Source organism: Hyla sarda, chromosome 2 (assembly GCF_029499605.1).
Source record: "Hyla sarda isolate aHylSar1 chromosome 2, aHylSar1.hap1, whole genome shotgun sequence".
Classification (NCBI taxonomy): Eukaryota; Metazoa; Chordata; class Amphibia; order Anura; family Hylidae; genus Hyla; species Hyla sarda.
In genome coordinates this window covers 295,625,687-295,769,865 of record NC_079190.1, presented here as the reverse complement: position 1 = coordinate 295,769,865, position 144,179 = coordinate 295,625,687, and the positions used below count along the sequence as shown (strand labels likewise).

Below are 144,179 nucleotides of genomic sequence, written 5' to 3'. Positions count from 1 at the left end.
GGCTCGGGCAGGTTCCTCAAAGACACTTCGAATCTCCGTGAAGAAGGAGTCTACAGAGGCAGTGACGGGGTCATTGCGGTCCCAGAGTGGTGTGGCCCATGACAGAGCTTTCCCAGACAGAAGGCTGACTACGAAAGCCACCTTAGACCTTTCAGTAGGAAACTGGTCCGACATCATCTCCAAGTGCAGGGAACATTGCGAAAGAAAGCCACGGCAAAACTTAGAGTCCCCATCAAATTTATCTGGCAAGGATAATCGTAGGCCGGAAGCGGCCACTCGCTGCGGAGGAGGTGGAGGAGCTGGCGGAGGAGATGATTGCTGAAGCTGTGGTAGTAGCTGCTGTAGCATCACGGTCAGTTGAGACAGCTGGTGGCCTTGTTGCGCTATCTGTTGCGACTGCTGGGCGACCACCGTAGTGAGGTCGGCGACAACTGGCAGTGGGACTTCATGGCCATGGCCCATGGCCGGATCTACTGTCACGATTCGGCTGGCTGGAGGTGGATCCTCTGTGCCAGAGAGGGATTGGCGTGGACCGTGCTGGTGGACCGGTTCTAAGTTGCTACTGGTATTCACCAGAGCCCGCCGCAAAGCGGGATGGTCTTGCAGCGGCGGTAGCAACCAGGTCGTATCCACCAGCAACGGCTCAACCTCTCTGACTGCTGAAGATAGGCGCGGTACAAGGGAGTAGACAAGAGCAAGGTCGGACGTAGCAGAAGGTCAGGGCAGGCAGCAAGGATCGTAGTCAGGGGCAACGGCAGGAGGTCTGGAACACAGGCTAGGAACACACAAGGAAACGCTTTCACTGGCACAATGGCAACAAGATCCGGCGAGGGAGTGCAGGGGAAGTGAGGTATAAATAGGGAGTGCACAGGTGAACACACTAATTAAGCCAGCTGCGCCAATCAGTGGCGCAGTGGCCCTTTAAATTGCAGAGACCCGGCGCGCGCGCGCCCTAAGGAGCGGGGCCGCGCGCGCCGGGACAAGACCGACGGAGAGCGAATCAGGTACGGGAGCCGGGACGCGCATCGCGAGCGGGCGCCTCCCGCATCGCGAAGCGCATCCCGGCTGAGGGAGGTATTGCAGCGCACCCGGTCAGCAGGTCTGACCGGGGCGCTGCAAATGCGAGGATGTTGCGAGGGCTCCGGGGAGGAGCGGGGACCCGGAGCGCTCGGCGTAACAATATGAGTGGAAAGTGGCCCAAACATAGTTATAAGCTGGCTATGTTCGGGCCTATGAGGTGAAAGGGGCCTTCTGCAGTGCATCACAGAATACGTAAGCATTCCTTTTTGACAGGCACTGCATAAAGATAGTGTCAACTAAACCTTAAAGGGGTACTCCAGTGGAAAAAAATTTTGTAAAAATCATCTGGTGACAGAAAGTTAAACAGATTTATCAATTACTTCTGCTTAAAAATCTTACTCCTTCCAGTACTTATAAGCTACTATATGCTCCACAGGAAGTTCTTTTCTTTTTGAATTTCTGACACCCCTGTTTAACTTTACCTTTGTATAGGTTTCTCTGTATAGGATGTCGGGAGTAAAGGAATGTCGAAATCACTACTTTATTCTTTGTGCAGTAGTTATTTCATTCTTAATGTATAACCCTACTATATTGCAGAGTAGTATGCTTTTTTTGACACTTATATTATTTTTCATGAACTGAAAACTCCTTTTTTATGCTTAAGTAGCTATGTGTAAAATGCTTTCCTATCTGAAAAAAAATATGACAAGAAGTGTGTCAAACTATGAGAAGTTTAAAACATTTACTGTAGTGTTTTTAATTGTATTATTTTGGACCCGTGTAAACCTAAAAAAAAAATGCTGCATCTTCATAAACATGTCACTGACCACCACATTCCTAAATCCTGTGTAAGTAGGCCTTTTAATATTTTGTTATAGACTTTAAACTTCCAGGTACAGCATTTTAGGGAAGAAAAGAAAAAACTCATAAAAACACTGCTTAAAGGGGTACTCCAGTACCACAGTTTTATGGTTATCTAGCGTGTTTGTAGCGAGTTTAGCACTTTTGTAATTCACATGTTATACATCTGTCCACAGCATATCTGTTTTTTACTGAACTCTTTTCTGTGATGGAAGTTCAGTGGCTTTTCTGGTTTCTTTTGACTGTCGTCCACACCTGCGGCCATGTTTGTTCACTGTTGTGGACAAGACGTCAGTGCTGCAGGCGTTGCTGTTTTTTTTTTCTCCTGCAATGGTTTTGCCCCTTTTCCACACCCCTGTAATGAATATTCATTGAATTGTTGTGGGAGGATGGATGTCTCCTCCCGCTGTCAGCCTGCCCTGCGCCTGGCTCACAATGTACTGAATACCCTGTATCAGCGCTGCGGCTGACATGTAACCCCTTCCCCACCACGGGCGCACAGTCCCCATGGTGGGGGAATTAGTAACATGTCAGTCGCAACATTACCATGATTCCCCCCACGGGCGCACTGTCAGCTTCTCACCCTGCAGTTCCCACATCAGGGAATGAATGGTCAGCCACAGTGCACTGTCCCTACATCGAGGAACTAATCATATGTGACTCGTGGGCGCTGCTCTGCTTCCTGCCCTCCCACTCCAAAGCGATGTCCCCGCAAAGGTTAACTGTGAGCCGCAGCAGCGCTGTTCATTCTCCCACGTCGGTGAAATGAATGCTTTGTGAGCGCAGGGCTTCTGATCAGCTTCTGGTCTCTGATCAGAAGCGCTGCGCCCGCACTCACAAATCATTCATTCCCCGGCGTTGGAGAATGTACAGCGCTGCTGCGGCTCACAGTTAAACTTTGACTCACCTTCCTACGTTCCCCCGTTGCTACGGAAATGGCCTCACGGCCAGCTCCTTACATGACAAGTGCGCTCAGGCTATCACCGGCTGAGGTGGGACATCGCTGCGGCCAGTGATATGCTGACGGCTCTGTGATGTTCCCTTCCCCAGGAAGCAGCATGAGGGTCGCAGCAGAGGACCGTGAGGCAGTTACCGTAGCAATGGGGAACATAGGAAGGTGAGTCAAAGTTTATTTTGTTTACTTTTGCAGCCCAGGCACAGGAATATGTAAAATTTATCAGTACAGATGTCCTTTAACCCTTGCGGGGATATCACTTTGGGGGGGAGGGGGGAAGGGCAGATAGCAGAGCAGCGCCCGCGGGTCATAAATGATTAGTTCCATGATGTGGGGACAGCGCGCTGCGGATGCCAATTCATTCATTCCCAGACATGGGAAGAATGTGCAGCGCTGCGGGTCACAGTTTCCCTGATGTGGGGATATTGCTTTTGAAGGGGGGGTAGAAGCAGAGCAGTGCCTGCGGGTCACATATGATCAGTTCCCCTCACTGACAATCCATTCCCTGATGTGGGGACTGTGGGGCGAGAAGCTGAAAGTATGAGTATACTAATGAGCAAGTCGGGGAAAGGGAGTGCTAAAGGGGGGGGGGGAAGCTGGCCACAAACAGGGCTGTAAAGACAAAAAGGATGTGCTCCGTAGTGTAATGTCACCAGCTGAGGGACACAACCGCACAATGTCAATTGTGCTTATCAGAGGTGGTTGTACTCGATCCAAGTACATCAATGGATAATTGTGAAGAAAGGTAATGAAACCAGAGGTCTCTGCAGCCGCTACAAGCTTATATAAATAGCACCAGATCAAAACTCCTGAAGAAGCGGAACTTCCACGAAACACGTTGCATTGTGGGTAATTAAACACCCTTTTTGGAGGAGTTTTTATCTGGTACAAACAGGGCTGGGCGGCAATGCAAAACAAGTTGGGCAGGGCACTGAAAGAGGATACAGGCTACAAGGCATGCTGGGAGCTGTAGTTTCTGAAACAAAGGCAAAATGGAAATAGATGCTACACTACATGGACACACTTGTGCAAAGAAAGGAAAAGAAAGACAAACAAATAGCCAGCACGGGACCAGAGATAACAAGAAAACTCACCTGCAAGGGTAAGTAGAAACTGAAAATACACATTGGCCACCGGAGTACCCCTTTAACTCTGCGTGTGAAACTGGTAGAGTAGTGTTTCATGAAGTGAAAACATTATGGAATAGCTATTTGGGTAATTCTCTAATATACGCCAGGTGGAGATTCATTTTAATTGCGCTCATTATTATTTTTGTCTAGTCTTTTCAAAACTAGACATTGAATATTTACAGGATAACTCATTCCATTTAATGGAAAAGTGAACAGATTATATGAGTGAATAAATTGTCTCGTTGACTTCTCCTGACTAGTATGAAATATGGTGATAACGACAAAAATAGCTTAGAAAATAGCTTCTTATTAATGTCCAAAATAAAAATGCCAGCATGCAATCCTATTAATTAAACTGGCTTGAATTCATAATTAAAACGCAAATTTTAAATTTTAGGATTATTTTATATTTCGGAGCGTGAACATACAGTGGGCAGTAGGACAATGGTTAATAGAAATTGGGAAAATAAAGTTACACAGGGCTACATATATGTTGATGGGTTAATTAGATGTAAAGATTAAAAAGTAGATGATTGGTTAGAAGTTTCTATTCTCCCTATGAGTATGTGGATAAAGGTGTTTTGTTACTCTCCTAGGCAGTGGTTCTGTGAAAGAGGGGATGATGAAAGAGCTACGACAAGTGGGTGAGAAGTGAGGCCAACAACCAATGATTGTTTAGTGGGTCAACATGACCCAACAGTTGACGACCAGGAGTTTACTTATTTGACAACTGTTGCTGAGCCATTATTAAAAGTTAATGCAGTGGGATAGAACAGGGTGGAGAATCCAGTAATGCAGCAAGTATTTTAAGGGGTTAAAATATAGTATTTAATGAGAGTCTCTTTTGAAGAACTATTCTAGCATGTACTGCATCATTGTTGTAGTAAGGTTCAGAGCCAAAGAGGGGTCACTTACTAAGATCTGTCCTGTGGTTTTTGTGATATGGGCTCCTACCAGCTGGCTGCTCCAGCATCTGTCTGTCTCCTTTCACTTCTGGCCCCTCGATTTGCATAATCATCTTCTGCGACTCCACATCCCAGAGCTACAGAGCGAAGCTCTTTGGACTCCCACACCATAACCCAGTGTATTGGGTTTCGATTTAATGTGGGTGATCTTTGATCATGACAACACAGATCCCAAAATCCACAGCAAACTAGAAAAAAACTGCTTTAAGATGGCATTGTCACAGGGTATTGTTTTAATCCTATTAACCCATGTCCTTCAGGTCAAAATGAGTTGTGTCCTTAAGTGGTCAATACATAGTATGCTAAAGAGGAATGGAAATGAAAAATTGCAGATAAGGAACTTACCAGTTCATTAACATTTTGTAAAGCCTTCTATTTTTGGGGAGCTGGTAAAACGTTAATATTTTAGAATACTATTATAGCTGTCCGACTGGGGGGACAGGGAGAGTGAGCCCTAAGCTGTCCCCAGTAACACTCTCCCTGCCTACTTGCCCATCCACCCTAAAGAACGGATCATCAACTTGGAGTCGGTCCCTCCCTGCGCTAAAGTGCAATGGGCGTAAAACTAAAGATAATATAAACAGTCGGTCATGGGACAGAAACAGAACGGGAATACAAAAACCAAAACAGATAAACCAGACAGGATACAATTACTTACAGGGTAGAATATAGTGTATTAACAAACAGCTCAAAAACCGGAATGCAGATAAATGGCAGATATGAATAAATGAACTAGACAAGGTATAAAATGAGTAAACAGCAGAAGCCAGGAAATGCAGGGGATGAACAGAAGAACTGAATGTAAAGCACAAAACTGATCAGGAACATAGACCACTGTTCGCACTGGACTAAGATAACCAACATGAACTTAATAAAAAGGATACAAGAAAACCAAACTCTACAACGTAGAGAAACACTGGTCAGGATTCTAGACAGGATATTATTCAAGATACAAAACAGGATATATTTCTCACAGTGTGAACACAAACTAAGCAAAGCAGAATGGACATACAAATCCTAAAAAACAGACAGAAGTCCTAAAAACCGAGCCGACTAAAATCTATATCAAACAGGTATAACCATGGTTAAAACTCAGATAAATACCAAGACATACAAAAGCAAGGTGCATCATTAAACAGACATCATAGTAGCATTATTGCACAAATAACCAGCACAGACTTCCAACAGAGCTCGGGTTATAAAACCACACCCAAGCAGTCATTGGCTCAGAGCAGTAACTATTCCCCGTCCAGGGGGAATAGCACAGAAACTGATAGTACACACAAACAAAGTCTGAACAGTGCCTAATGTCTGAATAGACACCTAAAACAGAAGAATACAAAAACAGACATTACACTAGCAAATTAAACTCTTCATGGTTCATCTTGCATTAAGGAGCTGGAAAGTTGCAATATCCAGTAATGAACATAGAAAGGTGATTTATTCCATCTATCCATAATTGTTAAGCGCATCAATTTTAATGCTTACAGTAGGTTAACCTCTTCCTACAATTCCAAGTAAATAGTGGACCTTTTCAACAATTAGTTTTTCTCTCAAGAACCTCTAAGGTCTTGTTCATGAAGAGGTGTCCAATTTAAGGCAATTTATACACCAATGCCCTATAATCGACAATACCCCTTGCGCTCCCCCCCCCATCCCCCAAAAAGTCACTTTCATCTGTACTATTAATACCATCCATCAAAGTACTACTAAAACCATAAAAAATTGTTAGAGCTGTATATATATATATATATATATATATATATATATTATAGTGATCTTACATAAACAATTAGATTTAAAAGGTACAGCCAGCAATTGCTGGGGACCATCTTATGAAGGCATCTGTAGTCTACCTAGAATTAGGACAGAGGTGCCTAATGTAAAAATGTAGTAATAGCACCCCAGACATATTTCATAATCAGTTGGCATCATCAGGGGACTGGAGCTAATAAGGACTTTGCATCTAACATTTAGGAAACTACATTATGTCCACAGGCTAAAAGACTATAGAATGAAAGTTTGGGAAAAAAAACTATATTAATGAAATAATTTTCCGTTCACATTGATGTCAGAGGTTCTGCTTTAAGTCTGTCTGCAGTCTCAGAAGATTTCATGGAAATTGCATGCACTGCTATTCTTTCAAAATGACAGAATTACAGAAACCATGACAGACACAGGTGGTATTTATTGATTTAACAGAAGCCTTAATGATTGTGTAAATCGAGCCTAAGCATCCTTTCATATTCACTGATAGGTAAAGGACAATGAATCCCAAAATCACTGCAAGAGAACCCTTGAAAAATGTTATCACTTCTGGGAACTCTTCATACTATTCCTGAAGAAAGCTTGACAAAGGAGTCAGTAAAGAATTCTATAATTCTTGCTCCATTTGGCATTGATAAGTTTACAGCTTTAGGGTGGGTGTGAACTAATGGCAGGGCCACTATCACATGAAAACAAGCAGTCAATGTCCACTGCATAACAAACTATATACCCTATCTCAAGCATGAAACACACAAATGTTTGAAAATAGACAAAACTTTATTGATGATAATACATACACATTTTAAATACTTAAAAAGAACCAGCAGCAGTTAGAAAAATATGGTCACAGTTCCAAACTATTCTGTAATTTTGGAACTGTGACCATATTTTTCTAACTGCTGCTAAATCTTTTTAAATATTTTAAATGTGTTTGTATTATCATCATTAAGTTTTATCTATTTTCATACATTTGTGTGTTCAGCTTTAGGGTAGGGTGACACATGCCGTATTTTTCCGTGTATTTATGAAGTCAATGGGTAGCAACATATGCAGTAGAATATGCTGATGATTTTGCTACCCATTGTCTTCAATGGGTAGGAAAATACGCAGCAACACACAGCATGTGTGTTCCTACCTTTACAAAACATCTTTGAGTGTATGCCTTTCCAACCGCTTAAAGGGGTACTCCGCTGTAAACATCTTATCCTTTGGATAGGGGAAAAGATGTTAGATAGTGGGGTCCCGCCACTGGGGACCCCGCAAACTCTGAGCCAGCAGCAACGGCATCCGGAGCACAAAAGCTTGCAGCTTCTGCATTTGTGAGGTCACGCCACACCTCCTCCATTCATGTCTATGGGAGGGGGCCTGAGGGCTAGTACATAGCTGTCACAGGAGGAGGGCGTGGCTAACAGCATCCCCAGTCATCGGGCACAAAGTGGTGTTCGCTCCATGCACGGAATGACAGGGGTGCAACAGCGGAGACCCCCGCGATCTAACATCTTATCCCTATCCCTTGGTTGAAAAAATACTGGTGTAGGGTTTTGTATGTGATGAATAGCAAATAAAACTGTTGAGTTTGGTGATTCCTTAAATTAATCTTTTAGCCATATATGAAGTGAGATATTTCCCCGTAAGGTTAAGGAAGATATTCAGCAATAGGTAGAAAAAATAAAACCGAAATAAGTTATATTTATATCCTTACCATGACTCCTCAAGGCATCTCTGATGATTTGTTTCAAAATCAAGCTACCACAGCTACCATAAACAGTGTTTGAAAATACAGTTCAGAGCTGCAAAAAAATACACAAACCATAAGCCCCCGTGAGAGAGTGCCTTTAGAAAGCTGAACAGATCACTTGATTAGTGAAGCAGTGACTACAGATGAGGGAGATGTGTGCATTTTAGCCAATGAGAAATAATCACATATTTCACACTCTCTGAGCTGAAGAAAAGGGAGTGTGGCATTAAAAAGTGACTAATTGAGCCAAGCAGACTGGTACAGTCATCACATGTGATAAGAACTACTGGACTTCCTGCCTGGAGAAAATGCTGAGAGAATAAGGGTATGTGCTCAGCAAAGGTTGCAATTGTTCATTGCAACATTATATAACTTTAACATGTTCAGCTATATAAAGGTAATTCACTTTGGCTGGAGTACTCCTTTATTTGAATGATGCTTTACTTAGATTTGTTTTCCTTTGTCAAATCCAACACTGGGTTCACTGGGCTTTCAAAAACTTTTGAACTTTTTCCAAGGGACATGTCACTAGAATGACACAAAAGAGGGCTGTGCTAAATGTGCTAGCTCCCTGCTCTATGCCACATGTCCGAATTGTTACTCCCCTCTAACTCTAGTGATGAGTTGGGGTCTGGGTATTTAGAGTTCCTAGGGTTTGTCAAAAGTTTTATGAAATCTCAGATACCTTGTTAGTGAATTTTTGAAATGTATTTCCATTTCAACAATGAAGAAAATGTTAAGAGAACAGAAGAAAATAAAATTGATATAAAGTCAGATTTCATACTTTCTTTTAAGGCTTCAGAACTAGATTTATTCTGTTTTAGCTATGATGTTTTTCATTTCTTGTTGCTGATATAATTTTAATACTAATTAGTTTAGTATACTGTAAAATTATCCAAACAAGGATGATGAAGACAGACTTCAAATGTGATGTCGTACAGGGTTATGGGAAAGAAAATTAGTTTTTCAATGGTCTAATAAATTGTAAAATAGTACAGAGCACCTTTATACCTGCCTGATGTAGCCTAGCTAGACTTATCAGTATCTATTTTTTTTAGCAGCAGAGATCTGAAAAAAGTAACATGTTTTTGTATTGATGGCATCTTATACACCTTGGAAGGTCAGTCATATTTTTAGTGATGAGCGGCATTGGCCATATTCGAATTCGCAATATTTTGCAAATATATAGACGAATATTCGTCCTATATTTGCAAATTTCCCGTATTCATTATATTCGCATATTGGAGGAAGAAAACAGTGAGGGGGTGGGCAACTTTATTATTGGTTGCTAGGGATGTTGTTGATAATCTCTGACAAGTGTATTTGCATCATTCTAATTGGCCCACAAATGAAAAGAAGGAATATGCGAATATGCGGGGAAAAAAAAGTTAATATTTGTAATTTCGAATATATAGCGAAGATATTTGCAATATTCATGAATTTGCGATATTCGCGATAAAAATTCGAAATGCGAATAGTCGCGCCCAACACTAATATTTATGTCTCATGATCATGTATTTAGAGTAACAAAGTAAATGTTGAAATGAAGACAGTATTTGAACATTTATTTGAAGATAGGGCCAAATTATGACATTTAAAACAAAACCAATTGTATAACAGTGGCATTAAATGACAGGATACAATGTCACACTGATTAATGCACATACAGTGGTGATGGTGGTGTTGCTATTAGTCATATTACTGCTGCTGTCCCTTTATTATGCTGTTGTTACAATGCAATTCATCTCATCAAAGTTGGCGACAAAGGTAGGAAATGTGGTGCTGAAGTTCAGTCTCTCGCTGATAGCAGAGCAAGGATCATATCTGGCTGTGGTGCCATTTCTATTTATTAGGTTTGTAAGGAAAGGAGAATAATTGAAAACTGCTTGGAATCAGTATGAGTTGTCAGAAAGTTCATACTGCCACCTATTGGTCTTCACAAGCTATTTTTTTATTTCTCTACAAACTGAAGTATACAAAGATTTCCAGCTTATATATCACAGAAAGTAACAAATATTTTTCGTACCACAATAAATTTATCATTCATAAATAGTGTTGCTCGCGAATATTCGCAATGCAAATTTTATTTGCGAATATCGCATATTTGCTAATTCACGAATATTCGCGAATATAGCACTATATATTTGTAATTACGAATATTCGTTGTTGTTTTTTTTTTCACAGTGCACATCACAGTGATCATCCCTCATTGGATACAATGCTTCCAGCTTGTGTGGTGTAAAGAAGGCTCTGATACTACTGTGTGAGACTGGCGTGCAAATTTTCGCTTATGCTAATTTTTGTATATGCTAATTTTCGCATATGCTAATTTTCGCATACACGATTTTTCGCATATGCGAAAATAAAACATGAATATTATGAATATGCGAATATAGCGAATATATGACGAGTATTCATCCATATATTTTCGCAAAATATCGCAAATTCGAATATGGCCTATGCCGCTCAACACTATTCATCAATCAGCAGATATTAGGAAATTTACATTTTGAAATTGCATGTCCAAGATTCTATAAAAATGTCCTGTTTCCACAAGTGTCTTACATCTGTATTAACCTGTTTAGCGGCAAGAAATGATATAATGTTGCCATATTTCCATTCAATGCAATAATTGTTTCATGATATTTTAATGCCAATCAAGATCCTGTAACATCACCTAAGCAGTGTCTGTGTTTGTTTGATTATATTTCTCATATTTGGCAAATTTCTCAACAAATTTGACTTTGAAACTCAACCAAAAAAGAAATTAAGTGGACAAGTACTGCAGCAATGCATTTGGGTATGTTCACACGTACATATTTTGCAGCAAATTTTCTGCAGCTAATTGTGTGAACGTTTCCTGGCAGGGAGCGCATAGCGCTTATGAGGATTTACCTTCTGCATAATGGAAATTGAATACCACTATTAAGGAGCACATAGCGCTCAGGAGAACGTATTGGGCCTAATTTACTAAGAGTGCCGGGTTTTTACTAGTGGGATTCCTCTCTATTTACTATGGAGAAAAGTCAGGAAAATTTTCTTACCAGCTTTTTCTAAGTGGAAACTTGAAGCCATTTATCCACATGATTTTCTGTGAATTCAATAGTAAATAGGTCGGGTTGAGAAACCACGCCCCTTTTTGTGTCGGCAATGCCCCCTTTGCGACAGACCACGCCTCTTTTTGGCTTTTCACAGTGCAACGTCGGATTTGTCGGATTTTTCTGGCGCACATCATCGCACACTGGCGCAGACTGGCACAGACATGTCGCAAATAACCCGACAAAAACTGGTCGGTTTCAGCTTAGTAAATGGGGCCCATTATCTGCATAGCAGGAACTACATTTTATTTACAGGGAGTGCACAGCACTCAGGAGAACTTACCTCTATACAGGAGCGATATTGCCTTTTTGTTTTCAGGGAGCACAGCGCTCAGGAGGTATCAGTGCCTGCTTTACTTTGACTGTATTGTTTATTGGTTACAACCTGACAACCACACTTTTGGTAGCATAGGGGGAGACTCTTGCATGTCAATTATTTGTTCCTTTTATGGAGCAATTTTGTTTTCATTTGCAACAAGGGACTAGGTGGGTGGTCGCTAGGGCCCAGCCAACCTCCCCACATTTTTTCAGCACAAACGTTAATTTAAATAAATTCTTTCATTTTTACTGATCGATTTTCTTCCTTTCCATTCCCCACACACTATCCCCTTCTCCTCCGCCCTTCTCCTATCCACCTCCTTTTTCCTTCTCATTTAATGATTCGATTTAACTGGCACTTAATAAGTGCCCGGCAGTTAACATCGCCCGGTAGTTAGCATAGGTCCGTTTCACCCAAAAGAGTTAGTCATTGAACTGCACCCACCCCTTTTTACTTTGATGATTTACATTTATAGGAAGACTCAGGGTATGTTCACACAGAATTTGTTACATGGAATTCCACACTTAATTCCACAGAAATAAATTGCCCATTCACTCTAATATGATTCCGCTGTCCCATTCACACAGTGGAATTTCCGCTGTGATACTTCTGCATTCTGCAAAAATATAAGTCTTGTCTAATAATTTAGCCAAATTCCACAGAGGAATCCCATTGAAGTCAACAGGGCTTGAATTTCGGTGGGAAAGTATGGAATTCATGCAAAATGTGCGCAGAATTCTCACAGGATTGGCATGAAATTAGCATTTTGGATTCCGGGCAAATTCCGTAAATGCAGAAAAAACACAGAATTCTGCAAAATTTATTTGGACAGAGAATTTCTGCAGAATTTCCGAAAAACTACAGTATGAACATACCCTTAGGAGACTGCAAGTAGCAGACAAACAGATAAGATTTAAAATAAGGTCACAAGGTAAAATCAACTAAGGATTTGCGGTGAAAAATCCCATGGGGTAAAATTCATAAATTCACCAGGACCCATGAGATCTACGATGCCACATTGTCTTATACAGTCTGTTTCTAGACAATAACCCAAAGACACCTGAGCATAGAAGTGATCAGATCAAATGTAAAAATAAGGCACATTCTCATATTAAAAATATATCCAGACTCATCTGACTGATTCCCTGAACTGCCAGACAATCCAGAAACTGTAAACGGTGTGTGAACTGGGCGCCTAAGCTATATAAATTGCGTTCTTATTTTGGGCGGTGGGGTTGCCACAGGTCCTATTTAAATAGCTTTCTAAACATGTCCTTATGCATATAAAAAGTAGGTGATTTAGATAAAAGAAGGATGGCCTGTATGCTAACCTTTTTACCATCATGGGGGTAGAGCCCCTCATGTTCATGGTTATGGTGGAAGGAAATCATTTCAGCACAAGATCAGGCTGTCAGTGTGACAATCTGGGCCAAAGATGGCACTGCATAGAGTAGCCTGCAATTCCGCCAATTTAAGCATCTAAAGTATAAGGCTTTGATAGAAATGCTTTGTCATTGGGCAGTAATTTTACATGAATGGATGGGAAAAGGTTAAAGAGAAATGTAGATTCCATAGGCAAGCAATAAAAAAAAAAGGCTTTATGTGTGCAGAGTAAAATTTCTTCTATTTCTTATAGCTACAACTTAACCCCTTAAAGGGGTACTCCACTCAAAACATCTTACCCCCTATCCAAAGGATAAAGAATAAGATGTTAGATCGCGGGGGTCCTGCCGCTTGGGACTCCCGTGATCACTGCTGCGGCACCCTTTCATTTGATGCACAAAGTGAACTCCACTCGGTGCCCGATGACAGGCCATGCCAGCTGTCACGCCCCCTCCATTCACATCTATGGGAGGAGGCGGGACGGCTATGATGGCGTGACATCACGAGCACAGAAGCTGCAAGCTTCCATGTTTCAGACCACCCCTGTCCGGAGATTGGGGGTCCCCAGCAGTGGGACCCCCGAGATCTAACATCTTATCCCCTATCCTTTGGATAGGAGATAAGATGTTTTTAGCGAGTACCTCTTTAATGAAGCAGTAATTTTTCATTTTTGTTTTTCTTTTTTTTTCTCCTTGCATTTTAATAACCTTGCATTTTAATAAATCTGTAAATTTTCCACCTACAGGGCTATATGAGGACTTGTTTTATGCAGGACAGGGTTCTTTGTAATTACATTTTACCATAAAAATCTACCGCAAAGCCAAAAATATATTTTTGGGGCAAAATTTAAGATTTTGTTTCTACGTAATACACTTTATGGTTAAAATGACATGTTATCTTTATTCTGTTGGTCAATACAATTAAAACAATATCCAATTTATGTAGGGATTTTTAAAATACTTTTTGCACTGTGATCTGTAGTTTTTATTTATCAGTACCATTTTTGTTTGGATATGACTATATGACTTTTTGATCACTTTTTATAAAAAAAATTCTGGTCTATGAAGTGATAAAAAATCAGCAATTCTAAACTTTTTTCATTTTTTTCACAGTTTTTTAGTCCACATAGGGAACTATTACATGCAATCTTTTGATTGTAAATACTGTTCAGTGCTGTGCTATAAACATAGCAGTGATCAGTGTTATTGGCGCTCTTCTTTTACAGCCTGGCTGAACCAACCTGAAAGTGCAGAGGATCACAGAACAGAGGTAAGCTGCAGACATCTGGGCACCAACTTGACTGATTGGGACCTTGCTATTGTAATGCAGAGGTCCTGACCAACCCCCCTAAACTAACCGGCACATATATTTGACACTTTTACATCCCGCAATCTACAGGGTTAATATCAGGCATCTACATAATCGCTGATATCCAGCATTAGCAGTGAGTCCTTACTCACTAGCTTTGAACTGAGCTCAGCTTGTAATCATTCTCCTGGAAGTAATACAGTGGTTTGGCTAATTTTTGATGAGGAAAATAATTATTTTTATTTATATTAGTAGTTACCTTGAGTTAAAAATGTTGCACTGATGTCTGATTACAGCTTCCAAGTTTTTTTTTTTTTTTTAGAACTTTCTCATCTGGATATGTGTTCTTTGTAATACAGATTATCTGTGGGTTCTGCTTTCTCTCCACATATTATGAAGTGTACATTATTCTCCCTTTGCAAATTGTCTTGTATGTGCTTTTCTCCCTACTTACAACCGGTGTGAGCTACCACCCATGTACCACTCATGTATGCTCTCCCCCACTGATCTGTTATACATATCTTCCTCTTCCTTCCTGCTGATGTCTCTATTACTGAAAGAAGGTAGGTGGAGAGCAGAGGTAAGAAAAAGACTGTTATGGAAAGGATTTTTCTCATTCTCACACAGACTCAGTCTTCGTCAACAAATTCCTACCATTGTGTTTCTATTTAGAAAGTTACTTAAAGGGAGTCTTTAATAAATTGTTCCATATATAACACATAGCAATGCTTTATATATGGTAAAATCTTCTTCCTCACCATCCCAGGAGATGTTTCTGACTGCAGAAATGGTGAGGCTATATAGTTTAAAAGTGTCCCCCACCAACCCTGTAAGTAGTTCCCTGGGCAGTGAGCTATACTCACCTAGTCCTGTCTGCTGCGCTGTAATCACGCCCCCTCAGCAGCTCCTGTCAAAGTTCTGCTATTAAGCAGACAGAGCAGAGAGATGATGCGGGCCATGCCTGAGAGATAGAGAGAGAGAGAGAGAGAGAGAGAGAGAGAGAGAGAGAGATTCATTCTGTTGATTTTATGTTAAAAGAACTTTTTAATGTGTCTGTGTGCTAAATTATATAGCAGCTCCTTAAAATATAAAAACATAGATATGTGCTGCTGCGATTATCAGTCACCTACTTTGTGCGGAATTTTTCATGGGATTTTCATAATTATATGACAAAATGTACTTACAAATCTCGCTCATTGCGGAATAGAAACACACAGGTCACATCCTGAACATTTTCAGCTGGGTAATTTGTAAAGGTCAACCAGGCTAGGCCCAGTGGAGGTGTGGATTTCAGCAATGGAAGCAGAACAATACCATGGCAACCACAAAAGCTTTTCAAAATGGATTATACAACACAATGAGCATTTCACTTCTATCATTCGAATGTTTGAATTAATTTCCTTTTATTGGCAAACAGTATTTGATGTGTTTTTTACATATGCATTGTGCACTTCATCAAAGCCAGATACTTACATGTTATTCTGAACATGAGTTTTTAACATAATAATTTCAGTATCAACATTGCTATACCTAACCCATGAAAAGGCTGCTCATGAATGTCCAGAAATATAGGAATTACGTATTTTATGTTTCTTTATTGAAATTGGTTGGGATATATGTAATATGCTGAATAGTTACTTCTGCTGGTGTTATGGTTTTGCACTGATTGACATGAATAATTTGTGATTTGTCTCCAGTAGTTATTGTAACCAGCAAAGGCGCTAGTCGCTGTACCATGGCCTTATTTCTCATAATTCCTTCTTCCAACTGTGCCGTGACTTAGAAGCAGAAATTCAATTATTTAGATAAATAGGTGAATATGCTGTTTTAATGCGTTTTTCTGTTAATAACAAAGCAACATTATTTAAAGGGAAAGTATCACCAGAATGTATGCTAGTTTTTTTTTTTTTTATAACTGTTTATTTATGGGTTTTTTAATTTTTAACAGTGTTCCAAAGAGGAAACAAAAATGCAGTTCAAACATTACTACATTTCAAATAAAAGAAAATATACGCTAGTTTTAACTAAACTTTTTATATGTTTTTTTAACTTTATAAAAAATCATTTCAATATCTGTATTAAAAACAACCGGAAAAGATTACATTTTCAGACTCACCGTTGAGTCTCAAACTATTCTAAAACTCCTTGAGCCATTTTATTGTCATTACAATAAAGATTACAATAGAAGGTAGTAGCTCTATTTCTACAGCTGGAGAAGAAAACGTGGAGTCAACCCAAGGGGTGTTGGGAACAACACAACTCCTTCTTCTTCCTTTCTTATTATAGGTCCAGGTTTACACAAGGTGTTGAATTCAGAAAGGAAGAGGGGATCCTAAAGGAAGGAAACATAAAAAAAATTTTTTTTGAAGCAATCCCCTGTTTTAGCTAAAGAATTGCATGAAAACATGTACCAAAGGCATTGTGTGACCCTTACCTAGTGGTAATAGTAGTTGTCAAGGTTGGAGAATATATGAGCAAGTTAACTGACATACCTGAGCATTTATGCTATTTGGTTAAATGTATCTCATTGTGGTATTGGCAGAAAGTTGTATAAAATAACCTTTTTACTTTATCATTCTCTTGTCTGAAACAGAGTGGTAAAATTCCTCCAAGTGTTCTATTAAAGTATCGATTGAGACATACATAAATGAAAGAAGATGGATCCACTTCCAATAATAAAAGAATGTTCTTTTTTTAGGACCTATAAAAACATGCCATAAAACATAAAATTTAAAAGTGCAAAAATCGCATGGAAAACACCTACATCTTTAATGCTCTTCTGTCCCTGCTAATGGCTAGAGCAAGAACAGGAGAGTTTGACATATATAATTGTTTCCCATGTAATTTTTGCCCATTTATTAATTTTAATACTGGAAGTGGATGCATGTCCATGAACCTGTGAAGCCAAGGTACCCAATGGCCCAGACTTTTCAAATTGTTTTGTTTCTTTCACTGGACAATCCCTTTAACACCAGCAGGTCTTAGTAATAGAGTTAAATGATAAAGCTCCGTCTACCTGCAATCACCACTAGAGGGAGCATACTGCAGATTGAAATCAATCAAATGAAAATCTTCCTGCAAGAGGCTACTAAAGGTCCCCCAGAAACTGATACAGGCAGGCAATATTTTTAGCTAAATGGCTGTGTTAGGGGGTGTAAATATTATAGTGACATTTATATGTACACTAGTTATTACTGTTGACGTGCTGCACGGCAGACAATGATAAAGTCTGCCGTGCAGTAAAGACCATCCTGATGGCAATATCCGTAATTGGTAACAAAAGTCTTTGTATCAGACCCAGATTCATGTAGCATTCTACATGAAACCAAAAACAGTCTGGTTTTGCCCATAACAACCAAACACGGCCCAGCTTTCACTTTACCAGAGCTTGTTAAGATTTGAAAGCTGAGATGTGATTGGTTGTTATGGGCAAAACCAGACAGTTTGGGTTTCAACCAGTTTGGCAGATTGATAAATCTGGGAGCCAAAATATTGACAGTGTCATTTTTATGCATCACTGATATGGGCTAGTTGCTGGAGCTTTGAGGGCTACTAACTGGTTACATATAGCCCAATGGAAACAGAAGTATTGCATTTGTATTTTCTTAGATATTTTGTGTAACTCTAGTGCCCACATTTAACAGCACTCAAACACATTCATTTAAAGAATTGTAGAAGTGTTTGTAAACAATTTCTTGTTTTTTTTCCTGTACGTGAAAAATAAACCCACATGGTCCTAAGTTCAATTGGCAAATATTGCCTGGAGGTGTCTGTCACCTCATTATAGAAAACAAAAGATGCCTCCCCCTCTTGCATTTTTGATGAATATTGTCTTCCCTCAATAGCTCATTATATAATTAAGTCTGATTGTTGTTAGCATGTTCAATAACTGCTTGTTAGAAGGGGGTAGGTGTCCAATGAACCGCTCCTGCCTGCAGCTAGAAGTAAAAAGGGTGTTCATAATTAAGCTTGCAATTAGTTTTAGCAAGTCATGTGTACAGATGTCTATATTATAAATTCACTTTCAAGGTCAAAGGGCAGAGTTGTCCCAAAATACAGTAGGCAAAAAAAGCCATGTGACCTTGAAGCCAAAAAAAAGTCATTGGTTGAACTAGTGAGAGTTCCCTAGTTTGTTCTGATTCAAGTTTAAATGTAATTTATTGAAGGTAATAGATAAAATATGTGTAATGTTATATTAATGTGACATTTCATAGACACTTCGTTTTGATGTACAGCAAGACGCTGACAAATTATTTAGAACAATTTATATATGTAATTTATACATTTTTAGATGGAATAAAACAATGACAGATTACGGTAAATAAGAAAAACAAATATTGTAATGTATTTTGTTATTTAAAAATTTTCACCATCAGTGACACTATATATCCAGTCCATTAAAATATGCCCTAAAGTTACAGCAATTACTTTTATATAATTCTTGGAATGCATAGATGTGATGAAAATGACATTAGTTTCTCCCATGCATTTTAAAAACCTTTTGTAAATAACACATTAAAGCGCAACATAATACTCGGCTCGCATTCGTTTTCCCTGGATATGCAGCAGTGTAGAGATTGTTATGTAAAATGGTGACATTAGGAACACAGTATTCTGTAAGTATAAGGCAAAATCATTTCACACTACTCACTGTGATTGTTGGTTTGCAGCCACAATGTTTTGCTGTCTAGACTATTTTTCATTGAGGAGGAACAGCAGTAAAACCTTCTGCTCTGCTTGCATTTTTTTTTTACTCTGCATCCTGACAGCAGTGATGGAACTGTCATGGTTTACTGGCCACAGTCTCTTAATCAGACGCATGTTCTCTACAGTCTAATCTCCGTCTTTTCATATTGAGATTCTATATAGAGATTCCCCAAGAATAAAAAAAAAATAATGAAATCAAATGTAATTGATTTTTACCAAACTTGACATTGTATTTTATCCATTTTTTGGGCATACACACTGTTTTATGCAAATGCTGTACATTTAGCAAGCCCTAAAAATCCATTTAAAATAGTCATTGCACTTTTGTATCCTATCTCTAAAGCATTTCAGTCTTGATATTAAACCATGTTTTAACATCAGGTCCATCAATTGTGCCTAGCAATTTATATTGGTATTTATGAAAAATAAATACAAGTGCCTGAAAGAAAGGAATACTGGCAAAGAATTTGTTCAACCCCCTGTACTTAACAGGTGTGTTTACAATTCTTTTCCTTTAGCACATTTGCATACATGTGGGTCGGTAGGTGGATGTGTTGTGTTATGGTAAATAATATGCATATATTTACAACCCCTATAATGGTAACAGCCCATAAAATACAATTAACATACTATTTATTGCAATAAAATAAAGATAGATACTATATGAAGTCGTACGTCTTTAAAAATGTTCTGGCTGTCTTATGGCATATTTCTGTAGGTGAACCAAGGATCCAAGAGGTGTCCATACTCACCATTTCTGCACTGTTCTCTACTAGATATGAGCGAAGTTACAGTAATTCGATTCATCACGAACTTCTCGGCTCCTTAGTTGTTGACTTAACCTACATAAATTAGTTCAGCTTTCAGGTGCTTCAGTGGGCTGGAAAAGGTGGATACAGTCCTAGGAGACTCTCTCCTAGGACTGTATCCACCTTTTCCAGCCCATCGGAGCACCTGAAAGCTGAATAATTTATGCAGGCTAAAGTCAGCAACCGCCGAGCCGTGAGGTTCGTGACGAATCGAATTACTGTAACTTCGCTCATCTCTATTCTCTCCCTCTACTAGGTGAAAGTTAAAGGTATTGTCTGGAGAATAATTTTATATTTACAATCCATTTTAATATAAAAAAACTGTACTCCCTGCCCCTTATCCCTTGCCACTGCCTATTTCCCATTTTCAGTACCTATTCTCCACAATGACACAAAGTAAATGCCCTCCCAGCCAATCACTTACTTAGACAGTTCATTACTACAGCCAAGAAGAGGAATAGGGGATCAGTGGCAGGTGAGTACATTTTGTTATGCTATACTAACATCCTGGGCATGTATAATAGCAGCTGCTGCGAAAAATGTGCCCTCCTCAATATACATTTTAAAGGGTTCCACATAATTGCTATATACACATACTCATTATATACCGTATTTATCGGGGTATACCACGCACCGGCCTATAACACGCACCCTCATTTTACCAAAGATATTTGGGTAAAAAAAGTTTTTTACCCAAATATCCATGGTAAAATGAGGGTGCGTGTGTGCGCGTGTATACCCCGATATACCCCCAGGAAAGGCAGGAGGAGAGAGGCCGCCGCTGCCCGCTTCTCTCCCCCTGCCTTTCCTGGGGTCTAGAGCCCTGCTGCCGGCCCTTCTCACCCCCTGGCTATCGGCGACAGCCAGGGGGAGAGAAGGGGCAGCGGCACCCATTGCCGGTGCCGCTGCCCCGTTGCCTCCCCCATCCCCGGTGGCATAATTACCTGGGTGGGGTCCGCGCTGCTGCAGGCCTCCGGCGTGCGTCCCCTGCGTCGTTGCTATGCACGACGCGGCGCACTGACGTCATGCGCTGCGCCGTGCAGTGCATAGCAACGACGCCTGGGACGCACGCCGGAGGCCTACAGCAGCGCGGACCCGACCCAGGTAATTATGCCACCGGGGATGGGGGGAGGCAACGGGGCAGCGGCGCCGGCAATGGGTGCCGCTGCCCTTTTTCTCCCCCTGGCTGTCGGCGCCGCTTTTCTCCCCCTGGATATCGGCGCCGGCAATGGGGCGCCGGCACCGATAGTCAGGGGGACAGAACGGGCAGCGGCGCCGATAGCAAGGGGAAGAGAAGGGCCGGCAGCAGCGCTCTAGACCCCAGGAAAGGCAGGGGGAGAGAAGCGGGCAGCAACGGCCTCTCTCCCCCTGCCTTTCCTGGGGCTGTATCGGCGTATAACAAGCACATGGACTTTAGGCTAAAAATTTTAGCCTAAAAAGTGCGTGTTATACGCCGATAAATACGGTACATACAACACAGACACATATACAGTCATGGCTGTAAATGTTGGCAACCCTGAATTTTTTCTAGAAAATTAAGTATTTCTCACAGAAAAGGATTGCAGTAACACATGTTTTGCTATAAAACATGTAAATTCCCTTTGTGTGTGTTGGAACTAAACCAAAAAAGGGAGAGGGAAAAAAAGCAAATTGGACATAATGTCACGCCAAACTCCAAAAATGGTCTGGACAAAATTATTGGCATCCTTAACTCAATATTTGGTTGCACACCCTATGGAAAAAATTACTGAAATCAGTCGCTTCCTATAACCATCAATAAGCTTCTTACACCTCTCAGTCGGAATGTTGGACCACTCTTCCTTTGCGAACTGCTCCAGGTCTCTCTTATTGGAAGGGGGCCTTTTCCCAACAGCAATTTTAAGATCTCTCCACAGGTGTTCAATGGGATTTAGATCTGGACTCATTACTGGTCACTTCAGGACTCTTCAGCGCTTTGTTGCCATCCATTTCTGGGTGTTTTTTGACATATGTTTGGGGTCATTGTCCTGCTGGAAGACTCAAGATCTCGGACGCAAGCTTTCTGACACTGGGCTGTACAGTGCGACCCAAAATTTGTTGGTAATCCTCAGATTTCATGATGCCTTGCGCACATTCAAATCACCCAGTGCCAGAGGTGGCAAAACAACCCCAAAACATCATTGAACCTCCACCATTTTTCACTGTAGGTACTGTGTTCTTTTCTTTGTAGGCCTCATTCTATTTTCTGTAAACAGTAGAATGATGTGCTTTACCAAAAAGCTCTATCTTGGTCTCTTGTCCACAAGATGTTTTTCCAGAAGGATTTTGGCTTACTCAAGTTCATTTTGGCAAAATATAGTCTTGCTTTTCTATGTCTCTGTATCCGCAGTGGGGTCCTCCTGGGTCCCCTGCCATAGCGTTTCATTTCATTTGAATATTGATGAATAGTTTGCGCTGACACTGATGCTCCCTGAGCCTGCAGGACAGCTTAAATATCTTTGGAACTTGCTTGAGGCTGCTTATCCACCATCCGGACTATCTTGCTTTGACACCTTTCATCAATTTTTCTCTCCCGTCCACGCCCAGAGATTAGCTACAGTGCCATGGGTTGCAAACTTCTTGATAGTGTTGCGCACTGTGGACAAAGGCAAGTCTAGATCTCTGGAGATGGACTTGTAACCTTGAGATTGTTGATATTTTTCCACAATTTTGGTTCGGAAGGCCTCAGACAGTTCTCTTCTCTTTCTGTTGTCCATGCTTAGTGTGGCACACACAGACACACAATGCAAAGACTAAGTGAACTTCTCTCCTTTTTATATGCTTTCAGGTGTGATTTTTATATTGCCAACACCTGTCACTTGCACCAGGTGAGTTTAACCCCTTAAGGACGCAGGACGTAAATGTACGTCCTGGTGAGGTGGTACTTAACGCACCAGGACGTACATTTATGTCCTAAGCATAACTGCGGGCATCGGAGCGATGCCCGTGTCATGCGCGGCTGATCCCGGCTGCTGATCGCAGCCAGGGACCCGCCGGCAATGGCCGACGCCCGCGATCTCGCGGGCGTCCACCATTAACCCCTCAGGTGCCGGGATCAATACAGATCCCGGCATCTGCGGCAGTTCGTGATTTAAATGAACGATCGGATCGCCCGCAGCGCTGCTGCGGGGATCCGATCATTCATAACGCCGCACGGAGGTCCCCTCTCCTTCCTCCGTGCGGCTCCCGGCGTCTCCTGCTCTGGTCTGTGATCGAGCAGACCAGAGCAGAAGATGACCGAAAACACTGATCTGTTCTATGTCCTATACATAGAACAGATCAGTATTAGCAATCATGGTATTGCTATGAATAGTCCCCTATGGGGACTATTCAAGTGTAAAAAAAAATTTAAAAAAATTTAAAAGTAAAAGTAAAAAAAAAGTGAAAAATACCCTCCCCCAATAAAAAAGTAAAACGTCCGTTTTTTCCTATTTTACCCCCAAAAAGCGTAAAAAACATTTTTTATAGACATATTTGGTATCGCCGCGTGCGTAAATGTCCGAACTATTAAAATAAAATGTTAATGATCCCGTACGGTGAACGGCGTGAACGAAAAAAAAAAAAAAAAAGTCCAAAATTCCTACTTTTTTAATACATTTTATTAAAAAAAAAATTATAAAAATTGTATTAAAAGTTTTTTATATGCAAATGTGGTATCAAAAAAAAGTACAGATCATGGCGCAAAAAATGAGCCCCCATACCACCGCTTATACGGAAAAATAAAAAAGTTAGGGGTCATCAAAATAAAGTGATTATAAACGTACTAATTTGGTTAAAAAGTTTGTGATTTTTTTTAAGCGCAACAATAATATAAAAGTATATAATAATGGGTATCATTTTAATCATATTGACCCTCAGAATAAAGAACACATGTCATTTTTACCATAAATTGTACGGCGTGAAAACAAAACCTTCCAAAATTAGCAAAATTGCGTTTTTCGTTTTAATTTCCCCACAAAAATAGTATTTTTTGGTTGCGCCATACATTTAATGATATAATGAGTGATGTCATTACAAAGGAAAACTGGTCGCGCAAAAAACAAGCCCTCATAATAGTCTGTGGATGAAAATATAAAAGAGTTATGATTTTTAGAAGGCGAGGAGGAAAAAATGAAAACGTAAAAATTAAATTGTCTGAGTCCTTAAGGCCAAAATGGGCTGAGTCCTTAAGGGGTTAAAAGGAGCATCACATGCTTGAAACAATCTTATTTTCCCACAATTTTGAGAGGGTGCCAATAATTTTGTCCAGCCCATTTATGGAGCTTGGTGTGACATTTGTGTCCAATTTGCTTTTTTCCTCCCTTTTTAGTTCCAATACACACAAAGGGAATAAACATGTGTTTAGCAAAACATGTGTTACTGCAATCCTTTTCTGTGAGAAATACTTCATTTTCTAGAAAAATTTCAGGGGTGCCAACATTTACGGCCATGACTGAATGTACACAGCTATATAGTGCATACACTCACTAAATATAATACATTCAGAGAGTTTCCAAGACTTTTTATTCACAGTTTATGTTGCGGCCTTGTGGTAAAATAAAGGGCCTTGAGGTAAAATAAAAATGAAAAAGTTGTTTTGCACTGAAAGTTCCCAAGAGTATAGTGGCCTCAATAATTCCTAAATAGAAGAAGTTTAGAAAAAAATTGCATTCTTCCTAGAGCTAGCTGCCCCGCCGAACTAAGTATTCAGGGGAGAAGGGCCTTGGTTAGACAGACGACCAAGAACCCAATGATCACTTTGGCTGAGCTCCAAAAGATCCTGGCCCAGATTTATCAAACTCTGTGAGAATAAATGTGGAGTGATTTTCCCACAGCAACCAATCACAGCTCAGGTTTCACTTTATCAGAGCTCGTTACCTGAGCTGTGATTGGTTACTGTCGAAAAATCACTCCATTTTTTCTCTCACATGGTTTGATAAATCTGGGCCAGGGTCAACCATCACCATCAGGATCTCTGGAGAAAACCAGGCCCTGCTTGTCACTTGCCCAATACCATTACTACAGTGAAGCATGGTGGTAGCAGCATCATGCTGTGAGGTTGTTTTTCAGAGACTGGGACAGGAAGAATGGGTGGAGGTAAAGCTAAATTACCAAAATAACAAATATATTCTTAACCAAACACCTGATCTAGAGTGCTCTGTAATACAGTGTGGTATGGGGTGTGAGATGCAGGGCAGATGGAATTAACCTTGTATTTGTGACGCCAGGGAGTGGTTTATCCTCAATACCACCCGAAGGTATACCGCAGGATCCTGGACTAGGCATGGAGGCAATAATGACCGACACCAAGTTATGGACAACGGCAGCTTTACTGAGTGACAGATGGTACAGTCTATACAGTGTAGCCAGGCCCACGGAGGTGACCAGTGACTTCAGAGACGTTAGGGGCTTGCTGGGACTTGCAGTTTTGGACAATTTAGTGCAGGCCACCTTGACTTGACAATAGATGACAGTGACTGACTTGACTTGCCTGGAGGCAGATTAAGCTGTGACTTTCTTGTAGCTTGAGGCCTCCTATGACTCCAGACACACTCTTAGGCTCGACTGCACCTCAGCAAAGACTCAGGAACTAAGAGAGAGAAAAGATTCCTCCCAGGGCTTTTATCGGGGAGACTCTGGTGGGGTCCTATTGGTCACCCTTAAATCACCTGGTCACTGATACTTCCTGGGTTACAATCACATGACAACTCACATGACAACTGGTGATCTCATGTTAACTTTTTTTTAAAGATACAACATTCTTATATTCATAACATAGGGGATAATATACAATTACAGTAGAACAGATGTAGGGGAGGGCCCAGGGGACACTGCAGGGAGGCTGCCTGACAGGACAGCAAGGGTATGGGGTAACAACTGGGCCCATTACAACAATTGGGCCAATTGGGCCACAATTGGGTAACAATTGGGCCACCACAACAGACTGGGCTAAAGAGTCACTTTACAACAAGACAATTGGGGGCATTTATGTAGTTATAAGTTAAGCATTTTTGTACACCTTTTTTTGTGCGCTGGCAATGTGAACAAGCACCAAATTCATTAAATGGTCACAGGGCATTTGATAAATTATGTGCAGATACACTTTTTCTGAAATTCACTCTTCACATACACAAAAATGCAAAGCTATTTCTGGGATGGTGTATTTTTGCACGTTTTTGGTGTTCTTTTTATTTTTTTATTTTTTTTTAAAGTTGCAGTTGATAAATTCGTTACCACTGAATAAGACTGACCTCAACAGTTGGTCTGTACACACTTTTATTTTTTAAGTGTAAACCAAAAAGTTGGAAAAAAAAACGTGCAAATGTGCAACAAATATACACACAAAAACAGCTCTAAAGGCAATGATGAATGTCCACAAATGACCCTAGGCACAAAGCCAAGAAAACACAGGAGTGCAGAATGAGGGGGGGGGGGCGCATTTTTATTTTTTTATTTTAGGACATTTATAACAATATGTGAAAATGGTCTGAATGCACTGTATCACTGTAAGAAAGCAAAATCACTCAAAATAGGTTACTGCCGATCCTCAAGGCCAATATATTGGCCTAACAACAGAGGCGAACAACAGAACAATCCTGCATGAACATTTGTCCTCCAGTAACTAATTTACAGATTGTTAAATGGAAAGGCCAGCTTCTGAAAATTCAGCAATTACATCAACAGTAATTCTGATCCCTCACATACAATAAAATAGTACCGGTAGTAGTCAAAAAAGGGGATACTTGGCCTCTTTTGGCTACTGTGACACTGTGTAGTCTCCCAGGTTGCTAATTTTGGCCTTGTGTATCTTAACCTTTGGGTAACTATGCATGGATATGTCAGAAACAAATCTCAAAATCAGATATCAATGTATCTGCGCTAGGAGATGCAGTCGCTATTCATTTTAAAGGCCCTATGATCAGATAATTTTCAAGTTTTGTTAAGGAATCAAAAAAATGGTCTGCTGTACCTTTGGCTCCAAGTCTAAATGTGTATTCCTTAGGAAAATTACCAGAATGTAGTCACTGGGACAATAAAGTCAGTTCAGTGTGGTCTGTGCCTCTTCGTGGGGTCTGTGCCTCTCTGAGATTTTGGCGATGAATATGTAGACCAGATGGCCAAATCATGATGGCCTTAGTTGTCAATATAATCTTTATGCAGATAAAAAATGCTCACACATGCACTAGTAATAAGACTACAACAGCATTCTTTATGTCCTAGCAGCAAATAGACTAAAATATCTTTAATCTACCCTTGACTTTGCTGCATAAAAAATCTACCATTGCTCCCATTCTTTTCTATGGCTGGTAGCGGCCTCTAGGCAAATTATTCTGTTGAGGTTCAATTAATAAATCTTATTGTTAAATATTTTCTTTAAAAGTTATTCTTAGTATAAATGCATTGGTTGTTCAAAATGTTACATTACATTGAAATATTCATAGATTATTTGACAGTACAAGGTACTTTTCTACACAGACCAGGCTTTATAGAAACTGGTAGGTAATATACCTTGTCTTCTATTTTACATCACATAGGCCCAGATATATCAAACTGTGTGAGAGTGGAGTGAATTCCCCACAGCAGCCAATCACAATTCAGCTTTCACTTTAACAGAGCTTGTTAGCTGAGCTGTGATTGGTTGCTGTGGGAAAATCTCTCCTCTTTTTCTCTCACATAGTTTGATAAATCTGGGCCATAGTGCTCAGTGCTCGTGCTTGTTTTTATAGGGACTAGTCTGTAGGCATTTGTACAGACCCTATAGACAGTTGTACAAGTTCTAAGCTGTATATAATGTATAATGGTGGACAACAAATGCATTTTTACACAGTATAGCAGTCCTAGTATAAAAAGGCAACTGTGTCTTTTGGGATATCATATACTACACAAATAAACAAAGGCTCATGTAACCAGTGCCACCATAGAGTGGTGAGATAGTAGTTCTACACTGGAGGTCTGCATATTACAGAGGGATCTGGTGAAGCTGGAGGCTTGGGCACAGAAATGGCAAATTAAATCTAATGTGGATAAATGTAAGGTTATACACTTGGGCCATGAAAACTAAATGTACAATTTTGTGCTAAATAATAAGAAAATTAAGAAAATTAAATAAGAATAATGAATAAATAATGAAGAATAATTTAGTGCGTTCCAGGGCATCTAAGATGGTGGCTCCACATGACAGGACATGAGGCAAGGAGCGCTGGGAAGGCAGGAACACGGGTAGGTGGGATGACCCTTAATCACATGTAGCAGCCACTCCTGTGATGTCACAGCCCTATATAATCGGCAGCCATCTTGCGGCCAGTCAGATCAGCGTTCTATTGCAGAGAGAGAGAGAGTGAGAGAGAGGGACAGACAGCAGTGTGTGTTGCACAGAAAAGCTTTTTTTACAGCAGCAATTCACCTCAAGCCCAAATCAAGACTAGAAGCACTGATAGGGAAGGGAGAGAGATTAAGAGAGAAAGTGCAATTTTGGGTGTAGTACAGCAACTGTGTGCTGCAGCACTGGTGGTGTGTACAACAACTGAAAAGCTAATAGTAGCCAGCCAGTTAGGGTGAGCAGAGCACTAAAAGCCATAGTCACCTGCTATTAGTGCCTGCCTAATACAGGCTGCATAGCGGAGTGAATTGTCCTCTATTAAGTGTAACCTGTGCATACATAGGTGGTGTACCATGTTGTTCCTGTTAAAGTCTTAAGGGCCTAGTTACTGTGAAAGGCCAGCCAAAAGTACACACCTGCTGCTGTTGTAGACAAATACTGTTTTAAGCATAGTGGAGCGTATTGTACTCCCCTCATGAGTGCATATCACGTATGTACATCTACATGGTGTACCATTTTGTTCCTGTTATAGTCCTAAGGGCCTAGTTATTGTGAAAGGCCAGCCAAAAGCACTCACCTGCTGGTGTTGTAGTCATATACTGTTTTAAGCATAGTGGAGCGTATTGTCCTCACCTCATATACGCACTAAGTATGTAAGGCAGAGGCATGTACAGAGGAGTGGCAGAGGCCTAAATTCATCAGGCGCAGGCAGAGGACTCAACAGACTGGGGGCGAGTGGCAGCAGGAGTCGCAGCAAGAGGCCTGAGCTACTGGTGTCAGCTAGCAGTCGTGTCTCGACCAGCAACCCATCTGCCGTCATCGATTGGTTAATACTGTCATCCACTTCATCGCAAGTGACATCTGACACCCCAGTCAACAGTCGGTGGGTTCCTCAGACACAACCCTCAGTTGGCATGGCCCGGGAGCAGTCCCTGTCCTCCCATTGCCTCTGTCCTATGCTGTTCCCTCCCCCACAGAAGTATCTTATGCTGTGGGTTCAGCTCCACTATTTAGTGAGGACGATCTAGGGGACAGTCAGCAGCTACTTCCCAGCTAAGAAGTGGAGGAGACATCCGCTGCTTCTTCCACAAGGTGGGCAAGTAGTGATGAGGAGAGTGGCGTGGGAGGTGGTATTGCGAGCATTCAGGCTCCTGAAGCAGACACTGTTGAAGAACCTGAGAAGAACATCAGTGACGTACAGACACAACTTGATGATGATTAAGCCAATCACTTGGGAGCCAGGTGCCGAAGGGGCTTCATCATCATCAGGAGAAGAGGGTTGCAGGTTGCCCGTGAGGCAGCAGCTGGGCCAGCAAGGTGGTAGCATGGTTGGGAGTCAGCATGGTGGCTGAAGAAGGAAGTCTGGAGCCAAACAAGTCCGGGGTAGACCAAATGCTTTGCAGCAGCCTACCTTCCCGGGAGGTAGAGGAACAGGGGTTCCTGGAGTCAGTAGCTGTCAATCAGTGCGGACTGTTGGGGGGGGAAATAGTGTTGAGCGGCATAGGCCATATTCGAATTCGCGAATATTCGCGAATATATGGACGAATATTCGTCATATATTCGCTAAATTCGCATATTCGTAATATTCGCGTTTTATTTTCGCATATGCGAAATTTCGCGTATGCGAAAATTTACGTTAGCGAAAATGAGCGTATACAAAAATTAGCATAAGCTAAAATTCGCATATGCGAAAATTTGCACGCCAGTTTCACACAGTAGTTTTAGAGCCTTCTTAACACCACACAAGCTGGAAGCAGAGAGGGATGATCACTGTGATGTGTACTGTGAAAAAAAAAAAATCGAATATTCGTAATTACGAATATATAGTGCTATATTCGCGAATATTCGCAAATTCGCGAATATGTGATATTCGCAAATAAAATTCGCATTGCGAATATTCGTGAGCAACACTAGGTGAAAATCAGCTACTCGGCGGCGTGGCAGTTTTTCATCAAGCATCCAGAGGATGTTAACCTGGCTATATGCAAGATGTGTCGGCAGAAGGTGAAGCGTCGCCAGGGTCCCAATGTTGGCACCACGGCCCTCCGTCAACATATGCAGCGTCACAATAAAACTGCCTGGGAGAACCATGGCTCCGATGTGGTGGTCCAGCTTGCTGCATCACCCAGTGGCACGCCGCTCCCTGTTTCAGCCAGCCAAAGCTCCACCACCTCAGCCGAAGTGAGCTGTCTGTCAGACCCATCTTCTGTCGCTCCAGATGCTCCAGCTCCTACTTCGAGTCAGTCATTCATCCAGCAATCCATCGGGGAAGCCATGTCCAAGAGACAACAGCATGCGCCCACTCATCCAACGGCGCAGAAGCTGAATGTGCTCCTGTCCAAGTTGCTGGTGCTGCAGTCCCTCCCTTTTCAAGTGGTGGACTCTGCACCTTTCAGAGATCTGATGGCTTGTGCCGAGCCGAGGTGGAGAGTCCCAAGCCGTTATTTCTTTGCAAAAAAGGCAGTACCAGCCCTGCACAATTTTTAGGGTGAGTAACACTTGCCAAGAAGGGAATTAATAGTGCGAGAGTAGGGCCTTACAGAGGAAGTTTTTACCCCCACTGGTTACAATGGACCATACGTTGTTCCCTTCCCCCTTTTAGAGGTTTTTGCATCACATCAACACTTAGTGGTCTAGGTGGCACATCACATGGTGTTTTTCGCACACCTTTCCTTTTGTTAAATAAAAAAAATAATTTGGGTCCATAAATTTTATCCTAAGAATACTAATCAAAGTTAAGATTTGCCTAATGCATATACTCAATACTTACTTGTGCACACTAACACTTTTACAAAAGAGACCGTTTTCTTCTGTCTAATTGCCTCAGCTACTATTATGATCCTGCCACCCGCCTGATGCCACACATTTGATGCCAAGTTCTCCTTTTTTCACCCACCTTCGTCACTGGGTACTGGTATTGCCACCCACCGCCCCACTCTGTCACCGGGTCACTTTTAGGACCGGGTGCGCTGATGCCACTTCCAGGCTGTCTCATTCTGCCACATATGTTCTCCTCATGCTGATGCCAGCTCCAGGCTGTCTCATACTGCCACCATATGTTCTCCTCATGCTGATGCCAGCTCCAGGCTGTCTCCTACTGCCACCATATGTTCTCCTCATGCTGATGCCAGCTCCAGGCTGTCTCATTCTGCCACCATATGTTCTCCTCATGCTGATTCCAAGAAATAGCCAAGAAATGGCCATTTTTAATAGCGATTTGCCACTAATACATTCGGACCGAACCAAATTTTTTCGGAAAATTCGGCAATCTGCCAAATTGAATTTTTCAAAAACTCGCTCATCTCTAAATAAGACATTGGGTAAAACTTCCACGGGAAAAGACTTGGGGGTACTGGTGGTCAGTAAACTCTACTTTAGTGATGGGTGCCAGAGAGCGCCTGCCAAGGCTAACAAAGTCATGGGATGTATCAGGAGAGGGATAGAGGCTCGTGACAGGGACATGGTTTTGTCTGTATAAATCACTAGTCAAACCACATATGGAGTATTATGTCCAATTCTGGGCACCTGTATATAAAAAAAGGACATGGCTGAACTGGAGAGGGTGCAGAGGAGGATTGTTCATGGTATGGAAGGATTACAGTACCAAGACAGGTTATCAAGCTAGGGGTTATTTAGTTTGGAGAAAAGATGCCTTAGGGGCAATTTGATCACTATGTACAAATATATGAATGGATAGTACAGAGTTCTTTCTAGTGATCTTTTTATACCTAGGCTGGTAACCATGAAAAGAGGGCATCCCCTCCCTCTAAAGGAAAGAATGTTTTACCATCATCACAGACAAAAATTCTTAACTGTAAGAGCAGTGAGACTATAGAACACTACTACATGATGCTCTGATGTCTGATTCACTTAAGTACAAGGGGGCCTGGATGTTTTTCAAGAGAGTAATAAAATTTGAGGTTATAGATAACAGATTTATGAGGAATCCAGGGATTTATTCTGATTGTCATATTGGGGTAGTGAAGGAATTTTGAGCCAATGTGTGCCAATAAGTACTGATGTCACCATACAGACGCCACCATACAGAAATTGTGCTCCCACACTTAAACACTTCCCCTTATACAGTAACAGCCTCCACAGTTTGTTACTTTAATGTGCTTTGCTGTCCTGGCATCTTCTTGACTACAGCCAAGTTTAGACTTACATCTTTCAAGACTCTGGGACAGTATGCTGACGGCAGGGGTCACACAGTGGAAAAAGGAGCTGAATGTTCACAGCTCTATTACTGTTTTCAACTGTATCTATATCCTGAAGATGCAGATACAGTTGAATCTTGTGCTCACCACTGTTGCTGGCAATGTCATTGCTGCCTAGACTGGTCTTAGTTGAAATCCCGACTTTCCCCTTGGTGGTGCATAGCATGGGGTCCATACCCCTGGTGCCATCTTTTTAACGATGTTGTTACCTCATCTGATTAGTGTTGCTTACTCCTTTGTTTGCCCTTTTGTGACTATACCTTAATTTTTATAGTTTGTAAGCTCATGAGTGTAGGACTCCTACCAAACATATCCTCTAAACAATTGTTTCATTTGTCTGTATTACATTGTTAATTGTAAGTATTACTATTATAATTGTGTTAGTTCACCATTAAGCTATGTATAGCACTAAATAAATAGTTAAATAATAATTATATGTCTCCCCTGAACTCATGATCATTTCAGCCAATTTACATCCAGTGTTCTAGAACTAGTCATGAAACTAGACAATTTTTCATCCCAATACATATAATAATGTGAATGGGCAAAAATTATTCATTCAGGCAGCTCAAATATATTTTCATGCCATTTTTCAAATTTGCAGAAAAATAGCATCACCAAAAATGATATGTTTCCCAATTTTTTTCTCACAAGTCAATGTGGAACAGATCGAAAGGAGATTGAAAAATGTAGACATTTTTTGAATTAGTCATGTAATCCATCATTCATTTACCTTAATGTGAAAAAGAAAAATACTGAACCAGAATGAAAAACACAGCATGCTGCATTTTACAGTCTGGTTAAAATTAATGCATCTTGACAGAACAGTTTGAATCTGATGCAAAAATTTGCATTTTGGCATCCATTTTAAACCTACTGGATCCGTTTCTTACAATTCTTACAATATCTTAAAATAAAATAAATAAAAAATCCTGGAGAATAATAGCACCATATTTAACAAAACAAAAAAAAACTACACCTGTCACGGATCACACACAATGAATGTATGCTATATGTTCTTTGGCTTTAAACCTCTTCATGCCATTATAAACAGTAATCCATGCATGAACTGGAGTTCGCTCCATGTAGAGGGAGAGCCAGGGTGCGGAGCAGGAGGTGCATGGGGTCCCAGTTCCCCCTAAACTTCTTGGCTAACAATTCCCTTTAGTTTTTTTTCTTGCGACTAAAATGAGGCTCATAGCAACTAACAGCCTCCCTTTCTCCTCTCAACTTGTTTAACCCCTTAAGGACCAAGGGCGTACAGGTACGCCTTTGCTCCCTGGTACTTAAGGACCAAAGGCGTACCTGTACGCCCGTGGGAATTTCGGTCCCCGCCGCGCGCCGGACGGGGATCGCGCCGGGGTGACTGCTGATATCTATCAGCAGGCACCCCGCGCAAATGCCCAGGGGGGTCATTAGACCCCCCCATGTCGGCGATCGGCGCAAATCGCAAGTGAATTCACACTTGCGATTTGCGCCAATTCCGGGTCATACGGGTCTATGGTGACCCGGTGACCTGGAATAGAAGGGGGATCGCGGGTGTCCTAGACACCCACGATCCCCCTGTAGTGATAGGAGTGAGGTGGCAGAGTTGCCACCCCTCCTATCTCTGCTATTGGTGGTCTAGACGCGACCACCAATAGCAGATCGGGGGCGGAGGGGTTTACTTTCGGTTTCCCCGTCCTGCCCTCCCACAATAGGCGGGGCAGGACGGGGAAACCGACAGGGACCGGCGCCGAAGATCCACTTACCCATCGGCGACGGCAGCGGCGACGATAAGCGGCGGCAGCGGGCGACGAACGGCGGAAGAAGAGGACCGCGACGCAGCTCCCTGGATCCAACGGAAGCCGGTGAGTTACTTAGCAACATCTGGAGGGCTACAGTCTGAGACCACTATAGTGGTCTCTAAACTGTAACCCTCCAGATGTTGCAAAACTACAACTCCCAGCATGCCCAGAGAGCTGTTTAGGCTTGCTGGGAGTTGCAGTTTTGCAACAGCTGGAGGTCTACAGTTTGAGACCACTGCAAAGTGATCTCTATACTGTGCACCTCCAGATCTTGCAAAACTACAACTCCCAGCATGCCCAGAAAGCAGTTTGCTGTCTGGGCATGCTGGGAGTTATAGTTTTGCAATATCTGGAGGTCCACAGTTTGGAGACCACTATGCAGTGGTCTCTAAACTATAGCTCTACAGATGTTGCAAAACTGCAACTCCCAGCAAGCCTAAACAGCTATCTGGGCATGCTGGGAGTTGTAGTTGCGATCCCTCCAGCTGTTGCATAACTACATCTCCCAGCATGCCTTTCGGCGATCAGTACATGCTGGGAGTTGAAGTTTTGCAACAGCTGGAGGCACACTGGTTGGAAAATACTGAGTTAGGTAACAGAACCTAACTCATGGTTTTCCAACCAGTGTGCCTCCAGCTGTTGCAAAAGTACAACTCCCAGCATGCACGGTCTGTCAGTACATGCTGGGAGTTGTAGTTTTGAAACAGCTGGAGGTTTGCCCCCCCACCCCCCCATGTGAACGTACAGGGTACATTCATACTAGCGGGTTTACAGTAAGTTTTCTGCTTCAAGTTTGGGCTGTGGCAAATTTTTCACCGCAGCGCAAACTCCTAGCGGTAAATTCACTGTAAACCCGCCAGTGTGAATGTACCCTAAAAACACTACACTACACTTACACATAATAAAGAGTAAAACACAACATATACACCCCCTTACACTGTCCCCCTAATAAAAAATAAAAAAAAACTATTGCACGGCAGTGTTTCCAAAACAGAGCCTCCAGCTGTTGCAAAACAACAACTCCCAGCATTTCCGGACAGCCACTGACTGTCCAGGCATGCTGGGAGTTTAGCAACAGCTGGAGCACCCTGTTTGGGAATCACTGGCGTAGAATACCCCTATGTTCACCCCTGTGCAATCCCTAATTTAGTCCTCAAATACGCATGGCGCTCTCTCACTTCAGAGCCCTGTCGTATATCAAGGAAACAGTTGAGTGCCACATATGGGGTATCTCCGTACTCGGGAGAAATTGCGTTACTAATTTTGGGGGCTTTTTTTCCTTTTACCCCTTATGAAAAAGAAAAGTTGGGGTCTACACCAGCCTGTTAGTGTAAAAAAAAAATTTTTTTTACATTAACATGCTGGTGTTGTCCTTTACTTTTTATTTTCACGGGAGGTAAAGGGAAAAAAAGACCCCCAAAATTTGTAACGCAATTTCTCCTGAGTACGGAGATACCCCATATATGGGCGTAAAATGCTCTGCGGACGCACAACAAGGCTGAGAGCGCACCATGTACATTTGAGGCCTAAATTGGTGATTTGCACAGGGGTGGCTGATTTTACAGCGGTTCTGACATAAGCGCAAAACAATAAATACAGACATGTGACCCCATTTTGGAAACGACACCCCTCACGGAACGTAACAAGGGGTATAGTGAGCCTGAACACCCCACAGGTGTTTGACAAATTTTCATTAAAGTTGGATGGGAAAATGAAAAAAAACATTTTTTTTCACTAAAATGCTGGTGTCACCCTAAATTTTTCATTTTCACAAGGGAAAATAAAAAAATCCCCCCAAAATTTGTAACCCAATTTCTTCTGAGTAAGAGCATACCCCATATGTGGATGTAAAGTGCTCTATGGGTGCACTACAATGCTCAGAAGAGAGGGAGCGCCATTGGGATTTTGAAGAGAAAATTTGTCCGGAATTGAAGGCCACTTGTGTTTACAAAGCCCCCATGGTACCAGAACAATGGACCCCCCCCCCATATGTGACCCCATTTTGGAAACTACACCCCTCATGTAATGTAATAAGGGGCGCAGTGAGCATTTACGCCCCACAGGTGTCTGACAGATTTTTGGAACAGTGATCCGTGAAAATGAAAAATGTAATTTTCCATTTGCACAGCCCACTGTCCCAAAGATCTGTCAAACGCCAGTGGGGTGTAAATGCTCACTGCACCACTTATTAAATTCTGTGAGGGGTGTAGTTTCCAAAATGGGGTCACATGTGGGGGGGTCCACTGTTCTGGCACCACGGGGGGCTTTGTAAATGCACATGGCCCCTGACTACCATTCCAAACGAATTCTCTTTCCAAAAGCTCAATGGTGCTCCTCCTCTTCTGAGCATTGTAGTTCGCCCGTAGTGCAGTTCAGGTCCACTTATGGGGTACCTCCATACTCAGAAGAGATGGGGTTACAAATTTTGGGGGGGTATTTTCTGCTATTAACCCTTGCAAAAATGTGAAATTTGGGGGGAAACACACATTTTAGTGAAAAAAAAATATATATTATTTTTACATATGCAAAAGTCGTGAAACCCGTGTGGGGTATTAAGGCTCACTTTATTCCTTGTTACGTTCCTCAAGGGGTCTAGTTTCCAAAATGGTATGCCATGTGTTTTTTTTTTTGCTGTTCTGGCACCATAGGGGCTTCCTAAATGCGACATGCCCCCCGAGCAAAATTTGCTCTCAAAAAGTCAAATATCACTCCTTCTCTTCGGAGCATTGTAGTTCGCCCGTAATGCACTTCATGCCAACTTATGGGGTGCCTCCATACTCAGAAGAGATGGGGTTACAAATTTTGGGGGGTATTTTCTGCTATTAACCCTTGCAAAAATGCGAAATTTGGGGGGAAACACACATTTTAGTGAAAAATTTTTTTATTTTTTTTACATATGCAAAAGTCGTGAAACACCTGTGGGGTATTAAGGCTCACTTTATTCCTTGTTACGTTCCTCAAGGGGTCTAGTTTCCAAAATGGTATGCCATGTGTTTTTTTTTGCTGTTCTGGCACCATAGGGGCTTCCTAAATGCAACATGCCCCCCGAGCAAAATTTGCTCTCAAAAAGTCAAATATCACTCCTTCTCTTCGGAGCATTGTAGTTCGCCCGTAATGCACTTCATGCCAACTTATGGGGTGCCTCCATACTCAGAAGAGATGGGGTTACAAATTTTGGGGGGTATTTTCTGCTATTAACCCTTGCAAAAATGCGAAATTTGGGGGGAAACACACATTTTAGTGAAAAAAAATTTTTTTTTTTACATATGCAAAAGTCGTGAAACACCTGTGGGGTATTAAGGCTCACTTTATTCCTTGTTACGTTCCCCAAGGGGTCTAGTTTCCAAAATGGTATGGCATGTGGGTTATTTTTGCTGTTCTGGCACCATAGGGGCTTCCTAAATGCAACATGCCCCCCAAAAACCATTTCTGAAAAACGTACTCTCCAAAATCCCCTTGTCGCTCCTTCGCTTCTGAGCCCTCTACTGCGCCCGCCGAACACTTTACATAGACATATGAGGTATGTGCTTACTCGAGAAAAATTGGGCTACAAATACAAGTATACATATTCTTCTTTTACCCCTTGTAAAAATTCAAAAATTGGGTTTACAAGAACATGCGAGTGTAAAAAATAAAGATTGTGAATTTTCTCCTTCACTTTGCTGCTATTCCTGTGAAACACCTAAAGGGTTAAAACACTTACTGATTGTCATTTTGAATACTTTGGGGGGTGTAGTTTTTATAATGGGGTCATTTGTGGGGTATTTCTAATGGGAAGACCCTTCAAATCCACTTCAAACCTGAACTGGTCTCTGAAAAAAAGCGAGGTTCAAAAGTTTGTGAAAAATTGGAAAAGTGCTGCTGAACTTTGAAGCCCTCTGGTGTCTTCCAAAAGTAAAAACACATCAATTTTATGATGCAAACATAAAGTAGACACATTGGAAATGTGAATAAAATAAAAAAATATTTTGAATATCCATTTTCCTTACAAGCAGAGAGCTTCAAAGTTAGAAAAATGCTAAATTTTCAAATTTTTCATAAAATTTTGGGATTTTTCACCAAGAAAGGATGCAAGTTACCACAAAATTTTACCACTATGTTAAAGTAGAATATGTCACGAAAAAACTATCTCAGAATCAGATTGATAACTAAAAGCATTCCAGAGTTATTAATGTTTAAAGTGACAATGGTCAGATGTGCAAAAAACGCTCTGGTCCTAAGGTGTAAAATGGCCTGGTCCTTAAGGGGTTAAAGGGGTACTCCCATGGAAAACTTTTTTTTTTTTTTTAAATCAACTGGTGCCAGAAAGTTAAACAGATTTTTAAATTACTTCAATTAAAAAATCTTAATCCTTCCAATACTTTTTAGGGGCTATATACTACAGAGGAAATGCTTTACTTTTTAGATTTCTCTGATGTCATGACCACAGTGCTCTCTGCTGTCTATTTTAGGAACTGTCCAGAGTAGGAGAAAATCCCCATAGCAAACATATGCTGCTCTGGACAGTGCTGCTCTGGACAGTTCCTAAAATGGACAGCAGAGGTCAGCAGAGAGCACTGTGGTCATGACATCCGAGGAAATGCATTTCTTTTTTGCATTTCTCTTTAGCATACATCCCCTAAAAACTACTGGAAGGGTAAAGAATTTTTTAATAGAAGTAATTTACAAATCTGTTTTACTTTCTGGCACCAGTTGATTTAAAAAAAAAAAAAAGTTTTCCACAGGAGTACCCCTTTAATGTTACATTCCTGCATTTTCTGAATGTAACCTTCATCCTTTCACAACATAAAATATTGCAGCTTCCTGGTATTTCCTGAATATTATCATTTCTATTACCATAAGACTTTTTGTCGTTATTGTTTGCTGCACTTTAACCGTTCATGGCTCTGTACATGACCCATGCACTCTTGCACACATAAAAATTGTATGTTACAGTTTTTGTCTTTGCCTGCATGTAAAATAAAATAAAAAATCCAATTGATGTGTGGATTTTGTGCAGATTTTATCCTTATGCACTTATGCACATAAGTTTTCCCAGAATGTCAACCAGACTGTTGATACTGTTGACGCCACAAATCTTCTGTGTGAACATATGCTGAAATGGGTACTGCAGTTGCAAACTTTATTTTTTTTTTTCATATCAACTTGCTCCAGAAAGTTAAACAAATTTGTAAATTACTTCTATTAAAAATCGTAACCCTTCCAGTACTTATCAGTTGCTGTATGCTCCACATGCAGTTCAGTAGTTATTTTCAGTCCGACCACAGTGCTCTCTGCTGACACCTCTGTCTGTATCAGGAACTGTCCGGAGCAGGAGAAAATCTGCATAGCAAACCTCTCCTGATCCGGAAAATTCCTGACATGGACAGAGGTGTCAGCAGAGAGCACTGTGGTCAGACTGAAAATAACTACTGAACTGCATGTGGAGCATACAGCAGCTGATAATTACTGGGAATTTCGGTCCCCGCAGCTAGCTGGTCGGGGACCAGACCAGAATGCCTGCTGAAATCATTCAGCAGGCATCCCGGCACATCGCCGAGGGGGGTTCTGAGATCCCCCCATATCAATTCAGGCCAGCGATTTCCGACTATTCTGGGTCATACTGGTCTCTGGTGACCCGGAAAATAAGGGGGATCGGGGCTGTCCGACACAGCCCCGGTCCCCCTGAAGGGATAGGAGTGAGGTGGCAGGGGGGCCACACCTCCAACCCCTGACAGAAGGGGTAGGGGGGTTAAAGTTCAGTTCCACTGCTCTGCCCACCATGGGTGTCCGGGCAGTGCAGGGGAACGGTGGAGCTCACCAATCCAGGTCCCAGTGGCAGCGGCTGCGAGGATGTCATCTGGCAGTGGCGGCGATCCTGATGTCTTGGCGACAGCAATCTGGGTAAGGGTCCTGAAGGTCTGGAGGACCACAGTTTAGAGTCTCTAAGCTGTGGCCCTTAAGATCTTGCAAAACTACAAATCCCAGCATGCCCAGACAGCAAATGGCTATGTGGGCATGCTGGGATTTGTAGTTTTGCAACATCTGGAAGGCCACAGTTTGGAGATCATTGTGCAGTGGTCTCTAAACTGTGGCCCTTCAGATGTTGCATGACTACAACCCCCAGCATGCACGAACAGCAAACTGCTGTCTCGGCATGCTGGGAGTTGTAGTTGTGTGCCTCCAGCTGTTGCATAACTATAACTCCCAGCATGCACGGTCTGTCAGTGTGCCTCCAGTTGTTGCACAACTACAACGCCCAGAAGACCGTGCATGCTGAGAGTTGTAGTTTTGCAACAGCTGGAGGCACACGGGTGGAGAAGCACTGCGTTTGTCTGTTACCTAACTCAGTGTTTTCTTATCAGTCTGCCTCCAGCTGTGGCAAAGCTACAATTCCCAGCATGCCCGGTCTGTCAGTCCATGCTGAGAGTAGTAGTTTTGCAACAGCTGGAGAGGTTTGCACACTTGACCCTGGCCCAATGTGAATGTACAGGGTACATTCACATAGGTGGGGGTTTACAGTGAGTTTTCTGCTGCAAGTTTGAGCTGTAGCACATTTTCCACCGCAGTTCAAACTCAACTCCCAGCGGGAAATTCGCTGTGAACCCCCGCCTGTGTGAATGTACCCTAAAAACACTAAACTACACTACACAATATAAAGGGTAAAACACTACATATATACACATCCTTACACAGCCCCCCATAAAAATAAAAACATCTCGTGCAGCAGTGATTCCAAAAAGGAGCCTCCAGCTGTAGCAAAACAACAATCCCAGCATTGCCGGACAGCTGTTGACTGTCCAGGCATGCTGGAAGTTTTGCAACAGCTGGAGGCATGCTGTTTGGGAAACACTGCTGTAGGGTATTTGTGGTGGCGAGGCAATTGCAATGTTTACATCCGGGTCCACCCCTTGCCAAATCCCTAATTTAGGCCTCAAACTTACATAGCACTCTCTCAATTCAGAGCCCTGTCGTATTTCAAGGCAATAGTTTGGTGCAGCATTGGGGTATTTCCGTAATCGGGAGAAATTGCGTTACAAATTTTGGGGGACTTTTTCTCCTTTTACCCCTTATGAAAAGGAAAAGTTGGGGTCTACACCAATATGTTAGTGTAAAAAAATGACAAAAACTTACACTAACATGCTGGTGTTGTTCCATACTTTTCATTTTCACAAGAGGTAAAAGGAAAAAATGACCCCCAAAATTTGTAACGCAATTTCTCTTGAGTATAGAAAATGGGTGAAAAGTGATCTGCGGACACACAACATGCCTCATGCACCATGTACATTTGAGGCCTCAATTGGTGATTTGCACAAAGGTGGCTGATAAAAAAAAACAGTGAGCCTTAACACATCACAGGTGTTTGACAAATTAACACCATTCCTTCTGAGTATGTAAATACCCCACATGTGGGTGTAAAGTGCTCTGCGGGCAAACTACAATGCTCAGAAGAACAGGAGCGCCATTGGTCTTTTGGAGAATTAATTTGGCAGGAATTGAAGGCCATGTGCATTTACAAAGCCCCCATGGTGCCAGAACAGTGCCCCCCCCACATGTTACCCCATTGCAGAAACTACACCCCTCACTTAATGTAATAAGAGGTGCAGTGAACATTTACACCCCCTACTGTTTGTTTTTTGGAACAGTGGTCCATGAAAATGAAAAATATTTTTTTTTATTTGCACAGCCCACTGTTCCAAAGGTCTGTCAAACACCAGTGAGGTGTAAATGCTCACTGCACCCCTTATGACATTCTGTGAGGGGTGTAGTTTCCGAAATAGGGTCACATGTGAGGGGGTCCATTGTTCTGGCACCATGCAGGCTTTGTAAACGCACATGGCCCCTGACTTCTATTCCATCCAAATTCTCTCTCCAAAAGCCCAATGGCGCTGTAGTGCACAAGCAGAGCACTTTATGTCCACATATGGAGTATTTCCTTACTTGCAAAAAATTGGGCTTCAAATTTTGGGGTCCATTTTCTCCTATTACCCCATGTGAAAATGAAAAATTTGGAGTAACACCATCATTTTAGTGTTAAAAATCACATTTTTCATTTTCCCATCCAACTTCAACACGAATCTGTCAAACACCTGTGAGGTGTTAAGGCTCACTTTACACCTTGTTACTTTTCTTGAGAGGTGTAGTTTCCCAAATAGTGTGTCATGCGTTTTTTTTTTTTTGTTTTTTTTTTTTTTTGCTGTTCTGCCACCATGGGGGCATCCTAAATGTGACATGTCCCCCAAAAACCATTTCAGCAAAATTATCTCTCCAAAAGCCCAATGGCGCTCCTTCTGTTCTGAGACCTGTAGTGTGCCAGCAGAGCACTTTACGTTCACAGATGGGGTATTTCCTTACTCAGGAGAAATGGGGCTTCACATTTCAGGGTCCATTTTCTCCTATTACCGCATGTGAAAATGAAAAATTTTGAGTAACACCATCATTTTAGTGTTAAAAATCACATTTTTCCTTTTCATGTCCAACTTCAACGCAAACCTGTCAAACACCTGTGAGGTGATAAAGCTCACTATACCCGTAGTTACGTTCCTTGAGGGGTGTAGTTTTCCTAAATAGTTTCCATGTAGATTTTTTTTCCTGCTCTGGCACCATGGGGGCTTCCTAAACACAACATGCCAAAAACCATTTCCATTTCAGCAAAATTCTCCCTCCAAAATCCCACAGTTACTCTTTCCCTCTTAAGCCATGTTGCAAGCCCACAGAGCACTTTACGTCAACATATGAGGCATTTCTTTACTCGAGAGAAATTGGGTTGCAAATTTTGGGGGGCTTTTTCTCCTTATAACCCTTGTGAAAATGAAAAAAAAAATTGGGCTACATGAACATGCTAGTGAAAAAAAATTTGATTTAGATTTGTCTCCTCCACTTTGCTGCTGTTCCTGTGAAACACCTAAAGGATTAACAAACTTTCTGAATGTCATTTTTAATACTTTGAGGGGTGCAGTTTCTATAATGGGGTAATTTGTGGGGTATTTGCCACATATAGGTCTCTCAAATACCCTTAAAACTTAACGAGTTCCTGAAAAATTCAGATTTAGAATTTTTCGTGAAAATTGTGAAAATTGCTGCTATACTTTGAAGCCCTCTAATGTCTTCAAAAAGTAAAAACATGTCAACTTTATGATGCCAACATAAAGTAGAAATATTGTATTTGTGAATCAATATATATTTCATTTGGAATGTCCATTTTCCTTACAAGTAGAGAGTTTAAAAGTTCGAAAAATACAAAATTTTCATTAAATTTGGGGATTTTTCACAAAGAAAGGATGCAAGTAATGACGAAAATTTACCACTATGTTAAAGTAGAATATGTCATGAAAAAACAATCTCGGAATCAGAATGAAAGGTAAAAGCATCCAAGAGTTATTAAAGGGGTACTCCGGTGAAAACCTTTTTTCTTTTAAATCAACTGGTGGCAGAAAATTAAACATATTTGTAAATTACTTCTATTAAAAAATCATAATCCTTCCAGTACTTATTAGCTGCTGAATGCTACAAAGGAAATTCCTTTCTTTTTGGAACACTGATGACATCGCGAGCACAGTGCTCTCTGCTGACATCTCTGTCCATTTTAGCAGGGGCAGCATGGTGGCTCAGTGGTTAGCACTGCTGCCTTGCAGTGCTGGGGACTTGGGTTCAAATCCCACTAAGGACAACAATAAAAAAAGCATTATTATTATAATAACATCAGCAGAGAGAACTGTGCTCGTGATGTCATCAGAGAGCATTCCAAAAAGAAAAGAATTTCCTCTGAAGTATTCAGCAGTTAATAAGTACAGAAAGGATTAAGATTTTTTTAATAGAAGTAATTTACAAATATGAATTCGGGTAGAAAAGCAGACATGGTGCACATCTACAATCTTGTATAATGATCTGATTGCTTCTCAGCATAATATCAAAAACTAACAGGTTGTTAGTATACATTTTTGATCAAAAAGTACAAGCCCACTCGCCACGTCAAGGCCACCTATCCAGAGTGGGTCCCTAACGTCCCTAGCATAAAATGGCGCAGCACCGAGCGGCGACCACCACTGCCGCGACGCCAATGCCCACAGGGGGGAACGACCCACTGGCAGAGCAGCCCCAATGCCACTCAAACCAGTCTGTGAGCCGCACCCCCCCGCAGACACGGCGCCACGGCAGCAACGGACACCGCACAGCACCACACCAGTGTGAACAGGGATGTAATAGCTCACTTACCATACTCTCCCAGTCAGACTGGGAGGCAGCTAGGAAAGAAATGGCCCATGTACAGCTAACTACTGCTTATATAGGGTTGGGCTAAGGGGGTGGGGAAGAGTGCAGCACATGTTAAACAAAGAAAAAGGAGGGGATAGAATCACAGTGTGAATTCGGGTAGAAAAGCAGACATGGTGCACATCTACAATCTTGTATAATGATCTGATTGCTTCTCAGCATAATATCAAAAACTAACAGGTTGTTAGTATACATTTTTGATCAAAAAGTACAAGCCCACTCGCCACGTCAAGGCCACCTATCCAGAGTGGGTCCCTAACGTCCCTAGCATAAAATGGCGCAGCACCGAGCGGCGACCACCACCGCCGCGACGCCAATGCCCACAGGGGGGAACGACCCACTGGCAGAGCAGCCCCAATGCCACTCAAACCAGTCTGTGAGCCGCACCCCCCCCGCAGACACGGCGCCACGGCAGCAACGGACACCGCACAGCACCACACCAGTGTGAACAGGGATGTAATAGCTCACTTACCATACTCTCCCAGTCAGACTGGGAGGCAGCTAGGAAAGAAATGGCCCATGTGCAGCTAACTACTGCTTATATAGGGTTGGGCTAAGGGGGTGGGGAAGAGTGCAGCACATGTTGATCAAAAATGTATACTAACAACCTGTTAGTTTTTGATATTATGCTGAGAAGCAATCAGATCATTATACAATATTGTAGATGTGCACCATGTCTGTTTTTCTACCCGAATTCACACTGTGATTTCTATCCCCTCTTTTTTTTTGTTTGAACATGTTGTCTGCACTCTTCCCCACCCCCTCAGCCCATCCCTATATAAGTAGTAGTTAGCTACACATGGGTCATTTCTTTCCTAGCAGCCTCCCAGTATGACTGGGAGAGCATGGTAAGTGAGCCATTACACCTTGTTCACACTGGTGTGGTGCTGTGCGGTGTCCGTCACTGCCGTGGCGCCGTGTCTGCGGGGGGGTGCGGCCCATAGACTGGTTTGAGTGGCATTGGGGCCGCTCTGCTGGTGGGTCGTTCCCCCCTGTGGGCATTGGTGTCGCGGCGGTGGTGGTCGCCGCTCGGTGCTGCGCCATTTTATGCTAGGGACGTTAGGGACCCACTCTAAATAGGTGGCCTTGACGTGGCGAGTGGGCTTGTACTTTTTGATCAAAAATGTATACTAACAACCTGTTAGTTTTTGATATTATGCTGAGAAGCAATCAGATCATTATACAAGATTGTAGATGTGCACCATGTCTGTTTTTCTACCCGAATTCACACTGTAATTTACTAATATGTTTAACTTTCTGCCACCAGTTGATTTAAAAGAAAAAAGGTTTTCACCGGAGTACCCCTTTAATATATAAAGTGACAGTGGTCAGATTTGCAAAAAGGGCTGCGTCCTTAAGGTGAAAATGAGCTACGTCCTTAAGGGGTTAACTTTCTGGCAACAGTTAATTTGAATAAATGTTTTCCACTGGAGTACTCCTTTAAGTGGGCACTGTAACTTTAAAAACTTTTGACATGTCATAGTTACATATCAAATGGTTTGATCAGTAGAGGTGTGAGTGTTTAGACCCTAATTGAAGTGTTTGGTAAGTGTGTTCTTGCCCAACTGTAAACCATGTGGTTGAAAGTGGGGAGAGAAGGGCTCAGCAGCATGCGCCTCTCCCTGCTGGTTCTAATGATCAATCTGGGTTTGAACACTCCCCCTTGACGGTGTTTACGGTTAACACTCACACTCAAACATGTCAAAAGTTTCAAGCATGTCTAACATTTTTATTGGTGGGAGTCTCAGCACTGACATGTTTTTGTGACAGTAACAGTGTCCATTTCAATAATATTCTGTAGTTTTCTGCATTTTGATGTACACTTTTGTTTTTATTACAACTTTCCATAGAAAGTTTCCGAATGTATTGAAAAAGTTAGAAATAGCCGATTCAGGGTCCTCACTGTGCAAAAATAAACTGAAATTTTCTTTACTTGGTATCCAAAAGTGCGGCTCTGCTTGGCACAGGTAATGAGCATTACAGTAGCCTGACGAGTAACCTGAGGGCAGAATACTATAACTTGAGGGCCCCAAAACACATTTAGGAGAGAATTTGTATTTTTAATAAAACAAAAATTTGAAACCAGCAGGAATATTAATTTACACTATTATCAGTAACATCTATATCATTAGGTAATATAATGCACCTTGGGAAAAAATGACAATTAATGAATGAATATATAGCTATCCGCCTATTAAGGTGAACTGCCAGCCAGTTTTATATAAAATAATAATAATAAAAATATAAAAATAATATAATAAAATTTTTATAAATAAAAGGTCAGAACTAACCAATGGGTTAAAGGGGTACTTCAGCATAGAACTTTTTTTTACCATCATAAAAAACAACAACCTGGGCTTACCTGCCGCCACTCCAGCTCGGTGCCTCAGTATTGCTGTGCCAGTCCCCCAGTGCAATCTTCTTCCTGGTTGCTGGTGGCTCATCAGCTAATCACCGGCTCAATGATGTCCCCATGATGATAGGCTAATTGGCAGTTTGACATATTGAGCCCTGTTACTGGTATTGTTCCTGGGGCCTAATATGCCACACTGCCGGAGGACTGGAGCTGCAATATCAGGGCACCATAAGAGCAGAGGCAGATAAGTCCAGGTTGCTTTTATTTGTGTTCAGGGCTCCAGACCCGTACTAGTGCCTGAAGACACTACATACATACCTGTACATAACTTCACCTAACGGTCTGAGTTGTGCCATAACCGCGTATTGAGGGCACGCCTATAAAGGGCATACCCTATGGTAAAAGAATAAATTAAGGGAGGGTTGGGTGGGTTCCACCAAATCATGTACACTCCGCCCGAGCAGAGAAGGGGAAGTTATATAATCACGCTCCTCCCTTAATCCCTACAAGCCCCACCCAGAGGTGCAAGGGATGCAAGATACATATGCCCCTCGCACAAATACAGCCCATTGGGCTTTATACATGTCAGCAGCATGGGGATGATGGTTCAAAAAACTTCTATGCTGGAATACCTCATTTTTACTGTCCTAATGATTAAGAACTATTCCATTTTTTCACTCTCCTAATGAAGCACAGTCTGTTCTCGTAACACATTGATGTCTTAGCACCTGATAAAAGTTACTTTGAGCAACAATCCACTTTGGCCTTAAGGACCAGAGCGTTTTTTGCACATCTGACCACTGTCACTTTAAACATTAATAACTCTGAAATGCTTTTAGTTATCATTCTGATTCTGAGAATGTTTTTTCGTGACATATTCTACTTTAATATAGTGGTAAATTTTTGTGGTAACTTGCATCCTTTCCTTGTGAAAAATCCTAAAATATGATGAAAAATTAGAAAATTTTGCATTTTTCTAACTTTGAAGCTCTCTGCTTGTAAGGAAAATGTATATTACAAATAAAAAAAATTTTTATTCACATATACAATATGTCTACTTTATGTTTGCATCATAAAATTGATGAGTTTTTACTTTTGGAAGACACCAGAGGGCTTCAAAGTTCAGCAGCAATTTTCCAATTTTTCACAAAATTTTCAAACTCACTATTTTTCATGGACCAGTTAAGGTTTGAAGTGGATTTGAAGGGTCTTCATATTAGAAATACCCCACAAATGACCCCATTATAAAAACTGCACCCCCCCAAAGTATTCAAAATGACATTCAGTCAGCGTTTTAACCCTTTAGGTGTTTCACAGGAATAGAAGCAAAGTGAAGGAGAAAATTGACAATCTTCATTTTTTACACTCGCATGTTCTTGTAGACCCCATTTTTTAATTTTTACAAGGGGTAAAAGGAGAAAATGTATACTTATATTTGTAGCACAATTTCTTTTGAGTAAGCACATACCTCATATGTCTATGTAAATTGTTCGGCGGGCGCAGTAGAGGGCTCAGAAGCGAAGGATAGACAAGGGGATTTTGGAGAGTACGTTTTTCTGAAATGGTTTTTGGGGGGCATGTTGCATTTAAGAAGCCCCTATGGTGCCAGAACAGCAAAAAAAAAAAAACACACATGGCATACCATTTTGGAAACTAGACCCCTTGAGGAACGTAATAAGGAATAAAGTGAGCCTTAATACCCCACAGGTGTTTCACGACTTTTGCATATGTAAAAAAACAAAAAAAAATTTCACTATAATGTGTGTTTCCCCCCCCCCCAAATTTCACATTTTTGCAAGGGTTAATAGCAGAAATTACCCCCCAAAATTTGTAACCCCATCTCTTCTGAGCATGGAGGTACCCCATAAGTGGACCTGAAGTACACTACGGGCGAACTACAATGCTCAGAAGAGAAGGAGTCATATTTGGCTTTTTGAGAGCAAATTTTGCTCGGGGGGCATGTCGCATTTAGGAAGCCCTATGGTGCCAGAACAGCAAAAAAAAAAACACATGGCATACCATTTTGGAAACTAGACCCCTTGAGGAACGTAACAAGGAATAAAGTGAGCCTTAATACCCCACAGGTGTTTCACGACTTTTGCATATGTAAAAAAATAAAAATAATTTTCACTAAAATGTGTGTTTCCCCTCCAAATTTCACATTTTTGCAAGGGTTAATAGCAGTAAATACCCCCCAAAATTTGTTACCCCATCTCTTCTGAGTATGGAGGTACCCCATAAGTGGACCTGAAGTGCACTATGGGCGAACTACAATGCTCAGAAGAGAAGGAGTCATATTTGGCTTTTTGAGAGCAAATTTTGCTCGGGGGGCATGTCGCATTTAGGAAGCCCCTAAAGTGCCAGAACAGCAAAAAAAAAACACTTGACATACCATTTTGGAAACTAGACCCCTTAAGGAAGGTAACAAGGGGTACAGTTAGCATTTGCCCCCCACTGGTGTCCGACAGATCTTTTGAACAGTGGACTGTACAAGTTTTCATTTTCACGGACCACTGTTCCAAAGATCCGTCAGACACCTGTGGGGGGTAAATTCTCACTGCACCCCTCATTACATTCCGTGAGGGGGGTAGTTTCCGAAATGGGGTCACATGTGGGGTTTTTGTCTTTTTTGCGTTTGTCAAAACTGCTGTAACAATCAGCCACCCCTGTGCAAATCACCTCAAATGTACATGGTGCACTCTCCCTTCTGGGCCTTGTTGTGTGCCCCCAGAGCACTTTGCGCCCACATATGGGGTATCTCCGTAGTCGAGAGAAATTGCGTTACAAATTTTGGCGAGCTTTTTTCCCTTTTACCTCTTGTGAAAATGGAAAGTATAGGGCAACATCAGCAAGTTAGTGTAAAAAATAAAAAAAAATTTACACTAGCATTCTGGTGTAGACCCCAACATTTCCTTTTCATGAAGGGTTAAAAGGAGAAAAAGCCCCCCAAACCTTGTAACGCAATTTCTCCCGAGTACGGCGATACCACATATGTGACCCTAAACTGTTGCCCTGAAATACGACAGGGCTCCAAAGTGAGAGAGCGCCATGTGCATTTGAGGCCTAAATTAGGGATTTGAATAGGGGTGGACATAGGGGTATTCTACGCCAGTGATTCCCAAACAGGGTGCCTCCAGCTGTTGCAAAACTCCCAGCATGCGTGGACAGTCAATGGCTGTACGGCAATACTGGGAGTTGCTGTTTTTCAACAGCTGGAGGCTCTGCTTTGGAAACAGTGGTGTACCGGACATTCTTATTGGGGGAGGGGGGCTGTGTAGGGGTATGTGTATATGTAGTGTTTTTAACTTTTTATTTTATTTTGTGGTAGTGTAGTGTAGTGTAGTGTTTTTAGGGTACAGTCACACGGGCGGGGGATTACAACGAGTTTCCCAGCGCAAAATTTGCTGCAGCTCAAACTTGCAGCGAGAAACCCACTGTAAAACCCTCACCCATGTGAATGTACCCTGTACATTCACAGGGGGGTGCACCAGCTGTTGCAAAACCACAACTCCCAGCATGCATGGTCTGTTAGTGCATGCTGGGAGTTATAGTTTTGCAACAGCTGGAGGCACACAGGTTAGGAAACACTGAGTTAGATACAGACAATGTTTCCCAACCAGTGTGCCTCCAGTTGTTGCAAAACTACAACTCCCAGCATGCCCAGACAGCAGAAGGGCATGCTGGGAGTTGTAGTTCGGCAACATCTGAAGGGCCAGATGTTGCTGAACTAAAACTCCCAGCATGCCTGGACAGTCAGTGCATGCTGAGAGTTGTAGTTTTGCAACAGCTGGAAGAGCACAGATTGGAGACCATTATACAATGGTCTCCAAACTGGGGCCCTCCAGATGTTGCAAAACTACATCTCCAAGAATGCCCAGACAGCCAAAGGCTGTCTAGGCATGCTGGGAGTTGTAGTTTTCAGACTCCTAGAAGCAGCAGTGAAGATCTTCACTGCTGCCTCTGAGGACCATATACTTATCTGCCGGTCCCGTCGCTGCTCGTCCACGTGGCCGGTCCCGCGCTACTCCTCAGTCCCGCCGCTGCTTTGGGTAAGGCCGCCGGTCCCTGCGTGTTCCCCCCCTATGCCACAGGTCCCCGCGAGCCCTCGCAGCCATCGTCCCCCGTTCTGCCCGACTTCCAGGGGCGGGCAGTGCGGGGGATCTGAACTTTCACCCCAAGTCACTGTGATTGGTCCACAGGGATCAATCACAGTGATCGCTGACCAGGACCATCAATGGATGGTCCTGGGGGGTGAAGCAGAAGTTGTCCCATGCTGGAAACAGCGGGACTTCTGCTGGTTAACCCGTGCGATGCTGCGCATCGCCTGGTTAACTGAATGTCCTTTATAAACGTCAGGATGCGCAAACGCACTGCACAACCCGGCATTTATATATGACATTCTGCAGGAAGGGGTTAAGCATCAAAGTGACAAAAGGCTTTATGTACTCTGTAAATGTTTTGCATACAAGACAGTCAAGCCCACTGAAGCCAGACAGCAGCTTGTGAGTCTACATGCACATGGATATCAAAGAAGAAGAAAGAAAAAGTGCGCTCCTAGTGGAATACTTCATCCCTTAGATGAAAGAGATTCCGCTTACCAAATAGTGTTGTGCTGAAGGTACAACACCTACATTAGCCTGTTGACTCGCTTATATGTGCAGGATGGCAGCCTGATTGTCCCCCAAGAAATTCAAAGAGAGTGCAGGAACAAAGTAACCCACAATGAAGGACTTAGATCAATGGCTCCTTTTCCATGGGGATATATGAAGCACTTAGTCAAGGTGTACACTTTGTGGTGTCCCGGTACCGTATTGCATCCAGTACCTAGTGTAGAGGTACCCAAAGTCAGAGTAACTACGTTCAGGTAGGGTTCCTCAGGTGGGATAGCCCCTAGACGCCTCTCCTTAAGTTTAACTTGTATATTAATAAATGTATATATTAGTAATTCTATCTATATTATATAGTAATGTATAGTACTTACCTTGTTCAGCGTCGCAGGACCTTCGGTCATGTGACCAAGCTAGTAACCTCTATGGTGTGTTGCAGGACCTCAGGAGGTCCTTGGATCACATGTTACCCAGCATTCTCTGTAATGGTGATTGACATCCGTATGGACCAATTAGCTTTAGTCCAGCCCCTGCCCATATAAGGGAGCTGCATCCAATTATCGCTCTCTTGGGTTGCTGCTCACGTGGATCCGGACTAACAGGACGGTGTGCTACGCAACTTTCAATGACACACTAGGCCTCAAAACCTACGGCCTCAGCAGAACCAAAAATCGTGAGTCTTATACTAATTCCTGCTAATACTAGCCTAACTACTGGACCGCAACTAATTCTCTAAATCCAGTGGAGCAGCGCAATAGTCTAGAGACTCTTAAAGTTAAAGTCCCAACCATCGTCAATCTCCAAAAGGAAGCTGTATTGATGAGAAACTGTTATGTTGTTGAAGTGTACAGAAAATCTTCAGTAAAGTTAATGCTGTTTACAGAAGCTTTCCGGTTGTGGACAATCCATTATTACTCACTACTTAAACTCTGTATCATCTACCTCCCTATCATTCCTGGGAAGGGCGGCGGTAGGAAAAGCTTTATTGAGGAGCCCTTACCCTGGCATCACGAATAGCAAGGATTAACAAACACCCTTTATTATCTGCACAGCTACACTCCCCATACCCTACACCCCCCAAGCTACCACAACTTCAAAAGGTTTATTCTATATAATGCAACATTAAAGGGGTACTGGTGAAAAAGGTGAGGTGAAAAACAGTAATGAAGATGTAGGACGATCGGGCTGGTACGGAGGCGTCCGGCACTAAGGGGGGTGCCAGTCCACAGGATGAGGTCTCTGTACTCTGCGGCTGGCACGGGATGGCATCCAGCCTGAAGAGGAGGTGGATGGGTTGCCGCAGTTCTTGGAGAGGAGACAGCAGTGGCGAGAGAGTGGTGTCTGTGATGCGCTAGGTGCACACATCACATATATGAGGATGCCGGTTACCACTCCCGCGCCACTGCTGTCTCCTCTCCACGAACTGCGGCAACCCCATCCACCTCCTCTTCAGGCCGGATGCCATCCCATGCCAGCCACAGAGTACAGAGACCTCATCCTGCAGATGGGCACCCCCCTTAGTGGCGGACGCCTCCGTGCACGCCCGATCGTCCTACATTCTCATTACTCGAATGGTCGTGAGTGGTGCTGTGCACCAACAATCCTGTGTCATAGAATTGCATACCTGACTATACTACCCCATTACGGAATTATCCGATTTAACTACGGAATCATTTGATATACTGCATTCTTGAACTTTTACTGCACTACTGATGTATTTCTTCTATTAACGATTTCTGAACTTCCATTGCACTACCAATGCACTTTTTATATCTATGAACTCCAACCACAATATCTACATCATTGCGAGTGATATATACCATTGGACTAACATTATTATCAGTTGGTATTATTTTTATCCAAGTTTTTTATTGTATACTGATAAGCTCCTTCACCCAATGCACGGGCCCTGCTAGGGTGTTAGGAGGCTTATAATTATCTATTTTATTATCTAATTCTATGTGAATAAATTCGTTATTTTTATTGTAACTGGATCCATTTCTATTCTATATATACCTTTGAGGACTGGTATCTAATTAATTTTTAATTAATTATATCTCAGTTCCTGACATGGACAGAGGTGTCACACTGTGGTTGTGACAGAAAAGAAATCCAAAGAGAAAAGAATTTCCTCTGTAGTATACACCCACTAATAAGTACTGGAATGATTAATATTTTTTAATTGAAGTAATTTACAAATCTGTTTACCTTTCTGGCATCAGTTGATTTAAAAAAAAAAAAAAGTTTTTTACAGGAATACCCCTTTATGTTTCGAACACAACCTGGGTTCTTCATCAGGTACAAAAGGGGACGCATCTGCTGAGAATCTCCTGTTGTTTATATTCTACTTGCCCTATAAAGTGCCAGCAGCTTCTTTCTCTTTCTCTTTTTTTTTTTTAAGTTAAATGCTTTATAGTACGACGAGACTAACAAAAGTGTCATCAAATGCAGACAGTGATGAAATAGATGGAAAAGTAGATAAAAGAAAGAAATAGATTGGAAAGATACAGGAATGCAGGAATCCAAGCTAGTGTGGCGTGTGTATGTCTCTTGCATGGCGTGTGTCTGACTACTTGCTGAAAGACAAGTGTGCAGTGTGAATAGTTTCCAGCTAGTTGTTGGGTTATATGTGCTGTGTGTCCACCATCTAGCTGGTTGTGGAGTGTATGTGCAGCGTTTCGGGCCTCTAGTTGACTGTCACTGAATAATACAATATGTCTAACTGGTAGCTGGTTATGAAATGTGACCACCCCATGCATTGGCAGTGGAGTTCATAAATGAGATTACTTTGCGGAGTGCAGGTAAGGCAATAACTTTTGTTTCCCCCAAACTGAAATAATGATAGACAGTAATATTTTATGGTCTGATCCCTTTAAATAGGTCAACAGAACAATTCGTTTTTGACAGACATAATTGTTCAATACAGAAGCTTGATCACAGTTTATTGTCTCTGGAAGTTCTGTGTACGGCCGTTGTTTCTAGAATTATCCCTTATTCCTCTTTTTATTTACCAGACGTCATTGCTGAATCAGAAAGCAGAACAGTTGTTGTAGTCTATGTAAACATATATTTGTATCTATTACATCTTGTAATGTGTCATACTCTTCTCTCGAAATCATATGCAGAAAGGAAAAGGATATGTTCTTCAGTTTTGTGTCACTGAAAATAATGTAGTAAGGCCATATGGCCTACCCATTTCTGAATTGGTTTCAAGATGTTCTGGTATTGTAATGCATGTTAGCTGTCTGTTGGTCTGTGAGAGTATACATGCTGACTGAAGAGCAGGTAGCAGCAAGCTCATCAATACCAAAAATATACCTCTGTGTGAGAAGGCTTGATGTAGGGGGTTGGTGTTTGGCCTTGTGGACACAAGTGGAAGCATGCATGTGAGGATGCATTAGAGCGATAACGCCAGAACATTTATAACAGGATTTTTGCTGAGTAAGAACCTTGACAGGCACTCTTTCATTCAGGTATTGATTGCATTTCTGACCAGTAACTTACCCATGTACCATAGCTATTTTTACTTATGACTTGGAGTTCTGTCTAGATCAATCTGTCTCCAACATTAATTCCATTGCATCCTGCACACAATAATTGGATTGCATCTGACCTATGTGCCACTGAACTTATTCCTCCTTTCCATGATCCCCATTTATTTATTGCATTGTGCACCTCCAAGACATTTCCTCCATTCTAGCTTCAAGGTCAGTACCGTATTTTTCGCTGTATAAGACGTACTTTTTCTTCCCCAAAACTGGTGCGTCTTATACGGCGAATACACACCTATCGGGTCGGTCCCTGCAGCCATTAACGGCAGGGACCCATGGCTAATACAGGATATCACTGATCGCGGTGATACCCTGTATTAACCCTTCAGATGCGGCGATCAAAGCTGACCGCCGCGTCTGAAGCGAAAGTCGGGCTGTTTGGGACCACGGCGGTGAAATCGCGGCCTCCCGAACAGCTTACAGGACACCGGGAGGGACCTTACCTGCCTCCTCGGTGTCTGCTCCATGCCGGGATCCCCTGCATGGCGGCGCTCTCCTTCGACGTCATCACGTCGTCGCGCACGCCGTCCCATCATCCAATAGGAGCGGCGTGCGTAGGGACGTGATGACGGCGATGTGATGACGGCGACGGAGAGCGTGGATCCCGGGGAAGAAGACGTCCGGAGTGTCGGGGACACCCCGGGGACGCGGTGACAGCGATGGAGCGACATCCAGAGCAGCGGTGATGGGTCCGGAGCGGCGGGGACACGTGAGTACTACCTCCTATCCAGTGGTCTTCAACCTGCGGACCTCCAGATGTTGCAAAACTACAACTCCCAGTATGCTCGGACAGCCAACGGCTGTCCGGGTATGCTGGGAGTTGTAGTTTTGCAACATCTGGAGGTCCGCAGGTTGAAGATCACTGTTGGGTGCAGAATCTTTTTTTCTAGATTTTGCACCTTTAAAATTGGGTGCGTCTTATATGCCGGTGCGTCCTATAGGGCGAAAAATACGGTAAGTATTATTTTAATGGAATTATTTGGAAAACATAACAAACTGTAAAATAACTTTTAACATATAAAAGCAGGGGGCAGTATGTAAGTTTCTTTATCAATCTTTTGTATGAAAATACTTATTTAAAGGAAGTACACAGCAATAGTTGTGATTGCTGCCCTGTCAGTAGGACATGAACTCTATGAAATGAAGCTTGATCATTCTAGAAATAAGAAGGATTAAAATTTCTAGAAAATAAGAAGGATTAAAAATCTCCAATTTTCCAGCTGGAAAGAAAACTCTAAGGCTCACTCCATGCATTGTTTTGGGAGTATTAACTCCTTAAGGACCGAACCCATTTTCACCTTAAGGACCAGAAATTTTTTTGCACATCTGACCACATCTATCACTTTAAACATTAATAACTCGGTTATGCTTTTACTTATTAATTTGATTCCGAGTTTGTTTTTTCGTGACATATTCTTTTGTAAATTTTCGTCAATACAAAAAGTTGACATGTTTTTTACTTTTGGAAGACATCAGAGGGCTTCAAAGTTCAGCAGCAATTTTCAAATTTTTCAGAAAATTTTCAAAATCAGAATTTGTCAGGGACCAGTTCAGTTTTGAAGGGAATTTGAGGGACCTTAATATTAGAAATACCCCATGAATGACCCCATTATAAAACTGCACCCCTCAAAGTATACAAAATTACATTCAGAAAGTTTGTTAACCCTTTAGGTGTTTCACAGGAATAGCAGCAAAGTGAAGGAGAAAAATCAAAATCTTCAAAAAATTCAAAATCTTGTAGACCCAGTTTTTGAATTTTTACAAGGAGAAAAAGCCCCCCAAAATGTGTAACCCAATTTCTCTAGAGTAAGTAAATACCTCATTTGTGAATGTAAAGTGCTCTGTGGGTGCACTAGAGGGCTCAGAAGCAAAGGAGTGACAATGGGATTTTGCTGAAATGGTTTTTGGGAGGCATGTTGCATTTAGGAATCCCCTATAATGCCATAACAGCAAAAAAAAAAAAAAAAAAAACACATGGCATACTATTTTGGAAACTACACCACTCATGGCACATAACAAGGGGTACAGTGAGCCTTTACACCCCACAGGTTTTTCGCCAAAATGCTGGTGTTACCCCAAATTTTTCATTTTATCAAGGGGTAATAGAAGAAAAAGCCTCCCAAAATTTTTAACCCCATTTCTTCTGAGTATAGAAATACCTCATATGTGTATATAAAGTGCTCTGCGGGTAAACTATAGTACAATGCTCAGAAGAGAAGGAGCGCCATTGGGCTTTTGGAGAGAGAATTTGTTTTGAATGGAAGTCGGGACCATGTGTGTTTACAAAGCTCCTATGGGGCCAGAACAGTGGACCCCCCACATGTCACCCTATTTCAGAAACTACACCCCTCACAGAATTTAATAAGGGGTGCAGTGAGCATTTACACTACACTGGCCTTTGACTGATTTTTGTAACTGTGGGCTGTGCAAATGAAAAATCACATTTTTCATTTTCACGGACCACTGTTCCAAAAATCTGTCAGACACCTGTGGGGTGTAAATGCTCACTGCACCCCTTGTTTCATTCCTTGAGGGGTGTAGTTTCCAAAATGGGGTCACATGTGGGGGGAGTTCCACTGTTCTGGCACCATGGGAGCTTTGTGAATGCACATGGCCTTCAATTCCAGACACATTCTCTCTCCAAAAGCCCAATGGCGCTCCTTCTCTTCTGAGCATAGTAGTGCGCCAGTAGGTTAATTTAGCAGATAGGTTCTAGTGTAGGGTATAGTTGAAAGATATAATTGCGCATGCACAGTATACGAATTTCTTTATGATATTCGCAAGGAAAAAAAGTTAAGGAACATAGCGCATATGCAAATTTCGCGAACATAGGATGAATATTCGTCCATATATTCGCCAAATATCATGAATTCGAATATGGACCCTGCCACTGATCACTAGGAAAAACTAATACCATGCATATACTAATTTTTTGCTATATTCTTCAATAGCTCACACTTTTTTATACAGCAAGATAAAACATATGTCAAAGCAATAAGCTGGGTGCATGGGAGCCTATGGACATGTCAGAGCATAGGTGTGATTTGTCATTATGTGTAATGATGTTTAGAGCTTCATGGTGCATAGAACCTCACTGTATCGCCTTATGCCTCTGATTTGACACAGAGCTTGTTTTCTGTTGGACTTTGCTTAACTGTGCAGTGATTCATCACATATTGCATTGTATTTGTATACATATATATACATATATATAACACATAATGTATTGCATTGCATTGCATTCATCCTTAAATGGGCATTATCAGATACAAAAACTTTGCATATGTTGTGAAGTACCGTATATCCCGGCATATAAGACGACTTTTTAACCCCAAATTTTCATTTGAAAAGTCGGGGGTCGTCTTATACTCCGGGTATTGAGGTCCGGGATAGGAAAACTTCTGATTATCTGCCCAGGCCGGCCCCCGTGTGTGGCTGCAGGCGGGGGCCGGCCAAAGCAAGTAAAAACTAATACTGTATACTAAAAACCAGGGGACCTCCAGCTGTTGTGAAACTACAACTCCCAGCATGGCAAAGGCTGTCCGGGCATGCTGGTAGTTGTAGTTTGACAACAGCTGGATGCACCCTGGTTTTTAGTATACAGTATTAGTTTTTACCTGCTCTGGCCGGCCCTCGCCTGCAGCCACACACGGGAGCCGGCCCGGGCAGATAATCATAGGTATTCCTATCTCGGACATCCCTGTGTCCCGAAAAATCTTTTCGGGACATAAGGATGTCCGCCGGTCACTTACCATTCCCCGGCGTCCTCCTGCGATCCTCCTTCGGTCCTCCTGCGGTTGGGACGTCAGTGACTTCCTGTGCATACAACCATAGAGGCAGAGGAGCGCAGGACCAGGAGGACCCCAGGAGGACGCGCGCCAACCGGGGCCTGGTGAGTGACCGGCTGTGCTATTAAGTGATCCGGTCACCGCTCCCCGGTCCCGGCACCTACTGCTCTGGTCCATAGGCCATAGCAGTAGATGGTGACCCGGGCCGGAGGAGCGGTGATCGGAACACTGTGGGGGCAGTACAGACATACAGCCTCCAGCCATACACTGTATATGGCTGGAAGCTGTATGTCTGTTGGGGGGAGCTGCCAATCTAATGTGGGGGAACTGCCTACAAATGTGGGGGGAGCTGCCTACTATTGTGGGGGAACTGCTGACCTAATGTGGGGGGAGCTGCCTACAAATGTGGGGGGAGCTGCCTACAAATGTGGGGGGAGCTGCCTACAAATGTGGGGAAATGCTGACCTAATGTGGGGGAATTGCCTACTAATGTGGGGGAGCTGCCTACTAATGTGGGGAAACTGCTACTAATGTGGGGGAGCTGCCTACTAATGTGGGGGAGCTGCCTACTAATGTGGGGTAACTCCCAACCTAATGTGGGGGAGCTGCCTACTATTGTGGGGGAACTGCTGACCTAATGTGGGGGAGCTGCCGACCTAATGTGGGGGAACTGCTGACCTAATGTGAGGTAACTCCCTACCTAATGTGGGGGAGCTGCCTACTATTGTGGGGGAACTGTCGACCTAATGTGGGGGAGCTGCCGACCTAATGTGGGGGAGCTGGCAACCTAATGTGGGGGAGCTGGCAACCTAATGTGGGGGAGCTGGCAACCTAATGTGGGGGAACTGCCAACTTAATGTGGGGGATCTATACTTCCTACCTAATGTTGGGGAACATGCTGCCTACCTAATGTGGGGGAACATGATGCCTACCTAATGTGGGGGGAAATACAAGGTACCGTACATCGCGGTATATTTTAACTGTAAAAGTTGGGGGTCGTCTTATACTCCAAGTCGTCTTATACGCCGGCATATACGGTATGCAAAACCAATAGGTTTTGCAATTGCTTTCATAAAAATAATGTTCAGTATTTCATACTGAAAAAGCCAGTCAGACTGTCCCCTGCCTGCTTTGACACATACTAGTCCTGCTGTGTCCATGCGTCATCACCTATGTCATGGACACACTTCCTTGATTGACAGCTGAGAGCGCAGGGCTCACAGCTGGAGGAAAAATCCTCCCACTGTCAGCTTGTGTCCAGCTACTGGCAGTGAGGACAAGCTGGAAGTTGTAATTTTGCTAATGCTAGGGAAGATGTGAGCAGACAACATACTGAGGGAGGGGGGTGGAGACCTGCACAGTGAAGCCACGCCCCCTCCCTTTGAGAGGAATTCAGACTAGTGAGCTAAATTAAAAGTGTAATAAAAAAATTAAGATGCTAGACACATAAAAATTGGATGAACATGGTCAGTATTAGGTACTGAGAGATATATTTAAAAAAATGTTTTTTTGTTGGATCTGACAGGTACGCTTTATAAGCTTAGCTTGTAGGAGAAAGTATTTCCCACTTGCAGTAACTGCTTTATGCAACTTTCTAATATACTTGTTATTTTGTTCCCTCAACTGGTTTTGATGTGACCAGTTCCTGAGGTATAATGTTTCAGAGAATTATAGTTCTATAAAACATTTTGTAAAACATTTGTTTTTCGCCAGGCAGAGGGGAGTGCCCTTGTCTTTTGGTTTTCTACCTGGAATAGCTGTTCCCTATATTTTTTGTATGGGCCATTAAGATACTTAAAGGGGTACTCCGCCCCTAGACATCTTATCCCCTATCCAAAGGATAGGGGATAAGATGTCAGATCGCCAGGGTACCGCTGCTGGGGACCCCCAGGATCCCCACTGCGGCACCGCGCTATCATTACTGCACAGAGCGAGTTCGCTCTGCACTTAATGACGGGCAATACAGGGGCTGGAGTATCGTTATGTCCCGACTCCGCCCCTTGTGATGTCACGGCCCGCCCCCTCAATACAAGTCTATGGGAGGGGCATGGCGGTCGTCACGCCCCCACCATAGACTTGCATTAAGGGGGCGGACCGTGATGTTACGAGGGGCAGTAATGATAGCGTGATGCCGCAGCGGCGATCCCGGGGGTCACCAGCGGCGGCAATCTGACATCTTATCCCCTATCCTTTGGATAGGGGATAAGATGTCTAGGGGGGGAGTACCCCTTTAAATAAGTTGATCATACCCCCCTTACATGTCTCTTCTCAAGACTAAACAAATGTAATCCTTTTAATCTTTTCTCATAACTAAGATTCTCTTTGCCCCTTATTAGTTTAGTTGTGTGTCTAGCTGCAAGAAAAAGCATTTATAGTCTAATCATAGGATAGGCTGAGTGATTTCCCAGACTGGAATCACACCGAAGCAATCCAGATTAACTGGATATTAACAGATTAAATTAATACAATATGTAAAAAAAAAAAAAAAAAAAAAAAAAAAGGTAATTGCGTATATACATATATATAAATTAGAAAAAAAAAAAAAAAAAACTGTAAATTGAATAAAGATTAATGTACCAGCATAGGTGTGATCTTTCAGGTGCCACCTGCTGCCACCCAGTGATCTTTGTTTGAACTGATGGCAGTTTAACCAGGGTAAAAGGTCACTTGATTTATAATCTTACAATCTGTATCTCCTTGAAACAATTCAATAAGGTCTAAAATAGTAGTGTGCACAGTTACATTATATGCAGCAGCTGTTCATTAAATTTTCCACAAAAGCTTGTAAAAAGTCTGATTTCTGACATTGGTAGTAATTCTGATCCAGACTCATTGTCAAAGCAATAAAACCTCCTACAAATTTACTGTGGAAGCCAATGTATCGCACATTGTACGTGTTGTATGGCCATAAGCGAATAAAGCTATTTCTGGTATGTTTTATAATCCCGTGTGTCACCCATGGTACAAACATCTGCACAATATATTGCCACAATGGTTAATAGTGTTGTCTTTTTTGTCTTTTATAAGTTGCTAACTATAAAGTCTTCCAGTTTAAATATTTTAATACTAGGAATTTTAGTTATATTTCAGTACAGTAGCATGAAACGTTTATTCAGTTTACTTAATCTGTGGTTGTTATCAGGAGGGACTCATTTTAACAAATCACAAATTGTAATCCAAAAATATTATTGTATATTATTGTGCCTGTTTTTTTTTCATTTAGTAACATGGAATTGAAATGTCAAGGAAAAATATATTATCTTATATATATATTAATATAATTTCCCCGACCTCCCAGACAAAGGCGTATATGTTGAAAGGTGCATAGGAGTGGCATAATCTTCGGTCTCACCTTAGTTATCATTATATTGTATGCAGCATTGGTATAACTTATTTTATTTATGTCTGCATGTTGTGTATTTTTTGTACTATGGGCACTTGACACTTTTGCTATACAGGTGAAACAGCATTTACATAGTTACATAATACAGTTGAAAAAAGACATACGTCCATCAAGTTCAACCAGGGAATTGAAGGGTAGGGGTGTGGCACGATATTGGGGAAGGGATGGGATTTTATATTTCTTCATAAGCATTAATGTTATTTTGTTCCAGGAATGTATCTAACCCTGTTTTAAAGCTGATAATTTTTCCTGTTGTGACCAGTTCCTGAGGTAGACTGTTCTATAAGTTCACAGTTCTTATGGTAAAGAAGGCCTTTCGCCACCTCAAGACTAAACCTTTTCTTCTCCAGACGGAGGGAGTGCCCCCTTGTCCTTTGGGGGGGTTTAACCTGGAACAGTTTTTCTCCATATTTTTTGTTTGGGCCATTAATATACTTATATACACCATTTACCATTTGTATGTATACCATTCTTTAATAATCTGCCATACTGGGGTAACCAACTGTCCATTTTTATACTATGCATAAATCCTTTCTTGTGCTATGTTGTAGTGATGAGATCCCGGTGATGCTGTTTTTTTAAAATAAATGGTTTACTCTTTCTTACTATTTTTAACTTTTGATGCTAACAATAAAGATATATATTTAATACTTTAAACATAAGTGGCTCCTTTGTTGATTTCTTAGGGAGCTCACAATAGAGTGCCACAATTGTGCAATACACTGTTAGTTTACACCCTTTTTGCTTGTTGTTTTTAGTTTATACCCCCAGAAAATGATAAACGTACCTCCCAAATAATTCTCAAAAATAAGCAATTTAGCTCAACTCTAAAAGTGGCCATACACTCAGCTCTTGGCTAAAAGTTCATACACTGTATGAACACCTTGTTATGGTGACCTTTCCTGTGTTCTCAATAGAAAGAGGCTGTAAGTCACTGCCCGACTTAGGCTTGGTTCACACCACGTTTTTGCAATACAGTTCCCGTATACGTTTTAAATTTGAAAACCGTACAGAACCGTATTGAAAACCGAATGCGTTGACTCTCCATTGAAAACAGTATGCCAAAAGATGCATCAGGTTGTGTCCGTTTTGCACCCTGTACGGTTTTGTCAGTTTTTTCCAGTACCCATAAACATATATGTTTTTTTAACATGGGAGTCAATGGGAACCGTACAGAATCATATGTGCATACGGTTCCATCCGATTTTCACCATACGGTTTTTGACTTTGCACAGTTTTTTTCTTGGAATTTCAATCAAACATGTGAAACTTTATTCATAAAGGAGTGAAAAGTTAAAAATGTATACGTTTAATTTTCTTTAAAAACGGATGCAACCGGATATCATTTTTCAAACCGTATACGGATTCAAATTTGTACAAACATTTTTATACAGTTTAGTACGGTTTTGAGGAATCTGTTTTTTTTTTTAAATCAAAAACCTGACATGGGAACTGTATTGCAAAAACATGGTGTGAACCCAGCCTTAACTGGTAGTGGCTTATCTCTCCAAAAGCAGGAGGATTGTGCAGTTGAAATTCAATTTGCCTGATCCATGATCCTTTTCTCCCTCCTCATTAATATGTTGGGGGAGAGATACAAGGAACAAAAATAAATGCAAACTAACAGACTCAGCAAACACTTAAATTAATTATTTTTTTTTTTTTTTTTTTTCAAATATCTGTTTATTAGTTTTTTTTTTTACACAACATAGCAACTTAACGCAAAACAGACAGTAAGTAGGGTGACAAGCTCCAAACACATTACCGAAATATAACAAGTATGGTCAATAATAAGGTTAAGGGGAGAGGATGAGGTAAGAGGGAGTGGGAGAGGGAGCGGTGTATCAGAGGGTTTTGCGGCAATATATGGGACTTCATAGCATAAGCAACAAGCTGAGGACCTGTTCAGAGAGAGGAAGGGGACACTAATGAAACATCCAGCAAGGCGATGCCGTGAGCCAATAACTGTGCCCACCACATTCACCCACCATCCAACAGCATGCAAGCTGCCGATTAAAATTCTCGAGTAACTCAATGTTGGGAAACTTTATCTGTACAATATTCTGAGGATAACCAGGGATTCCATATTTTTAAAAATTTGTCATAAGTTCTCATTGATCTGTGTTGCATCCCCTCAAATCTACATATCTGGTGAACCTTGGAGAGCCATTCTGCCACAGTGGGAGGTTCAGTTTGAAGCCAATGTAGCGGAATAATAGATTTAGCCGCCATCAATAAGTTGGTAGTTAAGGAGTCTTTCCCTGCAGAGAAATTTAGACAAGGAAGGCCCAGTAACACGCCTGCAGGAGAGAGTAGGGTGGTCGTTTTCATAATGGAATCTAGAATTTTGGTTATTTCCAACCAGAAAGGCACTAAGGAAGGACATGTCCACCAGATATGTGCAAGCGTACCCACGTGAGCCCTACATCTCCAACAAGTATTTGTAGCCGAGAGACCATGGTTGTAGAGGAATTCAGGTGTCTTATACCATCGAGATGTAAGTTTGTATTGCGTTTCCTGTAGCCTCACACATCTAGAGAAGCCATGTGAATGTTTAAGCATGAGGGATATGTCCGTGTCAGATAGTGTTAAATTTAATTCTTCGGCCCAAGAGGCTACATAGTGAGGCGTGGACTGAGGCACGACCCCTTCAATGGTGGTTAGATACCATTTTAACCTTCTTCTCGGTGTGTGTGTGGCAAGGAGTAATTCTTCAAATTTAGTGAGTGTCCTCAGCGGGCCATGCAGGTGCCAAAAAATATTGCAACATGAAACAAAGTGGTTGATATGCAAGAAAGAGTACCTTATGTGTGGAATAAGAGATTGTAGAGTCTCCGATTTCGGCTTCACCCCATCCCGGAACAACTGAGCGACTGAGATGTGGGACAACTTATCCCACATATTCTGGGATGTCTCTGACTCCCTGTGTACAACCGCAGGTATGAGACTGGCAGGAAGAAGAGGTGAAATAGAAGGAGCAAGGGTAGGCGAAAGAGCAGACCAGACAGAGTAGATACCCTGAAAGAGGACATGAGGTGAGTCGTTCCTATACCTGCCTTTGGGTGGGATCCACAAGCTCTTCACCATATCGTGTGGATGAGATCTGGAAGGACTATGTAACATGTCATCTAAGGTTGCCCCCGGTGCCGCCAGGTCCACCCACATCTGCAGTTGAATGGCCCTATACATCTTCTGAACATCCGGTAAGCCAATTCCACCGCCCTCCGGACTCCTAATCAGTATACTATGAGCTAATCTAGGCTTTTGGGACTTCCAGACAAATTTGGAGAATGAGGATTTTATGTGTTTAAAGAAGGACTGAGGGAGTGCTATAGGTAGCATGCGCATGACATATCTAATTTTGGGCAGGACATAGCAGTTAAGGACGTTTTTTCTACCAAACCACGAGATTAAAGGTATATCATATTCCACCAGTAAGCTAGAGACCTCCTTTAGAAGTGGTGCATAATTGGCGTCAAATATTTTGGGGATACTCTTTGGGATCCTTACCCCCAGGTAACTCAAGGATGATTTGGCCCAGGGGAAGGGGACAGACGTGGTCAGCTGTTCCTCTAGGGCGTTAGGCAGGGACACATTCAATAGTTCATTGACCTTAAAGTTAGATATCTCCCCAAACTGGGCAAATAGTGCTACGAGGTGAGGTAGACTTCTCCATGGGTCACTAAGGAGAAAGAGAAGGTCGTCTGCGAAGGCCAAAACTTTCAATTCGGCCCCCTGCGTGTGTACACCCTTGACCTCTACCATCTGACGAACTTTCTGTAGGAGAGTCTCCATTACTAAGATAAAGAGTGTGGGCGATAAGGGGCAACCTTGACGCGTTCCGTTTCCTATGGGGAACGGTGAGGAGATAACCTCATTTACTAATAGAGAGGCTGTTGGGTTTGAATATAGAGAGAAAACTGCGTCTATGTAAGGGAGAGGTATTGCAAATTTCATCAGGACTTCCCTCATAAAGGTCCAATTTACTCTATCGAACGCTTTTTCAGCGTCGATCCCAAGAAGAGCTAGGGGTGTGTTATGAGAAGTAGCAGCATGCATGCTAAGGAGCAGTTTCCACGTATTGATACGACCCTCCCTTCCAGGTACAAACCCCGACTGTTCAGTTCCGATCAGATGTGGTAAGTATTTCTTAAGGCGCAAGGATAGTAGTTTAGCCCACACCTTCAGGTCCAGATTTAACAAAGATATGGGCCTGTAGCTGCTGCATTCTGCTGGGTCTTTACCCTCCTTTAACAACAGTGTAATATGTGCTTCCAGGGATTGGGTTGGAAGTTTCTCCCCTTGGAATGCTGCATTGCACCATTCGGTGAGCCTAGGTGTCAGTAGTGTGCTGAACTTCTTGTAATATGCTAGGGGGAGTCCGTCGGGACCTGGACTCTTGCCTGGGGGAAAGGAGGACAACACCGTCGCCACCTCTCCCTCGGTCACAGAGCGGGTCAAATCCCTTCCCATCTCCAAGGATAGTGAAGGTAAGTGTAGGCTTTGTAGGAAGTCCTGAGTGAGCTTGTTCCTAATATCTGCTTGCTGTGATGTATCATTCTGTTGTAAGTTGTAAAGGGATTGATAGTAATCCCGAAAAGAGGAGGCCATGTTGTGCGAAAGTTTGTGAAGCCGCCCAGCTCCGTCGCGGATTGCGTGTATATGTGTTTTTGCCCTCGCTTTTTTAATAAGTGTGGTCATAAGTTTACCCCCCTTGTTGCCGTGAGCGTATATTCTGTGACGCGAGTGAAGATAGAACTTTGCTGATTTACGTTCCAGGTAAGTAAGGAGCTGCTCCCTGAGAGCCCGCAGGTCTCGCTGAGACTCAAGGGCTTTTGATCTTTTATGTGTTTTTTCCAGTTTGGAGATATCTGCGAGAAGTTTGTTAATATGCTTCTGCTGATCCTTCTTTACAGCGGCACCCCAAGAGATGAGGATACCCCTGATGTAAGTTTTGTGTGCTTCCCAGACAATGGGGATTGATGGGCCTGAATTCAAATTAATGTTGAAGTATGCCGTGAGGTGGGAGGCTACATCTTCCCTAATTTTCTGATTATCTAAGAGACTCTCATTGAGTCTCCACCTATTCTGTGTTGGTGACGGTGGGAAAAGAGAAAGAGAGACATACACCGGACCATGATCAGAGATAGTGATAGCGTCCATACCTGCGGCTGAGACACTGTGAAGCAAAGAAGAATGAACCATCAAGTAGTCCAATCTTTGGTATGAGTTGTGGACTGCAGAGTAGTGGGAGTAGTCCTTGTCCGCGGGGTGGAGGGAGCGCCAGACATCTAAAAGAGAAAGGTCAGATAATTTAGAATTCACCTTAGCAATAGCCCGCTGAGGAATGTGAGATTTGCCCAGTGTGGAGTCCAACAGAGGGTTCAGTGTGATGTTAAGGTCGCCTCCTAGTATGATAGGTCCCTCAGCAAATAGGGATAGTCTGTCTAAAGTGGTCAGCAACCAGGAAACCTGGCCCTGGTTCGGTGCATACAGGTTCGCTAACGTAAATGTCAGGGCTGGTGTTTGCAACTTAACAAAAAGTGATCTGCCGTCAGCGTCTGTAAGGACGTCCAATACTTCAAGGTGCAGTGAGTGGTGAATAGCAATTGAGACACCTTTCGAGGCAGATGTGGGGTTACAGGAGTGGTACCACCTGTCATAGTTGCGGGTGGGAAGTTTGGGTATCCTCCCCTCTTTGAAGTGTGTTTCTTGTAACAACAAAATCGTAGCTTTTCTATTACGTATTATCTCGAATGTATGTTTCCTCTTGTTGGGGGTATTGAAGCCTCTTACATTTAGAGAGAGGAAGGTAATCTCAGACATGTCCCTTGACTCGCTACAAGACTACCGCCCAGTGAGAGGGGAGAGGGGCGTATGCTATGAAGAGAGGGATGGGGGGGGGTATGGGGCAGTGGGAATAGGTGGGTGGGGTGGGGAAAAGGGAAACCTTATATGAGAAACTAAGGAACTAGTAACGGCAATGTATGAAGGCCCAAATGACAAGCGGTAAGAAGGAAATCACTTGGGAGGTGTGTTGGAGAGGGAGTACAGTCAAGAAGTACTGATATCCTAGCCTGTGAGAGCACGGGCTTAGCACCTAGCACATTATGGGTAGTGGGATATCACAGAAAGGTTAATACAGAGTGGGAACCTAGAGTATAATTTACACAAGTCAAACCTTTAAAACCTTCAAACCAGAGACATGGTGCCGTCCTGGACAATGCACATTGTGACAGATCTGGGAGAGCATCAAAGTTCGTACGTGTCAAGCTAATAGCAAGAAAGGGGACAGAATTAAATTAATTATTTAATCTAAGCCTATTCATGGTTTCTAAATAAAAATAAATAATTTTCTACAGTTAAAAGGGTTATCCATCCCCAAAAAAATTAAAAATAGGGGATAAATATCTGATCATATAGTGCAGCTGTTGGAAGCCATTAAGACCTCCAGAATGGGTCCCCAGTTATCTGCAGTACTTAGAAGCTGTGGATAGAGGATGTGTTGCTTTTGGGCTAAATAGCCATTTTAAAGGGGTACTCTGGTGGAAAACTTTTTTTTTTTTTTTAATCAACTGCTGCCAGAAAGTTAAACAGATTTGTAAATTGCTTCTGTTAAAAAATCTTAATATTTTCAGTACTTATTAGCTGCTGAATACTACAGAGGAAATTCTTTTCTTTTTGGAACACAGAGCTCTCTGCTGACATCTCTGTCCATTTTAAGAACTGTCCAGAGTAGGAGAAAATCCCCATAGAAAACATATGTTGCTCTGGTCAGTTCCTAAAATTGACAGAGATGTCAGCAAAGAGCGTGCTCGTGATTCAGCAGAGAGCACTGTGTTCCAAAAAGAAAAGAATTTCCTCTGTAGCATTCAGCAGCTAATAAGTACTGGAAGGATTAAGATTTTTTAATAGAAGTCATTTACAAATCTGTCTAACTTTCTGGCACCAGTTGGTTTAAAAAAAAAAAGTTTTCCACCGGAGTACACCTTTAAGTCTGACTACCTCAGTTTTTCACTACGTATGATTTTGGAAAGACTGTTATTGTATATGTTCTGTTATTTTAACATTAGTGCAATTTATTTACAAAAATGATTGTCTCACTTTCCCTCAATAAAGATGTTATTAGAAAAAGGACTTAATAAAATTAAAGAAAGAAAACAATAATAAAGCACTGCTAAATCCTAAGATGTCAATAAAATCTAGAAAACTACATATGGGTAGTGGATAGGGGATAAGTGTCAGATTGCGGGGTTCTGACCGCTGGGACCCCCACGATCTCCTGTACGAGGCCCCAGCAGTTCGCACAAAGGGCGTGTGTCGACCACCACACGAAGCAGCAGCCGACACGCCCCCTCAATACAACTCTATGGCAGAGCAGGAGATTGCCAAATGCATCGCTCCTGCTCTCCCATAGTGTTGTATTGAGGGGGCTTTTCATTTTTTTGCAGCTTTACAGCTTTTCTTTACAGCATACAAACCATGCATCCTATGAACTGGTATATTTTAGCCTAATGACATCTGAGGTACTTACAAGGGTATTTGAGGTTGGGACCCTGATGAAAGCAGCTTCTACTCTTGAGGATTCTGATTGTCTTTTGTTTCCCATGGTTGGCCAATCATTTGAGAGGAGCCAGTCCAGCAGGCTTAGTTGACCATTTACATAACACCAATAAAGTGACTGGAGAGACACATAGCTGTGTGGCCATATTTCTATTTATTGTCCAGCTAGGTGTGGCTACAAGAAACTTCACCTCTTTAGGGTATGTTCACACACATTTCCCACACTCCAGACACAATTCCAGTCCCTATCATTCCAGCCCCTGTGCAAAATATCATTCCCACAACAGCTGGAGGAACCCCAATCACCACCCCACACACAAATCCTATCCAAATCACCAGCACTACACTCAACAAAATCAGAATTATCACAAATCAACCACTTACAACCTAACCGACATCCCACTAACGAATTCACTTCTTACACAACCCATGTTACCCAGGAAAATTATCCAGACAATGGAGACCATAGCCGAAGTTCATGCTACACCCCCCACCATCCTGAACAACAAAAAAAGAGAATACGCAGAGGACGCAATAGAAGCAATAGATCAGCCCAGGACCAAAGTAACCCAGACTTAAATACTGACTAAACAGATAATTCAATTTTTAATCTAAGTTCTGTCCCATTAAATCCTAATCAGATAAAATTACTAATTAAAGGTTTGAAATTAGCTCCCAGCCAACCACTTGATACATTTGGAGTTTTTATTGGTCTAGAAAAATGTATCCGCAAGCTTATTTATTATATATTATATTATTATATATTTTTTCAATATTAGCCCCCATAAACATATTTATATCCATTTCCTAGTAACCAATTATATGTTCAACCAATTATATGTTTGTCCTGCGATTCTCGTTTTGTTCTATATATTCAAACACACATATCACCACCACTTCACGTATTTTCACATACTCACACACACAAGTCAAAATTTATTCAAACATTTCTATATATTCATGCCACGATTAGTGTTGCTCGCGAATATTCGCAATGCGAATTTTATGCAGGAATATTATATATTCGCAAATTCACGAATATTCGCGAATATAGCACTATATGTTCGCAGTTACGAATATTGTTTTTTTTTTTTTTTTTCAATTTTTTCACAGTACACATCAAAGTGATCATCCCTCTCTGCTTCCAGCTTGTGTGGTGTAAAGAAGGCTCTAATACTGCCGTGTGAGACTGGCGTGCAAATTTCCGTTTTCGTTTGCATATGCTAATTTCCGCATATGCAAATTTTCACATATGCAAATTTTGTATATGCTAATTTCACATATGCGAATATACGAATATGCAAATTTAGCGAATATTTGACGAATATTCGTCCATATATTTGGGAAATATCGTGAATTCGAATATGGCCTATGCCGCTGCCGCTGACACTAGCCACGATATCACACATTTGCATAGTCCATGTGCACACACATCCGGTAAACACCCAAATGACAGTATTTAATTTATTCTACCATGAACATTATTCATTATTTTATATCCTACATAAACAGCATCATGTCACAATTAATTCATTTTCCAGCAAACTGCACACCTATAATTCATTCTTACGACATAATCCGAGTATTTCTACTACCTATAATTTAATATAAATCAACAGTGACACTTTTTCCATGTTTTCCGCACAATCCCATTTTTTTGTGTTACCTAACTGGATGTTAAACCCTCCCATAAAGTGGGGAGTTATGTATATAAATATCCCACAAAACAAACCTTGGAACATACCTTAAAGCTGCTGAGGAAACGTCCTATGGAGGACTTGAAACACGTCCAGCTCCACGACTAATGCCACAAATATCCAGCCTCTATATAGGAATATAGACATTGCACATATACGTCATCCACTAAACTCTAAACAGTTTATGCGCATTGCCACGGCCACGAAGACGCCACATACCCTCTGACCGCATCGGGGAACACACTTTCAGTCTTCCAAGACCGGACTATCCATCACTGCTGTAATATTTGAGACGGCCGAGTCTCTAACAGCATATGCGACACACAACAAGACCGTAATTCTTACCATTATCCCCGTGCATTGCGCGCAAATCGCTAAAATCAACGGTCCACAGAAGCGCTGCATTCCCCACTATTGAAGCCCACCGCTACTCCTGTGTGATGGCCAAGTCTCTAAGCAGCGATCCTGATTAAGCTCCACAGTACTGCAAGTATACTTTACTGAACATTGCTACTGTTTGCTACACTGCTAGTATACCAGTCATTGCTGCTGCTGTTACCATGTACTAACTGTTACACTAATATCGAACGGATATGATTCATTCTACCGTTGCATTGTACATCTTATTGCTGCACCTTATATATTTATCCCATACATAAAGACACATGCAAGGACAATTATATTATTATATCCCTATAGGCTGAAGCACCCAAAGACGTGTGGCTTATTTATCCATTTTATTTTATTATTTACACATTTTTATTTGCATATTTTAACCCAATATATTCTATGTTATATGTGACTTTAAAAAAAAAAATATGACCAATTTATTGTGTCCCTGCTGAACCACAAGGGCCCTGTGTGTCACGGAACACATTACATATTTAATCTATAATAAACATTTATCCAGTATTCCAGATCCTGAGCCTCAATTTTCTTTATTTCACTTATGTCTGTATATTATACCTCTAATATTTAGGTGTTGATTACATCCACCTGCTTGAACTTTCTTGTCCTCCTGTGAGTACTGTTAGGGTGGTGGGGGGAGTCGGGGTGCTGATGGTTTTTCTGTATGTGTTTACAATTTAAGAAAGCTTTTTCTACATTGATTATTATTTATGATCTGTGCCAATAATTTTTTTGGGGTGTGTAAAAACAATTAAACAATAGAGTCAGCTATTAAAAATAAATGTCTGACAGGTTGCTATAGACAAGTTAGCATTTTTTTCTCTGGAGAGGTTTTAATAAATCTCCCCCAGAAAGCCCAATCAGGACCAGTTATAGAGATGGGAATAAGGGAAAATTAAAGGAGTACTCCGCCCTGGGACATCTTATCCCCTATCCAAAGGATAGAGGATAAGATGTCTGATAACGGGGGTCCCTCCGCTGGGGACCCCCGTGATCTCGGCTGCAACCCCCCGCGTTCATTACTGCACAGAGCAAACTCGCTCTGTGTGTAATGACGGATGATACAGGGGCCGGAGCATCGTGACGTCACGGCTCCGCCCCTCATGATGTCACAGCCCACCCTCTTAATGCAAGTCTATGGGAGGGGGCGTGAAGGCTGCCACGCCCCCTCCCATAGATTGTATTGAGGGGGCAGATCATGATGTTACAAGGGGGTGGAGCCGTGACATCAAGATGCTCTGGCCCCTGTATCATCCGTCATTACACACAGAGCGAGTTTGCTCTGTGCAGTAATGACAGCGGGTTGCTGCAGCCGAGATCCTTTGGATAGGGGATAAAATGTCCTGGGGCGGAGTACCCCTTTAACTTATATGTGTAATCTGCAGAACGAAGATAACCCATACACAAAGAGCCGCTTTAAACACGATGACTTCCGGACTCTGGATCATGGGACAGCAACGTGGAATTACTCACATGATGGCGTCACAGAGATCTCTATGGGTTTGTTTTATTTGCATCTATGATTATTATTATATTATTATTGCACATATTATTAATGGGTATGTATTGATTATTTGAATTTTTGGTATTCACATTGGGCAAGCGATTGCTGCTCTTTGTATTCATAAAGATTGTATTTTCTATGCATTATTAAAGGGGTTATCCAGGAAAAAACTTTTTTTTTATATATCAACTGGCTACAAATATGTTTAACTTTCTGGAGCCAGTTGATAGATATAAAAAAAAGTTTTTTCCTGGATAACCCCTTTAATATTGTCTGTAGTACTTACTCCTATTGTATACTTGTATACTTGTTACCACTGACTTCAGTGTTGTGGTCCTGATGATGCAACTTCTCGCCTCTATGATGTGTGATTTAGTATGATATTAAAGAAATCCATGTTTCATGAAAGTGAAAATACATGATTCATTTAAAAAATATGTATTGGTTGCTGTGTAGTTTGTGGCGGTCATATAGGAGCATATTTTTATTAGTGCATTATTATACATACTAGTTTAGCACATTACATTACAGTTTTATATCCTGGGTGTTTGCTTTGGTTATTAGAAAAAGCAGCAGAATTATTAGGAGGAACAATGATAGTGTATCAAGAGGAAAGGCCATTACTGCCTGAAAATCCCCTTAATGAGTTTGGAGGTCCTACTTGCTGGTTGTCAAGTTGTCCTACCTTGAACCACCTTTGGAGAGTAGTAGTCCTTGCATTCTAGAGCTCAAGACCTGGCATTGTTCTGATCCAGTCAATAAGTCATCACAATTTTAACCTTTCAAAGCCGCTCAGATCCTCATATATTTGCCAGTTTTTCTGCCTCCAGGACATTTACTTAAGGAACTGACTGTATACTTCTCTAACATATCCCACCCTTTAACACAAGATATAACATTTTGGTCACTTCACTTGTCAATGGTTTTAATGTTATGGCCGATTGGTGTACATGCAATATACATGCTGTGTAATAAAAAAGAATCTGACTAAAATAAACTCATCATTAGAAAAAAAAAATGTATTGATTTAATAAACAACTGAAGTAAATGTAAATAATCCGTAAAACATATACATTTTACACAATGTATAGTTTGATTTCAAGTAAATGTGTATTTTTATGCTAAAAACAATTATTTCAAGATAAACAACTTTTATTGTTCTAACTACATTGTATTGAATGGAAAAGGTATAATTAGCAGTCTCTATGGCTTTTTGTGACTAATATGTAGTGTTTGGGATTCATCAAATAGCAATTTCATGCAATTCACTGGGATTGCACAATGCTAGCGACTGTACTAAATGCAAGGGATAGCGGCTGATGAATTTGCTTCATCTCATTTTCAAAATGATGAATACAAGCACAATTTTGTCAAATTGCATAGGCCATACAGAATAGTGTATCAACACCGCCATCTAGTGGTACTTCAATGAACAACAACAAATTAACAAATGTTCATTGTGGCTAACCGCATCACTGAAGAGATCAATAGAATTATTATTTTCTGACAAATTTATGTGCAAATGCCAAGAACGTATAAAATGTCCCTGCTAAATTTACAAAATATTATGTAGATCCAGTGTTATCACCTTTACTGCTTTCTGTCTGAAACATTTGCTAGCAAGCTTTACATATGCATAGCTTATTCATAATGGTACTCAGGGTCTCTAAATAATTATTTCTGTAGCACCCCAGTATTCACTTATCTATTTCTTTAACTTAAACCTCTGCATCAAAATGGTGATTTTAACAGGTTAAAATTATATGCCAATTCATTCCATATCTTTATGACTGTAACAACGGTTTTCTGATACATAACCCCAAATCTCCTGTTTCCTTCCCACATGAAAGTGTTAAATGTTTAAAGTATAGTTGACTGCAGTATTTTGCTGTGTGAAAATTCTTTTCTACCTTACCAGGGGAGGAAAACGTGTCATAGTGCTGCCTCTACAAACAAAAAGTAAGGCATAAACAGAGTCCGAGCTACGGCTCTACGGAAACTTATACAGCCGCATTACAAGGTCTGGCTACAACTATCACTAGCCCACCACTGTGTGATGTTCGCTGGCTACAACTATCACTAGGCCACACCCCTGCTGTCTACAACAACTACCATCAGTCCACCACTGCCTGCTATCTGCTGGATACAACAACTACCATCAGTCCACCACTGCCTGCTATCTGCTGGCTACAACAACTACCATCAGTCCACCACTGCCTGCTATCTGCTGGCTACAACAACTACCATCAGTCCACCACTGCCTGCTATCTGCTGGCTACAACAACTACCATCAGTCTACAACAGCCTGTTGTCTGCTGGCTACAACTACCACTAGTCCACATTTGCTGCTACTAATAGCCAGGCCTATACACCCAACCCATGATCCCCAAAAAAGGGATAATTTTTTCATCTTTTCCATCTTTTCATGCAAAAGCTATCTCTTCTTCACTATTTTGGGACATAAATCCTGTTGCAATTCCCAAAATGAAAAAGCCAAGACATCTTCCGGCACCTCTCCGTGCATGTTAACATCGACAGACATCTGCCAACAAAAAGGATACTTTATGCACCTGTATTTTAATGTTGAAAAGCATACAGTGCAGTGTGTTTTAAGACGAGTTGTTAGTTACCATGGGTTACTACCCAGGTGACCCTAGCAGTATTACACAGCATTAAAGAGCTCTTGCACTGCAGGTTCGGTTAGATCTTATTCGTTGCAAACCTTTATGAAAAGTTCTGCGAGCATGGTGAATCAAAAGTTCCCTCAACTCTAGTGTTCACCTTCTTTGATGCCCTCTTTGAGTCTTGTACAGAGCCCTGTATCTCAATTAAGAAGGGACTAGGAGGTGAAGGCACTTAAGGAGGGGTGCCAGACTGGCATCTGGGCAAATTAGTCTTGCCTTGGCTTGCCATTGACACTTGGCTCAGAAATATGAAGATTTTATAAGTTTGGTGATACCTTATCACTTTCAGGAAAGGTTCATTTCAGTTTATACAATATCCTACCTAACAGTATCTACAGTTCATAGCAGCATATACAGCTTACTGATTACCTTTAAAGGAGTACTCCAGCCCTAATACATTTTCTCCCCTATCCAAAGGACAGGGGATAAGATGTATGATCCCGGGTGTCCCACCGCTGGGGACCCCCCACAATTTGTTAGCTCTCTGGAGCGCTGGAGGCTCCGAGTGTGATGTCACACTTCGCCCCCTCAATGCTTGACTTCACACTCGGAGCCTCCAGCACTGCAGAGAGATCATAAAGGTGGGAGCAGAATGACAGATTGCAGGGGTCCCCAGCAGCAGGACCACCGCGATCATACATCTTATGCCATATCCTTTGGAGAGGGGATAAAATGTTGTAGGAGTACTCCTTTAACATAGCCACAAAAGTGCTTAGTTTTTGTGTCACCATATTCTCAGAGCCCTAACTTCTTTATTGTTCTATTAATGAAGCTGTGTGAGGACTTGTGTTTAGTTGGAGTAGTTCACATTTTTTATTGGATCATTTTGAGATACATATGACTTTTTTTATTAGTTTTCATAGATTTTTTTTTTTTGGGATGCAGGATGAAGAAAAACAACAGCTCTGCCCTACAGATGAGGCAATACCAATTATGTGTACTTTTTATCATTACATTAGCTTTTTTGGGAAGTTTATTCTTTTTTGATCCTTTTTTAAATATGTTTTAAACATTTTGTTTAACTTCTCTTTATGTTTTCTTTAGCCCCATAAGACGTATAAAGAAACCTGCAGCAGTTTTACCCGCAGTAAACCCAATATACTGAGTTATAGTGCTGGTGAAGAGCTTTAAATGCAGGTCACTTACTCCTTTCCGTGGCTCCTGTGCAGAGTTCTGTCAAATTTTTATTTAATTCATATTGCGCTCCAGCGCGTAAAAGAGGCAGGGGAGCCAGCTCGCCAAGCTCCCCTGCCTCATGGATATTCATTCCTGGCTCTGCTACCATCTTGATTATTCAAAGGGGGGGAGAAGTAGTATTATTTTATTAGTATTATTATTTTATGGAATAACTATTAGGCCTGGCTTGGTAATGGATGTAGCTTGCACTACTAAGCCACAAATTCATAAAAACAAAGACACATTTTTTTTTTTAAACAGGTTTAAAAAAAAAAAACACAACAACAATGAGGCCCCATATTAACCCTTTTATCATGTTGAAAAAATCTTCTTCTTTTAAACCACCATAATCTGGTCTTCCATTAAATAAACAGGAAGAAAAAGTGGGAGGGAAACTTATCTTATTTCATAATTGTGTTCACTGTTTGCCAAAATGTTCCACATTTGTATAGAAAACTTTGTGGCAGTAAGCAGCCAGCATCGATTCCACAGGCCATACGCTGTGTGCCCAGCCACGGGAATCTGCGGTACTGTGTAGTGTGGCCAGTGCTAACATGTCACACTGGCCTCCTGGGACACTGGGATGTCTATGTTATTTTACCCTATGCTATTTCAGTAGACAGCCTTGAAATGGGAGCAGGGAAAGAGACTATAGTACATTTTCTGAGTTAGACTGAGAGCACCTGGCCCAGAAAAACTTTAAACTAAAAAATGTTCCTTGACTAGCCTGACAGACTAGCAAAGTGCGCCAACAAAATTTCACAAAGTAAGTCAGCAATGCATAAAGCATCACTGGCTTACTTCAGACAGGCTCGACAGATTTTTCTGTGGCTATATCTGTAGTATGTGACTGCCAAACAAGGAAAGAAAAAGAGCTAATATATTCCAGAAATTTCTGTGACTCAGTTCATCTGAATGGTGAAGAAACAAACCCATTCAGTATATACCATGTTTGGAAAATATTTAGTACTAAATCTGCCATGTGTGAATATACCCTAATAAGGGTCAGGAAAAGAAATAGTGAGTGGGCTTTCTAAGGACAGTGTATACTTCCTACTTCTGTCCAAGGGTAAAGAACCGCAAATGTATAATTGACGTTTTACCTCTTGATATCAAGACAAGCCTAAAGAACCTAATAATCTTACAGTTCTTCTTCTGAATAAGATTAATTAAAAAGAGAATGTGGTCATGTAAATTCTGGAAAGTTGTTAAACTATGAATTAAATAACCCAGCAGAGCATAAAACCTAGATCTTCTCTGGATCATAATAACCTAGGAATATAGTCTTTCTATAGGTTGCTCTCATTGAACTTAAGACACAGCAATTTAACTTAAAGGGAAACACTAGGAAAATGTTTATAATTTATAAAATACTACAAGAATGTATAATACTAGGACTGTTAACTTATTAACTTGTTTTTTTGTCATCTCACAACAATGCATGTTGCTGCTAAGATATAATTATTTCCCTATGTATGGATCCTAGAAAACAAAGGTAGGTATACAATCCAGGGAATAATGCTGGGGGTGCGTAACCTAATGAAAACTAGCAATCAAAAATATCACAAGAAGAAAAAATAGGTCACACTCACCCAGTCTGCATAAAAGAAAAATGCTGCTTTATAACAACATCTTTAACCCCTTAATGACCAAGCACATTTTCACCTCAATTTTATTTTTGCCTTTTCGTTTTTTCCTGCTCGACTTCTAAAATCCATAACTCCTTTATATTTCCATGTACAGACCCATATGAGGGCTTGTTTTTTGCATGACCAATTGTACTTTATAATGAAACCTCTCATTTTACCATAAAATGTACGGCAAACTCAAAATAAAAAAAATTTAGGGAGGAAATTTAAATGAAAACCAAAATTTTGCACATTTTGGAGGGTTTTGTTTTCACACTGTACACTTTATGGTAAAAATGGCATGTGTTCTTTATTCTGAGGGTCAATACGATTAAAATGATACCCATGGCTAGATACTTTTATATTTTTGTACCGCTTAAAAAAAATCTAAAACTTTTTGTACAAAATCAGTAATCTAAAATCGCCCTATTTTGACCACCTATAACTTTTTCATTTTTCCGTATATAGGGCGGTATGAGGGCTAATTTTTTGCGCCATCATCTGTAATTTTTTTAGATACCACATTTGCATATATAAAACTTTTAGATCATTATTTTTTTATTTTTTTAATAAAATGTGACAAAAAAGCAGCATTTGTGGACTTTTTAAATTTTTTACGTTTACGCCATTCACCGTACGGGATCATTAACATTATATTTTGATAGTTCGGACATTTACGCACGCGGAGATACCAAATATATTTATTAAAAACAAAATTTACGCATTTTGGGGGTAAAATGGTAAAAAGGGACAATTTTCATTTTTATTGGGGGAGGGGATTTTTAACTTTTTACACTTTTTATGTCCCCATAGTGGACTATCTATAGCAATCGTTTGATTGCTAATACTGTGCAGTGCTATGCAGAGGACACAGCACTGCTCAGTATTATCTGTGATCTTCTGCTCTGGTCTGCTCGATCGCAGACCAGAGCAGAAGACCCCGGGAGACAGCCGGAGCTAGGTAAGGGGACCTCTGGCTGTCATGCTGGATGATCGGATCCCCGCGGCAGCGCTGCGGGCGATCCGATCATCCAATCAAAGTGCCGCTGTCACGATGCCGGCTGGCAGGTAGTGGATCCTCTGTGCCAGAGAGGGATTGGCGTGGACCGTGCTAGTGGACCGGTTCTAAGCCACTACTGGTTTTCACCAGAGCCCGCCGCAAAGCGGGATGGTCTTGCTGCGGCGGTAGTGACCAGGTCGTATCCACTAGCAACGGCTCACCTCTCTGGCTGCTGAAGATAGGCGCGGTACAAGGGAGTAGGCAAAAGCAAGGTCGGACGTAGCAGAAGGTCGGGGCAGGCAGCAAGGATCGTAGTCAGGGGCAACGGCAGAAGGTCTGGAAACACAGGCAAGGAACACACAAGGAACGCTTTCACTGGCACTAAGGCAACAAGATCCGGCAAGGGAGTGCAGGGGAAGTGAGGTGATATAGGGAAGTGCACAGGTGAACACACTAATTGGAACCACTGCGCCAATCAGCGGCGCAGTGGCCCTTTAAATCGCAGAGACCCGGCGCGCGCGCGCCCTAGGGAGCGGGGCCGCGCGCGCCGGGACAGAACAGACGGAGAGCGAGTCAGGTAGGGGAGCCGGGGTGCGCATCGCGAGCGGGCGCTACCCGCATCGCGAATCGCATCCCGGCTGGCAGCGGAATCGCAGCGCCCCGGGTCAGAGGACGTGACCGGAGCGCTGCCGCGGGGAGAGTGAAGCGAGCGCTCCGGGGAGGAGCGGGGACCCGGAGCGCTCGGCGTAACAGTACCCCCCCCCCTTGGGTCTCCCCCTCTTCTTAGAGCCTGAGAACCTGAGGAGCAGACTTTTGTCTAGGATGTTGTCCTCAGGTTCCCAGGATCTCTCTTCAGGACCACAACCCTCCCAGTCCACTAAAAAAAAATTTTTCCCTCTGACCTTTTTGGCAGCTAAAATTTCTTTGACCGAGAAGATGTCCGAGGAGCCGGAAACAGGAGTGGGAGGAACAGATTTGGGAGAAAAACGGTTGAGGATGAGTGGTTTGAGAAGAGAGACGTGAAAGGCATTAGGGATACGAAGAGAGGGAGGAAGAAGAAGTTTATAAGAGACAGGATTAATTTGACACAAAATTTTGAAAGGACCAAGATAGCGTGGTCCCAACTTGTAGCTAGGGACACGGAAGCGGACATATTTAGCGGAGAGCCATACCTTGTCTCCAGGGGAAAAAACGGGGGGAGCTCTTCTTTTCTTATCCGCGAACTTCTTCATGCGTGAAGAAGCCTGTAAGAGAGAATTTTGGGTCTCTCTCCATATGATGGAAAGGTCACGAGAAATTTCATCCACAGCGGGCAGACCAGAGGGCAAGGGAGTAGGGAGGGGGGGAAGAGGGTGACGGCCGTACACCACGAAAAATGGGGATTTGGAGGAAGACTCAGAGACCCTGAAGTTATACGAGAATTCGGCCCATGGGAGGAGATCTGCCCAGTCATCCTGGCGGGAGGAAACAAAATGTCGCAAATAATCACCCAAGATCTGGTTAATCCTTTCTACTTGTCCATTGGACTGGGGATGATATGCAGAAGAAAAATTTAATTTAATCTTGAGTTGTTTACAGAGAGCCCTCCAGAATTTAGACACGAATTGGACGCCTCTATCCGAGACAATCTGCGTAGGCAACCCGTGAAGACGAAAAATGTGTACAAAAAATTGTTTAGCCAACTGAGGCGCAGAAGGAAGACCAGGAAGAGGGATGAAATGTGCCATTTTGGAGAATCGATCAACGACCACCCAAATAACAGTGTTGCCACGGGAAGGGGGTAAATCAGTAATAAAATCCATACCAATCAGAGACCAAGGCTGTTCGGGGACAGGCAGAGGATGAAGAAAACCAGCGGGCTTCTGGCGAGGAGTCTTATCCCGGGCACAGATAGTGCAGGCTCGCACAAAGTCCACAACATCCGTCTCCAGAGTCGGCCACCAATAGAAGCGGGAGATGAGTTGCACAGATTTCTTGATACCCGCATGACCTGCGAGATGGGAGGAGTGACCCCATTTGAGGATTCCGAGGCGTTGGCGAGGAGAAACAAAGGTCTTTCCTGGAGGAGTCTGCCTGATGGAGGCAGGAGAAGTGGAGATCAGGCAGTCAGGTGGAATGATGTGTTGCGGAGAGAGTTCAACTTCTGAGGCATCCGAGGAACGAGAGAGAGCATCGGCCCTAATGTTCTTATCGGCAGGACGAAAGTGAATCTCAAAATTAAATCGGGCAAAGAACAGAGACCACCGGGCCTGGCGAGGATTCAGCCGTTGGGCAGACTGGAGGTAGGAGAGGTTCTTGTGGTCGGTGTAGATAATAACAGGAGAACTTGATCCCTCCAGCAGATGCCTCCATTCCTCAAGTGCTAATTTAATGGCTAGAAGCTCTCGATCCCCGATGGAGTAGTTCCTCTCCGCTGGAGAGAAGGTCCTAGAGAAAAAACCACAAGTGACAGCATGCCCGGAAGAATTTTTTTGTAGAAGAACAGCTCCAGCTCCCACTGAGGAGGCATCAACCTCCAATAGGAAGGGTTTGGAAGGGTCAGGTCTGGAGAGGACGGGAGCCGAAGAAAAGGCAGACTTGAGTCGTTTAAAGGCGTCTTCTGCTTGAGGAGGCCAGGACTTGGGATCAGCATTTTTTTTGGTTAAAGCCACGATAGGAGCCACAATGGTAGAAAAATGTGGAATAAATTGCCTGTAATAATTGGCGAACCCCAAAAAGCGTTGGATAGCACGGAGTCCGGAGGGGCGTGGCCAATCTAAGACGGCAGAGAGTTTGTCTGGATCCATCTGTAGTCCCTGGCCAGAGACCAAATATCCTAGAAAAGGAAGAGATTGGCATTCAAACAGACATTTCTCAATTTTGGCATAGAGTTGGTTGTCACGAAGTCTCTGAAGAACCATACGGACATGCTGGCGGTGTTCTTCTAGATTGGCAGAAAAAATTAGGATATCGTCCAGATATACAACAACACAGGAGTATAACAGATCACGAAAAATTTCATTGACAAAGTCTTGGAAGACGGCAGGGGCGTTGCACAGTCCAAAGGGCATGACCAGATACTCAAAGTGTCCATCTCTGGTGTTAAATGCCGTTTTCCACTCGTCCCCCTCTCTGATGCGGATGAGGTTATAGGCGCCTCTTAAGTCCAATTTAGTGAAGATGTGGGCACCTTGGAGGCGATCAAAGAGTTCGGAGATGAGGGGTAAGGGGTAGCGGTTCTTAACCGTGATTTTATTAAGACCGCGGTAGTCAATGCAAGGACGTAGGGAGCCATCTTTTTTGGACACAAAGAAAAATCCGGCTCCGGCAGGAGAGGAGGATTTACGGATAAAGCCCTTTTTTAGATTCTCCTGGATGTATTCGGACATGGCAAGAGTCTCTGGGGCAGAGAGAGGATAAATTCTGCCCCGGGGTGGAGTAGTGCCCGGGAGGAGGTCGATAGGGCAATCATAAGGCCTGTGAGGAGGTAGAGTCTCAGCTTGTTTTTTGCAGAAAACATCCGCGAAGTCCATATAGGCCTTAGGGAGACCGGTTACTGGAGGAACCACAGAGTTACGGCAAGGGTTACTGGGAACCGGTTTTAGACAGTTCTTGGAACAAGAGGACCCCCAACTCTTGATCTCCCCAGTGGACCAATCCAGGGTAGGGGAATGAAGTTGAAGCCAGGGAAGTCCAAGGAGAATTTCCGAGGTGCAATTGGGGAGGACCAAAAGTTCAATCCTCTCATGATGAGATCCGATGCTCATAAGAAGGGGCTCCGTGCGGAAACGTATGGTACAGTCCAATCTTTCATTATTTACACAATTGATGTAGAGGGGTCTGGCGAGACTGGTCACCGGGATGTTGAACCTGTTGACGAGAGAGGCCAAAATAAAATTTCCTGCAGATCCAGAGTCCAAGAAGGCCACTGTAGAGAAGGAGAAGGCAGAGGCAGACATCCGCACAGGCACAGTAAGACGTGGAGAAGCAGAGTAGACATCAAGGACTGTCTCACCTTTGTGCGGAGTCAGCGTACGTCTTTCCAGGCGGGGAGGACGGATAGGACAATCTCTCAGGAAGTGTTCGGTACTAGCACAGTACAGGCAGAGGTTCTCCATACGGCGTCGTGTCCTCTCTTGAGGTGTCAGGCGAGACCGGTCGACCTGCATAGCCTCCACGGCGGGAGGCACAGGAACAGATTGCAGGGGACCAGAGGAGAGAGGAGCCGAGGAGAAGAAACGCCTCGTGCGAACAGAGTCCATATCTTGGCGGAGTTCCTGACGCCTTTCGGAAAAACGCATGTCAATGCGAGTGGCTAGGTGAATAAGTTCATGTAGATTAGCAGGAATTTCTCGTGCGGCCAGAACATCTTTAATGTTGCTGGATAGGCCTTTTTTGAAGGTCGCGCAGAGGGCCTCATTATTCCAGGACAATTCTGAAGCAAGAGTACGGAATTGTACGGCATACTCGCCAACGGAAGAATTACCCTGGACCAGGTTCAACAGGGCAGTCTCAGCAGAAGAGGCTCGGGCAGGTTCCTCAAAGACACTTCGGATTTCCGAGAAGAAGGAGTGTACAGAGGCAGTGACGGGGTCATTGCGGTCCCAGAGCGGTGTGGCCCATGACAGGGCTTTTCCGGACAGAAGGCTGACTACGAAAGCCACCTTAGACCTTTCAGTGGGAAACAGGTCCGACATCATCTCTAGATGCAGGGAACATTGGGAAAGAAAGCCACGGCAAAACTTAGAGTCCCCATCAAATTTATCCGGCAAGGATAAGCGTATCCCAGGAGCGGCCACTCGCTGCGGAGGAGGTGCAGGAGCTGGCGGAGGAGATGACTGCTGAAGCTGTGGTAGTAACTGTTGTAGCATAACGGTCAGTTGAGACAGCTGTTGGCCTTGTTGCGCTATCTGTTGTGACTGCTGGGCGACCACCGTGGTGAGGTCAGCGACAACTGGCAGAGGAACTTCAGCGGGATCCATGGCCGGATCTACTGTCACGATGCCGGCTGGCAGGTAGTGGATCCTCTGTGCCAGAGAGGGATTGGCGTGGACCGTGCTAGTGGACCGGTTCTAAGCCACTACTGGTTTTCACCAGAGCCCGCCGCAAAGCGGGATGGTCTTGCTGCGGCGGTAGTGACCAGGTCGTATCCACTAGCAACGGCTCACCTCTCTGGCTGCTGAAGATAGGCGCGGTACAAGGGAGTAGGCAAAAGCAAGGTCGGACGTAGCAGAAGGTCGGGGCAGGCAGCAAGGATCGTAGTCAGGGGCAACGGCAGAAGGTCTGGAAACACAGGCAAGGAACACACAAGGAACGCTTTCACTGGCACTAAGGCAACAAGATCCGGCAAGGGAGTGCAGGGGAAGTGAGGTGATATAGGGAAGTGCACAGGTGAACACACTAATTGGAACCACTGCGCCAATCAGCGGCGCAGTGGCCCTTTAAATCGCAGAGACCCGGCGCGCGCGCGCCCTAGGGAGCGGGGCCGCGCGCGCCGGGACAGAACAGACGGAGAGCGAGTCAGGTAGGGGAGCCGGGGTGCGCATCGCGAGCGGGCGCTACCCGCATCGCGAATCGCATCCCGGCTGGCAGCGGAATCGCAGCGCCCCGGGTCAGAGGACGTGACCGGAGCGCTGCCGCGGGGAGAGTGAAGCGAGCGCTCCGGGGAGGAGCGGGGACCCGGAGCGCTCGGCGTAACAGCCGCAATGCCGCAGATGCCGTGATCTGTATTGATCAAGCCATCGGAGGGGTTAAAGGCGGACATCCGCGCGATCGCGGATGTCGGCCATTACCGGCGGGTCCCCGGCTAGCAGGGGACCCCCGGCGGGTCCCCTGCTAGCAGCCTGAACCTGCTGTGTATGACGCGAGCACCCTTCCGATGCTCGCGGTCATACACAGGACGTAACTGTACGTCCTGGTGCGGGAAGTCCCGCCAAACCAGGACGTACATTTACGTCTGTGGTCGTTAAGGGGTTAAAATTGTGTCCAAAAAACTGACTGAAGGAACAGTTGTCCCCTTTCTCTAAGCCTAACCGGCATCACACAGCTAAATCTCTCGGCACTTCCTGTGGTGTCACCAGCAAAACCAGACATGGAATAGGGGGATAAGTCCATTCTGGTCGTTCAGACCGAGTTCACCAAATTCTCCTGTCCAAATGATCCAGGCAGCTTCCTTTTTATGCAGTAGACTAGTTTTATCATTACCAGATTCATTTCTTTCCAGTACTATAAATTTTAGGTCTTTGATACTGCCATTATGCATTTTTCTCAAAGGCTCGATCATTCTGGTGGCTCTGACTCCAGTTTCACGCAATGTACGTGTTCTCTAAATCTTGTGAAAATACAACATATTGTGTATCCAATCCAGAATCTTGCACAATCATACCATTAACAGTAGATTACATACCTGCTTCTACAGCTTATGAATTGTTTTATTTCAATATCGCAGCCACCTTTTCTCATTTTTTATTTTTAGTAATTTTTTGTAAACAGTATGGGCAATTTCTGCATGGAAAGTTACCTTTTATTTCATTTTTGTTGAGCCTTTTTTATGTGTGTTTTATTTCTATATTTAATTTGCTACTAAGAGATTACTGAGGCCTCTACTACGTCGGAAGGCTACCAGAGGTCTTTCTTTGGCTATTTTACTGATTTCTATGCTGCATGCTACTGTATCCCATTACTTATATATGGTTCTATTTACCCTATGAGCCAAAGGGTTAAATTTAAAAGAGAATACAGATCTGTCTTCATTATTATCTGTCAAGCCATTACTACCCAAACACGGCTGTCCGAAGCCAACATTCTGAACATAGATGAGATAGCAGATGGTCCCAGCAGGCAAATAAGAGGTCTAGGGGTGGAGTACCCCTTTAATCAGTGTATATACATATATAGATAGAGAGAGAGCGAGAGAGAAAGAGAGAAAGACAAATGTTCTATACCCCAGCTGCTACCAGAGCCACAATGTACATACCCTCAAAGATTCACTGTGAACATGAGTATTGTGAGTTATGTGAAGCTGGAAACTGGATAACCATTAATTCCCCTTTGAGCCTAGTTAAGACAGTTCTCTTTTCATAGCCAAAATTTGTGTCTTTACCTTAGGCTTCTATTTTGTGGGTAGCAGAGATCTGATTCAGGTCCTGACCCACATACTTATATTTATGCATCCACAATAAATAACATAAAATGATTGCAATTGAAAACTCATAATCAAAATAATAGTAAGCAATATTATTCTTAATTAATTTATTGTTCATTTGATTATTTTATACTGTTGAAATTTCATATTTAAATCAAAATTTAGAATTAGCTGCAAAACCAAAGTATCATGAAGTTAACTAATCAGAATCACTTTTTGCTGTTGCTAGACATCCCAACTTGTCCTAAAGCATGATACTTAAAGGGGTACTCCGCCCCTAGACATCTTATCCCGTATCCAAAGGATAAGGAATAAGATGTCTGATCCCCCCTGCAGCAGTCCGGCACTTCAGAACCCCAGAGCGGTGCAGGGGATGGGGCATAGTGATGTCACAGCCCCGCCCTCTTGTGACATCATGTCCGCCCCCTCATTGCAAGTCAATGGAAGGGGTGTCACGACCCCTCCCATAGACTTGTATTGAGGGCGCATGGCATGACGTCATGAAGGGGCAGGGCCATGACGTCACCATGCCCCGTCCCCTGCACCGCCCGTCATCGGCCGGCCTCGGAGAAAACTTAGCTCCGGGCTGCTGAGGTGCTGGGCTGCTGCAGGGGGGATCGCGGGGGTACCCAGCTTCAGGCCCCCCCGTGATCACACATCTTATCCCCTATCCTTTGGATAGGGGATAAGATATCTAGGGGCAGAGTAGCCCTTTAACCCCTTAACGACCCAGGACGTAAATGTATGTCCTGTGAGCTGGTACTTAGCACACGATGATGTACATTTACGTCCTATGCATAACCGCGAGCATCGGAGCGATGCTCGCGTCATGCACGGCAGGTCCCGGCTGCTGATAGCAGCCAGGGACCCGCCTGTAATTGCGGACATCAGCAATCACACGGATGTCTGCCATTAACCCCTCAGATGCCGTGATCTACAGATCACGGCATCTGCAGCATCGTGGTACTTTGAATGGATGATCGGGTGGCCCACAGCGCTGCCGCGGCGATCCGATCCTCCAGCATGGCGGCCGGAGGTCCCCTCATCTGCCTCTGCTGCCTTCCACGGGTCTTCTGCTCTGGTCTGTGATCGAGCAGACCAGAGCAGAAGATGACCCATAATACTGATCAGTGCTATGCCCTATGCATAGCACTGAACAGCATTAGCAATCGAATGATTGCTATAAATAGTCCCCTATGGGGACTATTAAAGTGTAAAAATAAAAGTAAAAAAGTAAAAAATAAAAGTAAAAAAATTGAAAAAACCCCTCCCCCAATAAAAATGTAAATTGTCCCACTTTCCCTATTTCACCCCCAAAAAGTGTAAAAAAAAATATATATATATATATTTTATATACATATTTGGTATCGCCGCATGCGTAAATATCCCAACTATTAAAATAAAATGTGAATGATACCGTATGGTGAACGGTGTGAACATAAAAAAGAAAGTCCAAAATAGCTGCTTTTTTTTATAACGTTTTATTCCCAAAAAATTTTTATAAAAAAAAGTATTAAAAGTTTTATATAAGCAAATATGGTATCAATAAAAAGTACAGATCACGGCGCAAAAAATTAGCCCTCATACCGCCGCTTATACTGAAAAAGTTATAGGTCTTCAAAATAGGGGGATTTTAAACGTACTAATTTGGTTAACAGTTTGGGTTTTTTTTTTAAGCGCAACAGTAATAGAAAAGTATATTATCATGGGTATCATTTTAGTTGTATTGACCCAAAGAATAAAGAACATATATCATTTTTACCATAAATTGTACGGTGTGAAAACGAAACCTTCCAAAATTAGCAAAATTGCTGTCTTTTTCTTTTTAATTTCCCCACACAAATAGTATTTTTTTGGTTGCGCCATACATTTCATGGTAAAGTGAGTGATGGCAATACAACAGACAACTGGTTGCACAAAAAAACAAGCCCTCATACTAGTCTGTGGATGAAAATATAAAAGAGTTCTGATTTTTTGAAGGCGAGGAAAAAACGAAAACGTAAAAATTAAATTGTCTGAGTCCTTAAGGCCCAAATGGGCTGAGTCCTTAAGGGGTTAATAATGCTCGTAGTCAGACATCTGCAATGTTTGTCACAATTTCTGACTAACTTGAGTCATTCATAAAGGTTTAACCCCTTAAGGACCAAGCCCATTTTGACCTTAAGGACCAGGCCAATTTTGTTTTTGCATTTTAGTTTTTTCCTCCTCGCCTTCTAAAATCCATAACTCCTTTATATTTCTGTCTACAGACCCATATAAGAGCTTTATTTTATTTTTTTTGCATGACCAATTGTACTTTGTAATGAAACCTCTCATTTTACCATAAAATGTACGGCGAACCCCCAAAAATATTTTTTAGGGAGGAAATTTTAATGAAAACCACAATTTTGCACATTTTGGAGGGTTTTGTTTTCACACTGTGCACTTTACGGTAAAAATAACATGTGTTCTTTATTTTGTGGGTCAATTCGATTAAAATGATACCCATGGCTAGATACTTTTATATTTTTGTACTGCCTAAAAAAAATCTAAAACTTTTTGTGTACTGTATCAGTAATCTAAAATCGCCCGATTTTGACCACCTATAACTTTTTCATTTTTCCGTATATAGGGCGGTATGAGGGCTCATTGTTTGCGCCATCATCTGTACTTTTTATCAATGCTACATTTGCATATATAAAACATTTAGGTCATTTTTTATAAATTTTTTTGGGAATAAAATGTGACAAAAAGCAGCATTTTTGGACTTTTTTTAAAAATGTTTTTACATTTATGCCGTTCCCCTTACGGGATCATTAACATTATATTTTGATAGTTCAGACATTTACGCATGCGGCGATACCAAATATGTTTTTTATTTTTATTTAAAGTTACGATTTTTGGGGGGAAAATGGGAAAAACGGATAATTTTCATTTTTATTGGGGATGGGGATTTTTCAGTATTATTACTGATCAGTATTATTGGCTATCTTCTGCTCTGGTCTGCTTGATCTCAGACCAGAGCAGGAGACACCGGGAGCCGGACGGAGGCAGGTGAGGGGACCTCCGTACGCCATTACAGATGATCGGATCACCTTGGCATGGCTCCGGGCAATCCAATCATCTATTTTAACATGCGCATTGCCGCAGATGCTGTGATCTGTACTGATCACGGCATCTGAGGGGTTAACGGCAGACATCCACGCGAATCGCCATTACCTGCGGGTCCCCGGCTGCTGATAGCAGCCGGAACCTGCGATGAATGATGCAAGCACCACTCCGATGCTCGCAGCCATACACAGGACACAAATGTACGTCCTGGTGCGCGAAGTACCGCCAAACCAGGACGTACATTTACGTCCGTGGTCATTAAGGTGTTAAAAAAGCCACCAGGACCTCCTAAATGGATACTTGTATAATAGATACTGCTCATGTACACAAGTTCCACAAGTGCACAGAATTTTATCTCTTTTAAAATGTTTTCTACCTGGGCTTCACTAGCCAATGAATGGTGGTGCAAAGGCCCGACCAACAAAAACAAATATTGCAGTCAAAGTTATACGGGCACAATGCTTTTTTATATATCTGATTAGGATATTAGGAATATAATGCCTCAACAGGTGTGGACCCACTGTGCCACTTACCACTTTCGCTTTGGGCCAAACTTGAGAGTGGAATCTAAGTATTACCCAGAGATGGAGTCAGGAAACAAGCTTACGTCAGGAACACAGAAACCCTAAAGAAAGGAACCTTTGCTGTAGAAAGCTACAATGTTGGTCAGGCACATCAGGAAGGGAGTGCTCTCATATAGGAGGTGCCTGTCAGGAATTGGAGGAGGACACAAATCAGGGATGCACACGGACCCTTAAAACAACAGCCCCTACAGGGTGCCCGAGAAGCTGGCACCACCTGCAACAGAACAGAGGAGAATGTCCAGAGTCTGCAGTGGGGAGAAGGAGCCAAGTGTGTAGCTTGGCTGAGGTAAGCAGCAGGATGTGCTGCTAGCTGACAGATGCCAACTGCCAGTGTTATAATGTAGCTTCAGTCCCTACTATACAGCACTTCTGGTTTTGGGAACAAGGGAACAGGCTTTGTCAGTCAATCAGCAGGGGCATCGTCGTCCAGCCTCAGCCAGTGATTGGCTGAGCAGGCATGTTACATTACATCCCTGAACTCAGAAGTACTGAACAGGAGGGACAAGAGCTCTGTGATAGTGGTGGCAGCAAGGAAGATAAGTGTGGCAGTCAGAGAATGGGGAAAAGTAATTGGGAGTTGTTCTTTTTATAATAACCACACCCCATAAGCAGATATGTAAACAGAATCATACCCCGAGAACCCCTTTAAGCACCTATATTATATACTAGTAGTGCCAACAAAATATCAGCATCCAGGGCACATAATATACCCTAGCACTGTACTCTACCACTGTAATCACAAATCCTACAAAATAAGGGCAGATGGAACAAAATTATGCAAAATTATGATCTTTATTAACATATAAACATACAGTATAAAATATTAAGAACACACAATGCAACAACCAGTGAAATAAGCAAGAAGTGAATACACTGTAAACAAATAGTTAAGTAGCCACCACTAAGGATCAGAGTCCTACTCCCAGAGGGCCTATAAGCCTACCATTCCCCCAGCCATTACCTGCAGGTGAAGATACTGCCCTTCTACCACTGTAATCTACAAAGTAAAACAAAAAATTCTTCCAAATTGGTGCTAAACAAACACCCCACGCGTACAAATGAGCACCAACACCATGTTTCAACACAACATTAGTCTCCAACAGTACCACATACCAAAACGGAGCATAAAGTCCATCCCCCAAGAAATGTCAGATACACTGCCCACATGGGTGCAATTCACCCACCATAGAAGACAGCCACATTGCCCCACAAGCTTTACTGCCCTCCTTATTGCCAGCTGCATTGTACAAAAATTGCCAATCACTCATCTTTACATCTTACACATATACACTCACTGTCCTTCTTGTGTTCATACTAAGCTGCCATTTTGAGGCAATTGATCAACTTCAGTACACCTCAGCTAGCCACACATTGAGACACTGCTTTCATGTGAGGTTCGTTGATGTCATTTATTGCCGCCCAGCTGTCCTACACTGGCAGCTCAGCATTGGAACCAAAAATAAGATCTTTTTTTTTGTTGCATTTGTTCATTTTCAGCTATAAATTCCTGGAACAGACCAGCTTCTTGAGAAGCTCTGCTCTAGAGTCTCGTACGATAAATCAGAATACATTGTATTTTATATTTTTTATTTTTTTGCTGTATATTGTTGTATAATGGAAGGCAAAAATTGGTGAATATAAGTAGTCGGTCGCATTGACTGATTCCATATACTGTATTAAAAATGTTGTAAAACCTGACTACAAGCATAATTCACTGGATCTGGACTCATATGAAGTACTGTATTAATACTATGCTTAGTTGTAATTCATGCCTGACATTTATGTTAGTATAAAAATAAATGTGGCATCTGGCAGAATGTGAGGCTGGAATCCATTGCTCATCCTCCTGGTTATTTGACAGATGGTTCTCATTGTTGTCATTACAACCAGTAACACCCTTAGCTTTTGTGCAAAGATATCCAACCTCACAACAGACTATTTTCAGCTAATGACCTAAATTACAAGATCTCCGCATGAGAGTGAAGTTAATTCTTCTAGTAGAACATACAAGAACATATACAGACAATGGGGGAAATGTACTATTGTTTGAGTGTCTGACATGCCAACTGCATCATGGTAAGGGTGTTTTTTTGTGGTATTTACTATTTTGGAGCAGACTGGTTACAAAAGACATCTCTTTTTTTGTGCAGAATGTGCCAAAAATGTATTCACAAATTTGCCTTTTTCATTAGTTAATTTATTTTGAAAACACACATCCCTTAAACCACACCCCTTTTTGGGAAATAAACATCTGAACATGATAATTTCGCAAAAGTGTCACCCTAACAATGTACATTAATCCTTAATGGCTTGTTCCTGTAGTCAGCCAAAACTATGGTGTAGTAAAGCAGTATAGCAGCAACATGCAGTGTGTAGGGTCTGCTGCATTAAAGGGGCTTTTCTTCACTGAAAATAAAGTTCCTTGAACAGTAAAGCTAAACTCTTCAAATAAGGTGACTTTAGTACTTACCTGACAGTAATGGACATGTTTAGGAAGAATCTGTGCTGGTCTTGGGGATGAATGGCTGTGTTGTGAGTCTATGACGCCGCTGCTTTCATTTTTTGTAAAATGAATATTTCCTATTGTAGTTTCCTCCATCCAATTGAAAGTCCTAGGATCTTTTGGTTATAAGTGTGAGGTCACTTTTCTCCCTCCCACATATCAGTCACCCCACCCATTGCAGCACAGCTGAGCTCCCTTCCTTGAATTCTGTGCTTGAAACTACAATTACCTGAAGCTCTGTGGAGAATGATCTCCTCCCCCCCCCCACCCAGCGGTCGCTCCACCTATTGAAGCACAGACAGGCTCCCTTTAAACACCTGACTAGTGATGTAATGTCTCAGCCGTGCTGCAACCTGGGAAGAGACTGAGACAACATTCATTTTGTATGCTGCTAAAAATGAACATCGGGGCAGAGATCACATGAAACAATATACATATAATATGCAATCATGTGGATTTTATATCCACATGAAATATCTATTTATGTTATATTTTTCTGGTTTTATAATCTTTGCTCATGTAATTGTTATATTAAATGGGAGAACACTTGGGACAACCGACGTCGAAATGGACTTGTGAGTCTAAGTTAATATTAAATTTAGCTGTAGTGACCAGTGTCTGGCAGCTGCTGCCAAGGCTAATAAAATCATGGGGTGCATCAATAGGGGCATAGATGCCCACAACAAGGAAATAATTCTACCGCTGTACAAATCACTAGTCAGACCACACATGGAATACCGTGTACAGTTCTGGGAACAGTGTACAAGAAAGATACAGTGGAGCTGGAGAGGGTTCAAAGACGGGCAACCAGGGTAATACGGGGAATGGGAGGACTACAGTACCCAGAAAGATTATCAGAATTAGGGTTATTTAGTTTAGAAAAAAGAAGGCTTAGGGGAGACCTAATAACTATGTATAAATATATCAGGGGACCCTAAAAAGATCTCTCCCATGATCTATTTATACCCAGGAATGTATCTATAACAAGGAGGCATCATCTACGTCTAGAGGAAAGAAGGTTTCTACACCAGCACAGACGGGGGTTCTTTACTGTAAGAGCAGTGAGACTGTGGAATTCTCTCCCGGAGGAGGTGGTCATGGGGAACTCTGTAAAAGAGTTAAAAAAGGGTCTGGATGCATTTTTGGAGAGTAATAACATTGCTGGTTATGTATACTAGATTTATAGGGACAGAACGTTGATCCAGGGATTTATTCTGACTGCCATGTTTGGAGTCGGAAAGGAATTTGTACCTTGATGGACTCCGGTCTTTTTTCAACCTTATGAACTATGTTGCTATGTATTGTCTCCATTTATTCAATATTCCACAGATCACTGTAACATGCTATTATGGTTTGTGATTTCCTTTATTTTTTAAGTTACTATAAAATAATTAAATTAGAAAACATACACATTTAAACATTATTAAACTTTTTCTAATTGTATCTAATAACATAATCAATGTCCATACTAAGTTGAAATCATATGATAACCCAAACTGACAGCTGTTAGGCCAGAACTGGCACCCGTAATATGGACACAAAATGTGGCCTTTATTTTGCCTGTGTGTGGGACCCCTAACTAGATTTATTTTTGTTTATTACATTTTGTGCATAATATGCAAAGCATACAGAAAAAGAAAATTTTATTTGACACAAAAGGAAAACAAAGACACAATAGCCACATCAGGGCCTATCTACACTCGGGTTGCTGCACTGTAACATATCCAAATCCAGCCACGCTGGCGCGATAAAGAAATAATTCACCTACAGCCTTGCTTTGCTCCCTTAATGCTACCTCACCACTTCATGTAGTGTTATACCTATCCAAATACCTATCCCTGGAGCCCTCAGCCCCAAAGTAAAGAAAGAAAGGGATGAATAGAAAGAAAGAGAAAAAAAAGGGGTTCTCTCCACCCCAGAGAACAGAATCCTCTACCAAGAAGTACCTTCTGCTGCTACCTGCCCGCTGCCACGCATTGCAACAGCGAACTTAAGTGTTTCTGTAAATGCCATCCAGCTGTTCAATAGTTGAGCAAACAAAACATGTCGTCCATGTTCCTCTGCTATCAATTCTTCAGCTTTCATGATGGCTAAAAGTTCTGCATACCATTCCCTTAATGGGACCCCTAACTAAAGGGGTGGAGGGTGGGGTACAAGGCTCCACAGTGCATTCATCTAAAGTGAGGGGAACTCATATACATGTTTTTATGTGTGTTACCTACAAGTTTGTTTTATCTTGCTAAATTATGTCTTAAATGGAAAATGCTGGATTTTAAGTAAGTCAATCCTTTTACAATTGTGATGTTGCACATTAGGCTCACAGACATTTATTTTATTTATTTTTTTGTTAGTTTAGCCCCGAATTGGAACCCACATAAGAACATTTTTTCTGTCTTTATGTTTATGTATTTGCCGTCTAATAAAATTAAAAAATAAATATTTGTTGCGAATTTGTGCTAATTGTTAAAAAAAAGTTGAATCATATGACCATAGATTGTTTATTTAAATTGTGTCCATTTTAAACACACAATGATTTATAGAATACTTGTCACCTCTCCTGACATGTCTATTTTACAAAATACTTGTATTCTGACATTAAAAAACAATTCTGGAGCATCTTTTCTACAAACAATACATTGTGCCATTTCCCGAAAATGTAGGAATACAACACAATCTGACACCATCCGATAACTGACATCATACACAGAGAGGTAGATTTATGCCAGTGTTTTTGCATAGAAATTCACACATTTTTGCGAAAGCCCCCGATTTGCACAAACATATGTCATGTATTTTTTAATCAACTTCAGCTGCACCTTTTTAAAAAAAATTGGGTGGGGCTTATTGTATAAAAAGGTGTGCCCCAATCACACGGTCAATTTACTACAATCAGCTGAATCCTAATGTCACAGGATTTTACTACAGATCGAAATGTGAGATGCCAGTCTTATTAAATTCCCAAAATACAAAGGTCAAACATTTTTTTTTAGTGTAGCTCACGCAATAACCCTCACCACTGAGGATAACTGACATGGCCTCTAAAAGGATAAAGCCCTATGAAGATATTATTCAAATAAGAAAAATCAAGGTTGTCAGACCTCAAGTGCGTAGGTGTAGAAATAAAAAATAAAAAAATAAAGAATAGTCAAGTACTAAATATAACTATAGAGTGATAAAGTAAAGAAAATATTAGTGTTTATTTACAAATGAACATAAATGGTTCTTGAATGTCCTTCTTGGTAAATTCCTCTCCAATATATAGTACTGGCAGGTTATTTTGCCTTTATTTTAATTTCACTTTTTCATAGAAAATATTACTTGCTAATATTATTTGCTAATTTGCAGCCAATTAAATTATTTTATTAAACAGCTGTATAATCAGCATTTGATTAAAACAGCTTGTTTTCCAGTTTTAAGCAATTAAAGCTTTTCAATGTACAATAAAAAGCTATGGAACTTTTTACTTTGCTTTACTTACTTACTGTACTTTGTGTTTCTGTTTTTTACCATTTTCAAGATCTCTGCTTGTTTCAGTTATTGGTTTCATTGCTTACATGTGAAGGTTAAAAGACTGTCAAAATCATATCCAACTATCAGAAATACATGCTTCCTGGAGAGTATTAGAGCTTTTTCTTGCATCTTTACATCAATAGCATCTGTGTCTGTTGGACATGATAAGGATATATTTTTCTATTCACTAACTGAAAACTAAGATCCTAGAAATGATAAGCAATTCATTAAAGGAAATCTGTCATCAGTTTTACCTGCACTAACCTGTCGGTACAGACAGGTAGTACAGGTGACACTGATGACAATGATACTTACCTGGTCCTGTTCCATGCTCTGGTTCTTCTGCAATCTTCTGCCGTATCTTCTGTTCTGGGGCCAACTTGGAGCATAGGTGGAGATTCTTGACATCACTACTGCTGTTTGATAGCAGAGAGACCCAGCAGAGAACAGCATTGGTGACATCACGAAGCTCCACCCATTTTCCGGGAACAGAAGATATGGCGGAAGAACAAGAGCACGTAACGGGACCAGGTAAGTATTGTTGTCATCAGAGTCACCTGCACTACCTGTCTGTACCGACAGGTTAGTGCAGGTGACACTGATGACAGATTCCCTTTAAAAAAGGAAATCTGGGTAAACTGAACATAAACAACAATACATACCATTTATTTTAGGGGAGCAACCATTTCATTAAACAATTTCACAAGTATTTCAAGAATTTCCATCTTTTCAAGTACGCCTTTATACTTTCCTGACAGAAATTAAAGGGGTTATCCAGGAAAAAACTTTTTTTAATATATCAACTGGCTCCAGAAAGTTAAACAGATTTGTCGATTACTTCTATTAAAAAATCTTAATCCTTTCATTACTTATGAGCTTCTGAATTAAGGTTGTTCTTTTCTGTCTAAGCACTCTCTGATTACATGTGTCTCGGGAACCGCCCAGTCTAGAAGCAAATTCCCATAGCACACCTCTTCTAAACTGGGTGGTTCCCGAGACATGTGTCATCAGAGAGCACTTAGACAGAAAAGAACAACCTTAACTTCAGAAGCTCATAAGTACTGAAAGGATTAAGATTTTTTAATAGAAGTAATTTACAAATCTGTTTAACTTTCTGGAGCCAGTTGATATATATAAAAAAATGTTTTTCCTGGAATACCCCTTTAACTGATTAAGGGTGTATTCACACATATAGTATCCTGTGCATATTTAATCCACATGTTTAAAGCTGTGTTCAGTCATTTAGTTTACACTGAAAGCTGCAGCATAATATCCTGCACATACTGTACGTGTAAATAGACACTAATTATAGTGCATACTGTACATACTGTTTCTGATCTATGTTACTGCTTGCATTTAAACTAAACTGAACAAAACTAAAAAAACAAACAAAAAAACTGTAATACTATTTCAGAGTCTAAACATATCCCATTCTGAGAGCAGGTCTTAGTGAGAGATAGTATACCGTGCGGACCTGTCACCATTCCTGACCTGTCTGTTTAAAATGAAATATTTAGCACAGTCTTTTTATACAATAGTCTGTGTAGAGTAAAACTGTCAGCACAAATTGGGCAGTGTCAGACTGTAGGGACTCACAAGAGAAACGGTAACAACCAGTTGTCAATTTATACCCACATTTCCCGGAGTACCAATAGAGGAATGACACAAATATTTACTAAAAGCAGATTTGTCAGGAAAGCTGGGCAGTCTGCATTTTGTAATACTCCACAGTTATATATATAGTAAATGCAGCCAACATTATGGACATATGAATAAAAACTGAACACTGTAAAATAACATTTCAGTGGGCGTTTACACTTGATAATTGTTTTTTTCATCCAGGTCTTCTAGTCAAAATTGTAATACAGACAAAGAGAAAAGAACATGGCGAACATCTGTGGGTAAAAAAGTGTAGAATTAAATATTGCACAAAATTCAGATAAAAGCACTCTTAATTTTGCAACATTTTGCGTATGTTAAAGGGGTACTCCAGTGAAAAACTTTATTTTTTTTTTAAATCAACTGATGCCAGAAAATTAAACAGATATGTAAATTACCTATATTAAAAAATCTTAATCCTTCCTGTACTTATTAGCTGCTGAATACTACAGTGGAAAATCTTTTGAAACACAGAGCTGTCTGCTGACATCATGAGCACAGTGCTCTCTGCTGACATCTCTGTCCATTTTAGAAACTGTCCAGAGTAAAAGGAATACCCCATAGCAAACATTTGCTGTTCTGGACAGTTCCTAAAATGGACAGAGATGTCAGCAGAGAGCACTGTGCTCATGATGTCAGCAGACAGCTCTGTGTTTCAAAAAGAAAAGAATTTCCGCTGTAGTATTCAGCAGCTAATAAGTACAGGAAGGATTAAGATTTTTTTAATAGAAGTAATTTACAAATATGTTTAACTTACTGGCACCAGTTGATTAAAAAAAAAAAAAAAGTTTTTCACCGTAGTACCCCTTTAACTGTACTTAAAGGGATATTCCGGGCAAATACATCTTTCAGGGTTTCCGGGTCTGGGGACGTGACGTCATGCCACGCCCCTCCATTCATGTCTATGGGAGGGAGCGTGATGGGCATCACGCCCCCTCCCATAGACATGGATGGAGGGGGCGGGGCATTACATCACATCTCCAGGCCCGAAACACGGAGGTTTGCAAAACTAGAGACCCAGCTCTGCATAGAATGGGGGTACTGCAGGGAGATTGCGGGGGTCCCAGCAGCGGACCCTCTGCAATAAGACATCTCCAAAGGATAGGGGATAAGATGTTTTTGCCCGGAATACCCCTTTAAAAATTCCACATAACTATATTCAGGATATGTTCGCATTGAATAATGTGAACAGAATTCCGCAAGTGGAGATTCCATCTGGCAGCCATCACCATTGACAGCAATGCAGGGCTCGCGTACTTCCGTGTAAAGAATAAACATGTTCTTTCTTTGCACTAATCAATTTCAGCATCGGAATTGTCTGCTGCTGAAATTTCTCAGTGTAAATGGGTCCGTGGAAGACCCATTCACACTGATGTTAATGTTCACTGAGCGTAATTCTGCTTGCGTAATTCCAATAGTGAACATACCTTTACTGTAAATACTTCATAACTCGACAAATTCACAGATGCTCTAGTGGACAGGAGCAATACATGTATCACATGAACAGACATTTATTGGCTATAGAAGGAATATCTGGCCAGACAAGGCTACCCCAGACACAACCAGTTGTTTGACAGTGGCAACAGGACCTTCTGATCTGCTGATCAACATGTTGGCTGAAATCTGAAAGGGACGTTGCTAAATATTATATAAAAATTAAGTATTTTTAAAGCAATAGTATGTAATTTTTTATGATTTTTTTTACATATTATGTAGGCATATAAAATGCCTTTAATTAAAAAATAAATCTATATATATAAAACTCAATGGGGTTTATTTACTAAGAGTAGATTGTAGGTTTTTTTGTGGGTTTTGATTTCCGACAAGTATTTTCCCAAGGTATTTACTAAGGTTTCCCTACATTTTGCACTTTTCCCTACATTTTTCTTTTTTTTACAACTGTTCTGATCTGTCAGGTTTTCCTCAGCTCAAATCCACCACATTTTCTGTGGAAACCATAGTAGATATGTTGGGATTTTTCAAAACTGTCAGGACCACGCCCACTTTCTCCCGTGGCTGCGCCCCCTTTTCGGGTTTTTCTTGTAAAATGGAGGGTTTTGTTTTTTTGGTCGCAAATTGTGTTGCAAGGGACCTGCGACGCAATTTGAGCGCAAAACCCGACAAAAAAGAGTTGGGATCACCTTAGTAAATAGACCCTAATGTGTGTGTGTGTGTGTATATGCGTGTATGTTGCAGAATCACTTCCAAACTGCTAAAGATATTAACATGAAACTTGGCACACATGTTACTTATATGTCAACAACATAATAGGATAGGTAATTTAACCCTTACCCACACCCATTTGCGAGGGTGGGAGTTTTTATTTAAAGTCCAATACAAGTCTATGGGAAATATATGTTATTGCATAACTTCAAAACGGCTGGAGATATTTCGATAACAATTGGTCACATGTTACTTATATGTCAAATAAAAATATATAATAGTAAAATTAACTCCTTTTTGTTTCAAGTCCCATGCAAGTATATAGGACTTCTGGTGCCTTACTCCACAAGCCCTGCTCTGCTTCTCCTGGTGAATGCGTCAGTCCGGCTTGCAAGCCACACCCTCCCTGCATGCCATGTCCCATTTCACAAAGACACATCCAGCTTTTAAGCCACACCCCTATTATTTTCAGCTTACAATATCTTTACCACAATGCAGCCCCACCTGAGGACAGGATGTGAGGATTATATATGGAGACGGCATATGAGGACGGGATAGGAGGATGGGATATGAGGATGGGGAAAGGAGGTTGTGATATGAGGTCGGGAAATTAAGTTGGGATATGAGGGCGGGATATGAGGACGAGATATGAAGTAGGGATATGAGGTCGGGATATGAGGACGGGATATGGGCATAGGATATGGGGATGGCATATGGGGACGGGATATGAGGTCGGGATATAGGGACGGGATATAGGGACAGGATATGAGGTTGGGATATGGGGTCGAGATATGAGAACAAAATATGAGGACAGCATATGAGGTCGGAATATAAGGAGGGGATATGGGGTCAGGATTTAGGGATGAGATATGAGGACAAAAGCTTCTTCCTTTGTTGCTTTTCCTCCCTCACAAGGATAAGGCAGGAAAAATCGGGCAGCGCTGGGTACTCAGCTAGTAAATAAATAAATAATAAATACGTTTTTTAAGCAACTTTCACACAAACATATATTCCATCCATATAATATCCACTGTTTGGTGACTGTAATACAAAACTAATGCTAATATATGGGACTATTCACATGGATGTATAAAATACAGTTTAAAAAAAAAGCAGCATGTACTTCCATCATCCATTTTGCAAATGGGAAACATCTATTTAAGTCTATGGAAAGGGAATTTGCAATGAATGCATTCATACATGTTCGGTATCTTATATGTATTGCACCAGTATGTTATCAGTAGTTCATCTCATCTGTATTCCATCCATTTTTTAAAGTCACCAGTATTTACTGTACAGGAATATGAAGAAATACTGATGAAATTCTGATGACATGCTGATGCAATGCCAGTGGTAATACATCCATATTTAGGATCTTTAGATGTTTACCAGAATGCTCATGTGAAACAGTCCTATGGTACAAAAATTAAACAAAACTGTTTGCATAAAGATGAAGTGGTTTCCCCATCACTACCCACAACTATTAAAGCTTCTATAAGCAATGTACTTGCTGTAGAGAAAACTGAAATTACCTGCAGTTCTCGTCCTATCTCCCTCACCCTGTGTCACTACAGATTAGCCTGAGGCTTCATGCACTCAACCCTATTACAGCTCCATACACATTCCAAGAATAATGGAGCCAGTGAAGAACCCTATAACATTGCATGCTGAGGTGCTGCCATAAAACCGTATAATATTTCATGTAGCCACAATTTTCCCCATAGAAGTTAAAGCACACTGAGAAATTGCATCTATCCATGCAAAATTGTGTAAAAAAGCCTTCTTACAGGTATTCATTTTCTCCTCTTACTTGAAGGCAAGAGTGACTGGTGCTTAAACATGAAATAGATTTGAGCATCATACAAAAAATACTGTGAGAAATATGGAGCTAAATGATGGCATTAAACATTACAAGTGTAGTTTGTCCATCAGAACAAAGTGTCACGGGGTACCAATTTTCCATATAGTAATATGGATGAGGCTTTTAAAAACCTGCCTCATCAATATTCACTCCCTGGCCCACCCCATTCTGTGACATGAGTCAGGTGTAACAGAGCAGATTGCTCAACCCCCACCTGTGACATTTTCCTGACATTTAGAGCTCATATATACCCCGCCGGACATACCGGCCGTGTGCGCATCTCCCCATGACTGTCAGCCACCGGCGGGGCTGGGATTCGCATTGCGGGACGCGCCTGCATGCGGGTCCCAGCCCGTCACTAACCTCTTTCCCCTGCCTCTGCTCCTCAGCACCTCCTTGGGCACACACACGACGGAGCTTTGAGATTTAAAGGGCCAGTGCACCCATAATTAGTTTTCACCTGTGCCTCAGTTTTAAGTTCCTGCTCCTCCCTCTTGCCCTTGCCAGATCTTTATTTGCCTTAGTGCCTTAGAGAAAGCAGTATTTTGTGTTCCTTGCCGTGTACAAGTCCTTGCATTCCGTGACCTGACCGTGTTCCTAGCCGCCTGCCTATTGACCTTCTGCTACCCTACTGACTACGCTCCTGTGCTGCCTGCCCAGACCTCTTGCTAGCGTGACTACGTCCTGTCTATTCCTTCTGTGCCACGCTTCACCTGAGCCGCCTGTGTGGTCATGTCGTGCCTGCGGCGGGCTCTGGTAAAACCAGCGGCACCTTAGACTCCGCTCCCTGGCACGGCCACGTCATCTGCCAGGCAGGTCCAGCAGATCAACCATGGTATTGTGGATCTACTACCTCCTGAGTTCCAGCCAACTGCGGTGAGTCTTACAATATATCAGGCTTCCGGCACATTCTCCCTCCGGTGTGCATCGGAGGGCAACTGATGCTAGAACGTATCCCATTCATTTGAATGAGACAGTTCACAATTATCCAGCATCTCAATTTTGATACCGGATGGTTGGACATGTCAGAGGGCACCGGACAGGGGAACGCAGCTTGCTTTGTTCCTCTGTTCGCCATTTAGAAACAATGAAGGCCTGATGCCATACAACTCATGAAAGCTTGTCATCAGTTGTGGCATCAGTTGTGTCCAGATCTAGGCTGAGTTCACCTATGCTGGATGCCGGACATATGTGAACCTAGCCTCAACCTGTTAAGGACCCAGGGTATACCTGTACGTCCTTATTCCGCTACCAATCTATAATGCGGGGCCACGGCGAAATCGCGCCATCTCGAACAGCTTACATGACAGCTGGAGGATCACTACCTGCCTCCTCGCTGTCCGATCGCTGAATGACTGCTCAGTGCCTGAGATCCAGGCATGAGCAGTCAAGCGGCAGATTCATCGATCACTGGTTTCTTATGAGAAACTAGTGATCAATGTAAAAGATCAGTGTGTGCAGTGTTATAGCCCCCTATGGGAGCTATAACACTCCAAAAAAAAAGTGAATAAAGATCGTTTTACCCCTCCCCTATTAAAAGTTTGAATAAACCCCCTTTTCCCATAAAAAAAAAAAACAGTGTAAATAAAAGTAAAACTATACATATGTGGTATCGCCGCGTGCGGAAATATCTGAATTATAAAAATATATTGTTAATTAAACCGCACGGTCAATGGCGTATGCGCAAAAAAATTCCAAAGTCCAAAGTCCATGTATATCTAATTTACATGCACATATAGCTAATTATCATGCATATTTAGGGCGTATTACATGTATGCCACATTTTTAGATTTGTAGTTTTAGGATTTCATATATATCCACTTGTGGTTAAAATTCTTATGCATTTATTGTCTGTCATTATATATATAATTATATGGTGGCTCTATAGTGAGCCTATAGGGGTGTGCTTATACATATTAGTTGTTTTTAGTTTTAAATGCATTTTCGCTAATTGTGATATATGATCATTATCTTACATATTTTAAATCATTTTATTCTGCATTGGGGAATTGTGATTATGCCTTGACATGTAGTCACCTGTGCTGTTTGATAGCCCGGTCAATCCTTCAGGTTGACACTGTTGGCGCAGACTCACAATGTTCAATATCTACTTATATTTATTGATATCTAACACCATATGATCTGATTAGACACATTACATTGTATTTTATTGTTTATAGTGTCCGCTCCTTTGTTTAACACTTACCATATGAAGCCGGCGTATTGCTATAGATATGACGGGAGGTCTGCGCATGCGCACGGCTCCTGTCTGCATCTTGTACTGTTTGTTGTTCTGCCGGGGAGCCGGCGCGTGCATGCCGCGCCGACACGTGGGTTTGTTTACATGGCGTCCGGGGCGCGCGCGCACTGAGTCTGCATATCGTGCCCTTTGTTGTCTTGGTGCGCGTGCGCTCCGGCACTCTGTCTCTCACACAGTGTGGGCGGGCACATGCGCCGTGTGCTTCTTTCTTCCGGCCATCATCATTATTATCCCCGTGAGTTAGCGCATGCGCCGTAGGTTCAGCGGCGTGCGCTTTTCTAAATTTATGCCAATTGTGTACATTAATTGTTTGTGTTTTATGTGGAATGATTTTAAAGTATATTAATTGAATAATGAATTTATTATAACTTGTGATCTGTGCTGTACGTCCGCTCACTGAGGCCACGCCCACGGGGTGGAGCTACATCTGTTTGGCGCCAAATAGGTCTTATTTAAAAGGCACCAGTTTGTTGTACATGCTATTATGCCCATTTGCCTGATGAAGGGGATCCCATGCCCCGAAATGCATTGCACCCTGGCTAAATAAATATATATATAATTTACCTATCACCATCATATGACTGAGTCTGTGGATTGCGCCGTGGAACCGGGTTTTCTCTCTACATTTACAAAGTCCAAAATAGTGCATTTTTGGTCACTTTTTATATCATGAAAATCAATAAGTCCTATCAATGCAAAAATGGTACTGCTAAAAACTTCAGATCACGGCGCAAAAAATGAGCCCTCATACCGCCCCATACGCGGAAAAATAAAAAAGTTATAGGGGTCAGAAGATGACAATTTTAAACGTATACATTTTCCTGCATGTAGTTATGATTTTTTTTCCAGAAGTACGACAAAATCAAACCTACATTTTAACCATATGGACATACAGAATAAAGAGAAGGTGTCATTTTTACCGAAAAATGTACTGTGTAGAAACGGAAGCCCCCAAAAGTTACAAAATGGCGTTTAAAAAAAAAAAATTTGTCTCACATTGATTTTTTTTTCCGTTTTGCCATAGATTTTTGGGTAAAATGACTGACGTCATTACAAAGTAGAATTGGTGGCGCAAAAAATAAGCCATCATATGGATTTTTAGATGAAAAATTTAAAGAGTTATGATTTTTTAAAGGTAAGGAGGAAAAAAGGAAAATGCAAAAACGGAAAAACCCCGGGTCCTTAAGGGGTTAAAGCTCAGTTTTTTATGGGCTAAAATAAGGTTTCCATAGAGAGTCAAGAGCCCTCTATTATATTTCTAGTTGTTTCCAGAGAAAGAAAATATACAGTAACTGCACGTGCAACTGTATATACATTAATATAAATTAATCTGTATGATCACTATGATGTACAAAAGCAGGATTTAATGATGATAATAACAGAAATAATAATAAACATATTAATATATCTCACCTCAACTCCAAGTACACCTAGACCTACAGCTCCTGATATGGAAATATATTTTTTCAAACTTCTAGCAATGGTAATAAAACAGCCCTGTTGAAAGAAAGCAAAAGCATATTGTAAAACAATAATGGGGAGATTTAATAAAGTAGTGTAGAGGAAGAGTGGTGCAGTTTTCCAAAGCAACCACTCAATTTGCTTATTTCATTTTTCAAATGTTTTCTTAAAATGAAAGAATCCATTTGATTTGGTTGCTATGGGTAACTGCACTACTTTTTCTCTACATTGATTTTCTAAGATTGTCTGGCTTTCAAAACCAGGCACCATTAGGATTTTAGTTTCTCATTCTGCTAGATTTATTATCTACATGATTATAGTTTAGGGTATTCGGCAGGTTTTTTTTTGTGCATCGCCATAAGCCTACTTTTGCCAATGTACCTTTTTGCACCAAATTGCACCAATCAAGTCAATTATGTGAAAACAAAGAAATTTTGCCTCTTAAAGACACAGCCTAGTTTGGTCATGAGGAACAGGCAATTTTTATTTTTGCATTTTCATTTTTTCCTTCTCTCCTTTTAAAATCCATAACTCTTTTTCCATAAATATTTGTTATTACTTTGTAATGACACCTTTCATTTTACCAAAAAATGTTTTGAACAATGAAAAAACTATTATATGCCCTCTTCTGACCCCTATAACTTTCTTATTTTTCTATATACGGGACTGTATGAGGGCTTATTTGTTGTGCTGTGCTCTTTAGTTTTTATCTGTATCACATTTGCAAATATGTCACTTTTTGCAAAATTTTTGCTAAATTTTTTCTGGAATGTGGAATAAATTTTTCCAAGTTTATGCCATTCAAATATGTTATTTTATTTTTTTATTTTATACTTAACCCCTTAACGACAATGGATGTAAATCTACGTCATGGTGACGTGGTACTTAACACACCATGACGTACATTTACGCGCCGCCATGATCACGAGCACCGGAGCAGTGCTTGTGTCATGCGCGGCAGTTTCCAGCTGCTATCAGCATCCAGGGCCTCGCCTGTAATAGCGGACATCCGCGATCGCGCGGATGTCCACCATTAACCCCTCAGATGCCGTGATCAATACAGATCACGGCATCTGTGGTACTTTGAATGGATGATCGAATCCCCCGCAGCACTGTCGTGGGGATCCGATCATCCAGCATGGCAGCCGGAGGTCCCCTCACCTGGCTCCGGCCGTCTCCCGGGGTCTTCTGCTCTGGTCTGAGATTGAGCAGACCAGAGCAGAAGATCACCAATAATACTGATCAGTGCTATATCCTATACATAACACTGAACAGTATTAGCAATCAAATGATTGCTATGAATAATCCCCTATGGGAACATAAAAAGTGTAATAAAAAAGTAAAAAAATTTGAAAAATACCCTCCCCCAATAAAAAAGGAAAACATCAGTTTTTCCCATTTTACCCCCAAAAAGCATAAAAAAATAATTAATACACATATTTGGTATCACCGCATGCGTAAAATTCTGAAATATTTAAATATATTGTTAATTATCCCATACAGTGAATGGCTTAAATGAAAAAAAATAATAAAAAGTCCAAAATTGCAGCTTTTTTGTCACATTTTATTAAAAAAATTTATAAAAAATTTATAAAAAGTAAAACCTAAGCAAAAGTGGTACTGATAAAAACTACAGATCATGGTGCAAAAAATGAGCCCTCATACCGCCCCATATACGGAAAAATGAGAAAGTTATAGGTGGTCAAAATAGGGCGATTTAAAACAAACTAATTTTGTTTAAATGGTTTGAGATTTTTTTTAAGCGGTACAATTATAGAAAAGCATATAACATGGGTATCATTTTAATAGTATTGACCCACAGAATAAAGAAAACATGTCATTTTTACTATAAAAAGTACAGCGTGCAAACAAAACCTTCCAAAATTTGCTAAATTGTGGTTTTCTTTTCAATTTTCCCACATAAATAATATTTGTTTGGTTGCGCCATACATTTTATGGTAAAATAAATGATGTATTTACAAAGTACAATTGGTAATGCAAAAAACGAGCCCTCATATTGGTCTGTGGATGGAAATATAAGAGAGTTATGATTTTTAGAAGGCGAGGAGGAAAAAACGAAAATGCAAAAATAAAATTGGTCTGGTCCTTAAATGGGCACTGTCACCAACTTTCTTTTTGATATGTTGTATTACTTATATACTACAACATATCTCTAATATACTTTTATTATTATTTTTTTTCATTAAAAAGGTTTAATTTTTATTTAAAAACCGGCTACTGAAAAAGGACTGATTTTGGAGTGGCAATCAGTCCTTTTTCAGTTAGGCTGCACTCGCTCCCTGCCTGTCAATCAGATAGGTGGGAGCGAGCGCATTGGCTCCCCGGCCACTGACTGGGAGGCCACTCCTCCCGCATATCGCCGCCGCTGCCTCGTTGCCGCCGCTGTCCCTGCACGCCCACTGCCGGACCCTGCAGTAACTGCAAGTGTAATGAGGGAGCGGGGTATGCGGGGCGGGGGGGGGGATTAGGAGGGAACGGGCTAGTGCCGTAGCTGGGGGGGGGGGAAACGGGCTAGCAAAAAAAAAATAGGATGGTGGGAGCTACCCTTTAAGGACAAAATGGGCCTGGTCCTTAAGGGGTTAAAATGCGGCAATCAATATTGATCACAGCATCTGAAAGATTAATGATGGACATCAGTGTGATCGCTGATATCCGCTATTATCCTTGAGGTCTTATCTGTGTTCTGATCACCTTGTCAGGAGACCCAGTGATCGCAGGAACCCCCAACTTAAGGGCACAGCAAGGTAGATGTACGCTGCATGTCTTCTATAGGTTACAGTTCATACAAAAGTACAAACACTACGAGCCAGAATCTCTAGGTAAACCTATAATAAAGGTATCAGGAAAGCAGAAAACACCAAGACCTTGCCCCTTTAAGGTTTTTGGACAGGATTGCCCAAGGTTCATGCACAAGAAAGCAAAATTTACTCTATATCCTTCTCCCACAGTGGAGTTAGGCTGGGTTCACATATGTTCGGCATCTGGCATAGGTGAACTCAGCCTACATCTGGACTCAACTGATGCCACAACTGATGACAAGTTGTCATCAGTTGTATGGCATCCAGTGTCCATTGTTTCTGGACAGCAAGCTGCGTTTCCCTGTCCGCTGCCCTCCGGCGTGTCCAACCATCGGGCGTCAAAATTGAGACGCTGGATGATTGGGAACTGATGGGATCAGTTCCAGAGAGAAACTATGCCGGACACCGGATATACAGTAAGTGAAACCAGCCTAAGTTAAATCCTGTTTTACATAATATTATAATACCTATAGGAGATTTTGTTCTCACACTCCCCCCCACCCCACCCCTTTGAGCACTAGCATATGTGTTTTTCTTTTGTTTGACTTTACACCAAAAAGGGCTACAAATCTTCTCCAGCTGGTGGTTGTAGTTGATTTTAAAGTCTGGATTCTGCTGATGTGGAACTGATGTGGGATTCATGTTTTACTTATTATTTTACCCCTTAGGACACAGTCAATGTTATTTTTGATTTTCATTCCTCCTCGCCTTCTAAAAATCATAAACTTTATATTTCCATCCACAAACCCATATAAGGGCTTGTTTTTTGCACAACCAATTGTTTTTTGTAGTGACATGAAATGACACACTTATTTTACCAAAAAATGTCTGGCAAAACCAAACAAATATTATTTGTGTGAGAAAATTGAAAAGAAAAACACAATTTGGCAAATGTTGGAAGGTTTCCCTTTCACCCTGAACACTTTACAGTAAAAATGACTTGTTTTCTTTATTTTGTCAATACGATTAAAATGATACCCATATTTCTATACTTTTCTATTATTTCACTGCTTTCAAAGAAACAAACTTTTTCAGTAAAATAAGTATGTTTAAAATAGCTCTAGTTTGACTACTTTTTCACCTTTATACTTTAAACTTTTTTTTTTCACATGCAGGGCTGTAATCTAATTTTTTGTGCTGTGATCTGTAGTTTTTAATGCGTATATGTGACATTTTAATCGCTTTTTATAAATTTTTTTGGAATGTGATGGGACAAAAATCAGCAATTTTTAAATGATTCGTTTTTTTTATTTTAATTTACATTTACACCGTTAATCATACAGGATTATTATAGCGTTTACCCTACAAGATCATTATATATGGGAGATTATATTTTGATTTGGAGTTTGGAGATTAATGAACGTGCTGATACCAAATATGTTTATTAATAATTTTTTAACACTTGGGGGGGGGGGCGGAGGGAAAAAGGGGCCATTTAATAAAATTTGGGAGGAGGGACTTTTTCAATTTTAACTTTTTTTCACATTTCTCACACACTTAATGTCCATATAGGGGACTATTTATGTCACTCATTAGATTGCTAATACTGTTCAGTTCTATGCATAGTCATAGCACTGATCAGTATTATCGCCAATCTACTTCTCTGGTCTGCTAGAAGGCAGATCTGAGAAGAAGAACCTAGGAGAGTGGCGGAGGCAGGTGAGGGGACCTCTCTCAGGGCTGTTCTGCAGACGATCCGATCATCTATCAGCATTGCCGCAGATGCCATGATCAGTATTGATTACGGCATCTGAGGGGTTAATGGTGGACACCAGCGCAATCACTAATGTCCGTCATTACTGGAGGATCCCTGGCTGCTACAGTGCTTGTGTAATTTACAGGACATAAATGTACATCCTGGTGTGTTAAGTACAGGACACCAGGGCGTACATTTACGTCCTGTGTCATTTAGGGGTTAGAGGGGTACTCTATTGCAAGACATCTTATCCCTTATGCATAGGATAGGGAAAAAGATGTCTGATCACGGGGGTCCCGTCTCTGGGATCCCCCATGATCTTCGTGCAGACACCCGGTCTTCTGAACACTATGTTCAGAACACTGGGTTTGGAAGGCCGTGGTCCTGACATCACTCCACACTCCCTCGTGACGTGACGCCACGCACCCTTGATTCATGTCACGCAAGGTGTCTGCACGGAGATAGTGGGAGGTCCCAGCATCAGACATCTTATCCCCTATCCTATGGATAAGATGTCTAGCAATGGAATACGGACAGACGCTTTAAAGAGTGAATGCACAACAATTCCTGTACACACTATTAATGTACCCCAAGATTAACTAGAACAAAGAAACATGGAAACATAGAATGTGTCGGCAGATAAGAAACATTTGGCCTATCTAGTCTGCCCAATAATCTGAATCCTATCAATAGTCCCTGGCCCTATCTTATATGAAGGATAGACTTATGCCTATCCCATGCATGTTTAAACTCCTTCACTGTATTTGCAGCGACCACTTCTGAAGGAAGGCTATTCCATGCATCCACTACTCTCTCAGTAAAGTAATACTTCCTCATATTACTTTTAAACCTTTGAACCAATAGAGATAATGCATAAATGGGTTGATGGATGAGTGATTACCTAGGGTGTAGCAAAACTATGACCCGGCCCATCCTACATGGATAAAGATCTCTTCCCCTGCACACTAGGAGGGAGTATTATGAGGAGCATCATATGCTGCATCATATAGCATACCAGGAAATGCTGGAAGACCAAACGTCATGAATTGAGATGGGCGCATCGAAGCTGACGAAGTCGAATTTGTTCCGAATTTTATGAAAATTTTTTATCTGAACTAATCCAAATCTCCTTGCGCTTCGTGGTAACAAATCGCTTCATTCACTACATTTTGTGCGGGCCAGGGGGCTAAAATGGCAGCTACACATGTGAGGACATGGGGCAAGGAAGTCTGGGAAGGCGGGTAAGTGGGATCACCCTGAATCGCATGGCGGCTGTCAGCCTATCAGCAGCCAGCACGCCCTGTGATGTCACAGCCCTATATGTTCGGTAGTCATTGCCGAAGATGTTTTGCTGAGAGAGCAGAGACTGTGTGTGCTCACTAATCACCGTTACTGACAATACATATCTTTACAGCGGCAAATGCATTCACCTCAAGCCCGCATTCGTTCTGGCTAGAGAGAGAGCAGACACTGTGTGGTCACTAATCAGCGTTACTGATGACACTACAGATCAGCACCGGGGAAATTCAGTGACCTCAAGCCCACACCACTGCAGGCAGGCAGGGAGAGTTTAGAAATTGTTTCATAGTCTGCCAATTGAGATCATCACAGGAAGCAGTCCCCATTCAAAGACTGCAAGAAACCATAGTGCAGCCAGACTCTGTCATTGTGCCGCTCCACGGCAGTTAGGAAAAACGTAGAATAGAATCCAGGTCTATATGCAATAAAACCATCTTTATTCAAAGGACATGGTCAGGAACAACAGAAGTTGTTTTCAAGCGCCAAGCGCTCTTAGTCATACGTTGAATACAGGCAGTGATTCTAATAGTGATGCCTGTAATCTGCATGTCATACTGAATAAGAGTATTATTTCATTACCCCAGCACACTCCCTATGCGTGTTACGGCAAGGCAAAGTGTTCTACACCCCTATTGAGGCTCTATGTAGCCTGGAAATAGCAGTTTATAATAGCGAATCACGGAGTGAATCGCGGAACGAACAGCGGATCGAACCAAATTTTGGGGGAAATTTTGTGGAATCGACCGAATCGAATGTTTGAAAAATTCGCCCATCCCTAGTCATCAACAAAGGATCTGTCAAAGTGTAGCTGATACTATATATGTTTAGGTCTGGTCAATTTGTGCAAAAATAGTGGTAGTTATTATTTGTTTTATACCTGATTATTAGTGTAGTCTGGAGTGTTCTCCATGCACTTCCGTTTGTCCTTTATGATTCCAGATAAAACTGGGTTGTCACGCTTGCAGCATGCTTCTGGCCATGGTGCAAATGGATACAAGTGGTGGAAGTGGGATCTGTTATCAAAGTCATTTAATCCAGATATACCGCAACAGGACATCTAAACCAGGTAAGAATACAAAAAAAAATATTACACATACAATTCTGTGCCTATTCTTACAGTGTTTTATTAGATTTTTGAATAAACATTTTGAGAGGAATTTATTAGACCATTTGAGCTGCTTTTTTGGGGCTAAATTTGTCGCATGAAAAGTCGGTATCCATACAACTGAAGCACATTGTCATCAGTTATGGCATCAGTTGCGTTGAGATGTAGTCTGAGTTCACCTATCCCGCATGCCAACCTTAAAGGGGTACTCCGCCTCTAGACATGTTTTCCCTTATCGAAAGGATAGGGGATAACATGCCTGATCATGGGGGACCCGGACGCTGGGACCCCCCCCCCCCATGATCTCCATGCCCGCGCTGCAGTGTTACATTTACCAAAGCATGGGGCTTCCGTGATTGTGGCATCACGCCCCCTCCATTCATGTCTATGGGAGGGGGCATATCGGCTAGTAAACAGCCATCAAGCCTCCTCCAATAAACACGAACGAAGGGGGCGTGATGCCTGTGATCACCAGTCATCCGGCATGGAGCGGCGTTCGCTCTGTGCACCAGATGATAGGAGTGCTGAGGCGGAGATACTTTGGATAGGGCAGTGATGGCGAACCTTTTTGAGCCCGAATGCCCAAAACGTAATGCACACCAACTTTTTTCCCTCAAAGTGCCAGCGCAGCAATATAAATCCGAATACTGAGGTTTGAGTTTAGAAAAAACAACTCATACAGTTGTCATAACTAATTAACATCTTTTGTTTTAAAAGGAGAACACAACAATTGTGCTGTGTGTTTGAGGGGTGCTGTGTGGGGATATGCTGTGTTTATGTAGGTGTGTGGGGGGATGGGGTGCTGTGTGGGGTAGGTGCTGTGTGTGTGTGGGGGGGGGGGGGTTAGGGGTGCTGCAGGTTATTTATTTTTAATAAATTTAGAAATGCTCATTTATTTATTTTTTAACAGCTACCCCCCCCCCCCCTCCTCTCTTCTTCTTACCTTTGGAGAAGGAGGGGGAGGACACAGTCATATGATGGGGAAAATAGACTATAGGAGAGGCACCAGCTATATGAGGGGTACTGCTATATGAAATTAATGTAGCCCATGTTCCCCCCTCTTACTGCCCCTGTCCCCCCTCATACAGCCACTGTCCCCCTCTCATACAGCCACTGTCCCCCTCTCATACAGCCACTGTCCCCCTCTCATACAGCCACTGTCCCCCCTCATACAGCCACTGTCCCCCTCTCATACAGCCACTGTCCCCCTCTCACACAGCCACTGTCCCCCTCTCATACAGCCACTGTCCCCCCTCATACAGCCACTGTCCCCCCTCATGCAGCCACTGTTCCCCCTCATACAGCCACTGTCCCCCCTCATACAGTCCCTGCCCCCCCTCATACAGCCCATGTTCCCCCTCATACACTCCCTATCCCCCCTCATACAACCCAAGTTCCCCCTCATACAGTCCCTGTCCCCCCCCCCTCATACACTCCCTGTCCCCCCTTCATACAGTCCCATGTTCCCCCTCATACAGTCCCATGTTCCCCCTTATACACTCCCTGTCCCCCCCTCATACAGCCCATGTTCCCCCTCATACACTCCATCCCCCTGATACGGCCCCTGTCCCCCCCTCATACAGCCCATGTTCCCCTCATACAGTCCATGTCCCCCCCCCTCATACAGTCCCATGTTCCCCCTCATACTGCCCATTCCCTTCATACAACTTATCCTCTCCTTGTCATTATTAAATATTTGAATATGAAATGGGGAGGAATAATCTTAATTCTACCTCCCCATTTTAGGTGCCTGCAATCTGTTACTTCCTCCCACGCGGCTCCTGCTTTACCATAGAGCGCTGGGAGGAAGTGACTTCCTGCCAGCGCTAAGCACTGCTGGGAGAAAGCCACAGCCCGGCGCACTGTAGGGGAGCCGGCATCCACCGCAGGGCTGTGAAAGTGAAATGCTGTGCCGAGCCGCCATGTGATGATGGGCAGAGCCACCATGGGAAGCCAGGCCGAGCTGCTGCATGAGCCGGTGACCGGTTAACCAAGTAATTGCCAGATTTGGTCAGATGGCGAACTATGGTCGCGTGCCCACAGAGGGGGCTCGGCGTGCCACCTGTGGCACGCGTGCCATAGGTTTGCCATCACTGGGATAGGGGATAACATGTCTAGCGGTGGAGTACCCCTTTAACCAGACATGTCAAAAATGTGATTGCACCTTATCAGGAGTTATAAGCCGGGGAAGTCTGCAGTTGCCTCTTTCTTCAGCTATCAGTCAAATACAACCTTTTTTCTGCATAAATCTATGGGGGGGGGGGGGGCATTTATCATTGTATATGTAAGTGAAGCATTTTTCTACACCTTTTTTTTGTGTTCTGGTAATGTGTAGGAGCACCAAATGTATTAAATGGTCGCAGGGTATTTCATAAATTTTGTGCACATTTTCTGGAATTTTACTCTTCACTGGGAGACTAAATGGGAGACTATATCTTCAATTCTCACTGTAAAATGTATATACCTTATGGGAATAAAAGGTGCAGAAATAAAAGAAAACTAATATGGATGAATAAAAATAGTGGCAATAAATGACAAAAATAAAGCAATTAAACTACTAAAACCCAGAGAGCGCACTATCTAAATTTGAGGCCTAAATTGGTGATTTGCACAGGGGTGGCTGACTTTACAGTGGTTCTGACATAAACACAAAAAAATTAATACCCGGTGTGACCCCATTTTGGAAACTATACCCCTACATCCCTGGAACATAACGAGGGGCATAGTGAGCCTTAACACCCCAAAGCTGTTTGACAAATTTTCGTTAAAGTTGGATGGAAAAATAAAAAAATTAACCTTTTTTTTTTTACTAAAATGCTGGTGTTACCCTAAATTTTTCTTTTTCACAAGGGAAAATAGGAAAAAAAGCCCCAAAAACTTTGTAACCCCATTTCTTCTGAGTAAGAACATACCCCATTTGTGGATGTAAAGTGCTCTGTGGGCTAACTACAATGCTCAGAAGAGAAGGAGCACCATTGGGCTTTTGGAGAGAAAATTTGGCCGGAATTGAAGGCCAAGTGTGTTTACAAAGCCCTCATAGTGCCGGAACAATGGACCCCCAACCCCACATGTAAGCCCATTTTGGAAACTACACACCTCATGGAATGCAATAAGGGGTGCAGTGAGCATTTATGCCCCACAGGTTTCTGACAGGTTTTTGGAACAGTGGTTCATGTAAATGAAAAATTTGCACAGCCCACTGTTTCAAAAATCTGTCAAATGCCAGTGGGGTGTAAATGCTCACTGCACCCCTTATTCAATTCTGTGAGGGGTGTAATTTCCAAAATGGGGTCAAATGTGGGGGCATCCACTGTTCTGGCACCACGGGGGGCTTTGTAAATGCTCATGGCCACTGACTTCCATTCCAAACAAATTCTCCAAAAGCCCAATGGCGCTCCTTCTCTTCTGAGCTTGTAGTGCGGCAGCAGAGCACTTGACGTCCACACATGGTGTATTTCCATACTCAGAAGAAATGGGGTTACAAATTTTGGGGGGCATTTTCTCCTATTACCCCTTGTAAAAATGTAAAATTTGGGGAAAAAACTGCATTTTTATGAATTTTTTTTTCATTTACACATCCAACTTTAACGAAAAGTCATCAAGCACCTGTTTGGGGGGGGGGGGGTTAAGGCTCACTGTACCCCTTGTTATGTTCCTCAAGGGGTGTAGTTTCCAAAATAGTGTGCCATGTGTTTTTTTTTTCTGTTCTGGCACCATAGGGGCTTCCTAAATGTGACATGCCCCCTAAAAACCATTTCCACTAAATTTGCTTTCCAAAAGACAAATGTGGCTCCTTCTCCTCTGAGCATTGTAGTGCTCCAGCAGAGTACTTGACGTCCACACATGGGGTATTTCCATACTCAGATGAAATGGGGTTACAAATTTTGTGGGGGCATTTTCTCCTATTACCACTTGTAAAAATGTTATATGGAGGAAAAAAAGACAGACAAAAGTGAGCAGCAATGTGCCGTTATTCTGGTAGAATGGAGGAGGAATGTGGGGTAATCACAGTCTGCTCACCTGGGAGTGTTGCACTGAGAGTGCAACACCTTTAGTAGCCTCTCGCCTGTTATCAGGGTAGTTAGCCGGGGTGCAGCCAGGAGCTCTCCCATCCGGAGTAGGTCTCAGGTCGGTCAGGTAGAATGCACAAAGATCCACAACTGTGGATATGAAAAGGCTCCAATCGGCGCTTCTCCCAGGATTTCCGGGAATATCAGTGTTGCAAAGAACACTCGGATAATCGAGTGATGGAAGGACAATAAAATTTATTCACATAAAAAAGCGCTTGTCCTAGCGCTTTTTTATGTGAATAAATTTTATTGTCCTTCCATCGCTCGATTATCCGAGTGTTCCTTGCTACACTGATATTCCTGGAAATCCCGGGAGAAGCGCCGATTGGAGCCTTTTCATACCCACAGTTGTGGATCTTTGTGCATTGTAAAAATGTGAAATTTTGGGGAAAAACGCATTTTAGTGAAAACATTTTTTTTTTCATTTAGACATCCGACTTTAACGAAAAGTCGTCAAACACCTGTGGAGTGTTAAGGCTCACTGTTAAGGCCCTTTTTACGTTCCTTGAGGGGTGTAGTTTACAAAATAGTATGCCATGTGGGTTTTCCCTTTGCTGTTCTGGCACCATAGGGGCTTCCTAAATGCGACATGCCCCCAAAAACCATTTGAGCAAAATTCACTCTCCAAAATCCCATTGTCGCTCCCTCCCTTTTGAGCCCCATCGTTCACCCACGGAGCACTTTACATCCACATATGAGGCATTTCCTTACTTGAGAGAAATAGGGTTACAAATTTTGGGGGGATTTCTCTCCTTTTACCCCTTGTAAAAATGTAAAAAAAAAAAATGGCTCTAAAAGAACATGCGAGTGTAAAAAATGAAGATTTTGAATTTTCTCCTTCACTTTGTTGCTATTTCTGTGAAACACCTAAAGGGTTGACAAACTTTCTGAATGTCATTTTGAATACTTTGAGGGGGTGCAGTTTTTATAATGGGATAATTTATGGGGTATTTCAAACATGAAAGCCCTTCAAATCCACTTAAAACTGAACTGGACCCTGAAAAATCCCGATTTTGAAAATTTTGCAAAAAATTGGAAAATTGCTGCTGAACTTTGAAGCCCTCTGATGTCTTCCAAAAGTAAAAACATGTCAACTTTATGATGCCAACATAAAGTAGACATATTGTATATGTGAATCAATATATAATTTATTTGGAATATCCATTTTCCTTGCAAGCAGAGTGTTTCAATGTTTGAAAAATGCTAAATTTTCAAAAACGTTCACCAAGAAAGGATGCAAGTAACAGCGAAAATGTACCACTAGTATCCTGTTAAAGTAGGATATGCCACGAAAAAAATATCTCGGAATCAGAATAAATTGTAAAAGCATTCCAGAGTTATTAATGCATAAAGTGACAGTGGTCAGAATTGCAAAAAAGGGCTCAGTCCTTAAGGGGTTAATGGAAATCTGCTGCATATCATGCTCAGAGCTGCAGACATTGGCAGATAGCTTATAGATAAATGAAATGATACCTATCTCTTAGCTAATGGCTGCCTGTAGTGTTTTTGTTTTATGCATTTTATTTTTATTTGTATTTTCTTTTTAACAAAAAATGACACTTTGATTTAAAAAAATGAAAATTTGCTGGCTGAGTAACATTTTGATATATATATATATATATATATATATATATAGAGAGAGAGAGAGAGAGAGAGAGAGAGAGAGAGAGAGAGTAGTTAGGAGTAGCCGTATTAGTCCAGTGATGCAAAAAGCAAAATCATCGGTAGTTGCAGTATCTTGTAATACCTTTTTTATTGGAATAACAAGATTTTGTAGAGACAAGCTTTCGGGATTCCTCCCTTTATCATGTCATAAGCATTTCTGAGCTCACAAGGGGAAAACACACGTTCTATCTCGCAAAATATGCAGGGGTTAAAACATCATATGTGGAGAATGGACATTAAGTTGGGCCATAAATTGTATAGCTATAAGACGATAGACTACAGATAAGGATGGGGGGGGGGGGGCTGGAGAACAGAGGTGAGAATGGTGGTTACGCTGGACAGAGGAGAAAGGACAATTTTACTACAGAGCCATAGACTGAAGATAAGACTTAGACAGGGGAGGGGGAGCAGGGGTGTAATGGTGTTAGAGCAGGGAGAGGGAAGACAGTTTAGCAAAGGTTATAGGAAATTTTGATAATGGGATAAGAAGCTTAAATCCACATTAAGTCCTCTGTTCTTGGAGTCATAAAAAACTATCATTTTGGCTTCAAATGTCTTTCTTTCCTGGGTGTTCTTGAAGTTTCCTTTCAGGATCTTGATTTTGAGGTCCTGTAGGGAGTGACCTGTTTGGGTGAAATGGTGTCCAACTGGGGTGCAATAGTCCTTTTCTCTATGGTTGTTGATGGACGATCTGTGGAGGTTCATCCTTTTATTGAGTGGCTGGCTGGTCTCACCAATGTAACATCCCAGGTCACACTTGGTGCATTGTATCATGTAGACTACATTCTCTGTGGTGCAGGAGTATTGTCCCTTGATGTTGTATGTCTTGTTGTTGTGGGAGGCCTCAGAATTTGTGCAACCACCATTCTCACCTCTGCTCTCCAGCCCCCCCCCCCTCCCCCCCCCCCCCCTCATCCTTATCTGTAGTCTATCGTCCTATAGCTATACAATTTATGGCCCAACTTAATGTCTATTCTCCACCCCTGCATATTTTGTGAGATAGAACGTGTGTTTTCCCCTTGTGAGCTCAGAAATGCTTATGACTTGATAAAGAGAGGAATCCCGAAAGCTTGTCTCTACAAAATCTTGTTAGTCCAATAAAAAAGGTATTACAAGATACTGCAACTACAGATTTTGCTATATATATATATTTATATATATATATATATATATATATATATTCCTAACAATTTTCAAGATTTTTTTCTTTAATTTAAGTGCATCAAAATCTGTCCTGTTAATGAGATGAATACACAGAAACATGGCTTATTAGTTGACAATACTGAGTGTCCATCACCTGACCAGGACTGATTGACTGATTGAAGTCAACAGTGGAGGTTTCTTTTGAATGAATCAGGATTAAATCTTAACAACCATAAGAAGTTGATAGAGAAGGTATATTGGAAAATGTTACAATCCAATGAGGAATCTTAATTTTACAATGGACTTTATTTTTTGTTGGCATTTGTTGTAATTAACCTAAAAAACAGCCCTCAGCAAATATTACCGCAATCATAATGCTGTTCCAGGACTGGCTGAAAACTTCAGAAGAATTGTCTCCTTTGTAATACTGCTGTAACTCTAGCAGAAAATGTTCTTCCTTAATCTGAAAAAGAGGTAGCCATTGTTAGAGGAAGGTATTTGAGTAACTCAATGTAAGTATTTACTTCATGTGACAAAAATTAAACAAATTTATATTGCGTACAAACTGTTTCTATTGCGGACAAAAACTTCTCTCAAATTGTGCATGGCTACGGTACTTACCATTTTCTGATAGGTCAAGGCGAAAATAACTCCAACAAGTTCCACAGTGAAGAAGAGCAAAATAAGTATAAAGAACTGTAAGATATAAAAGGTATAATAATGCAAATAAGTCCAGCTCACCACCTCGTCAGCTGTGTCACGTGTGGACCAAACGTCTTGGAAACTGAAGAAAAAAGGTAAAGTCGACCACAGCGGCATGCACATTCTTTATTCTGGCTTTGTATGGACATCATTAACAACAGGAACAGACAATGGAGTGACGCATTTCAGCGGAAGTGTCCGCCTTATACATACTACATTTGCAAATCATCCATCCGGACTATATAGGGGAGAAACTCCACCCACGGCAGGTGAAAGCACCTGTCCCAGATAGATTGAATCTCCACCAACAGAGTCAAAGACTAACAAATATAGGACAATGCAAATATGAAACCATACATATGAAATAGCTTTAAAAATCAAATCAAATGTCTAGCAACAGATGCATTACACATATGTTGAAACCAATTAATTAAAAAAAACTATCATAACTCTATAAACATATGGTTTCTGACATGAACCATAAAGCAACCATGTTAAAGGAGTATAACTGGAAGCAAATGTTTTGTGGTATATGTAGAAGCAATTAATAAATATACATGTAGCTTACTAACAAACAAATACAGCAACACAGATGAACAAAAAGAACAGAAACTATTCCTCAAATGATTATATGTTATTAAATATTTCCAATTATTAAAAATGAAAAATTACTGATAGTTCTCATTTTCGACTGTAGTGCATTTAGTCGTATGTATATATCAAAAAGGGGGAGCATATAGGGGGAAAACAGGAAACAAGATCATTCTATGAGACATATATACGCATCTAATAGTGCAAAATAAAGTCCTGTCTCATGTACATCCCCATAGGGTGTCAAGTACCAAGCAGCATAATTCAAAAGACCTCCTGGTCTAATAATTTTTGTCTTTGATCTCCCTACCGTAATAGGGGCATTTACCCTCTCTATCCCCTGCAAGGATAGACTTTGAAAGCTGCCATGATGATAGTCAGCACAGTGCTTGCTGACCATGGATACGTGCCGGGAGTTAAAATGTGGGATGTTAGACAGATGTTTTCGTATCCTAGCTTTTAGAGCATTTGTGGTGCATCCAACATATTGGATTTTACACTCCCGGCACGTAACCAGGTATACCACATAGGTAGTATTACAGTTAACAAATTGTCTCATTTTAAACTTCTCACCATTAGCTGTTGAAACAAACTCAGTACCATTAGTCATCACTGTACAACAAATGCACCTCGTCTGCCCACACTTATATTATCCTACATGCGTAAGCCATGTAGGCTTACTAGGGCTAGCACTAGAGAAAAGACTAGGGGATATTTTTGTAGCTATCGTGGGGGCTCGTCTTGACACACATAAAAAACCCTTTTGAAAGACCTTAGCATAGGCAGAATGACTACTAATCATAGTGATGTATTTTCTCACAATCTTCCGCACATCATTAAAATCATCACTGTACTCTGTAGAAAATACTAAGGGATGATTCTCATGCAAGGCTTTCTCTTTATTTCTATTTTTGCTTTTACCACCAGATAAGAGGATGTTACGTTCTTTTTGACTTGCTATATCTATAACTCGTCTAATATGACACAAACCATATCCTCTATGTTCCGAACATGAGGCGGTGTTATTAGCCTCACATTCAAAGTCCTGATTGAGGGAGCAATTGCGTCAGGCCCTAATCATCTCCCCCACAGCCAGATTTTTGACCACGTGGGGGGGATGACAGGATGGCGCATGGAGTATGGAGTAAGTGGTAGTAATTACTTTCCCCGACGCAACGTCTCCCCCAAGTTTAAAATCCAAATAGGGCATAACCTGTAAATCATAAGTTACTGTAAACAGAAGACTAAGGTAATTATCATTCAGATAACAGGTGAAATCCGATATTGCCACTACATCTGACTCCCATGTAAATATGAGGTTGTCGATGTAGCAGCCATACCATTGGATGCTGGTGGCAAGTGAATTTGTGGGGGCGAAGAGTGTCCCCCTCTCCCACCAACACATGTAAATGTTAGTAAGAGAGGGGGAGCACTTCGCCCCCATAGACGCTCCAGTTGTTTGCAGGAAGAATTTACTGTCAAACATAAAGAAATATTATTCAACCAATAATATAATATATTCCTGCAAATCAACTGGATAAGAGGAATAAGTTCAGAGAAACTATTCGACATATAAGTAAGTGACATCTGCCATTACCCAAACAAAGTCTGGTGCCATGTGATGTGTTCCATCATGGCCAATACATGGGTTGTGTCCTTAAGATAATCCGGCATATTGCCTATTAGAGGTTGGAGCATATTATCTACCCATGCACACAGACGTTCGTTAAGGCATGAGATACCTGCGACTATAGGTCACATAGGAGGTGGAAAAATAATTTTATGCACCTTAGGAAGGGAGTGGAAAATAGCCACCTGAGGACACTGTATCATAACGTAGTCACGTTTTTTCACACTCAGGTAGCCATTCTCCACCCCCAAATCCACAAGGCTCTACATCACAGATCTAAACACAGGTTTTAGGTCCCATCCCAAGGGCCTGTATGTTCTGACATCTGATAGAATGGCCAAATTCTGGCTCTGATGCAGGCCTTGGTCTAACACCACTACCGCACCTCCTTTGTCCGCCTGGCGGACGATGATAGTGTCTGCTTTTTCTAGGTTGATTAAGGCTCTACTCTCACTCACAGACAAGTTCCTTCTGTTTGACTTAGAAGTCCTAGATAATGTAACTAGCAGTCGAGCACCGGATTCTTAGACATGATGGGATAAAATGCTACATTTGTAACCTGAAACTCTGGTATGTTTAATACAGGATCCATATTTTGTAGCTGTTGGAGCTCAGAGCGCCCTGAGGTCTGTAAATGAGTACCCCAAAAGTTATTCAATTGCAATTCATTTGTATTTAAATCAACATCATCTCCACTATAATCCCTGTCCCCCACATGTAGTCCAGTATCCACATTACCATTACTCCTATCAATGTCCAAAAAATGTTTGCTAATGGTGACATTTCTCACAAATGTATTTACATCCAGTAATGTTTTAAATAGATCAAATCTGCAACTGGGGGAGAACGTCAATCCTCTAGAAAGGACAGAGATTTCAGAGGAGGAGAGGGTTTTGACAGACAGATTAAACATGGGCACAGTTGTCACCTCCTCTGTCTTGCCTCGCGCTGTGGACCTGTTATGCTTCCTCCCCGCCCAGCGTTTGTGATGACGCACGGGTGTTGACTGCTCCAGATAACGTGAGCATGGAGGAGGAATTAGGATACGAAGTTGGGATACAAAAACATCTGTCCGACATCCCACATTTTAACTCCCGGCAAGTATCCATTATCAGCAAGCACTGTGCTGACTATCATCATGGCAGCTTTCAAAGTGTATCCTTGTAGGGGGGAGATCATAGACAAAAATGATTAGACTGGGAGGTCTTATGGATTATGCGGCTTGGTACTCGACACCCTATGGGGATGAAAAGGAGACATGACGTTATTTTGCACTTTTAGATGCATAATTATGTCTCATAGAATGATCTTTTTTCTTGCACTACCCTACATGTTCCCCCTTTTTTGTATAACTGCACTATAGTTGAAAATGAGAACTATCAGAAATTTTTAATAATTGGAAATATTTAATAACATATACTAATTTGAGGAATAGTTCTGTTGTTCAGTCTGTTTTAGTCCTGGATTTTCCCCTTTCCTGCCGATTCACCAAATTTTCTGAAAAAATTAGTTTCAGGTAGAATTTAGTTGTGGCGTATCTATTTTAATAACGGCTATTTCTGGCCTACAGAGAGCCTCAATAGGGGTGTAGAACACATTGTACTAACACGCATATAATGTGTGCTGGGGTAGTGAAATAATACTGTTATTCAGTATGACGACATATTACAGGCATCGCTATTAGAATCACTGCTGCAGAGCGGCACAATGGCAGAGCCTGGAGTTGGCATCAGTATGAGGAGACAATATAGTGGCTGAATGACACAGCCTGGAGGTGTTGGCAGCATAAGGAGACCATATAGTGGCTAAATGACACAGCGTGGAAATGTTGGCAGCATGAGAAGACCATATAGTGGCTGAATGACACAGAGTGGAGGTGTTGGCAGCATGAGGATTTTTATAGCGAATATCATAAATTCATGAATTTTCGAATATTGCGAATGTATTCACTATATATTCGAAATAGCGAATATTTGCTTATTCATTCTTTTCACTTGTGGGCCAATTAGAATGATGCAAGTACACTTGTCAGAGGTTATCAACAACATCCCTAGCAAACAATACTAAAGTTGCCCACCCCCTCACTGGTGTCTTCCTCAAATACGCGATTATGCGAATATTCACATATAATAAATATGCGAAATTTGTGAATATAGGACGAATATTCGTCTATATATTCACGGAATATCATAAATTTGAATATGGGCGATGCCGCTCATCACTATTGGCAGCATGAGGAGACCATATAGTGGCTGAATGACACAGTGTGGAGTTGTTGGCAGCATGAGGAGACCATACAGTGGCTGAATGACACAGCCTGGAGCTGGCAGTAGCATGACTAGACACTAGGGCTTCACAATCCCTAAGATTAAAAGATGAAATTTGACATTTAAGTTGAAGATTTATGGTAGCTAGTGCAACCATAAAATTTTTTAGGTCCAGGCCCAGCAGCATCAGTAAACCATGTATTGGGTGAATGACACAGCCTGGAGGTGGTTGAAGCATGAGGAGACCATATAGTGGCTGAATGGCACAGCCTGGTGGTGGCTGAAGCATGAGGAGACCATATAGTATTTTAATTGCATAGCCTGGAGTTTGTGGCAGAATGATGAGACCATATAGTGGCTGAATGGCACAGCCTGGAGTTTGTGGCAGCATGATGAGACCAAATAGTGGCTAAATGGCACAGCCTGGAGTTGGTGGCAGATGAGGAGACAATAGGGCCTCACAATCTCCAAGAATAAAAGATGAATTTTGAAATTTCCATTGAACATGTATGGTACCTAGTGCTACTATAAAAAAAAAAAAAAAAAAAAAATATATATATATATATATATATATATATATATATATACACACACCGTATTTATCGGCGTATAACACGCACTTTTAAAACTGAAATTTAAGGCAAAAAGCCTGCCTGTGTTATACGCCGATAAATCTTCTGGTCACTGATTTAAAGTGGCCGCAGCAGCTTGTGAAGTATTAGCAGCACGGTCGTGGCCACTTTAAATCAGTGACCAGTGGCGTCTCCTCCCTGCTCTGCTTAAAATTTTTCTTACCTCCTCCTCCCTCATCATTCCCCCTTTTCCCTGCTTTTCATAGTTTTTTTATTTTCCTTAACTGGCTGCGCTTCGGCAGGCCAGGTCAGACGGGGGTCTGGCTGGCTGTGTGGTCATGAAGCAAATGAATGACGTGCTCTGCCAGCTTCTCTGCACAGCATCAGAGACATAACATTTCATTTCCTGTAGTTGCCACACTCTGAACTCTGACTCGCGGCGGTTGCAGGAAATGAAAAGTGACGTCACTGATGCCGCGCAGAGAAGCCGGCAGAGGACGTCATTCATCTGCTTCACTGACCACAGCCCTCAAGACCCCTCGCCTGACCTGGCCTGCCGAAGCGCAGCCAGGTAAGGAAAATAAAAAAAACTATGAAAAGCATTGGGAAAGGGGGGAATGATGAGGAAGGGGAAGAATAGCATAGGAGGAACATGATGGGGGGATGATGAGACCGGGTGTGGGGATGATGAGACAGGGTGTGGGGATGATGAGACAGGGGGAAATGATGAGGGGGCAGAATGATGGGGGCATGATGAGACAGGGGGAAATTATGGTGGGGGGAGGCACTAAAGGCTTAATGTCTGTATGGCTACTGGTGGTCTATGGCAGGGAGAAATGATGAGACATGGGGGGAAGATGAGACATGGGGGGTGGCGATGAGAGGGGTAAATGTGGCACAGGGACTGATAAAAGGGAAGAAATGATGTGGCACTGGAGGGGACGGGACCCAACTGAGGTGCAGAAGAAAACAAAGTTGGGGGGATGATGTGGCATTTAGTCCAAGTCATTTATTTAACTTTTTTTTTGTACTTAAATTTCCCTGTTAAAATTGGGGTGCGTGTTATATGCCGATAAATACGGTATTTATGTAATGTCCTAGGCCCAGAAGCATCACTAAAGCATGTAGTTGCTGAATTCCACAGACGAGAGCTGACAGCAGCATGAGTACACAAGTGGGCTTCACATCCCCTAAGATTAAATGATGAATTTTTTAAATTTCCATTGAAGATGTTTGGTACCTAGTGCTACCATAAACATATATAGGTAATGTCCTAGGCCCAGCAGCATCACTAAAACATGTAGTTGCTGAATGACACAGACTAGAGCTGGCAGCAGCATGAGTACACAAGAGGGCTTCACAACCACTAAGATTAAATGATGAATTTTGAAATTTCCATTGAAGATGTATGGTACCATAAACATATATAGGCAATGTCCTAGGCCCAGCAGCATCACTAAAGATAATCAGTGTAGTTGCTGAATGAAACAGACTGGAGCTGGATGAAGCAACAGTAGACCATACATTGGATGAATATTATACCAAAAAACGAGAGACCAGTGTATGGAGGGTTAATTTTCAAAATTATTTCCTATAGACCATCATAAGATGGCCCAATAAAGTACCCATTCTTCCCATACACTATCTATTATAATAAAAGTGCAATCTTTATTAATAGTTGCGCACGAAGGGTTAAATTAAAATCACAGGTGCCACATAAATCTTCCTTATCTGTATGAATATATATGCTGACCAACTGGTTCAGCCTATTGTTTGGAGTTCCCAGCTCTGGAAGGCCTGCAGTGCAATCCAGATGCTGATCAGGAGTACTAGTGGCTACACAATTTTAAAACCTTTTACACTGCCCCCCTTGACATGTCTCGCCCCGATGCGGCTTTATCAAGAGGTAAGCGGGCAATGGCTAAAAAAAGCCAGTCCTGGGGTTTATAAAAACTCCCACAGTGAGGTCACAGGAAAAGGAAAACCTTAACTTTTGCCTACAAACCAATCACTAGTTCTTTTGAAAGATGGACATTATTGCAAACCAATAGGCAAATGACTCCTCCTCTGTATCAGAGGCCAATCCAATCATCCATTCTATATCCTCCAATCCGAGTCTCAATTCACCTGATTGATGTAGGTGTCATCCACTCTCTTTGGACCTCATCTCTGATGACGTGCCTATTTGCTTATTGGTTTGCAATAATGTCCATTTTTCAAAAGAACTAGTGATTGGTTTGTAGGCAAAAGTTAAGGTTTTCCTTTTCCTGTGACCTCACTGTGGGAGTTTTTATAAACCCCAGGACCGGCTTTTTTTTTTAGCAATTGCCCGCTTACGTCTTGATAAAGCCGCATTGCAGCGAAACATGTCGAGGGGGGGCAGTGTAAATTTTTTTAAAATCGTGTAGCCACTAGTACTCCTGATCAGCATCTGTATTGCACTGCAGCCCTTCCAGAGCTGGGAACTCCAAACAATAGGCTGAACCAATTGGTCAGCATATATATTCATACAGATGAGGAAGATTTATGTGGCACCATGTGGCACCTGTGATTTTAATTTAACCCTTCGTGCACAGCTATTAATAAAGATTGCACTTTTATTATAATAGATAGTGTATGGGAAGAATGGGTACTTTATTGGGCCATCTTATGATGGTCTATAGGAATTATATTGGATGAATGGCACAGCCTGGAGGTGGCTGAAGTATCAGTAAACCATATATTGGATTAATGGCACAGCCTGGAGGTGACTGAAGCATCAGTAAACCATGTATTGGATAAATGACATAGCCTGGATGTGTTGGCAGCATGAGGAGACCATATAGTGGCTGAATGACACAGCGTGGAGGTGTTGGCAGGATGAGGAGACCATATAGTGGCTAAATGACACAGCCTGGAGCTGGCAGCAGCATGAGTAGACACTAGGGCTTCACAATCCCTAAGATTACAAGATGAATTTTGAAATTTAAATTGAAGATTTATGGTAACTAGTGCTACCATTAAAATTTTGCATCAGTAAACCTTATATATTGGCTGAATGACACAACCTGGAGGTAGCTGAATCATGAAAATACCATGTAGTGTATGAATGGCACAACCTGGAGTTGGCTGAAGCATAAGGAGACCATATAGTGTCTGCATGGCCCAGCCTGGAGTTGGCTGAAGCATGAGGAGAACATATAGCGTCTGAATGGCACAACCTGGAGTTGACAGAAGCATGATGAGAAATTTAAGATTTTGAAATTTAAATTTAAGATTTTGAAATTGAAATTGAGGATTTTAAAATTTAAATTTTAACTCCCTAGTTTTAGTGTCCTGGGCCCCGGAGTGTGGGTACAAAGGACAAAATTTAACAAGGAGTCACATGTCACATGGCAGCACAATGACAGATCCTGGAGGTGGCTGAATGACTGCCTGGAGTTTGTGGCAGCATGAAGAGACCATATAGTGGCTGAATGGCACAGCCTGGAGTTGGCTGAAGCATGAGGAGACCATATAGTGTCCCAATGGCACAGCCTGGAGGTGGCTGAAGCATGAGGATACCATATAGTGGCCAAATGAGACAGCCTGGAGGTGGCAGCAGCAGCATCAGTAGCCCTGAAAGTCACCCTAGTGCAGAGGAATTTATTAAACTGGGGACCAGCACCTTAATTATGTTTTGCAGTATCCATGGCAGCACAATGAGAGAGCCTGGAGGTGGTAGCATCAGCATGAGGAACCATAGAGCAGCACAATTAGAGAGCCTAGAGGTGGTAGCATCAACATGAGGAGACCATATGGTGGCACAATGACAGTGCCTGGAGGTGATACCATCAGCATGAGGAGACCATATGGTGGCCCAATGACAGAGCATGGAGGTGGTAGCATCAGCATGAGGAGGCCATATGGTGGCACAATGACAGAGCATGGAGGTGGTAGCATCAGCATGAGGAGACTGTAGAGCAGCACAGTGAGAGAGCCTAGAGGTGGCAGCATCAGCATGTGGAGACCATAGAGCAGCACAATTTGAGAGCCTAGAGGTGGTAGCATCAACGTGAGGAGACCATAGGGTGGCACAATGACAGTGCCTGGAGGTGATAGCATCAACATGAGGAGACCATATGGTGGCCCAATGACAGAGCTTGGAGGTGGTAGCATTAGTATGAGGGGACCATATGGTGTCACAATGACAGAGCATGGAGGAGATTGCATTAACATGAGGAGACCATAGAGCAGCACAATGAGAGAGCCTGGAGGTGGCAGCATCATCATGAGGAGACCATATGGTGGCACAATGACAGAGCCTAGAGGTCGTAGCATTAGCATGAGGAGACCATAGAGCAGCACAATGACAGAGCCTGGAGGTGGTAGCAGCAGCATGAGGGCCTGCCAAGTGAGGGTTGAGTCTGAGGAACCCACCAACTGTTGACTGGGGGTATCGGATGTCACTTGGGGTAAAGTGGATGACCGAAAGAACCAATCAATCACGGATGCTGGGTTACTGTTCGAGACACAACTGCTAGCTGACACCGGGAGCTCAGACCTCTCGCTGTGACTCTGGCTGCTACACGCCCCTACTCTGCTGCGACCTCTGCCTGTGCCGGATGAATTTAGGCCTCTGCCACTCCACTGTGCACATCCTGGCACTACTCTGCCTGACATACTTATTGCGTATATCAGGGGAGTACAATACGCTTCACTACCCTTAAAACAGTATTTGTCTAGAACAGCAGCAGGTGTGTGCGTTTAGCTGTCCTTTCACAGTATATAGGCGCTTGGTAGATTAACAGGTACAAAATAGGTCACTGTGAATTCAAGCAAAGAAAACAGATATGGTCGCACATCCACAATTTGTATTTTGATCTACTTGCTTCTTGCATAAATTCAAAAACTAACAGGTTGTTAGTATACATTTTGATCAAAAAGTACAACCCCACTCGCCACGTCAAGGCCACCTATTTAGAGTGGGTCACTAACATCCCTAGCATAAAATGGCGTAGCACTGGGCAGTTACCACCACCGCCGCAACACCAGTGCCCACAGGGGGAACGACCCACTGGCAGAGCAGCCCCAATGCCACTCAGACCAGTCCGGGGGCTGAGCCACCCCATAGACATGGTGCGACGGCAGCAATGGATGCCGCAAAGCACCACACCAGTGTGAACATGGTGTAAAAGCTCACTTACCATGGGCTCCCAGTCAGACTGGGAGGCTGCCAGAAAGGAAGGAGCCCTGTGCAGCTTTTTGCTAATTTATATAGGGCTGGGCTGAGGGGAAGGGGAAGAGGGCAGACCAAGTAAAAACAACAACAAAAAAAGGGGGATAGAAAACACAATGTGAATTCAAGTAGAGAAAACAGACAAGGTCGAACATCCACAATTTGTATTTTGATCTACTTGCTTCTCAGCAAAATAGTACACTACTTAGATATATGTATGTGGTATGCACTTATGAGTGCAGAAAAATGTGCTACAGTACACTTAAAAAATAATCTGAGTATAACACCAGCCGGTAAGTACTTTTGCCTGAACTTTCATAGTATGAAGGCCCTTGACAGATTAGCAGGTACAAAATAGTACACTACTTAGATATAGGTATGTGGTATCAGGTATGCACTTATGAGGGCAGAAAAATGCGGAACAGTATGCTTAAAAAACAAATTTTTGTAAAACACCGGCCGGTGATTTCCCTGGACTTTCACAGTATGTAGGCCCGCAACAGATTAGCAGGTAACAAATAGTACACTACTTAGAGATGTAGGTATGTGGTATGCACTTATGAGGGCAGAAAAGTGCGCTACAGTACGATTAAAAACTCCATATTTTTGTAAAACACCAGCCAGTGATTACTTTTGCCTGGACTTTCACAGTATCTAGGCCCTTGACAGATTAGCAGGTCCAAAATAGTACACTACTTAGATGTACGTATGTGGTATGCACTTATGAGGGCAGAAAAATGTGGTACAGTATGCTTAATAAAAACGTATTTTTGCACAACACCAGCAGTATACAATAGTGCTGCAGCACCAAAAGGTGTGTACTAAACACAAAATTGCACTCTGTCAAAGACTATTAGGAATGGACTGCTGTGTATTATACCATCTACAGACTAGTATACCCAGCGGATGATTTGTTGAGGAACAAAGACACAGAATTGCTCTGAAAAATTATTCCTGCCTCCTCTGCTAAGGTTTATGAAGTTGAGGCAGATTGTTGAAATGTATAAGGCAACACACAGCTATCTGCCCCTCTTTGTAATACAATGCCGAAGAAAGTGACTGGGAGGTTAATGGCTGCAGTAAAAATCCTTTTCAGTGGAAAAAAACACTGCTCTCTGTCCACCAGAACGCTGATGTGACTAGGATGTGAAACGCTGCGGAAATGAGCTTTTCTCTGTAACATACACACACATCGATGTCCGTCCTATCTTTATGCAGTGTAATGAATGATATGACGAGCCGCAAAATGGCTGCCGAATATGTATGGCTTTGACACCACAGGGGTGACTGGCTGCATCCTGCATGTGATTCAGGGTCATCCCGCCTACTTCCCTTCCCGCCTTTCCTTCCCCCCTTCCCAGCGTTCCTTGCCCCATGTACTGACATGTGGATCCGCCATTTTAGATGCCCTGGAACCTGGGCCGCAGTAAATGGAGTTTAATTAAGAAATTTGTGCAATAGAATCGTGGCGATATTTGCATTTATTGCGAATCGAATATTTCATGAAACTCGTAATGAATTTGGGTTTGTCAGCTTTGATTCACTAATCCCTATTAGTAAGCCACATATATCTTTTTTAATAGCTTCTACATATACCGCAAAATATTTGTTTGCAGTTATACTCCTTTAACATGGTTGCTTTATGGTACATGTCAGAAACCATATATATAGAGTTATGATAGTTTCAACATATCTGGATGTACCATTGTTGCAACATATGTGTAATGCATCTGTTTATAGACATTTGTTTTTATTTTTAAAGCTACAGTGGTCCCTCAACATACGATGGTAATCCGTTCCAAATGGACCAACGTTTGTTCAAACCATCGTATGTTGAGGGATTCGTGCAATGTAAAGTATAGAACAGTGGTCTACAACCTGCGGACCTCCAGATGTTGCAAAACTACAACACCCAGCATGCCCGGACAGCCAACGGCTGTCCGGGCATGCTGGGAGTTGTAGTTTTGCAACATCTGGAGGTCCACAGGTTGAAGACCACTGGTATTGGAGGTTATACTCACGTGTCCCTGCCGCTCGGGACCGTCACGCTCATCACCGCTGCCCTGTATGTCGCCCTCCATCGCTGTCGCCGCGCCCCCGGGGTGTCCCCGACGCTCCGGCAAGGCCTCTGCTTCCCTGGCATCCTCGCTCTCCATCGCCGCCATCACGTCACTACGCACGCTGCTCCTATTGGATGACGGGACAGCGTGCGCAGCGACGTGAGGACGACGATGGAGAGTGCAGACGATGCAGAGGATCCCGAAGAGGATGTGCCGGAGCCCAGAGGACAGGTAAGTGATCGTCACCGCACCACACGGGGCACTGTAAACGGCTATCCGGTGGCAGCTGAAGCAGTCTGCGCTGCCGGATAGCCGTTTATGCGATGCCCCCGACATACAAAAGCATCGTATGTTGGTGCTGCCTTCAACATGCGATGGCCTCTGAGAGGCCATCGTATGATGAAATGATTGTATGTTGGGGCCATCGTAGGTCGGGGGGGTCACTGTATTTCATATATATGGTTTTATACTAGCATTGTTGTATATTTGTTAGTCTTGGACTCTGTGGGTGGAGATTCAATCTATCTGGGACAGGTGCTTTCACCTGCCATGGGGGGAGTTTCTCCCCTATATAGTCCGGATGGATCATTTGTAAATGTAGTATGACTAAGGCGGACACGTCCGCTGAAACGCATCACTCCATTGTCTGTTCCCGTTGTTACTCATGTCCATATGAAGCCAGAATTAATAAATACATTTTTACGTGCATGCAGCTGTGCTGGAATTTACCTTTTTTCTTCATAAAAAGGTATAATGTCTAATTAATAAATATGTAATGACAATTATATAGGAAACTAACACATTTAAAAAAATGAACATGTAAAAAAGCCAAATGCATGTTGATGATTTTACTACTACAATGATTATGTTACAAAAGTTGTAATTTAAGATTAGGACAACCAGGCTTATGATAGAGCCACTGACTAATACCCTGAGCCTGTGATATAAGGAAGGGGCATTAGTAAACGGCTCTATCATGAGCCTGTTATCTTCTTTACTATGGCCCTTTTGTAATTGTTTTTTGTTATCTTGGACGCGCTACTGAATGGCCGCACTGTAGGAGAGCTCCCGCTCCCGTAGCCCTAAACAAGCATTGAAACTCCCGGTGACCTGGCTTTATTGGGGAGCACCTCCTGCAAACCCCGGACCCCTTCTGTACCTGCCTGGCTCCCGAATTTGCAGCCAGGAGGCATCCGGCGGTTCCTGCAATCACCGCCGGCCGTGGCTCCCACACGTTTGCCCGCCATTACTGGTCTGGCGCAGGGCTTGCGCTCCCGCTTGGGCCAGCCTTCTGTGGTCCTGACCTGCAGCTCCCCGGTTTCCTTACCACTGGGATTGGAGTCCCCTGAGCCGTCCTCCTTCTTGCTGACGCGGAACCCTGCTGCCTCCAGCCGACTCTGTGCCCCGATCCTGCTTCCTCAGCCACGGGTTTCAGTGCTGCTGCCGGTGCCTTCTGTCCTGACCCGCATCCCTGCCGGATTAACCCCGAGGACTCTGCCTGCCTGGAATCAGGGGTGAGTGTCTGTGGTTCCCTGTCCCACGGCTGCTGTTAGCCCGGCTTACCCCCTTCCCCTGAGGGGCAGGCTCCTTCTCCACCCTCCTTGTCGGCGGGCCCGCCATCTTGGTTGAGATTGCGGGGGGCCTGAGGCCTTCTCCTCCATTGCAGCCCCCAGCCTCCTCCACCTGCCAAGCTCCCCCAGCTACCACCTGTCTTGCCCAGGGTCTGAGTGGCCTACTCCTCTGCTGCTTTCTCTGGACCTGGGCTCACCTGCAGTTCCCTACCCTCCCACCCTGGAGGATCCTGCTGCCCACCAGCCTCAGCCTACCTCCTCTCAACAGCTGAGGACCCCCTGCCTGCCAGAATGTCTGCAGGAGCTCCTCGTCTGCCCTCTCAGGGGTCTCCTTCCCTCTCCCCTGGACCCCCTGGGCCCTCTCCCTCCTGGGATGTCAGGGGCCGATCTGCCTTGCTCCGGCTTGTCAGCGCTACCATCTACATTGCCAGACCTTGGTCAGCTTCTTTCCCAAATACCGACAAAGGAGAACTTTCGTTCCCTTATTGCTGAGGTGAAGGATACCTGTCGGGTGGAAATTGCTTCAATGCGTCAGGTTCTGCAGCATGCTTCTAATCGGATTGAGGACCTAGAGGACACGCATGATACCACCAGAGCTTGCATTGCCCAACTCCACTCCACCATTGCATCCCAAACTGACTTTCTCTGCGACCTACTTGCCCATGTGGAAGACTTGGACAATCGGGGTCGGCGCAACAACATACGGGTGCGTGGGCTGCCGGAGGCGACTATAACCAGATACTGGGGGAGTCACCCTCCCACAAGATTAAGCTGGACAGGGCGCATAGGGCCCTCTGCCCTAAATCCACCACGGGCGCCCTGAGAGATGTAGTCTGTTGTGTGCACGACTTCCAAGTAAAGGAGGTCATCATGGATAAAGCTCGCTATGGAACTTTGACTTTCATGGTGCCCCCATCAAACTCTACCAAGACCTGTCCTGGCTGATGCTACGGAAGCGCCTCATACTTCAACCTCTCTTGGCTGTCCTTCGCTCCCACCAGGTGCCCTACAGATGGAACTTTCCGTTTGCTCTGCATGCCCACAGGGATGGACGCTCTGCAATTCTACGATCCTTCTATGACCTCCCGGCCTTCTGTTCTGCCCTGGACTTGTCGGTTCCCCAGCTGGTGGATTGGGATCTCTCCTCTCCTCCTCCACCCCTGCCCTCGATCTGGCAACTGGTCTGGTCCCGCTGGCCTGGATCTCAGAAGAAGTCCCCTCCTCGTGACTCTAGGGGCTCCCCACGGATCCCCCCGAGTCCTCTGTGACAGCTCGCATCTTTCTTGATGGCCTGGGACTTTCTCCTGTGGCCTGATCCTGTCCTGTACAGATTTCCTGCTGATGTTTTGACATTTCCTCCCCTTTTTTGCTTGTTTTTTTACTACTTGTTTTATATTTGCATTATTGGTCACCTGTAGTTTGATTTACTTCCAGATTGTGTGATTCTTGCTGTTGCCTTAGGGTGGGGTACTTACCCTTCATTGTAGTTGTTCCTTGGTGGTGTTCTTCCATTTCCCCTCTCGAGGCTATAGCAATGGATCATCCATGCCTTGGTTATCGATCCACTTTGGTGGTCTTGGCCTCTGCATTGACATTATTGTCATTGGTTTGTTTTATTGCACTGTTTTGTTTTCTCCGTCTGTTGTGTTGTCCTGTCTGTGTATTGTTGGTCTGTGGGTCTTTTTGTTGTCCACTGTTCCCTCCCTCTTCCTGTGTTCTCTCTTCCTCAGGTTGCCTTTCCTCGTGCTTTCTCTTTGAGACCCGGGATCCTTTATCTCTTCTCCATGTGTCGTCTGACACCTTCACAAGGCCTTTCGTGAGTAGGACTCTTTACTGGCTTTCTTCCTCCTCTTACCATCCGCCATGGTCAAGTGTGTCTCCTTGAACGTCAAGGGTCTTAATTCCCTTTCTAAGAGGCGTTTATTGCAATGGGAACTGATAGATCTCCGAGCTGATATAGTCTTCCTTCAGGAGACACACTTTGACCATTCTGGATCTTTCCAATTTCTTCAACACTCCTACCCTCAGACCTTCTCTGCGGTTTCTGATAGGAAGACGGCTGGGACAGCTATCTTGGTCTCTCGCTCTTGCCCTTTACTGGTCTCTGCTTGCTTTCTTGACCCTCAGGGGCGCTATGTTATAGTTGAGGGGGCTCTGGGTGGGGTCCCTCTTCTGCTCTGTAATAGTTACCCCCCTAACACGTCTCAGATCGCGTTTTTCCATAGGATCCTCTCCAGGCTCCATAAATATCCCTCTTCTGCTTGGCTTCTGGGGGTGGACTTCAACCTTCTGTTTTCTCCAACTATGGATCGCCACTTCCTGTCTGGCTCCCCGCCATCCCCAGCCCAATTGCGCTTGGCTTCCATTTTTCGGCGGATTATCCGGGCCTCTTCATTGTACGACCCATGGCAGATTAACCATCCGACGGACCACTCTTTTAGTTTCTATTCACACCCGCATAAGTTACACACGTGCATAGACAATTTTTTCGGCAACCTTCCCATGGTGCGCATTCTCTTTGCTGCTTCCCTTGACCCTATTTCCTGGCCCGACCACTGCCCAGTCCTTCTTTCCTTTTCTCACTCTCCTTCCTCATTCAGACGCTGCCACTGGCGCCTTCATGATTCTCTCCTTAAAGCGCTACCTTCCCAGGAGTGGATTCAGGCGTGAATCACCCATTACTTTGCTACCAATGAAGGCTCGGTATCTTCGCAGGCAGTCCTTTGGGAGGCCCATAAATTGGTGGTACGTGGTCACTGTATCGCCTTGGGGGCTCGACTCAAACGCTATGCCCTGGCTCGCTCCCGGGACCTTCGCGCTCTGGTCACCCGCCTGGAGGCTCTCTTACTCTTCTCTCCTTCTGTTTCCACCCTGAGGCGCTTGGTGGCTGCTCGTGCTCAACTGGGTGATCTGGCTCTTCATAGGGTGGAGCGGCAGCTATTATACGCCAAGCAGCGTTTTTATGAGAAAGGTAATAAAGCCCATACTATGTTGGCCAGATGCCTACGTGATCGTGCTGTTGCTCAATCCCTTTCCACCCTGAAGGACTCCTCGGGTGTTTTACGCTATCACCCTGCTGACATCTCCCGACTCTTTGTCGCTTACTACTCTAACCTTTATTATCTTCCTTCCCAACTTCCGTCTGACCCGGGGGAGCTGCCGCTCTTGATTCCTATCTGTCCTGATGTGGCCTGCCTACTTTGACGGGAACCGATCGTGAGGTACTAAATACGCCTATTACGGAGGAGGAACTCCTTGAGGTCCTGAAGTCCCTCCCGGTGGGTCGCTCCTCAGGGCCTGATGGATTTTCTTATCTATACTACAAGACTTACTCTTCTCTACTTGTGCCTAAACTTGTCCCTCTTTTCAATTCTTTTATGGGGGGTGAGGAGATTCCGCAGTCTTTTCTACACTTGTTGATTACCCTGATACCCAAACCTGGCAAGGATCCTCATGACTGCTCCAGTTGCCGGCCTATTGCCCTCCTCAATTCAGACCTGAAGCTTTGACAGTAAGGCTTAGCTCCTTTCTTCCCTCCCTTATCCATAAGGATCAGGTCGGGTTCCTTCCCTGTCATCAGGGGGTAGATAACATGAGGAGGGTTGTGGGTCTGCTTGACTTTATCAATCACCGGTCTGATCAGGCACTGCTTCTTAGCTTGGAGGCGGAAAGAGCCTTTGAAAGGTTGGGGTGGCCTTTTCTTTTCGCTACTCTCCAAAAATTTGGAATCACAGGTAACTTTCTCACTGCACTGCGGGGTCTCTACTCCTCTCCTACTGCCTCTCTTAAGCTCCCTCATGTTCCCTCTCCTACTTTTCCTCTCTTCAATGGAACCAGACAGGGTTGTCCGCTGTCCCCCTGGTGTTTACTTTGTGCATTGAACCTCTTGCAGTCATGATCAGGAGGGACCCGGACATCGCTGGCATTCCCATTCATGATAGAGAGTTCAAATCTGTCTTTTTGCTGATGATATTCTCCTCACTCTCTCCCGTCCTTTACTTTCTTTACCTAATCTTTATACGGCCCTCCATGACTATGGTATTGTCTCAGGCTATAAGGTCAAGCTCTCTAAATCGGAGACTCTTCCCCTAAACCTCCCTTCTTCTGTCTCTACTCTGTTACGCTCTAAGTACTCTTTCAAATGGTCCACTTCTGCTATCAAATACTTGGGGGTCCACATGACTTCCAAATACACCACTCTTTACTCTACTAACTACCTCCCCCTTTTCCGTGAACTGAGGGCGCTGCTTGAGAAATGTAAGTTGCAGTATATTTCCTTTTTCGGACGGATCGCGGCGGTTAAAATGACGCTTTTACCCAAGTTATTGTATTTTTTTCTACACTCTGCCAACCCGTGTGCCCTTATCTGCCCTTCGCTCCTTTCAATCGGCCATCTTTTGCTTCAACTGGAATGGGAAGAGGCATTGCTTACCTATGTCAGTCATGATGGCTGGTCGGGCTATGGGGGGGTTGGCTGTACCTGATGTAGCTAAGTACTATTGGGCTGCTCACCTACGCCATCTTGCTGCTTGGTCCTCATACCATGCTTATAGCTGCTGGATGGAGCTGGAGAAACTTTGGTTGGCTCCCTTTCACCCAAATTCTCTCCTCTGGTCCCCTCTGCTGTCCTCTGTCTCCCCCCCCCCCTCCCCTCCTGGGTCCTATGTCCTTTTCTAGATATGTTTGGGGTTACTGCTCTAGGAAGATTAGATTATATTCCCCCTCCTCCCCCTTGCGGTCTTTCCTTTACTATCCTGCTTTTTCTGCTGGTTTGTCCTCCCTCATGGTGCGGGAATGGGGTTCTCCAGGCCTTTTTTGCTGGGCTGATGTAGTGGACCCCTTGTCTCGCTCCCTTTTACCCTTTGACCAGCTGGTGTCTGGTTGGGATCTTCCCTCGTTTGAGCACTTCCACTACCTGCAACTTCGGCATTTCTTGTCCTCCCCAACTGGTTCTACTGTGGTCTCTCGACCTACTGAATTTGAAAGGTTATGCCATGGTGGACCTCAGGCGCAGGGACTTCTCTATGACATATACTTGCTACTTCTTCGGCCCCTAATGGAGATCCCCCATCTCACCGCTACATGGGCCGTTGGGATGCTGCCCTCAATACTTCTATCACCTTGTCTCAGTGGCGTATTGTTTGGGACAGGGCATCCATCTGCACGGCTTATAAGTAAACCCAGTATAATATGATCATGGGCTGGTATCATACCCCAGAGCTTTTAAATAGATTGAACCCTACCATACCTCCTCAATGCTGGCATTGTGGGGTGGGTTTGGGTACAGTAATCCACATTTTCTGGTCCTGTCCTGTTATAAGTGACTTTTGGAAGCTTGTGCAGTGACTGGTCTATGATTCCCTGGATGTATCGGTCCCTCTTGATCCCAGTATATATCTCCTCCACCTCTCACATCGCGCCCTATCTAATAGGCCGTTTAAACTTTTCATGCCGCCAAAACCCTTTTAGCTAAATGTTGGAAACGAACTCTTCCTTCGAGTCTGATCTACTGGCTCGTGTCCAAGAGATTCGCTCCTTGGAATATCTGATGGCCTTGTTGAACAACTCTGTCCCATCTTTTCTTTCGGTTTGGGAACCTTGGGATCGCTTTTCTGACCGGCAGCCGCCTTGATCTGTTGGGCTCTATTTTCTTTTCACCTTCTTTTTCCCCTCCTTTTTCCTCTCGTAGCTCCGTTTTTCATGTTTTGTTTTGTGTTGGCCTGCGTGGTCCCTTAGTGTTTTCTTCCCCTCTCCCTACCCTCATCTTCCTACTCCCCCCCCCCCTTATTTATGTGTGTATTGCCCTTTGGGCCTCGTAGGTTACTGTGTCCGCATACAATGATATGCTTTAATCTTTGGCTTTGTTTGGCTTTTGCATCGCTCACTATTTTGTGGCTCCCTGGGTTGGACGTCACCTCAGGGGTCCGCCCTTCCCCCTTTGGATGTACCATGATAGTCTACTGCAAGCCTTCTATGTATACATTTTTGTTTTCGTAGCCTGTATTGTTGTTATTTGCTTGTTGTTTTTCTGTGGATTCATGTACTTGAAAATTTCAATAAAAATTACAGTAAAAAAAAATGGCATAAATAGCCATTGGAAATATAGAATGTGTGGGCAGATAAGAACCATTTGGCTCATTTAGTCTGCCCAACATTCTGAATACTATGAATGGTACCTGGCCGTATCTTATACTGTATGAAGGATAGCCTTATGTCTATCCCATGCATGCTTAAACTCCTTCACTGTATTTGCTTCTACCACCTCTGCAGGAAGACCATCCCATTCATCTACTACTCTCTCAGTAAAGTAATGGTCAACCTTTTCCCCTATAATTTAAAACTGTAATAGTTTTCCTCTTGTGGTAGTTTTTCTTCTTTTAAATTAAAGGGTTACTCCACTCCACAGCGTCCGGAACATTGAGTTCCTGAACGCTGTGTGCGGCCTTCCGTGTCCACGCCCCATCATGTGATTTCACATCCCGCCCCCACTAAACACCATGTCACCATGATAAATGTCCCCATAAATGGTTTCTGTATATTCCTGTGCACATTTAGACTTGCAGTATAATTGCAGAATAAAAAAATAACTATATTCTACTTTTTTTTATACCTGATCACAATACTATATGCAATAAACTCTGATGAGTGTAATTTTATCCATGATGATGTATTAATACCTTGCACAAATAGTCAGCATCTATAATTATCATAACTAAATAACTACTTACATAATTAAACCAGTCCACCAAACTTATGAAAAAAATTATTAGACTTACCACTAAGAGAAGTGGTCTGTTCTCCCGAATTGCTCCAAAACATCCCAGGAATCCAAGTAGTGCAAGCGCCAATCCAACAATAAGCAGGATGTAGCCACTTGCACTTAATAAAGGGTTAGAAGTGAAAAGAGTCTGAAATCCATCAGGATCAGCAACAATCCATACACCTATTCCTAAGAGACAAATGCCTCCCATCTGCAAGAAAGTGTAACATTTTATTAGAGAGAATGGTAACATATAACAACATTTAGGGCTGGTGCAAGGATTTTTGCCTAGGCCAGGCTAATATTGCCCTCCACTTGACCCGGTCCTTTGTGACATGCCCCACCTTACTTCTTGGGTGACAAACTGTCACAAACCCAAACAAAATTACATGAGGGGGGGCTTTGGTACAGTGTGTCACCCCAAAAGTAGGGTGATTACATGAGGATGGGGGTTGTTGCAATGTGTCACCCTAGTAGTAAGGTGATTACATGAGGAGGAGGTGACACACTGCAACAACCCCCCTCCTCATGTAATCACCCTACTATTGGGGTTACACACAACACCAAATCCCCTCCTCATGTAATCTCCATACTATTGAGGTGACACACTGGGGAGGGGGGGGGGTGGTGGAGAGACAGTTGTTATGAGACGCAGGCGCTGTCAGAACACTGGATGGATCCAACCTGACCTGGGTGATCGCGCCTGTGTGCTTCAGAGGGGAAAAGCTCCTCTGACAGGCTAAAGAATGCTAATTATTATGGTACAGGGGGGAGGTGTCAGTAGAACTGGTGCTGGCTGTAAGTGGGTGGTTCAGATGCTGGCTGGCTAAGTTTCTTGCGGTGGGAAGAGCAGCGTCCCCCTCAAGAGGGCTCCCTAGACGGCTGCCTATTTTGCCTTTAGGCAGAGCCTGCCCTGACATCATTTCATGAGGAAATCACTTTTTTTAACAACATGATATGCTTAAATCATTTAAAAGAATGTTAATAATAAAATAATTAAAATAATAGTAATAAAGATAAAGAAATCCTAAAACACTCTTACCAAAATCTTTGTATTAAACGGAACTTTATTGTCATGTTCAACAAGTCAAAAAAAGTTGCAATATAGTGGGCACTGGGTAGCACAGTGGTTCCTCTGCAGCAGCGCACAGATTTGAATCCTATCAGTGATAATATCACCATGAAGCTTTGATGTGCTTGCTATGTTTGTATAAGGTTTCCCCTTACACTCTAAAATTTAGCTTAAAGAAGCAAAAAGTAACTTATTCCCTATCCACCCAAAACCGACATTTTGAACATAAATGTTCAGAACGCCAGGGTGCCTAGCAGGAGATTGCAGCGGCGGCGGGGTCTTGGTAAAACAAGGTGGGCCATTAACACAAAGCTTATCCCGAGCGGCTGGGTAGCTCTCGTAGCAGTGTCGCTACGAGCAGACACACAGAGCTACCCAGACAGAGCAGGAAGCTTGCTCTTGTCACTGATGTCCCAATATATATTATAAACAATGGAAAATAAACTTAAAGGGGTACTCCGCACCCCTAGACATCTTATCCCCTATCCAAAGGATAGGGGATAAGATGTCAGATCGCCGGGGTCCCACTGCTGGGGACCCCAGGATCTTGGCTGCGGGACCCACCTGTACGGCTTCCACCTCACACCTGCAATGCTGGAGGCTTCGAATCCCGACCAAAATGGCGGACGAGCGTGACGTCATGACTCCTCCCATAGACTTGCATTGAGGGGGCAGGGCGTCACACGGGGCGGAGTCGTGACGTCCCGCTCTTCCGCCATTGTGGTCAGGATCTGAAGCCTCCAGCGTTGCCGGTGTGAGGTGGAAGCCGTACAGGTGGGTCCCGCAGCCGAGATCCCGGGGGTCCCCAGCAGCGGGACCCCGCCGATCTGACATCTTATCCCCTATCCTTTGGATAGGGGATAAGATGTCTAGGGGTGCGGAGTACCCCTTTAAATGAAAATGTCATGTTACATTGCTATGAAAAAAATACATTTTCAGGGGGAGACATTTATTATCTAATAATGAATTAAACAATTATTTTGCAAGAAATGATGTACTTGTAGTTTAGTGCCATCAATTTGCACACATTTTACATACTATTCATGTATCTTAGTTCATGTAATTGAAAAAGTGAATACTTACAAATATGAGTACATTGAAGAGGAACATCATATATTTCATAAAGAGTAAAATGCCCATTTTGTATTTCTGGATGGATCTACCAAAAAAAAAATATATATATACCATATATAGATCTCCTTTAATTGAATTCAATTAATAGAACTAAAACATAAAGTCATGCTTTGTAAATTTACCTATACACCTTGGGTTGGATGTTTTATTAAACAATTGTTCTGTATATATTAGTGTCATGTTACTCTAAGTTTCGAAGGGAGATACTCAATAGTAACTTCATCCAAAGCCATATGTTTTCCATGTGCTTCTTGCATAGCCATTAACATCTTAATGAGGTGTCCATGAGATCTACCACACATACAAAGTATATAGCAATAAATGATCTGTATATTGTGACTGAGAAGCAGACTTGACTAAACATGTTAATATTGCTGGCACCACTGAAAAAGACCCTTTCTACTTAAGCTGGCTTCGCATCTGCAGTAGAGGCTCCGTTGGTGGCCTTCTGTTTTTAGAATCTATTTTTTCACACATTCAAATGAAATACACCATGTTAGAAACCCACTGGAGCCCATTACAGTCAATAGGCTTGGTTTACATCTGCGTCCTGCTCTGTTGGTCATATCCATCACATCATGCAGCGAATTCACCTGCTTCATCTCTTCAGTTCTT

General features: G+C 42.5%; 1 protein-coding gene across 1 annotated transcript; it reads right to left on the bottom strand.

Moving 5' to 3' along the window:
* Positions 1 to 98,632: 98,632 nt before the first annotated feature.
* Positions 98,633 to 143,570, bottom strand: LOC130357905 (tetraspanin-18-like). Its single transcript, XM_056560657.1, has 7 exons — positions 143,514 to 143,570; positions 141,375 to 141,569; positions 120,630 to 120,704; positions 120,373 to 120,471; positions 112,903 to 113,082; positions 106,164 to 106,247; positions 98,633 to 98,702 (listed from the first exon to the last, which is right to left on the bottom strand). Exons 1-7 carry the CDS (start codon positions 143,568 to 143,570, stop codon positions 98,655 to 98,657), a joined length of 738 nt encoding a protein of 245 aa, XP_056416632.1. The 3' UTR covers positions 98,633 to 98,654.
* Between the last annotated feature and the right edge of the window lie 609 nt (positions 143,571 to 144,179).

Coding starts and splice junctions, on each gene's coding strand:
- LOC130357905 (XM_056560657.1), bottom strand. CDS start 143,570: ATGGGCATTTTACTCTTTATGAAATATATGATGTTCCTCTTCAATGTA. Junction 120,472..120,629: donor CCTTGACCTATCAGAAAATG/GTAAGTACCGTA, acceptor CCTCTTTTTCAG/ATTAAGGAAGAACATTTTCT. Junction 98,703..106,163: donor TAGGTGTACTTGGAGTTGAG/GTGAGATATATT, acceptor TTTTACCCACAG/ATGTTCGCCATGTTCTTTTC.